Source organism: Hypomesus transpacificus, unplaced genomic scaffold (assembly GCF_021917145.1).
Source record: "Hypomesus transpacificus isolate Combined female unplaced genomic scaffold, fHypTra1 scaffold_313, whole genome shotgun sequence".
Lineage (NCBI taxonomy): Eukaryota > Metazoa > Chordata > Actinopteri > Osmeriformes > Osmeridae > Hypomesus > Hypomesus transpacificus.
The window spans coordinates 2,501-108,032 of record NW_025813841.1 but is presented as its reverse complement, the minus strand read 5'-3'; the positions used below and the strand labels follow the sequence as shown (position 1 = coordinate 108,032).

General features: G+C 47.4%; 5 protein-coding genes across 12 annotated transcripts; 3 read left to right on the top strand and 2 right to left on the bottom strand.

The window, feature by feature from the left end:
• Positions 1-7,793: 7,793 nt before the first annotated feature.
• Positions 7,794-10,733, top strand: hand2 (heart and neural crest derivatives expressed 2). The gene is made up of 2 exons (XM_047016125.1): positions 7,794-8,878; positions 10,054-10,733. The coding sequence occupies exons 1-2, from the start codon at positions 8,357-8,359 to the stop codon at positions 10,150-10,152; spliced, it is 621 nt and encodes a 206-aa protein (XP_046872081.1). The 5' UTR covers positions 7,794-8,356; the 3' UTR covers positions 10,153-10,733.
• A 3,644-nt stretch (positions 10,734-14,377) lies between these two features.
• LOC124464180 (scrapie-responsive protein 1-like) lies at positions 14,378-27,738 on the top strand. Of its 7 annotated transcripts, XM_047016129.1 has the most exons (5): positions 14,379-14,768; positions 18,860-18,968; positions 19,046-19,137; positions 24,958-25,194; positions 25,392-26,140. In XM_047016129.1, the coding sequence occupies exons 3-5, from the start codon at positions 19,085-19,087 to the stop codon at positions 25,444-25,446; spliced, it is 345 nt and encodes a 114-aa protein (XP_046872085.1). In that variant the 5' UTR covers positions 14,379-14,768; positions 18,860-18,968; positions 19,046-19,084; the 3' UTR covers positions 25,447-26,140. The 7 variants fall into 7 exon arrangements, 6 of the variants coding, with proteins under 6 accessions (XP_046872083.1, XP_046872086.1, XP_046872085.1 ...); XM_047016127.1 differs by lacking the exon at positions 18,860-18,968 and having other exon boundaries at positions 14,378-14,768; positions 19,046-19,148; XM_047016130.1 differs by having other exon boundaries at positions 14,378-14,768; positions 18,860-19,137.
• A 630-nt stretch (positions 27,739-28,368) lies between these two features.
• On the top strand, positions 28,369-31,007 carry hmgb2a (high mobility group box 2a). Its single transcript, XM_047016124.1, has 5 exons — positions 28,369-28,466; positions 29,289-29,450; positions 29,778-29,926; positions 30,070-30,244; positions 30,366-31,007. Exons 2-5 carry the CDS (start codon positions 29,301-29,303, stop codon positions 30,540-30,542), a joined length of 651 nt encoding a protein of 216 aa, XP_046872080.1. The 5' UTR covers positions 28,369-28,466; positions 29,289-29,300; the 3' UTR covers positions 30,543-31,007.
• Positions 31,008-31,864: 857 nt separating this feature from the next.
• On the bottom strand, positions 31,865-42,339 carry galnt7 (UDP-N-acetyl-alpha-D-galactosamine: polypeptide N-acetylgalactosaminyltransferase 7). Of its 2 annotated transcripts, none has more exons than XM_047016122.1 (13): positions 41,894-42,339; positions 40,935-41,114; positions 40,563-40,831; positions 38,499-38,665; positions 38,167-38,297; positions 37,579-37,658; positions 36,709-36,891; positions 35,452-35,569; positions 35,216-35,338; positions 34,839-35,057; positions 34,351-34,449; positions 34,043-34,171; positions 31,865-32,918 (listed from the first exon to the last, which is right to left on the bottom strand). In XM_047016122.1, the coding sequence occupies exons 1-13, from the start codon at positions 42,014-42,016 to the stop codon at positions 32,781-32,783; spliced, it is 1,959 nt and encodes a 652-aa protein (XP_046872078.1). In that variant the 5' UTR covers positions 42,017-42,339; the 3' UTR covers positions 31,865-32,780. The 2 variants fall into 2 exon arrangements, with proteins under 2 accessions (XP_046872078.1, XP_046872077.1); XM_047016121.1 differs by lacking the exon at positions 36,709-36,891 and adding an exon at positions 36,367-36,549 and having other exon boundaries at positions 41,894-42,338.
• A 1,672-nt stretch (positions 42,340-44,011) lies between these two features.
• On the bottom strand, positions 44,012-100,008 carry LOC124464179 (polypeptide N-acetylgalactosaminyltransferase-like 6). The gene is given in 15 exon segments (XM_047016126.1): positions 44,012-44,578; positions 44,702-44,851; positions 44,961-45,077; positions 45,375-45,518; positions 45,520-45,597; positions 45,935-46,042; positions 48,711-48,812; positions 48,814-48,829; positions 50,608-50,791; positions 51,609-51,794; positions 77,963-78,129; positions 80,727-80,865; positions 81,668-81,779; positions 99,223-99,491; positions 99,904-100,008. Coding segments are annotated over 14 exon segments (1,812 nt in total). The 5' UTR covers positions 99,358-99,491; positions 99,904-100,008; the 3' UTR covers positions 44,012-44,404.
• Between the last annotated feature and the right edge of the window lie 5,524 nt (positions 100,009-105,532).

The following is a 105,532-nucleotide window of genomic DNA, read 5'->3' as shown; positions in this document are numbered from 1 at the left end:
ATGGTGGTGTTGCCAGCATGCTATCTCACCCACCTCTCTCTCTCTCTCTCTCTCCCCCCCCTTCCCTCCCCTCCCTCTCTCTCTCTCTCTCTCTCTCTCTCTCTCTCTCTCTCTCTCCCCTCCCTCCCTCCCTCCCTCCCTCCCTCCCTCCCTCCCCTCCCTCCCTCTCTCCCTCACTCACTCTCTCACTGTCTCACTCACCCACTCACCCACTCTCTCTCTCTCTCTCTCCCCTCCCTCCCTTTCTCTCTCTCTCTATCTCTCTTTCTCCTCTGTGAAGCTTTGGTTCCGGAGAACAGTGAAGAGGACAGCAGACGAAGCCACTCTCTGTAGCCCTCCCTTCCTGGTCTACCATGTCAGCCCTGACTCCTGACACTGGTAGGTTTGGTGAGGGAGGGGCCTGAGAGGGAGAGGTGTGTCCGAGTGTCAGCTACAGGGATAGATAGGGCGAGTCAAGGGGAGGGGGGGTCGTCTACTGGGAGAGATAGGGTGAGTCAGGGGGAGGGGGGTCGTCTCCTGGGAGAGATAGGGTGAGTGGGGGGCAGTTGTCTACGGGGGGGGGGGGGGGGGTGTAGGGGTGTAGGGGGGGTCATCTTCGAGGGGAGACAGGGTGAGGTCTAAGGGGGATGGGATCCGAGTGCGTCCCAGGTTGAGTCCCTGATGTTTTTAACGCAGAATTTGTGAGAAAGAATGTCTAGAATTCACTGATACCACTTTCACTCATTCTCCTTCTCTCTCTTTCTCTCTCCCCGACCCTCCCTCACTCATACCCCCACCCTCCCTCTTTCTCTCTCCCCCTCTCCCCTCCTCCTCAGTGATGTATTTGTTCCGGTATCTTCTGTCCTCCCTCGCTCCCCACACATTCTCTCATTCACATTCTGCCTGGGAAAATAGAACTCAAAGACGAGTGTGTGTATTTGTGTGTGTGTGTATGTGTGTGTATGAAAGAGTGTACATGTGGAGTGTTTGTGAGTAATACCTTTGACAGTATATCAAGTCGACTCAGTTCGGTAGTTGGCTAGCAGCATTAATGACCTTATCTGTGTCAACACTCCCATCCTGCTCGCTGTCTCTCTCTCTCTTACTCACATACACACACCTCACAGCTCCATAGACAGTGTGGAAACTACATCGCCTCGTGAACACGGCTTCCAACGGACATGCCCCCTCTTCGCTTCAGAACAACCTGGAGCGTTGCCATGACTCCCATTACCAGGGGCGCTACATCACTGTGGTGACCCTGTGGTTGTCATGGTGTCACCAGCTTCCTGCCGCCTTCATAGCAAGGTACCAGTTCAGACTGGGTTTACATACATACAGTCTATGAATGGTACTCCATCATCAAGCGAAGAGAATCACACCTTTGTCTGCATCGCAGCCTAATATAGGAAAGAATCACACACACACACACACTTGGTTTCTCCTGTGTGTGAGACATTGTCTGGCTGGTTGCCAGTTTCGAGAGTGTTAGGGTTGGCACTTCGACAGTGTACATTAGAGGTAAACAGTTTCACTGCACATTTGACAGGATATGTGCTGAGGATTGATGAATGGGGACATTTCTCTCTTTCTTTTTCTCTCTCTTTCTCTCACCTCCCTTTGCTCTATCTTTCTTTTGCCTCATCTTACCTTTTTCAGTCATATGGATTAGAGATGAGGAAGTGTGTGTGTGTGTGTGTGTTTATGTGTGTGTGTGTGTGTGTGTGTGTTTATGTGTGTGTGCATGCCCTTAGCTAGCCTTGGCACACACACAATCTTAATGGCACAAGGATCAACCAGTCTCACACACTTTAGGTTCATCTGAGGTGATACATGTACACACAAAAACACACACACACACACACAGTAAAACACTGAGCTAGATCTTGCCATGAATTATTAGAAGAACTCCAACTGTCTGAGATGAAACTTGGGCTCAGTGGGAATCGAACCAACATCCTCTTCACTGCTCCTCTCCTACTCTCTTCTCCTCTCCGATCTTTCTCATACTGGTCTAATTCATGACTAATCTTTTTAGGACCCTACACACACATACATGCACACACCAGTGGCGTCATTAGGGAGGTCTTGACCACAGGCGTTCCAGAGAAGTGTTTCAGAGAGATTGTGTTAGGGTTAGGGTCAACATGGCAATGCAACAGCCCCGTCCATGGGAGGTTAGAGTGCTGTTAAGTTACCTTACCTTACCTATGCCCTAATAGCAGTATCCAACACAAACACACCTGAACACACATTCACACAAACATGAACATACACACACATAACACATTTTTATGAGGATTTGTTAATGAGACAGGACCATCACTCTGTTAATGAGTGGAGACAATAACATAGCAGTTTAATCCCAGAAATAACATTACGATCACTGTTTGGAAACAGTTGGGAGATTGTCTGTGTGTTCTGGTGCAGTGCCCTACAGGTGCATGGTATAACCACGTCTACACTAAGTTTCCAGAAGAGCGAGCACCCAATGGAAACATATTTAGTTCAAAGTGCCAGCCAGCCAATCACTTCTCAGTGTTTCCATTAATAAGGGTTTAATTGTTAACGAGGCCTCCATCAGTGGTGAGGTCACAATGTGACGTGATACTTCCATCAATCAGCGACTACAGGACAGGTTTGAAGGGAATTGAGGTGGGTTCTAGAACCCAGGGGGAACATTCTAGAACCCCTCCAGGACAAACCTGTATAATGACAGCGACCCAGAGCTCAGGGTAATCATAGATAATGACCTGGCTTAGTACATTATGATACTAAAGCTAGCAGAAGCTCTTTCAGGCACAATGCTATAAAAGAATAACATTTGCTGAACTTTCACGCACTCACACAACGCACCTGTGTTGTGCATTCCTATTGGCTGAAACATGCTGCAGGGAGTTTACACCAACCAATTAGGTGAGACCACCAACATGTGGTTGCTATTAGCGACCAGAATCCCTTTCTACTTCTAAATTGGTTAGTAGCAGATATACTAAGTTATTAATCTGAGAAGGTGGGGGCAAAAGAAGGGCGACAAATGCAAGAGACACAATGACAGAGAGAAATAACGGGATCTAGAGTGAGGGGAATACAGATGAAGGGAGATGGAGATGAAGAGATAGAGATAATTTGGGTCTATACACCGTCATTAGACCAGGAGACCATTGAGAAAAGGTGACCAGCAGACCAGGCAACCAGGAGACAAGGATACACTGAGACTTGGAGACAAGGACACCTGGGGATTAGGAGACCAGCAGACAAGGAGACGAGAAGACAAGGAAACAAGGAGACCAGGGAACCAATAAATGGTACCAGCATACAGAAGGGATGAGAAGGATTTCCCACAACCTGTCACAGTCCTCTCATCTTACTCCCTCCTCTATCACTTTACACCTTCCTCTCTTTCTCTCTTATCTATCACTTTACACCTCTACCACACCCCCCTCACCCCCCACTCCAGTGGTATCCCTCGGCTCTGCACTAGACAAAGGCCACTAAGCAGCAGAGATTAACTGTCTCTCTCACACCTCGGGTGCCACCTGACACACGCACACCAAAACGCACACTTACACTTACAAGCATGTACACACACATGCACAAATACACATGCAGACACATACACCCACACTCAAACACACAGAGACACTCAGAGACAAAGGTAGTTATGGAGGGAGGGAATAACTGTAGGGTTAGGGATGGTGCGGTGAAGGGGGGAAGAGGAGAAGCTGCGTGTTAGAACCTTCAGGTGGAAAAAACGTGCTTGTGTCTGAAGAAAGAGGGATGAGAACAGAAGTGAGTGGTGATGGAAAGAGGAGAGGAGAAGAAAAAGAGAGGAAAGGAGAAAGAGAGAGAGAGGGAGAGAGAGAGAGGGGGAGGGACCAAGCTATGGGAAAGTCTGTCAAAACAGGACAGGAAGATAAGACCAGATCGGGGCTACAGAGGGAGGCGGAGGAGGGGGAAGGACAGCCATAGAAACACACTAGGTTATGCCCCCTCCCCCCAAATGGCACAGACCAGCACCACCACAGACCAGAGGGAGAGGGGTGGGGGGTACATGAATGAGGGGGAAGAAGAGAAGAAGAGAAAGAAAGAAAGAAAGGTGGGATAGACAGAGGGGAATAATAACCACCAGTGATTCCCAGGAGCACTTAGTGGGTTTGGTGGAAAAGAAAGGGGGGAAAGAGGGAAGGAGGGATGAGAGATGAGGTGTGGGTGGGGGTGCAGGTGATAACTGACAGAGGTTGAGGAGGTGGTGATTACTGCAGATAACTATTATGGATGAGACAGGTACAGGAGAGGGAGAAAAAGAGTGAGGGAGGGAAAAGAGAGAGAAAGGGGGAAAGAGGGGAGAAAGAGAGTCTCTGACCTGCAGCTACCAGTTTTTAGATAAGTGATCCTCAAACGATGAACTTTTTTTATTAAATAATGGTTAGATCAGTCAAATAATAAATCCAAACAATCCCCAAAATATTATCTTTAAATATGTGTCAGAGATGGGGGTGATAATGAAAAGTAGGCCCAGGCAATATAAAAAAAACAGGCTATATTGTCAATTTTTAGTTCGTGTAAAAAACACTATTAATTCTGAACCACTGAGATGAAATATCGACTGAATTAAAAGAAATATCAACGTGAAAATGTTTTGAAGAATTTAATAAAATCGAAAACAATATTCACGAACCAACCCTGCGTGTGTTATTATATAGTTTCATCTGTTTAACTTCAATCTCTTTGTACTGAGAGATGAACTTTCTCACTCCGTCCTCGTGCGGATTGGAGATGACAAGCCGCCTTGCAGTAACAAGCACGAGGCTTTCAAAGCGTCATTACAGGGATTGAAGTAGCGCTCTAAAAGGCTGGGATTCAGACAGGCAGGTGAATTGTATTAAAACCTCGTAAATGTCCCTTAAATCTATTTAAATCCAACTTTTAACCTACCCAGCTTCAGTTGACATATCAGAGCGGCTTAATGTAGAAATAAATTCAGTTCGTTCTACGCTCTCCCTCAGAGTAGGCCTACAGACCTGCCGCAGCAGCCGGGAGACGCAGCGACTATGAGCAGACGACGACGGAGCAGAGGTGAGAGACACAGTTGATGGACATGTTACTTACTGGAGTCGTCTAATAGCCCAATGGAAACACGGGACACGTGAAGGATTTAAAATCCGAAATGACGTAGACTTTAGCCACTTAGGACCTAATGCTAGCGAGACAAAGAGAGAGAAAGAAAATGATATAGATGTAACAAGGAGAAAGAGAATGAGGGAGGGTGGTAGAGTTTTCATATTATCAATCCTTCCGAGAAATACATCAGAGACAAGGCTCTGATCCATATAACCATAACCCTGTAGGCCTAAACCAGCACACGTTCATTTCCGCCTCAATAAACACATAGGCTATCTTCTGGCTACTGCAAAGTGTTCATTTCGCAGACGCTTTCATCCTAATTGTAGCAAACGAGCAACATTGTAGCAAACGAACCAAAGAGTTCTTCCAAACTAGGTAGGCTATAACATGTGTTTATAAACTATATTCGAATTGTGAACGTTTTCCTACGACTTCTTTATGATCAGGGTTTGAAATAATTTCGAAATTGTTATAGCCTAGATAAATTGCTTAACAAATTTGCTTAACAAATGTGCTTGTTATTTTTGTGAATATCTACAGGCCTACCAACCAATGCGATGTCCTTCGAGCTAAACAGTTTCTCAGCAAACATAAAGATGTTTAAGCGTGTCCACCATCGGTTGACCAGACCCCCCTCCGTCTCATGCATCCAGTTAGTTGTGTGAAAGTTAGAGGGAGAGGGGAGGCAGACTGGCCGCTGACCTATAGGCTGATTATGTGTCATTAGCAGGAGACTCGGCATATCTAAATTATCCCTGCAGCTTCCACTCTCCAGATGAATCCGACCGCCCCCTCCTCCTAAAAAAACGTACAACACTTAAACAAATATAAATCATATAGACCTACAGGCCGACTTCCATTACTGACAATTACCCCTCTCTCTTTCTCTCTCTCTCTTTCTCTCTCGCTCTCTCTCTCTCTCTCTCTCTCTCTCTCTCTCTCTCTGTCTTTCTTACTTTCTCTCTCTCTCGCACACACACACACTCACACACACAAGTGCACACATTTTTCTCGATACCACCATCCAACACATAAGCACACGCAGGCAACGTGGTACGTAGGTTGAAAAAGATATGCTGTTGGAATGTTGGAACAGGAATGTAATTTTTCAGCTCATTTGAGAACACAGCACTAAACTCAGTTGTTCAACAGAACCTGTCTGATGACACCCCCCAATGGTGTGTCTGTTATTTCCCTTGAATTCCGCCACGTTTACTGTAAATAAACTGGGCTAATAGTTTACCAGAATGTTAATTAACAGTAGCCTAAATATATATGTATATATATATATATATATATATATATATATATATATATATATATATATATATTTTTTTTTTTTTTTTTGTTTTACTCTGGTGATTACAGTTTGAGTCTGAGATTCTAACTAAAATAACCGGGTTGTCTATACTGAAAGGTGTAATTTATTTGATATTCCGAGGAAGATTTTATTGTTAACTTTGTAGCCCGTTGTGTTTCTTGTATTTTTCCAGATAGCCTATATGATATATTTGGAAGTATTTTTTTCCTTAATTTCCTCCCCTATATTGGCCTTTTTGTACAGACAAATTAATAGTTTTCGTTAATAAAAAAAAAGTCTATGTGTTCATGGTCATGCGAATGATTGATTATGCTTATAAAGGCCAAAATAAGCCTAAGACCACAATAACATCAAACTAAATGTAAAAAGGATATTTTGTTATTCTGTGGCTAAAATTATTTGGGAATTGCTTTTTACGACATTTTGGCAAAGCTGAAGAAATTATTGAAGAAGTTTAATATCCCATTCTGTGGTGTTGTTTTCTCAATAACTGGTAAAATTATGACAAATATAGGGGTCAGTTTGTCAGCGTAGGCCTGTAGTCACACCGGGAGTTACACGGGTATGAGGACAGAGAGAGACGGTGTAGGCTATGCTGCATCTGCTGTGTAACATGTTAGCTTTGAGTTGTTGGTGTCATTTTCTAAATATAACATTGTTCTTTAGTCTTTATTAGGATATCATGTAACCTACACTGTTGGATAAGGTCCACTTATTTCGCAAATATTCTAGGGGTAGACAAGTCAGACAAATGTCAGGGTATATTTTCGGAATAGCCAGCTACCTAACTGTCCAATGGCAACGTTACTGTCCTATTGGGCTTTTGTGTTTAATTTGGATTAGACTGTGAGAATGCTTCTTAATGATAAAAGAATATAGGCTACAGTTGAAATTTCATTTTAACTGCGTTTTTAAATTGCTCGACCAGTTGGCTTGTTTTTAAGGTCATCATTTTTTAGTCCAATGTGGAAAAGAGACGGTAAGTGTGAATGCCAAACATGAATTCCGCTTTCATCGTTTTAATAGGATATTTTTACAGATTTATTGACAGCTTCTAGGCCTCGGAAAAAAAATAGTCTAGAATTGAGTCAAAGGCCAAGTAGTCAATCTTAAAATCACAATATTTACCTTTAAAATCCAAAAGAAGCTCACACATCCCATGTCGCTGATTATTTTATAATTGCAATAATTAGGCTGTATGGATTTTTTCTCCGCGGTGCTGACATTAATAAAGAATGTGCAGCAATAGTTAAGAGGACCATTGGAACTTTGGAGGGTAAACACTCCGCCATAGACGCTTGGTCCCTCCTCTCCTGGGCTCTGATTGGATCCAAGCAGCCCTGACGACATATATGAAGCCTGACCGTTCTAAGATGATGCTCGGTTATGGATTTAACACGAACGGTTTCTCCCTGTGGGTGGAAGTGAAAGGTCCGGAGTTGTCTCGCCAGCCAACGACTGTTGTTCGGTAATTCTCGTTCTATCCGACATCCAACTGTTACTGCGTTCCAAACGGGTGCGACTTTATAAACAGGTCTGGAAAGGAATCGGTCCCCGGTGCTCTGCTTGAGCAGTGTGTGTAATGGAGTTGGCTCGGTGTCTTGGTGGACTTGCACCATACTGCATATGAATGTGTAAGTAGCTGATACGTTGCTGTATTTAAAACTCAAACTAAGACTTGTTTTAAGATTAGAAGTTTGGCCATCCATATAAAAACACCAGATGCAGTGAAGAAGGACTTTATGGGTCACGCATAAAGGGCAGTGCTTCACGAATCACAACAGCGCCCTTTAACTTTTTTATGAGGATAATTTAGCCTAAAAATATCTGGGGAGCCTGATTGTAAACCTAGAAAGAGAGACAGAGGAGAGAGCACTCAGCACGTCCGTGGTTGTCTGCAGAACCGGGAAGTTTTCGGTCTGCATCGCCATGAGTTTGGTCGGTGGCTTCCCACACCATCCGGTCATGCATCACGACGGTTATTCCTTCGCTGCAGCGGCGAGCCGCTGTCACGAGGAGAGCCCGTACTTTCACGGCTGGTTGATTAGCCATCCAGAGATGTCCCCGTCGGACTACGGAATGGCCCCGTCCTACAGTCCCGAGTACGCTACCGGGGGACCCGTCCTGGACCACGCTCACTACGGGGGAGTCCCCGGGGCTGGCGCCGTTGGGATGGGACCCCGCCCCGTCAAAAGGAGACCCACTGCAAACCGCAAGGAGCGACGCAGGACACAGAGCATCAACAGCGCGTTCGCGGAGCTCAGGGAATGCATCCCTAACGTACCTGCGGACACCAAGCTGTCCAAGATCAAGACGCTTCGCCTGGCCACCAGCTACATTGCCTACCTCATGGATATCCTCGACAAGGACGAGCAGGGGGGCGAGGCTGAGGCCTTCAAGGCCGACTTCAAGAAGGCTGATGCCAAGGAGGAGAGGAGGAAGAAAGACGTGGTGAGTAAACGAAATTGTTGGTTTCTGTTATAATGTAGCCGGGTGTAAAGTATAGGCCCTTGGCTAATTTAGACGAGAAGCAAACAGAGGAAAAGACGAGGGAAATAGAAGCACACACTTTTTCATTAGTAGCTGACATCATAGCTAAATTGTAAGTAAGTTTTAAAAGCCAGTGAAAATATGTCTGCAAGGCAAATATGCAGACACTACATGAGCTTCAGACAGACGCAGTGGAGGGGCCTACTATTAAGCTGTAGTGGCTATTTTAAATGAGATCAACTGTAAGGAAGATAAGGGTAGCCTTTAGGCTACAACAGATAGGCTATCATTGTTTTTATTATTAGTTAATTCTCATTAGTGGTTGCCAATATTAAAATGATTGTTAGCACTGTTCTATCTATTAGGCCTACAAGCCTATTAGTTATTTAGATGTTCTAATGCCCTGCAATTGTTTAAATGGACCAAGGATTGCTGAGAGCGTGATAATAGCCTATATAATTAGGCCCTACTGGTATTATCTAGCCTGGGTTCTAGACTGCTAGAGCCTGCTCCGCTCTATAAAACAGAGGAGAAAACACTTCCTGAAAGGCTAAATGAATTATAGCCTACCTACTTCTAATAGATTACAGTATTAGTGTTGATGACTAATGTGGCTATTCGTGCTATAGGCCTAAAGCTTAGCTTCGGTAAACCTTAGAACTTCGCAGACGCTTACGAAAAAACGAAAGGAAATTGTAATCAACTTGATAAATATTAAGCCATCGTTGTCAAGCGTGTAGTGCCACACTATAGACTATAGCCTACAAACATGAAGCTGAATTAATCTATGTCGAGGTCTGCCTACTACCTTTTTAGATTGTAAATATTTACAATGGTGAGCTCAAGAAATATTTCTACCAGTCGACAATATCTAGGCTACATTATGCTAACAATGGGCTGCATAAAGGACACTTCGCTTACACAGCCAATTATGTCGCTATTAGGGTTGCTGAATTTTAAGCCATTGTAGTTCCTAAATGAGACCTGTAACTACGCTTAGCCTATAAGCTATATTAAAATATGGGCCTATAGCTTGCAGGTGTAGACCGTACAGAGGTGTTAACGGCAGTCTATAGGCCTATACATTTTATACATGATAATAATTATAAAACACTCATTTGCTCTATTTATTCCAGAGTGAAGTATTGAAAAGTTCGGCGAGCAGCAACGACAAGAAAACCAAAGGACGGACAGGCTGGCCGCAGCATGTTTGGGCCTTGGAACTGAAACAGTGAAACGGCGCTTCCGCCTGCACACAGACTCTGACAGACTGCTAACTCAGTGTTCTCCTGCTTTATTTAATGGAATATTTATGTGCAATTTCCCGCTGCGGAGAGTGGATTTTTGAAGAAAAAACATTCCATTGTAAAGAGGAGGGAATCCCCTTGGTAAGGGACTCATGTTGTTATTGTTGTTGTTGCTGTTGCTGTCTTATTGTATAGGCTATCATGGTCAGTTGTTGTCCTAGAGTGAACCAAAGACATGACGGCCACAGTGGTGTATGTGAAGTGTAGGCTTTCTAGCTCTCTCTTTAAAAGTATTTCTACCCCCCCCCCCCCCACCCCTCCCTTCTCTCATTCTCTCTCATGGGTGAGGCAAGGCTATATCAATGGAGTTTATCTGATGTCATGGTGTTTTATTTGAGCAACAGTCTTGAAGAGTCCTGATGTCCTGGTTGTGGTAGACAGTATTTTGGTGGAGTGCAGACTGTTCTAGAGTCCACTCGATGCACTTCCGTCCGGAGACGTGGAATTAAAATAATATCTGAGATGTAAACAATGTAATTAATTCAATAAACCACTGTGTTTTTAAAAAATCACTTAAAAATCACTTTTTTGTTGCATACACTGAATTTACTTTTGCACACTTCAACGTTAGCATAGTAATATTTGAATAGCATAATAATATGTATGGGTTTGTGTCTGGTGTGCTGTGTGAGTCTGCATGCGCCAGTCTTGTCAAAACACTCACGCGATCCCATCAAGCACAGCTCCTAGAGCTGAAACATTCCCACGCGCGCGGCCTCGAGCTCGCCAGACCTGCCACAGGTGATCGTGTAAGAGATAAATAAAGAGACAAAGCCGACAGAATGAAACTGAATCTCCTTCCGGCCGGACGGTAGATTTATGTAGAGTTCTCCTGACTAATAATTACATCTACTTTACGGTATTGGTCAGAAGCGCCGCGTGCTTCCTCCGGGACCCCGTTACATTATTGTTTAGACCAGACTACGAGCTCGTGCATTAGTGTGGTGATCTAGACGCGAGGGAGCGGTCTCAGGAAGTGAGCGGGTAATAGCCTGCATGGTCTAAACACTCACAAGCACTAGAGGCTCTGTCTCTCTTTACGGCCTCATTCAGAATGGTCCACACCGTCATTTTGGCTGTGTATGCAGACAAGAATTAGGCTACATTATTAATTATTGGGTGACATGTTGCATAGGCTATAATTACAACCCCATTTACAGTTTAGCCTCTCTTTATCATAGGCCTCTACGTGGTATTATTAGCGTTTTTAAAATTATATTTAAAATTATTTTATACAGTCCATGTTAAATAAGGAATCACAGCTGGACCGTAGCAGTGTGACAATGTGGCATCAAAATGTAAAAAGCCAAATAGAGTAGGCCTATAGGCTACTCGTTTATAGCCTCATTATAACACAGCCTAGTAATATAACCATTTGTAATACTCTCTTTAAATGAAGACTTCAAGTCTCATGGAAGGGTTTAGGGGCTATTTTTTCCCACTGTGAGCATAGGCTATTTGCCGCAAGGGATAGGCTAAGGTACAGAATGATTTTACTCCTATTGTCGACTGACCAAACGCTAGATAAATTATTTAAATAAATATGCTATCAAAAATGTGTCTCGAACTAACAAACGCATGTTGTTCTTTATTTGAAGTGATTAGCCTGTCTAGTAGTCATTTGTTGAAGCAGTAGGCCTATAATAGCGGTTGTTAGGCTGAGTCCGTAGTAACAGACTCCTTCTATAAGTGAACACTCCACTCAGATGTAAACACCACAGAAATAGGCCCAGGCCTGAAATTCCTTTGGTTAATTATGGCAATCCACTCTTCTCACCCAAATCACTGCAGCACTAGACAGACCGGAGCCTGAAAAAATGTGGATTTTGACGTTAAAAGCGGTCGGTCGCGGGGAAGGTAGATAGTCAAGGCACGAGAGAGGGTCAGCTATCGGATGCTCATGTGATTGATAGCGTGCCTATCAAAATGTTGGGGCGGAGGGCGCGCAGGAGGCCTCTTCAAAACCGTTGTAACGGTAATGACCAACATTTGACCTCGTAGCCTACACATAAAACGTGTGTTGGCTAGTTATCAGGAAACAGTTGATAAAATCAGACAAAAATTACGATTTAATCGATAGATTGAAATAACCTATATCTTAAATGTAGCCTGTCAGCTGATATGTAGCCAACATAATAAGACAGTCTAATAGCCTATGGAGTGTAATTCTCCCAGTTAATGACAATGTTTTGTTCCATTTTACACAATTGCTTCGACTTGGGATGACAGACGTATCTGGTGTATAGTCAGAACACGGGGGGATGAGGAACAGGAGGGATGTTTCACGCGCGGCCGTGGTATTACCCTGACATTCTACTGACGAGTAAATCACAGAGAGGAGGACACGTGAGATTTACACTCCTTCCGATTACAGCAGATAATCAGCTGTGCCATTAATTCTCCAGTTCCACAGCTCCTCGGAGACATATTGCGATATAGACTGCAGATAGCGTGTCTCTGTGAGGAGATGGCGTCAGATACATTATCAGTCAGTCTGTTCTTCCAGATAACCAGATTGACCTGTGACCAACCCGCGAGCAGCTAAGGACGGAGCTGTGCGGGGTAGGTAGGCGGCGGCTTGTCCAAAAACCCCGCGGGCCACTCATAGCTGAGCTTATCATCGTTGTCTCTGATGCTATAACCTATGTGTACCGCGTGCATTCGCGCTGGTGCGTCGGTAGCAGGTAGGCCCCATGGCCTCGTAGTATACCTGCACGGAATCGGCACTGTGAAAGTCTGTTCAAACTGGCCTCTCAAACAAGTCACACTCCAAAACAGCTTTCCTGAACATATCTCTATTTGGCTAATACACAAAATAACGCATATTTTTATCTCATCAAATTATCAATTACTGTGTTGAATGCAGAGAGTGTGCAGATCTAATATTATTCGTTTTCTCTGTGTCTGCCCACCGTTAAGAGCAGCGTATTTAGAACATGATAAATGACGAAGCGTGGAGTACGATTTTTTTCTGGTATTACAAACATCTGCCAACCATTAGTTCATATAAGACCCTCCTCCCAGGGCCTTTTCTCTCCCTGACTCACGCGCGGGTCGGTAGACATGCTGACGTTGGATCACGCTCTAGGTAGACATCCTGCTTTAACGTCATGACGTTCAACTCCCGTTATCCGTTACAATCTGGTGAGAGTATCATCATTACGTTTTTTTATTTGTATTTCATCCACCAAGTCACAGAAAAATTCTAGCCACAGCATTAATCAATTAAAGACTAGTCTGCTATTCGCTGGTTAATTAAAAACCAGGAATGGATATTTCCAAGTAATCAAACACAATTTATCATGAGAATAATGTATGGTGCGCGCACACACGTGCAGTGGTGTGTGCTTTCATTTAGAACGTTAAAAGCAGCCGTGCGCCATTCATGGCCCACCGGGTTCAAGATCTTTCCGTTACCGTGGGCCCCGGTTTCAAGGTCGCGCACATAAAAGCACGGGCAAGATTCCTTCTCAATGATCAGCATATTCCACCCTGCACTCCCCCCCTTTGCTCATAAACGATTCCAAAATGGAAATCACCAACCCTGGAAATACACCCGGGTATACTCTGTATTATATTATCCTTCTAAGAGACAAAGCTTAAGTCTATACTTCCCGGGTTTAGGTTTTATGACAATTTAAGCTTAATAATGTGGAGTCATAGCCTCGGCCTACAGTCTAGATTCAAAAGAAACAGAAAAAACACGCTCTATTGAATTGCCAAACTATTGATCCCTTTATTAGCTAACAAACAATGGTCGAGATGCAGTCTTTAATGTGGAAATTAAGAACTAAATAATATAAAAATTAAATGCTTACAAATTAACACATCCAGGATAGCCTATTTGCAAGCAAGCAAATAACGTGTGGCCTAACAAGATACATTGTATGAAATAAACAGTTTGCAGTAGGTAGGCTATCCTATATTATTTAAACTGAAAGTAGGTTTTCTTAGTTGAACGTCCACATTTGGGCACAAAAATACACTCAATGCAATAATTAATAGGCTATGTGGAGTAGCCTGTTAAAAATGGTTCCAGATTTCCATGTAGCGTAATATTTTTAGCAGGCTTTTAGGTCTGTGTTTAAGATATACATCACAATTGTGTGACCTCAATTGTACAGCTTGCTGCGTGGTATGAATATAAACGCGCGAGAGGACAGTGTATGATTGTACGTTTTTGGGGGACTGCATAAGTGCGCGATGTTGTGCAGAAGACCGGGCCCGTGCCCTGCATTGCTGTCAGTTGTGACAGTTCCCAGACGGCGCTACTGTATGTGAGATTGAGTTTCTCAACAAAGAAAACTCCCTCTCCGTCCAAACCGTCCTCAAAACCTTCTCTAGGTGCTCCCGCGCTCTGCATCCTGGACAGTGGTGAAGCGCGCGGATCAGCACGACTAGCCTATATGAGAGATGAGAGGAGCTACCTCGGTGCATGACCGAAGTGGAAGCCGTTAACCGGAGATGCGGAAACAACACGGCCCATTGGAACGCAGATGATCTATCTCATTGGAGGTCACAAGCATATAAAGAACCATATCTTGGTAAGATGATTTATATCTTACGTTTAGAAGTCACGTCATGTGCAATCCCTGTACACCTTTACGTTTTATATTGCTTAAGTTATCGTTATAGACTGGTAACTTGTGTTAATTTGTTTGCTCAGTAAGTAGGCCTACAGCATACCCTAAAAGGCAAATAGTCTACAGCCACTGTTACTAATTTTCCTTGTATTACTGACAAAATAATTGACATTTGTATGATATTTTTGCTTTCATTCAGGCCAAGGTTGAATTAAAATAGACTATAAGGCTAAATATTGACAACATAACATTTCCGTTGTGATCGAGTTTGTCTTTTGATAGGCTATTTGCTACAGTTGTTTAATTTTTAATGAATATAATGTAGGTCCAAAGTTGTATTTCTTGAAGTCAAAATATAACGACATTATAGGCCTACAGTTTTCTTTGGATTTTGACGTACATTTTCAATGTTATTGTGATAATATAAATAATCGGTACATTAAAGAAAAAAGGTTACAACAAAAGATTCCTAATCAAAATAATTTAGGATGGAATACATATTCCATGCAACCCTGACATTATTATAGAACTATATAGCCTATTGTTAGGCTAATACATAATCTAATAACATGTCCTAAAATGAGAAATCAAGGCTTTAATATAGCCTACTGCGTTCTCAGCTCGGATTGCCTAGTTCAAGTGCACAAGGAGAGGTTTGGCTTGCGGACCTCCCACGTGGCGAGGGGGCATGCGTGTCATTTTAGGGGACTCCTCTCACACTCCATTCATCGTGGCGAGCGCGGGGCCACTGCTCTGTTCTGCCGGTGATAAACATTTAAAACCTTTACCACCGAGCGTAAATCCAGCTGCACGCAAAAAACACTCACCGGAAAACGTCTGCTTGCACGCCCTGCAACACATGCGGGTCAGCTCTGTTATAGGCCTATTTAGTTGTTAGGGCGGCAACAAAATACCTCAATATCCGCCCTGGTTGGCTCTAATGCCTTGATACAGAGAACAACATTATGCGTGATAAAGGTATTTAAGAGCTACCTTCATGACAGCGCATATTCACTGGAGGTCACGCTGTGACAGGTTGCGTGCTTTATACCTGGTTGGGTAGAAGTTTGCTGATGGGTGACTAAAGAGAAACCATTAGCCTTTATTGCATTGCACTATCTGTGCGTATGTGTGTGTGTTTGAGTGTTTGCGTACGTAATGGTGTGGATATTCTTCCTTTACGTGTGTACAGACTATAGGCTATATGCAATGTTATCCAAAGCGACCTAGGGGGATTTGAACTTGGGACCTCGTGATCAGAAGTCAAATGCACAACTATTGACACTGTATCCCCTATACCTGTTTAGTTTGGTCAAATAAGGGTGAACGTAATAGTCAGGGATAATAATAACTATTAAAAAAAAAACTTGCAGCCCTGCCCCGCCCGGCAGCCCCCCATCCAGCAGCGCCAAGCGGATCGTTCTAGATCCCACATTAGACTCTATTAGGACTAATAGAGATGTTTTTCTAGCTAAACGCTCGGGATTGACACACACTGACCCTGCCAGGGACGGAGCTCGTTCTACGCCATTCACCCGGTGTAGATCACGCGCTGAAGCGGTCAAATGAACGGTGGCGTTGGTATAATTTGTCTTCGGTGAGAAATAAACAGAGCTTGGTCATCACAGACATCCTACACTCGCGCGATTAACCTTTTAGACCAACCTATTAAACACGCGGAGTATAAAGAGAAAGGGGAATGCAACTGTGTGTGTCTGTGTGTGTCTTCCAAGTGTGTCTTGTAGGCGTAGTTAGGCTACTTTTACAAATCACAATTAGCATTTTGTTTTATAATAAGAAAAAGACAAAACATGATAGTGTTTATAGGATACCTTTATCTGGCAAAAGTGCAAATTATAGACTATGTATTCAGGAGTACGACCATAGTCTGTGTTCCCGAAGATAGGGTTTATAAATCGTTTGATTTTTGATAGGCTATCAATAAATATTTATTTATAGACCGTCAACGACAATTTCAGTTTGCAACAGGCTAAACATAATAGATAGGTTTGCACTGATTTAATCAAACCGCCTTGTTGCCTAAACAATTTAACAGGAATGAGGGACCAGTGATGAACGAAGCAAAACGGGTCAGAGATCATTAACCTGCGCCTATTAATATTTCTATTAAAAACGCCTAATTTCAGTGTTGAATAGGCAAATGGTTGCAGTGGACTTCAGCGGAGATTTAAAAAGGTGTGGAGCAATAAAGCGGTTAAGAAATGTGATGGTCACTTGTGAACAGAGATATAGGCTAATATTGGCCAAATGCCCTCGATACATTAACATTTAACAGACTATTTAACCTATCACAGCTTAATCATTAAAATAGTTTTTTTTATAAATAAAAAGTCTAATTAACCATAACGGCCAATGTTCAGAAAACGATCCTTGCCTAAATTCAAACGTCTAAGCATCATAGGCTAGATCAATATAAATTCAACCATCGGGTCATCGTGTGGCAGTGTTGGATTAGCCTATGTCTGTTCCATATGGCGAGAGCCAGAGAGCCGTCGTCCGTGGCACCTCTCCATCTCCTATGGTGTCATCCTTGACAGAGAAGTCTCAAGGAAAAATGACCATTCCGGTGACAATGGATGTAAAGTCCGAATTAGTTCCATATTGGTAATGAAACATGACTTTGCTTAAAACAAAATATCGATCTAAGCTCACGCATCAACCGGGGGGGGGGGGGGGGGGGGGGGGCTGTTCATTGTGTTTAATTTGATTTTATTCAACCATCTATAGCCCAATACCGGATTTGCATCTTCAAATAGTCTACAAGCCATTGCCATAGTTGAAGGTTTGTCTGTCAGAGTAAGCTTGCTTGTAAAATGTAAAAATATTCACGTCAACAAAAAGAAATGCTTCTCCGAGTTGATTTCACGAAAAATGAGACACCTCACTTCCTATAATTAAATGATTGGCTATTGTTTAAGGGAAATCGACAGCTGGTTGGTCAATGAGGAGTAGGCTATAACATAAACCATGAAGTGTGGCGGGCAACATTTGTTCTAATGTGGAAGAAGAAAATTGTCCATGCATGTCAACAGCACATTAGTTAGACTTAACTTTCTTTTGTTTCACCCAACAATTTCATTTGTTTTTCTAGGCAACTTCATCTTGATTTCATCCCGCAAATTAGGCTATAGGCTTATTGTTTAATTACTGTTCTCTTAGAATACATAAAAAAATTAAGAGAAAGACACACAATTATTCGCTGATGTGCATTGTATTTATTGCAGTCCTCTCTCGCCAGCTAAATGAAGAAGTTGGCTTATAGGTGCATAAGCTGCAACGAGCATTTGGACTAACGACTGGTCCAAAACCGTCGTTCTTTTACAACAAATTTAACGTGTCACTAACTAACGATGCTTTTGGGAAACACCTATTGAAGTTTATGTGGCACTAAAGATGATCTTAGGCTACGACGCAGGAAGTGCTTCGGTAGAACGGGCTCTAGACTAAATTGAATAAAGAATGATCCTTTAGCCTTTACAATTTTAGTTAATAGAGAAATTAGTTTAAAGCATTAGGCTACATCTTTCTCATCAACAATTCTCCAAACCCCGTGTTGACACATATTTCTGTAGATAGACCTGCATTAAAAAAGCACCTAGAATTTCAAAGCCTACAATAATACAATTATTTAAAACGAACAAATGACCAAGGGCCATTCCCAAAACGATGCGTTGCATTAGTTCTTCTCGAAACGGGGTCATTAAAGATTTTACCCCTGGTAGCCTACTTTCATATATCTATGATTAAAATAACTAAAATATAATGTCCCATAAAAACAATTCTGATTAGCCAAACTGAATTCCATAATGCCAATCAGCTGAAGGAATAAGATACATGTTTACTATCAATATTATCACACGAAAATATTGTTCTTTCCGCGCTAATCTAACTGTTAAAGTGCATGGCAGGTTAGCTTGGTGGGAAACGCTACTACACGATGGTATCATGTCTACTCAGACGTCACGGGCTGTCCCTCGCTGACCCTTTCCCAGGGCGCGCGGCTGACCAGGAGTTATTCCGTTATCTCTTAGGTGGAAGTGTCTGGATAACGAGGGGGGTATCGCGCGGCGAGCTGGATTGGGATGATGTCATCCTCCACATATTTACACCCAGAGAGGGGCGATACAACGGGACTGGCTCGTGAGAAAAACATCTCTCAATCTTTCTCTCTAATACACGCACAGGTGTAAAATTCTGTTAAACCTTTTATTTTCCAGAAAAACAAATCTCAGAAAAGAACAAGCCATGGAGAAAAGATGAGAGAGAAAACTATAGCAACAGAGAAAGAAGAGAGAGGAGAAAAAGAGAAGTAAGAGAAAGGTGAAGTGAAGTGGTGAATGGATGGAGGGATGGAGGGATGGATGTCAGGTTTGTGGTGGAGGCCATCACCCACAGAATCCTCCACCACCACCGTTGATAGATGAGCCTAAGAGACCAACAGAATTTTTCTCCTTCTCAACTCTCTCCCTACACACACACTCACTCACACGCACATTCAAACATACACACACATGCACTCATACACTCAGGTATAACCACATTCTCTCACACACGCACGCACGCACACACACACACACACACACACACACACACACACACACACACACACACACACACACACACACACTAGGATATATAAGACCAGGATCAAATATCTATAATTGAGATATTTTTGGTGTGTTTGTGACAGCTGATGGTGAATGTTGAGTTTGTTTGAATGAGGACTGATGTGGTAAATATCATCCCAGCCCCACCCTGACCTGTGAACTACGATACCCCCCCCCTCCTCCCCCAACCCCTGACCCTTGACCCCGCTGTAATCCAGGGCTACCAGGTATTTGTCCTACTCAGAGGTGCAGAGCTCTATGCGCCTCCTAGCTAAGCCTCTCCAAAGCTGCCCAGTTACACACACTCCTGTCTGACCCACATCAAAGAAAAAATTGGACGCTCCCCAAACCTCCGCCAATCACCACTCTCATGAGTGTCAGGTTTCTCTCTCCTCCAATCACAGACCATGGACATCCAATAGACTTTCCATGACTAGCCAATAGGGCAGAGGGTAGTGTAGTCATGGGATATTCCAGCTCTTTCCAGATTGTAATGCTTGTATTTTCTTTACAAAGATACCTAACTTTGTCTAGAAAGAGGATATGCGCCTACTTTGAGACTTGTTGAGATGCGCAGGCAGGTGTTTAGAGCTCCTGAACGTTCTCCGTCTCGAGGAAGCTGTTCCAACTGGGCCGTTTCAGACCATGACATCATGTGATTAATCCACGCGGGCAAAAAGTCTCATTTCCTTTCGTTCAACGCTAGTTTAGAGGTCATAGTCTGCGCACCCCGTGCTTAGTTATTGATAGGCCTGAGAACGCAGCCTGTTACAGTTTAACATTGTGTGTTATTTTGTGGTCGTTTATCTCTATAACTGATTAATCAAATCAGGGAAATTAAATATATGGCTTTGACGTTTTATGAACAAATCTACTTTAACAAGATATATTGATCTGGAAAGCCAGATGCACATACGAAACAAATTAGCAAATAACCCTGCATTCATTTGATGTCTTTAGGGCAAACAAACTAGACAGTATAGGCTACTGTTAGTGGAAAATGGAGCCTTAATAAAAGGTAGAGGACAAACACTCCCCAAACTGACAATATTTAAATAATATGATATATATTGTTCTATGCATGCTCAATTGGTTAGAAACCATCTCAGTGTTTTGCTTCGACTGCTGAAGCAAGAAACATTTTGCGAAATTTAGGGGGCTAATAACTAGTCAGTGTTTTGTTATGGAAGTGGTGATTCGTGTGTGACCTCTGTGTTGTAACGAGACCTCACTCTCTCCCGCCCAGGTCGTTCCAACATTCCTCGTTTCCTACCCGCTCTCGAGTATTGATTTAATGAGTGGCACACGGACTGATCTCTAACGGTGTGGCCTCACGTTTATTGGCCGCCGTGTCCGCGGGGCTGGGGGCTCAAGACCACCGTCCGTCTCCCGGGTGGCCGGCGGCTCCAGGTGCCCGGTCCCGTCCACGACACCCCGCCGCTTTCATGACTTGTCACGGGATGGTTTTGATCATGTTTGCGCCCGTACATAAACCTCCAGGTACTCTGTGGCGCCCTTTGGGCAATTAGAAACTGAACAAGACTGGGAGAAGAGGAAACACACACACACACATAAACAACTCCCCCCACCCCTCACACACACACACAAACACACCAGAGGCCAGAATCCTCTAACAAATCAAAAACCTTTGGTTTTGAATGCATTTATTAAGCAAGAATGCTTAAAACAAAGTTTTAAATCCAAAACAAAATGTTCAGCTTTTTACAACAATTAAACAGGAGGGGATTTATTCGCCATGAAAGTTTGCACAGACAAGGAATTTGCTTTGGCAGGAACTTCCTTGAATGCTACAGTAGCTCACTATTCCGCTGCACTATCACGGATGGAACTATACATCGCTGTTATACACAAACACACAAACACACACATACCAGACTGTTGAGGTGTACTCCTTCAATGAAATGGAGACATAAATATAAACCCCAACCCATTCATAAGCTCCACCTCCCCCAACTACACACACAACTTCATAACCGCCATCTTAAGATTGCAGAGCCATGAGATTGTATTCCTGTGTGTGTATGTGTGATTGTGTTTGAGTAAATGCATGTGTGTGTGTGACACTGATCGGTAGGTGCTGAAAGCAGATTGCTCCTGGAGAGAATACATGTCACCTAACAGATACTCGACTCTACTCTGAGAGGTGGTGGTGGAGAGGGTGGAATCGAAAGATGGAAGAGAGATGGAGGAGAGAGAGTTGGGTGAGTGAGATACGGAGACATGGCAGGAGAAATAGGAAAGAATCATGAGAAAAAGAGAGACGGAAGACAGAGAGATGGGAGAGAGAAAAGTAAAGTTACAATCGAAGACACATCAGATGAGCATCATGGGTCCAGCTGATCTCAGCCTGGACCCTCTCATCCTTCAAAACACACGACGGCCATCAGAGTGATGACCTCATTTTCATAATACACACACACAGCTGACTACGCCCTTTAGAACAGCAGATCTACAGTAGAACATCAAATCTAATCCTCTCCGGCCACTTCCTGTCCCCACAGGAACTTGAAATAGAAACCTGTTCACAAGGAGGCCCAGAGGGAGGGGGCTGTGATGAGACTGGTCCCTGCTGGACCCTGTTAATCACCTGACCCCCCCCTCCAGAAGGAGAGCAGAGCTGGATCGACGGAAGGGACAAACTCACCTGGGGTAACCCAAGGATGATGACCAGGTCCCAGGAGGAGAGAAAGGGAGGGAGAGAGAAAGATGGAGGGAAGGAAGGAGAGAGAGAGAAGGAAGGAAAGAGAGGGGCTATTTGGAAAATGATTCTAGGAAATGACTTGGAGTCTAATCACTAAACGGCAGCTCTATTTCCCCCCCTTTGCCAGGGTTGATTTTCCAGGGTTCAGGTCTGAAGGAGGATGCCATCACAGCTCAATACTGCCACCAGGTGGTGACCTGCGGTTAATATACGCATTCAGCCCCCACCAGCCTTCCTGCTCTTTTTAGCCCAATGGATGGCACTCAAACTGGGGGGGGGAAGAGGGGAGGAGGAGGGGTCAGTGGATCAGTGGAGGAGAGCTGTCCAGGTGATCAATCCGTAATGAAGGAGATTATTTTGTAAGAAAGCCAACAGACACTGTAACATATGAATCTCAGTTCACCTCACGAGAGTGCAAAGTTTCCGAGTAGGACAGGGAGGAAAGACAGAGAGAGAAAAAGAAGAGAAAAAATTGAAAGACAGCCCAGCCACACACATAGAGAAAGTAGCTGTATGAGTAGCTCTAAGTAGAAAATTAGTCTGGCTGTAAAGAGAACGTGTGTGTGTGTGTGTGTAAACAAGGCACGGATCCAAGTCAAACCAGAGGTTAGTTCACTGGAAACAGTGTTTCTGTCCAGCTACTCCATTAGAGTTGTAAACATGCCCAGTGTGTGTGTGTTTGATCCTCTTGGAACTGTCACTCTGGAACACCGTAAAGAGCCTGCAGATTCACCCAGGGCTCAAGACAACACTCTCATTAGTCACTGGTCATACGTTCATTATGCAGACACACACGCGCACACACACATGCACACACACCCACACACACACACGTGCTCACACACATACACACACCCATAGTGACTGAGTCCTCACAGTTTGAGTGAATCAACTATGTTCTGCGTGGTGACAGTGACCTCTAGTCCCTTAGAAACACGACAACATTCATCTCTTACTGCTGCTAGTGTGACAGGAAGCCTCTATCTTTGCTCCTCACTGGAGAGAGGGGGGGGAGGGGTCAGGGAGTTTGGGGTGGGGGTGATTATGTCTGATTCAGAGATGGGAGTTCCTGTAGAATAGTCTCTGGGTACAAAGTATATAATAACAAGGGATCAGAATAACAGTCATAAAGACTAGGATTGAGCACATTTCTTTAGGACATCTTATACACTTTTACATCACATATATCGTAGCAAGCGTTGTCTGTGTCAAGTTTTAAAAAGGGTTACGTAAAAGGGCAAGGGTTATGTAATCTGGCTTGTGTAGTCTGTCTCTCTCTTTCTCTCTACTGCTCACCCAGAGATGTTCTCATGAAACCCAATCTGGCTCTATTATTCATGTTATTCAGTCAGTACCCTTTAAAGTGCAGAGTTGGGTACCCAGCCCTAATACAGACCTAAGGCCTACACACATCTTTCAGAGTGTGCATACGTGTGTCGAATGTGAGTGTGTAGCCTGTTTGGTGTGTGTGAGTGTGTAGCTTTCTTGGTGTGTGTGTGTACCCTGCTTAGTGACTAACTGCTAGCAGCAATACCTTCCCTGGCCCCACCACCTCAGACTATTTAAAGAGGGTCAATGGTCCCGGTCATACTATAAGAGGAGGAGGGGACAGGAGCAGAGAGGAGGGGGAAGGAGAGGAGGGGGCAGGAGAGGAGGGGGAAGGAGAGGAGGGGGAAGGAGAGGAGGGGGCAGGAGAGGAGGGGGCAGGAGAGGAGGGGGAAGGAGAGGAGGGGGAAGGAGAGGAGGGGGCAGGAGAGGAGGGGGAAGGAGAGGAGGGGGCAGGAGAGGAGGGTGAAGGAGAGGAGGGGGAAGGAGAGGAGGGGGCAGGAGAGGAGGGGGAAGGAGAGGAGGGGGAAGGAGAGGAGGGGGCAGGAGAGGAGGGGGAAGGAGAGGAGGGGGCAGGAGAGGAGGGGGCAGGAGAGGAGGGGGAAGGAGAGGAGGGGGAAGGAGAGGAGGGGGCAGGAGAGGAGGGGGAAGGAGAGGAGGGGGAAGGAGAGGAGGGGGCAGGAGAGGAGAGGGAAGGAGGAGAGGGGGCACGAGAGGAGAAAGCAATGAGGAGAGTGGGGAAGGGGGAGAGGATAGGAAAAGAGAAGAGGGGGAAGAGGAGGGGAGGAGATGATGGGGCAATGGAGGATTCAATGTTTTCATGGTGCAGCTGACTTATCAATGGCCCTGGTTATGGAGGGTTAGAAAGGGGTGGAGGAGAGAGGAGAAGAGACACCCGGTCTACCCGTGGGGTAGAGAGGGAGGGAAGGGGGACAAAGTGGTCTCTGTGTGGGTTAGTAAGCCCTCAAGTTCCCTGAGAAGGCAGCTCAGACGTTGCTGCAGAGAGACAGAAACAGAAGCAGTTTAAGGTAGGAAGCTTCTCATTATAATGACATAACAGCACTGCTAATCACTTTAGGCGTGCTGATGCTTGTGATTAGAACGAACGCATGATCAAATCAGTGAGTAGATCTGCTAAAATGGCAAATGTTTAAATTGAGTTGAGGTTATTGATTTCTGAAACTGCTCATCAGAATTACAGTTTGAGTTGACCGAAATAGCAGAAAGGTTATGCAATGTACACATAAAATACACATTTCCATGTATGTCCAAAACGAGCAGTAATATATGGGTAGGGAATGGTACAGGTTTTGGTAAATGGACAGTAAGCTCGAACTAAACTGCACCACTTGACAAAGATGTAGGCTATATTTAAATAGTTTGTCACTGGTCCAGTGTGCGGTCGCACGTGAAAAAATGTCCACTTTGTAAACTCCCACATCCTTATCTCTGTCCTTATCCACAAACCTGCCAGAATGAAGGCTCTACTGCTCGCGGTTACCTTGCTGCTTGCGCATTTGAGCGTCAACGCGATGCCGTCGAACCGCTGGTCGTGCTACAAGAAGGTTCTGATTGACCGGGACTGTCACAGTGTCGCTAACGGCGTCGACCACATTCGGCCCATCGACTCCTTGCAAAACCATTTCTGGCAGGGCAACAAATGTGACATGGTGTGCTACTGCAACTTCAGTGAACTGCTGTGCTGCCCCAGGTAACTCCAAGCTCCGCCACCAGGTGGCGCCAAAGATACAGGGCGCTGCAGACCTATAGAGCATGTGGTGGTAGGGGGTGGGCTGGGGAAGAGCGTCCTTCCTATCCCATAAAAGTAACTACCTGTCTGTCTGTCTGTCTATCTGTTTGTCTGCCTGTCTGATTCTGGAACTTGTGGTTGTTTCTGTCTCGATCAAGGGACGTCTTCTTCGGACCCAAGATCTCCTTTGTGATCCCCTGCAGAACCTTCTGATCTCTGCGTTCGGATTGGACAATCAGCAAGGCAGTGACAGCAGGGGTCAGAGACCAGCCCTAGACCAATGCGATGAAATACTTACCTTCTTTCCCTCCCTCCTCTTAAGGTGATCAGCAGTAGCTGATCCAATCTAAGATGTGTGAAGATTTGAGTGAAAGAAGGAAGGAATATTTTCTAACAGTATTTAGATATAATCTTGCCAGACTCTGATTCTCCTACTGTGACTTAGATATACAGTGTAGATATACAGTGTCTGTGTCCCTGATGGCTGCAGCATAAAGACAGTTGCAGCCCATGACGTAACTATATAAAGAAACATAGCTACAGATGCAGAGATACAGCCAACTCTGCAACAAAAGATGTGCTTTACTTTAGTAGGAATATTTCTTATTGTTTACAACTTACCTTTTTCTGAGCCTTGATACACATGCAAAAATGATTTGTTTTTGTTTTGATCAATGAATTGAATTGAACTGAATTGAAAAGAAGGTGAAAACCTAATTAAAGGAAAGACCATTTTTCACCAAATTCTGTATATGGACTGAAAATATGGAGGGATCCACAATTGGGTGTTTCCGAGTGTGACTCCATCCTAGAATACAGCTCTGTCTCCATGAATGAATAGAACTATAATAAACAATGGTGTGACTGCAGGCATCTCCTGCTGCAGCATTAGCCTCACTTCCTGTTAGCATGCTTCCTGTGAATGAATTCTCCTTTGTATCTCTCCTCTACCCACCTCAAGAGAGTAAATTGCAAGTATGCTAAAAACACACACACACACACACAGCAATAGACTGACACTTCAAGCCTTCAGCTCCCAGAGAGACTCCCTGTGGTTGAGACATCAACTTCTCACAATCACTATTCACTGTCTGCATGGGGCCTCTGAAGTGTGAGTGCGTGGGTTTGGACGTGTGTGCAAGGGCCATATTGTCTCTTCACAGCTGCAGGGTGACCTACATCAGTGTGTTGTTAATGCTGGTAGCTTTGGAACGGCTAACGCTGCTCCTATGGGCCATAAGGGGAGGGGGGGAAGGGGCTTCGTATTTTGGTTCCCTTGTATCTATGGGCCATATTGAGGCCGTACTGACTGCCGTGCGGGCGGGGGGGGGGGGGGGGGGTCATTATCTCTGCATTACAATCTGGGACCCATAAAGTGTAAATGCTGTTTATTTCACTGTAGGTGAGTCCTCATAGGTAGCAGGGTCATTGGTCTGTGTCTGTATATTCTACAGGCGGAACTATATATCGGGTCTGTATATTCTACAGGCGGAACTATAGAACTATATATCGGGTCTGTATATTCTACAGGCTGTGTTGAGTTGATACTCTGTAGTACAAATGCAAATAAATAAAACGTTGACACATGCACGTCTAATGTAACTTTTCCATTTTATCAATCATCAATTACATATTCATCTATAGAATCGGTAAATCACAGATTTTAATTCCGTCCCTGGCTTGCCTGCAAGGTTTTAACAACACACTGTGTAACTATGGGAACTGTCTGCCGTATAGAAACTTTAGTGCTAACCCCCACCCACTTTTCCCATCCCTCTCTTTTCTCTTTCTTGCTCTCATTTCAGCTGCCGTAGTGACATTCCCTGTAGCAGTATGGAGACCCTTAAACAGACACACACACCACAGAGAGAAAGAGAGACAGCTGTAGCAGCCATAGGGCTGAGGACAGCAGAGACAATAACATCTTGGCATACAAGCATGCCAGCCAAGCTCCTGCAGGAGAGCAGCTTCCTCAAACCGGTCTGAGCAGATCTGGTCTGGTTCACAGAGATTGAGAGGGGAGGGAGGGGGTGGGGGACACTGCTCTGGTTGTCTAATAGAGATGGGGGATGGGGGGAGGAGGGTGTTGGTCATAGTCTTCCAAAGAAAACAGAAACAGTTTTTGTCTGTACTATACCGTGTTAAACACAGATAAATTATATAAGTCAAATCGTGGTATATCTCTGCTGATCTGAGACTAGCCCTGCTCGGAGGAGTTAATAGGCTTGGTATATGTTCAAGGTTTATGGTTATGCTTATGTTAATCCCCACACCAACATCGATCCACACACTCCCAAAACCGATACGTTTTGTTATCTACAATTAGCCTATTTGTGAAAGAAGACCTGGGAGTCTAATAAAACAGCTACATATTGCACATTTTGGCTCCAAGGTCCAATCTTTATACCAAATAAACTGAACTGTAAACAAAAAGTCGCGTGGCGTGGCTTTATGCAGGTCAAACTTGAGCACACACCCACACATACACTACAGTATACCGCTGTCGACCCGAGACACATGGCGCGGTGGAAGCTCGTTGGGGGCGCACGGGTACACTCACCCAACAGCTGTCGCCCCACTGTGCTTTTGTAGCGCTGCCGTTATGCTCGCTGATAATGGCGGCGAGGCAAGCCTTCAACTCCGGTCACTCATTCATGCTATCAAGCTTTATTACAGCTAGTTTGAAAGGGTTTTTGCGTACAGTATTATTTATAGTATATATTAATAATAATAATAATAACAACACTAGTAAAATAAACGGATTCTCTTCTAGTATCTGTCCACCAGCAATTTACAAAAGTTATAGTTACGTGTCTGTAGTTTTATATAATTATAATGTCAGATTGAGAAAATGTGACTCAACTATGTGAATTATTTTTCCTTACAAGGCTAAACTTGAGCCTTCATTGTAGTGCAGGTTTGTGGAGGACACATCCCCCCATCAAAATGCGTTTTCGCGCCATCCAGTTTAAATCCCCTGTTTGGCCAATCATTGCAGCGCCACCATAAGATGTGACATACGACCATGATGCCATGAGAACTCTTAGAAACAACCAATAATAAAGCGAGTTTTGCGTTGTGCCCCGCATTTAATTTTAAATGATTGCTTTCAGCCAATCAAATGCCGAGAAGGCGGACCATTGCAGCAAGTTTGTGCGGGCCGACACTCACTGACAAAACACTGTGAAGAAGTTTGGATCTGCACTCATCGCAACTTGTTTGGCTGAATATAGGTGAGTAAACGGAGAATGGCTCTTCTCAGAAATTTCATGTTTTACATTTGTCTTAATTTTTTTTTATATAAGGCTTCTAAGGTAGTCATACACTCGCACGATTAATCGACTTGGTGGCTATTCTATATTTCAACTAAATTCATTTGCCATGCTAGCTTTTGGGGCTGACGTGCTAGCTTACATTAGCTAGCTTACACGCAGTTGGATATCTAGTTTGCTTAAAAGAAACATTTACCTTTTATCTAATTTCGGTTGTGCAATAGGCATTTGTACTACTATAACTCATGTGATTGAAAGCACTTAAGTGTGATAGTATTCCTGTTTAATTTGAGATGTTTTACACTACTTGGATGTACTTTAATCTGCTTTTACAGAAAACTACTTAGCACAGTACTAGCATGCTACTACGCACGATGCAGTCCAGACTCCATTCTCAGTTAGCTTAGCTTGCAAGCTAACAGCCATTTTTGTCCAAATGATTTGAGTTATGTTTAAGCATTTCAAACGTATTTTCTTTTACCGTCAAGGCCCAGCATAACACACTTTATAATATTTATGTAAGTTGTTTACTTAATTTGTGTTACGGGTGAAAAGTTGGCACGGGAGTGTGTTTAGGCGGGAAACAAGATGGAGGCAAGCTCATTGTCTGGTATGTCTACTGAGAAGCAGGAACTTGATCGGATTAGGGCGGTTTAGCGTCCTCGGCGGTAGGGAGTGCCTAACAGATGGCTACATGGCTTTGACTTCGTTTACTTCGAATCGATGAATTTGACTTGACCGCCTAACTAACTTAACCTAACTTTTTTGTCCGTTGGTTTCCAGACCAAAGCAGCCATGCCGGGTAAAGATCCTAACAAGCCCAGAGGAAAGACCTCCTCTTACGCCTTCTTCGTGCAGACATGCCGCGAGGAGCACAAGAAAAAGCACCCGGGAACTTCCGTGAACTTCTCAGAGTTCTCCAAGAAGTGCAGCGAGAGATGGAAGGTGAGAGGCACGCAGGGTTGTTTTCCCGGAGGCCGGTCTGAGGGGGTTAGGAACGGGAGAGGTGTGGGGGGGATGGAAACGGAGGACTGGTTTACAACAACAGCTGAGGCAGGTCAGGGAACCGGGTGGGGGCGGGGCCACATGGGTTATTGTACAACAGAACTGTTTGGCGTTATGGCTCTGTCCTGCTTTGATGGATTAAATTGATAACATGTATTATTGTGTGAGGGGGTGGGGGGTAAATGAAAATAAGCACTCATTTTGTTATTGGTATAAACTGACATGAGTTTGTATAGAATTCTAGACATTAACTGAGTCTTTCTGTAGACTATGTCAGCCAAGGAGAAGGTGAAGTTTGAGGACTTGGCCAAGGGTGACAAAGTCCGTTTCGACAGGGAGATGAAGGGTTATGTGCCTCCTAAAGGAACCAAAGTAGGCAAAAGAAAGAAGGACCCCAACGCCCCCAAGAGGCCACCGTAAGTACAGCACACTGCCCTCCAGTGGCCCAGTACGGGACTTCAGTTCCAGTCATCTTTATCATAAGAAATGCCCTTCCAAGGGCCTGGAAAGGAGGGAAAAAAAACTTTTCCTAACCCCCCCCTCTCCCCCCTGTCTCCAGATCTGCCTTCTTCGTGTTCTGTGCTGACCACCGTGCCAGGATCAAGGGTGAGCACCCTGGCATTTCTATAGGAGACATTGCCAAGAAGCTGGGTGAGCTGTGGTCCAAACAGACACCCAAGGACAAGGTGCCCTACGAGGCCAAGGCTGGCAAGCTCAAGGAGAAATACGAGAAGGTACGATGCTGGCGTCTTTGGATGTTGTAGACCCTCACTGTATCTCACAAACACGCACACACTATCATATATTAACGATAACTCACTATAATATATTAACGATAACTCGCATCTGTTTCAGGATGTGGCGGCGTACCGTGCGAAGAGTGGCGCCGGCGGCGGCAAAAGTGACGCAGGGAAGAAGAGCGGACCCGGCCGGCCAACTAAGAAGGTGGAGCCTATGGACGATGACGATGATGACGACGACGAGGAGGAAGACGAGGATGATGATGACGATGATGATGAGGATGATGACTAGACAGCCTGGGAACTGGAGTGTTTTACAAAACAATGTGAACCCCGGGGTGCAATGTCGGTAGCATGTCTAAATCCACATTCTTGTTCATGCGTGGGTGTTGAAGCCTTGGTATCGACATGCTAACACGTTTATAGCAAGTGGATAGATGGTGTGGCCCACTGTGTTGCAGACACATACACACACACACTGAGGTCTTGTGCTGTTTTGTAAATTTTATTGGCTGTTTTTCCCCCTCAAAGCACTGCTTATTTTGTCTTGATTAGTGGTGGTGTTTGTGTTCAACTCCCTATATCGTTTCCACTGCCATTTTACAAATACAAGGAACAACCAGTAGTTAAAACGTTTTTGAAACCATTTTTAACGTGGAGCTTTAAAACTGTTTCAGTGTAGAATGAATTTTTTTCTGTTTTTTTTTTTTTTATAATAAAATTTTGTATATTATGATTAAAATGTCTGTTTTGCTGACTTCCACTCACTCTTCATTGGTTGGATCCTAGTTTGAAGTGCTGTCATTTAAATGGTGACCTTGCAATCATTTATGTAGTAGCTTGAAATACATGCCTTTGCGTTATCTAACTTGAATAGATGTTGACCACAATTTGGATCACCTGATACTTGCTTCATAAATGACTTGCTTCATAAATGACTCATTGCGTCAGTTAAATTAGCTGGAGATGGTTCTGTGTATGGAGAAAGTATTGGGCCATCTTAAGGACCTGGAACATCTGCTCATTCTGAGTTTTGATTGGGCTTCCATTCAAGTCCCTCTTGATCAAATTAGTGGTTTTTGGACCAAACTAGTGCATACTAGGGAGCAAAGGCATAAATGGAGCAGGACTGTGGGAGGGCAGTAAAGGGAAGGACTAAGACACCAATGCTTGAACCATGCTAGACAGCCTGATGAAATAGTACAAAGATCGATGTTCAATGCGGGATACCACACGAGAAACAAAATATAAACACCTACTGAATATGTAGTGTGGGTGCAATGTTTCATCTTTTTCAGTAAAATCCTGGGGCATTTCTTAACTCTGTCTTGTTGAGTAGCAATCCATACTACTCGTGTAGAGATTCACAGCCTGACAGATGCAAACACAGGGAGTGTACATATCTGATCACGTGATTCATCCCTTCAGACAACGTGGGGGATGAGGTCTATTTTATTTTTTCATGGAGCCCAGCCCTGCTTGTATCTTTAACTCCTTTCAGGTTCGTCTGAAAGGAGTTAAAAACTGCTCGTCGCCTCTTTACCCAGTAGAAACATATTTACAAAACATCACTTATTCCTGTGAACGAAGGGATGTCCCTCTTTCACTGTCATCTACATTTGACACAGTTTCTGTTTTATTGCACCATCATCAAATTTTCATTCATCAATCACAAGCATCATCACTATCACCACCACCACAATCCTCATCTTCAACCCACACACCCAGTGTAAAATGTGCACCTGGAAACAAATAAAACCCCTCTTCTTCCCTCCTCACATCTCCCCCCCCCCCCCCAGAGTCAGGGGTAAAGGAGTCAGGGGGGGGGCTACTGATAAGCTGCAGTCCCAGGCAGCTCCGTGACTCTTGAACATCACTCAGAAGACCGGAGTTCGACACCAGATCGGACAGGAGAGACGAAAGAGGAGAGGAGACTCCATCGCCCTGGCTCCGTCCCGCTAGCAGTGTTCTCTTCTGAATGACAATTCACTGATCAGCTCTCACATCGCATGATGATCATCAAATCCTCCACCATTAAGAACATGATTGGATAAGTTAGAAGAAGAAAAACAAAAGACAAACTAAAAACACATGAGCCCTGAGAGCAGAACCCCAGAGAACCACAGGATGGAGAGAAGAGAATGTAAACATCACCTACACTGGGGCAGCGGCTGTGTGTGTGCGGCAAGTTTGATTGGGAAGAGACAGTTTGAGGTTATGTACAGGGTCAGTAGCAGATGCAGCCAGACGAGGAGTGGGAGTGTCTGTAGAGCGTTCCAGAAGGTAGCTGCAGACTGAAGCCTTGAAGGAACTGCAGCCGTGGGGGTTCTGCAGCTCTGCGACAAGGTGTGTCTGCAGTAGCCTGTCTGCAGTCTGTCTCTGCAGCTGGGACAGTCTATCTTTGTGGTCTGGAGCCTGCACTAAAGTGCTTACTGCAGTAGTAGAGCTGCATGCTGCAGTTGTAGATCTGCAGGCAGTAGTCATTTGGGTATGCAGTATTCTGGGTGCGCAGCACTGTGGGTCCGCAGGTCTAGACGGCTACGATGTTGTTCATCTCCCAGCGCTGGGTGGTCTTGCTTGTGTCACAGTCGGAGATGAACACCTTGTGGAGAACATCTGACCGATCCAGACACTGACCGGTGGGGACGTAGGTGAACCTGTGGAGGTCCTGGAGGGAGGGGTGAGGAGAGGACAGGAGGAGAGAGGACAGGGAGGAGAGAGGACAGGAGGAGAGAGGACAGGGAGGATAGAGGACAGGGAGGAGAGAACAGGGAGGAGAGAGGACAGGAGGAGAGAGGACAGGGAGGAGAGAGGACAGGGAAGAGAGAGGACAGGGAGAAGAGAGGACAGGAGGAGAGAGGACAGGGAGGAGAGAGGACAGGAGGAGAGAGGACAGGGAGGATAGAGGACAGGGAGGAGAGAGGACAGGAGGAGAGAGGACAGGGAGGATAGAGGACAGGGAGAAGAGAGGACAGGGAGAAGAGAGGACAGGAGGAGAGAGGACAGGAGGAGAGAGGACAGGGAGGATAGAGGACAGGGAGGAGAGAACAGGGAGGAGAGAGGACAGGAGGAGAGAGGACAGGAGGAGAGAGGACAGGAGGAGAGAGGACAGGAGGAGAGAGGACAGGAGGAGAGAGGACAGGGAGGATAGAGGACAGGAGGAGAGAGGACAGGGAGGATAGAGGACAGGGAGAAGAGAGGACAGGGAGAAGAGAGGACAGGAGGAGAGAGGACAGGAGGAGAGAGGACAGGAGGAGAAAGGACAGGGAGGATAGAGGACAGGGAGGAGAGAACAGGGAGGAGAGAGGACAGGAGGAGAGAGGACAGGAGGAGAGAGGACAGGAGGAGAGAGGACAGGGAGGATAGAGGACAGGAGGAGAGAGGACAGGGAGGATAGAGGACAGGGAGAAGAGAGGACAGGGAGAAGAGAGGACAGGAGGAGAGAGGACAGGAGGAGAGAAGACAGGAGGAGAGAGGACAGGGAGGATAGAGGACAGGGAGGAGAGAACAGGGAGGAGAGAGGACAGGAGGAGAGAGGACAGGGAGGAGAGAGGACAGGGAGGAGAGAGGACAGGGAGGACGGAGGACAGGGAGAAGAGAGGACAGGGGGAGAGAGGACAGAGGACAGGAGGAGAGAGGACAGGGAGGAGAGAGGACAGGTCGAGAAAGGGGGAACAGGAGATGGGAGAAACCACGTCAGGCTAGAGATCATCTCAACGACACAAGTAACTCTGTGACTGAATTGTGATCCGGGCTCCACTCTGCAGTATATGAAGTCAGGGGTCAACCTACCTTAAAATATCTCCACTCGGTGTATTCGTTCATATTGCAGTGTGTTACTATGACAGCAGAGCTGCCAGGGCCTCTGGTCATACACTGGTCATACTGCATCAGCTGGTTAGCTTCATTGATCCTGAACAACTGTTAGGTATAAAACGCACACACGACAATTATGAAAGCACCACTACTCCATCAATCCTCTGTGTGTATGTGCATCTCTATATCTGTGTTTGTCTGTATGTGGGTATGCATAAGTGTGTGTGTGTGTCCGTAAGTGCCTGTACGTGTGGATGTGCCCTAGCGGTGTGTGTGTGTGTTACCTGGTTCCCCCCCATTCTGTGGCAGGGTCCTATCTCTACGTTGCCTCCATTGGTGTGGCCCATACTGTCTATACAATAGCTGGTCTCATAGCCACGGATCTACAACCACAACATGAGCAGGAGTTAGACGAGGGAAGAGGGCAGGATTGGGCTGATACTTCTGCATGGATTTTTCATTGGTGATGCTGCTCTGTCACGGACCAATCAGATCCAGTCGCTGTAACACTGATGTCATGTATAATAGCTTCCTCCCTGCCTACCTTCAGTCAAACAGTCAGATAGACTGGCAGACTGATTTTCTCTGTCTCTATGTCTCTCTCTTTGTCGCTCTCTCTCTCTTTGTCTCTCTCTCTCTGTCTCTTTGTCTCTCTCTCTGTCTCTTTGTCTCTCTCTCTGTCTCTTTGTCTCTCCCTCTGTCTCTTTGTCTGTCTCTCTCAGTCTCTCTCTCAGTCTCTCTCTCAGTCTCTCTATGTCTCTGTAAGACGTACCTCTCCCCACTCCACGTTCTTCGGGGGCAGGGGGTAGTGTTGAGGAATGTCGTACGCAATCTCCTCCATGAACCACTTGAAGCTCTTGCATCGATGCTCCTCCCTGAACTTCCTCAGCTGGCTGATGTCACCGTAGGCCAGCGTCAGCGTCTCTGGGCGGCTGGCGTAGAAGTAGTCCTTGTACTCATCCCACCACACCTCCACCACACGCACGTAGTTCTGCACACACACAGTGGGAGTGTCACCACACACACACACCCACACCCACACCCACACACACGTCTCATTTGTGTACATACTCAGGTTGTCTTCTTCTCCTCAGACGTGTGCACATGCATGCACACAGCAGCACTCCAGTATCTGGGGTTCAGACTGACCTTGAGGGTAGGGGACGAGCCCACGTGGGCGGGTGGGGGGTTGCCTTGCCAACCCTGCAGGCGGTATATGTGTCCGACACGAGAGCAGGGCACGAAGAGCAGCTTGCCTCCACACTGCCAAATCTACACACACACAAAACCCCTGAGTCCACGAGTGTAAGAACATTTGTCTTTATATGCTTGTGTGTGTGTGTGAGAGAGTGTATGAGTGAGTGTGCATAAGTGTGTGTGTTTACCTTGTATGAGATCTCAAAGTTCTCTCCTCCCCAGATCTGTAGTCCAGGGTCGTAGAGGCCCAGCTCAAAGAAGAAGTCTCTTTCTATGGCAAACAGACCTCCGGCCATGGCAGGGGACCTGACCACACGCACGTATATATACACACACACACACAGCAGTCAGACCAGGCCAAAAACTACATATCCTATGATTCCACAGTGAGAACAGGAAGTGCACATTGACCAGAGCAGGTGAAGGTAAATGATGGTGACAGGGTGAAACATGAATGAAGGAGGTGAACGTTGCCCCAGAGAGTCCTTTTACTAACCCATATTTACTAACCTTCACAAGCTATTTCATATTTACTTATTGAGACTAGGCCAAGAGACTAGGTTAGCAGGCTAGGAAACTAGTTATCTAAGTAGCAGGGAGAAGAAAGACTAGCAAGTCTGATAGCTAGCTGTGGAACTAGTCCCACTGTACTAGTTAGCTGTGTGAGAATCATGATCACATTGGCAATAAGTTATCCAGTCCTGTTTGATAATTGGGATGATATTTCAGTCAGACCTCAACAAAACACATTCTAACAGGCCAGCCAATAAGATTGTAGTGACAAACATTGCAGCCAAAAAAGACTACGGAAGAGCTCTTGGTAGAGTCGAAAGTCTCACTAACATTCTCAATAGTTTCTTAGTAGCTAATCACATAGGAGAAGGTTGAGGTCAGAAGCCAATCACAGAGACGGTTAAGGTTAGAAGCCAATCGCAGAGCAGGAGAGAGCAAGAGAAGTAGTACAGTAGACCCGACACAGCATCTGCCAGAAGTCATGTTAGAACCACCCAGCCAATATAACCAGCCAGTCAGTATAACCAGCCAGTCAGTATAACCAGCCAACACACCCAGAGTAGCTTCGGGGTAGATATATATATCATTACCGATAGGGCTCGGTTCTAGTGGCTCTGTTCTGTTTCTCCCTGCTGCCCAGAGGGACCCTCTTCCACAACATGCTCCAGTCCCATGCCCCCCGGGCAAACCCATCCTCATCACCGCCCCCCTGGGGCTCGATCACATAGGTCTGGCCGTGGATGGAGTCTATCAGGGGCACAGTGGACACCGTTCTGGAGGGAGGGAAGGGGGGGGGCACACAACGGCACACACACACACAAAGCATGCAAGCATGCCCGCATGCACAGACAAGTGTTCACACACACACACACACAGAGGAGGGATGGGAACAGAGAGGGGGGTGTGTTAGCAGCGTTCAGGCAGCAGTGTACCGGTAGGGCTGGGTCTTGTGCTGCATGGTGCTCTTCTCTCTGGAGCTGAGGGGGACCCTCTTCCAGAGCAGGCTCCAGTCCCACGCCCCCCGGGCCAGCCCGTCCTCATCGCCCCCCTGCTGGGGCTCCAGAGTGTACTCACTACCGTCTATGTAGTCTATGAGAGGCACCGTGCACACCGTTCTACACACACGCGCACGCACACACACACGTCAACATGCCACACACGTGTAAACATACAACACACATGGATTAAGAGCTCATACACACACTCGTGCACACAAACACACACACACACACAGCATGGTGGGTGGGTGGAGACACAATCATTATTTTACAGTAGAGTGTACCGGTGTTCCAAGTTTTGCTCAGCTTGAAAATAGCAGTGAACAAGCAGGGTCCATCAATGGACATGATTACAGTCCGAACAGAACAGTGTTTATACTAGACAGTGCTGTTCCCCAGCTCCTGCAGGGTGATCAGCACTACAATAGTTTGTTATAAATGATTGACAAAGTGTCTGCTAGCTGTAACTCTGCAATAACAGAAGCTAACACAGATGTAAAGTACAGTGTTTCCTCTATGTTGATGTAGCCATGGCAGCCCGCCACGGCTAAATTCCTGCAGCCACAGTATCAGAAATAGGGCTGTACAAAAGGCCGTCTATCAGTAGTGATTGTTAGAGTGCATGTCGGAGAAAAGCAGGGACACAGTTGAGATTGCGTGTGTGCATCCTTGAGAACTGTAAGTCGTATAACTTATGTTGTCAGTTCATTTAAGCCTGTTATTGTATTAGTCTATAGTTCTTGCAAATAAAACTCCTAAAAAAAAAGTCCTAGAGGAAACACTGATGTATGTAGTGTTTGCTACCTGTCCAGGGAGATGGGGGCCACCAGGGGGGCATACCAGTTCACCCCCACCTCACAGTGGGCATCGAGGTAGATCAGCACCTGGAGGCGAAACACACACACACACAGAGAGAGATCCTGATTACCACAACAGAGACTGTGCATGTGTGTGTAGGGTATGCTGGTTCTTGTGTAGGTGTGGAGAATGTGTGTACTACTGTTGGGGTGTTACCTGTCCAGGTGTGTGTGTTCTAGTGTTGGTACCTGTCCAGGTGTTCTAGTGTTGGTACCTGTCCAGGTGTGTGTGTTCTAGTGTTGGTACCTGTCCAGGTGTGTGTGTACTAGTGTTGGTACCTGTCCAGGTGTGTGTGTTCTAGTGTTGGTACCTGTCCAGGTGTGTGTGTTCTAGTGTTGGTACCTGTCCAGGTGTGTGTGTTCTAGTGTTGGTACTTGTCCAGGTGTGTGTGTTCTAGTGTTGGTACCTGTCCAGGTGTGTGTGTTCTAGTGTTGGTACCTGTCCAGGTGTGTGTGTACTAGTGTTGGTACCTGTCCAGGTGTGTGTGTTCTAGTGTTGGTACCTGTCCAGGTGTGTGTGTTCTAGTGTTGGTACCTGTCCCAGAGTGGCCACACGGGCCCCGATGCTCCTGGCCTGGATGAGCCCCTCCCTCTTCTCATTCCTGTGAAGCTTCACCAGGCCGTTCCACTGCTTGATGTAGTCCTCCAGACGCTCCTTCAGGTGGGCTGGGGGGGTTGACAAGGAGAAGGAGTGAGTCTGTGTGGGAGAGACTGTGTGTGTGTGTGTGTTGGAGTGAATGCGTGAGAAAGCAAGAGAGAGTGTGTGTGAGAGTGTAACTGAGAGTGAGTGACTGTACGTGTGTAAGATTGTGTTTGTGAGCTTGTGTGTGTGACAGAGCAAGCGAGCGTGTGAGAGCGAGTCCCTACCCTTGTTGCTGTAGTCGTCTATGAGGACGATCTCAGCCAGGTACCTGGGCGGCGTCCTCTTGATGACACTGTGGACCGTCCTCATCAGCGTGGACCAGCCCTCGTTGTGGAACACGATGATCACGCTGGACGTTAGCAGGTTCTCGTCATAGTTCCAGTATTTACACCTGACACCCACACATAGAGACACACGAGGGAGGGGGGCAAAGCTAGAACATTCAAGGGAGAAAAACCATATTTCCTCCTTGTCTCATCCACACTTGTTGTTTCTAGACTTCAACAGTATGAGTGCGCTAGCCTCCATTTTGGCCCCCTGCTCCCAAGTCAGGTACATACCCAGCCCTACTTGACATACTTTCTCTACAGAGAGAGAAACTTTCTCTACAGAGAGAGAAACCGATCTAACAACAGACCTGATGCTGTGCATTAACCAGTCAAACAACCTTCATGCCTTGGGTCTGTCTGTCTGTCTGTCTGTCTGTCTGCCTGCCTGCCTGTATAATCACAACAGACTCGCTGCTAATCACACAAGATGTGGTTAGACTGACTTCTTTCTTCACTTGTGCCCCCTCCCGCTCTCCTCCTCTGCATACCGTTCTAACCTAGCTTCTAACCACAGGCTTTGTAAAACAGCAGACAGGCTCTTTGCCGGAGCCTCACATACATTATAATACTGTTACAGTGACACCTAGTGGTATGAAACAGGGCAGCTCCTTGACATGAGGGTCCAGATCCTGATAGACAGACAGACAGACAGACAAATTATAATGATATGTGATGGCTACATTGTTAGCTTATCAATTAAACTGCATTGTAAACAGTAAACACACATACTTCTGTCCAGTTCACAGTGGCTCTTTGGAGTCTCCGTCTTTCTCTCTACCCCACACACACACACAGACACACACGCACAACTGTACACAGTAGCCCGTACTTCCTGCTTGTTCAGAGAGGAGCTTTAACAAAGGTGTTCTTTGTCAACCACACATTGGCTCAGGACCCAATGAAAGGCTCTCTTAAACTCACACAGCGGTAGAGTCTGGTTTTGTTCGTTGTTTCTATGCGCGTGTGTGTGTGTGTGTACTGGCATTCTCTCCTTCCTAAAACCAGGCCTGAAAGAAAACAAGCGTCTTTGCAGAACACAGCTTCATTATCAGACCCCCAGACCCAGGTACACACACAGACAAGAATACAGATGAACCTGGTAGTGGATACAGGCCCACACACCCAGGCCCAGCATAGTAGTAACCGTATGTTAACGTGGAGGTACACAGTCCGTTTCCTACCAGATTACTGGGAATCTGAACCTGGCGTTACCACATCCCCAACAAATGATCATGACAGAATACTTCATTCCACAGTATGATTAACAGCAGCGCCACGCACACGCACACACACACACACACGTCAGCAGGTGTGGGCTAGGCAAGGTGTGTCCTCAGAGGGATTCCTTAGTCTGGCCTGTGCTCCAAAGCCATACTAGCAGCCACTACTGCATCGCACCCTGTCAACAACCAGGGTGTTCCTGATTTGACTCACCCACTGCCACTGCAAACCAGAGGTCCACTCCCAGTGAGTAACGTCTCTGAGGCGCGCGCACTCATTTACATTACATTCAGTCATTTAGCAGACACTCTTATCCAGAGCGACTGACAGTAAGTACAGGGACATTCTCCCCGAGGCAAGTAGGGTGAAGTGCCTTGCCCAAAGACACAGTGTCATATTGCACGGCGGGATATCGAACCAACAACCTTCTGATTAATAGCCCGACTCCCTAACCGCTGAGCCACCTGACCCCCACTCAGAGTATTCTTATGCTTGACGTACATGGGCCAGACGTGGCCATCGAACAGACCTGGGGAGTCTGCCACTGCCTGGTTCCTGGTAGATGACCTGTAGCTGGTTCAGCCCTGATCCCCACACTCAACCTGCCCTACAGGTGTTCAATCTACCAGCTTCAGATCTGCCGCACCAACCAGCTCTGGTGGCGGAGGGATGTACACCTGGGTCAACCTTTTTTTTTGGGGGGGGCCCTTCTACGTCCTTTGGAGGAGGACCACTTACTCGTCGTGCCGGATGTCGCTGATGGTCCTGTCCAGGGAGATCATGTCGCTAGCCACCATGTTGAAGCCAAATTCCTTGATGCTGTCCTGCACGGCATCCTTGTACTCTGGGCCCAGGACGAAGGCCTTGGCCCCCTCTCCTGGCCCCCCGGGGATCCCCTGGGGCTCCGGCTCCCGTGGCTCAAAGTTCCCCAGCGTGCCCTTCTTCAGCACAGGGGCCGAGTAGGCGTTAGTGTGGGGCTTGAAGGTCACGTACTGCTGCTGGATGACCTGGAGGTGGTGGAGGAGGTGTTACTGTTACATACAACTCATAATTGTTCATTCACACATGTAGTGTTTGTCACTTTCACATGCACCTTCACTGTACCCTCACCTGGTTCTGGTTCTTGTTCTGTTGAGGCTGGGCGTCATGTCGGTCAGCTCCATTCTTATGTCTGATGGAGTCGAGGTCCACCTCCACCCCCTCCACGTGTGGCCAGGGCACCACCGGTCTGAACTGATCTCCATCCACTGCCTCTGCTTTGGGCAGAAGCTTGGCTCCAACATTCCCCTCCTGGAGGAAACTCTGAAGTTAGACTGGTACACACACTCATACACTCATTTAGTGCCACATTCAAAATAATATACATTTACATTTATGCACACTTTTATCCAAAGCGACTTCCAAGAGAGAGAACATATAAGAACATATGATAGAAGAACATATGTTTAAGAACATAAGAACTAGTTATGAGAAGTTTAATTCCGTTTTTTTTGCCGTTTGCGCAATCTGCTAGTCTATAACTGCTGTAATACTACTAGTATCTCTGCTTCCGGGTTTGACTGATTTCGCTGTAGATACAGTTCTAGTAATATTATGATGACATGAGTAGACATCGAGAGATTACCTGATTAGCTAGTCTTGCAAGCCAACTAATTTAGCGATTTAATTCAATGGCTAAGTTGATAATGAACCTACGTATGCATGTTAGTTATTAACTCGTTGGTATGAATGGCTTTCAGGTTCACGTTAATGAATGGTCAGTTCAAATCGGTCACAAAAACTGCATCCAACAGCTCGAGCTACTCATCTCCATGACAACGAAAGACGGGGTTAGCTAGTAATGTTATGTATAATGTTATGTATTATGTATGTATTAGTAGGACTTAACTGGTAGTTAGAGGCTAAAGTGATTCGTATCTCTGCTAGAAAACTTGATTAGTATGCTAATATTCCCTGCAGTTTGGCACTAGCTACTAGCTGCTACTAGTGGTGATCACTGAGTTAGCTGACGTTTTCTAGCGAGACTCGGTGTACTGTACTGTAGAGAGCTAGTGCTAACATTAACTTACCCGTTTTACAAAGGGGTTTTCGTCATTTGCTTTCGGTGAGAGGGACGACCAAAGCACCACCAGTCCCAGGAACGTCCCGATGAATATCAAACTACGAAGGATGAATCCTACTTTCAGCCTCATTGTTAAAACAAGACCAGTTAGCTACAAATATGCTAGCGAGCGAGCTAGCTGTCAACCAACCCCCTTGCTCCGTGGCACCCCTGCTCTCTCTCGGTAAAGTCCGTGTCTATCGCCCCGGTTGTATCGTACGGCTCCGCTGATCGACCCCTCTCGACAGTTCTAGATCTGTGCCTAGCTAGTACTGTAGTAGCTTATTCCTTCCTCCCCGACCCTTTACCACTCCGCTGCGTCCTTACGTTTATTCAATTTATTCAAACAGGCACGCTAATAAGTGCAACGCAAACTGACCCTCCCTTTTGCTACAATGGGAGTGTATTACAGCGAAGCTGCTGCACTAGGTTTGCTAAATACACACGGATGTTAGCTCAAACAACAGGACGCCGTAGGTGTATTTGATTAGCGGTGCAGTTAATAAACCGCTGCATTATAGCTATGCTGTTTGTGTACTGTAGACATTGACCCCCCTTATCACAGCCACTGACAAAGAAACAGACCCTTTGGATCTTGAGTATATGCAGCTGAAGACTGCATTGATTTAGTTAAGTGTAAGTGACGGACCAAATGTAGGATTTATCTTGGAATTGCATTTAGGAGTCAAATGTGTGATTTGTTATTTCATGGTTGGAGTAAAACTTTAAAAGTGTCCAAAAATGTATAGCTATGCAATTGCAATGTGAGAAAAGCTGCTTCCGCTATCTATGTATGCAAAGCACAGTGAAAGTAGGTGTTTGTTGACTTTCGAGGGCGGTCCGGTTATAGCTGAACTGACTGCTGTGCTACATGCTAAATACATGATTAATTCTAAAATACGTGGTACAGATAGAGCGTTAAGGTTTATGATATTAGCAGGTCTACATAAAACTCAAGACTTGGTCATGGGCAAGCCATGCACACACGAACACTAGAAAGTACAAAACATTCAATGTTTGTAGGCTACATTGTTATGTAATGTATAGCTATCATATAATTATTAGGGTTGTCAAAATTAATGCGTTAATAACGCGTTAACGCTCAAACGCAACAAAACTAATAGTGCCGTTAACGCAGGTTTCTTTTTGACCCTGGGAATCACTTGTTGTCACATGACTTCAACTGCCGACGGTAGATGAATGATGGAGAGAGAGCTTTTAGATGGAAGTTGCGAGACGGCTCGGTTGACAAAACTAAGGCTGTGTATACTGATTGTCTGGCTGAGTTTAGTTATCACCGAAGTACTTCCAGCCAAAACTATCACATCATGCAAGCAATTAAAGCACACAGCTAGCAGTTAGCGTTAGCTGTAGCAGCAGGAGCGTTTGCTCCGGTAACATAAAGCAGATAACACTGGCAAAAGAAGCGAGCAGCTGACTGGGTTCAACAAAATAGAAACGGTAGGCCTATTGTTCAATATTAAGGTCAATCTGTGGTTGCTCAGTGGTTCCCAACCCTGGTCCTCCGGGCACCCCTGTCCCGCATGTTTTAGATGTTTCCCTGCTCCAACACACCTGAAGCAGGCTTCTGCAGAGCAGGATGACAACCCATTCATTTGAATCAGGTGTGGCAGCACCTGTCCCCAACCCCCTCAAACTTTTTTTGCTAACTTTCTATGGAAAATATTTTTAGGCCTACTTTGTTACTTCCCATCTCTGCATACACCCGATAGTATATGTATTTGAATACAATAACACCAAAAATTGTATGTGTGGTTTCTGGAAACCTGATTGTATGATAGTAAAATACTGAAATCATCTCCATCTATCCTGCTCAGTCTTTTATTGAGCCTAACATGATCTTTATTTAAAAAAAAGATGTTTCAACAGAACAGCATACAGAGCTGCTGTGCCAAGTTCATTAGTTCAAGTGTATTAGGTCATTAGACCATTTCAACCATCACTAAATCACCTTCAAACACACTGAGATAAGTTACTTCCCTAAAAAGACCAAATAAATACATAAACAGGTCAAATAATAAATATATACATACATAAATAGTCATATAAAAAGATAACCCTTTATCCCTGGTTCCAGTAGGGGCAACCCATGCTGTGGAGAGAGAGAGAAAGAGGGAGAGGTATAGAGAGATCTCTGATCCAGTCTACAAGACCTAATTACCTTTTTACCTTTAACCCCTAGTGAAGCAGGATATAACCTTCTAGAAGATTCTGAGTTCCTGAGCCAGGTACACCCTCCTAGCTGGCCTGCTCCTACTCTTCTGAGAACTACATATCCCAGCAGGCTGCAGGACAGGTAGACAGTAAGTCAATGCAGCCTTCCTCCTTTACTGTAGATCAGACCCCAGGGGGAGGAGTCTAGGGCAGAACAGACAGACCTCCCCCTCCTTCTGTTAGCAGGCTTCTGATTGGCTGGACCACCCCTTAGAGGGTCCAGGGAGGCAGCTGGTTGGCTGTCCTAGGAGGTTGGCGGGTCCATGATGTTGAGTTTGTGGAGCACGGTGGTGTTGACTCTCTGGAACAGCCACTTCTGGGTCTGGGAGGAGGGGTCACAGGGCCGGAGGAAAATCCTCCTGTCTGCTGGAGAGCTGTCCATACAGCCACTGCTCACTCTATGGAACAGGGACAGGTCCTACACACACAGGAACAGAACAGGAGTGTGTGTGTGAGTGTGTGTGTACCTGTGTGAGAGTGTGTATGATGGTGTGAGCGGTTGTTTACCTGTGTGAGTGTATGTGAGCATGTGTGTGTGTACCTGTCTGTAGCTCCAGTGCTGGTTGCCCTTCATGCCGTGGCAGTCATACAGAGTGACAGGGCTGGTCTGAGACACAGCGTCCAGACACAGCTTCCTGCTGTGGAGAGGGTCTCCTGGACGGACGTCCTCCCTCCAGCCAAATGTGAAGATCTGAGACGCAGACACACAAGGTGAGCAAAGGGTTAATGCCAGGTCGTGTCATGTTCACTTGTGTCCAGGTGCGTCCAGGTATGTCCAGGCGTGTCAGGTTGGGTCCTACCTGCTCGTGGGCCCAGGTGCGCTCTTCCCCCTCCTTCAGACAGGTGTCCAGTCTCACCTCAGCTCCTGTAGAGCCATGCTTAGCATCTACACACAGGCCTGATGCTGCACTGCGGATCTACACACACACAGAGGGGTCAGGAATGAGAGGTGTGTGGAAGATATGTATGTGTAGAATGTGTACTGCCCCCCCCCCCCCCCCCCGCGCGCGCGCGCTGACAATCTCTGATCATTTACACAGAAACTTCCATGTCTACTAGAGAAGATGAATGTGTGTGAGAGTGAGAGGGTGAGTGTATGTGTGAGTATGTGAGCATGTGTGTGTGTGGGAGTGAGTGTCTGAGAGAGAGAGAGTGTGTGTGTGAATGAGTGTGTGACTGTGAGTGTTAGAGAGTATGTGTGTGTGTGTGTGTACCTCTCCCCAGGCAGCAGCAGCTGGTTCTACAGGGGGGTAGTACCGAGGAAGGTCCCAGGCCACCGTGTTCATGTACCACCTAAAGCCCTTACAGCCAAGCTGCTTCCTCCTGGCCTTCTGATTGGTCAGATCCCCAGTGGAGAGGGTGGCGGTACTCGGGCCGCCGCTGGTAGATGAACTCTGTGTACTCATCCATCCACGTCTCTGCTACACGCTTCAGGTTCTGGAAGGAGAGGGGGAGGAGAGAGAGGGGTGATAGGAGGGAGAGTGAGGAGAGTGAGGGCAAGGAGAGAGGGTAGAGAGAGAGAGAGGGAGAAGAGAGGGAGGAGAGAGGGGTGAAATGAGGGAGAGTGAGGAGAGGGAGGAGAAAGGGAGGAGAGAGAGGGAGGAGAGAGAGGGAGGGAGAAGAGAGAGACAGAAGAGAGATACAGAAGAGAGAGACAGAGGAGAGAGAGAGGCGAGAGGGGTGAAAGGAAGGAGACGGTTAAATACAACTTAATGAGTCAATAGTTGGTTGGTTGGTTGGTTAGTTACTAGTTGTGTTTGGTAAGTGAGCTCACTCTGGCCAGGCTGGTTCCTGTTGGGACCTTATATGGAACGTACTTCCTGTAGATGTGTCCCACTCTGGAGCAGGGGACGTCGTACATGCTCCCTCCGCACATCCAGACCTGCAGGTGCACACACACAGATGCAGGCGCACACACTTACATGAGTTACTTTCAGACATGGTACGTGTGTATGTGCCCAGGCCTTCACAGCCCTCAGTCTCAGCTCCACAGGGTGCCGATCTGAAAGGCTGAAGGGGAGGAGAGAAGCGGCGGGAAGAAAGAAGGAAAGAAAGAGAGAAAGGAGGGAAGATAGAAAAAAAGAAAGGCTATTTTCAGAAGCACTGCACCCCCTCTCTCCTCTCCCCTCAAAGGCAGAGTGATAGAGGGAACAGCAGGGAAGAAAGGAGGAGAGGAAGATGTGAGTTCTTCTCATCTGGTGTGGGGGTGGACTCTTCCTCCTCTCCCCCCCTGTCCCTCCTCTCTCCCCCCCTGTCCCTCCTCTGTCCCCCCTGTCCCTCCTCTCTCCCCCCCTGTCCCTACTCTCTCCCCCCCTATCCCTCCTCTGTCCCCCCCTGTCCCTCCTCTCTCCCCCCCTGCCCCTCCTCTCTCCCTCCCTCTCCCTCCTCTCTCCCCCCCTGTCCCTCCTCTGTCCCCCCCGTCCCTCCTATGTCCCCCCCTGTCCCTCCTCTGTCCCCCCCATCCCTCCTCTCTCCCCCCCTGTCCCTCCTCTCTCCCCGCCTGTCCCTCCTCTGTCCCCCCTGTCCCTCCTCTCTCCCCCCCTGTCCCTACTCTCTCCCCCCCTATCCCTCCTCTGTCCCCCCCTGTCCCTCCTCTCTCCCCCCCTGTCCCTCCTCTCTCCCTCCCTCTCCCTCCTCTCTCCCCCCCTGTCCCTCCTCTGTCCCCCCCGTCCCTTCTCTGTCCCCCCCATCCCTCCTCTCTCCCCCCTGTCCCTCCTCTCTCCCTCCCTATCCCTCCTCTGTCCCCCCCTGTCCCTCCTCTCTCCCCCCCTGTCCCTCCTCTCTCCCCCCCTGTCCCTCCTCTCTCCCCCCCTGTCCCTCCTCTGTCCCCCCTGTCCCTCCTCTCTCCCCCCCTGTCCCTACTCTCTCCCCCCCTATCCCTCCTCTGTCCTCCCCTGTCCCTCCTCTCTCCCCCCCTGTCCCTCCTCTCTCCCTCCCTCTCCCTCCTCTCTCCCCCCCTGTCCCTCCTCTCTCCCTCCCTCTCCCTCCTCTCTCCCCCCCTGTCCCTCCTCTGTCCCCCCCGCCCCTCCTATGTCCCCCCCTGTCCCTCCTCTGTCCCCCCCATCCCTCCTCTCTCCCCCCCTGTCCCTCCTCTCTCCCCCCCTGTCCCTCCTCTGTCCCCCCTGTCCCTCCTCTCTCCCCCCCTGTCCCTACTCTCTCCCCCCCTATCCCTCCTCTGTCCCCCCCCTGTCCCTCCTCTCTCCCCCCCTGTCCCTCCTCTCTCCCTCCCTCTCCCTCCTCTCTCCCCCCCTGTCCCTCCTCTGTCCCCCCCTGTCCCTCCTCTGTCCCCCCCCATCCCTCCTCTCTCCCCCCCCTGTCCCTCCTCTGTCCCCCCCCATCCCTCCTCTCTCCCCCCCTGTCCCTCCTCTCTCCCCCCCTATCCCTCCTCTGTCCCCCCCTGTCCCTCCTCTCTCCCCCCCTGTCCCTCCTCTCTCCCTCCCTCTCCCTCCTCTCTCCCCCCCTGTCCCTCCTCTGTCCCCCCCCGTCCCTCCAATGTCCCCCCCTGTCCCTCCTCTCTCCCCCCCTGTCCCTCCTCTGTCCCCCCCATCCCTCCTCTGTCCCCCCCTGTCCCTCCTCTCTCCCCCCCTATCCCTCCTCTGTCCCCCCCTGTCCCTCCTCTCTCCCTCCCTCTCCCTCCTCTCTCCCCCCCCTGTCCCTCATCTGTCCCCCCTGTCCCTCCTCTGTCCCCCCCCGTCCCTCCTCTGTCCCCCCCTGTCCCTCCTCTGTCCCCCCCTGTCCCTCCTCTGTCCCCCCCTGTCCCTCCTCTGTCCCCCCCCTGTCCCTCCTCTCTCCCCCCCCGTCCCTCCTATGTCCCCCCCCGTCCCTCCTCTGTCCCCCCCATCCCTCCTCTCTCCCCCCCTGTCCCTCCTCTCTCCCCCCCTGTCCCTCCTCTCTCCCCCCCCTGTCCCTCCTCTCTCCCTCCCTCTCCCTCCTCTCTCCCCCCCTGTCCCTCCTCTGTCCCCCCCGTCCCTCCTCTCTCCCCCCCCTGTCCCTCCTCTCTCCCCCCCTGTCCCTCCTCTCTCCCCCCCCTATCCCTCCTCTCTCCCCCCCCTGTCCCTCCTCTGTCCCCCCCCGTCCCTCCTATGTCCCCCCCCTGTCCCTCCTCTCTCCCTCCCTCTCCCTCCTCTCTCCCCCCCTGTCCCTCCTCTCTCCCCCCCTGTCCCTCCTCTCTCTCCCCCTGTCCCTCCCCTTCTCTCCTCCACCCTTCCCAGGAGAACACTCTCTACTGCCACTTCACCTCATAACTATTTTTGTTGTTACCATGGTTTCCTGTCAGGGAAGAAAGGGCTACATTCCAATTACAGAATAAACTGAAAAAGAGAAAGAGAGGGAGAACGACACAGAGGGAGACAGAGAGAGAGAGGTAGAGAAGGACCTTTGTTTGATTTTCATGTTTGTTTCACAAATAATATGCCACTATGTAAGCACTTTATTATGACAGAAAAGCAATGAAAAACTGGGAGCAATGGCTCTGGCTTCCTATAAATATCCGTATGACATGCGTGAGGGTGTCTGTGGTGTGTGTGTGGTGTGTGTGCGGGGTGTCTCACCTTGAACGAGATCTCGTACTGCTCTCCCCCCCAGATCTCCAGCCCCGTGTCGTACCCTCCCAGCTCCCAGAACCACTGGCGGTTCACTGCAAACAGACCCCCCGGCCATCACTGGAGACCTGGGGTCAGAGGTCAGAGTGGCTCAGAAACATACACACACATCACACCTATCACATACACATCAAATACAAACTGACCTATCACAGGCATGATACACATCACTACGTTCCAGAGTGTTTATGGAGCCCCAGCCATATAATCACTGTGTTTTCACATTCAAACAGAGCTCAGCTTATAATGTGGTGTGTGTGTGGTGCTAATCTGGTGCTGTTACTCTGCCTCGCCTGCAGGGGGAGACAACACCTCAGAGATCCACACACACCACCACTCGATCACTCACTAACACACTCCCAGGCGTACAGAAAGACAGATAAAGACAGAGTCAGAGAAATAAATAAGAGAGCATAAAAGAAAGAGAGAGAGGGAGCTGCTACTTTATAGATTTACTAAAGTGTTCTTCCTCTGCTTTCTTCTTTGTCTCAAAATAGCTGTATGGACAGCGATGCTAGCTCACACACAACGTGAGCTGAATGACACAGAGAAATTGTGTGTATATGTGTGTAGGTGTGATACTGAGGATGAAACAAGTGCTTGCTGACTTTGTTTTGAACAGAGAGAGGTAGGTAGCAGTTTTTTCTCTCTAACCCCCCCCCCCCCCTCTCTCTCTCTCTCTCTCTCTCTCTCTCCATCTCTCTCTTTCCACCTCTCTCACCCCCCCATCTCTCTCCCCCCCCCATCTCTCTCCCTCAGATCATTTCCTCTGCTCCCAGAGGTGCTGCCAGATGATGACACAGCTAATTTCCATGGTCCTTCCAAATTAATCTTACGTGAGTGACTGTGGGAGTGGCTGTGTGTGTGTGTGTGTGTGTGTGCAAGTATGTGTGGTCTGTCCCTGGTGCTTCCAGCTGGTGAGGACATGTGTGAGACAGTGATAATGGAGACAGTCACAGCTGCTACACAAACACACACACACACCGGGAACAGTAATACACATGCCGGTGCTTTAGGACACATTTAGGCTTAATCTCTCACTAAACACACACACACACACACAGATTTGCCTATGCTCAGCATTTAATTTGAGGTCTTGGTGATGTCATCGCCCTTGAGAGAAGCCGCTACTGACTTGCCTAATTAATAATGCATGAAGACTGACCACAATGTGTGTGTGTCAACATGTGTATGTACGTCAACATGTGTGTGTGTAGGGCTTGTGTGTGTGTACTCATGGGTAGGGCTTGTGTGTGTGTACTCATGGGTAGGGATTGTGTGTGTGTACTCATGGGTAGGGATTGTGTGTGTGTGTGTACTCATGGGTAGGGCTTGTGTGTGTGTACTCATGGGTAGGGCTTGTGTGTGTGTACTCATGGGTAGGGCTTGTGTGTGTGTGTGTGTACTCACGGGTAGGGCTTGTGTGTGTGTGTGTACTCACGGGTAGGGCTTGTGTGTGTGTGTGTGTGTGTGTACTCACGGGTAGGGCTTGTGTGTGTGTACTCACGGGTAGGGCTTGTGTGTGTGTGTGTGTACTCACGGGTAGGGCTTGTGTGTGTGTGTGTACTCACGGGTAGGGCTTGTGTGTGTGTGTGTACTCACGGGTAGGGATTGTGTGTGTGTGTGTGTACTCACGGGTAGGGATTGTGTGTGTGTGTGTGTGTACTCACGGGTAGGGCTTGTGTGTGTGTACTCATGGGTAGGGATTGTGTGTGTGTGTACTCAAGGGTAGGGCTTGTGTGTGTGTGTGTACTCACGGGTAGGGCTTGTGTGTGTGTGTGTACTCACGGGTAGGGCGTGTGTGTGTGTACTCACGGGTAGGGCTTGTGTGTGTGTGTGTACTCACGGGTAGGGCTGGCTGGGGTCTGAGCCCTGCAGCTCAGGAGGTATAGGGATGCGCTTGTAGTACAACTCCCAGTCAAAAGCTCCCCTCATGGCGTCTCCAGCCTGCGCCTCGTAGCCAAAGTGGTTATGGTCTATCACATCGATCATGGGGCACACTATGGTCCTGGAGTTCTGGGCTATCTGGTCTGTCGAGGAGAGGAGGAGAAAAGGACCAAATAGAATAGAAGAAGAGATTTAAAATAATGAGAATGATGATTTCAGATTTGTTTTTTTCATCGCCCCCCGCCTTTTTGTACTCAGGGCAGCTTTTGGTCACCAGACGATTAGAAACAATTACAGCTTCAAACTGGGTCTGCTCCCCCAGGCCTACCTACCCTGCTGTCACTGTCATCCTGCCTGCCCGTGTGCGTGTGACCGCCTGTCATTGTGTGTGTGTGTGAGTGTGTGTGTGTGTGTCCCAGATCTGTAGGACAGAGCCAGTGGAGCAGGGAGAGCTGCTGTCCTCTCAGAGGATGCCCTGCTGGGACGGATCAGCACTGTCCATGGAAAGGACAGGAACGGGGGAGGAGAGAGGGGATGAGGAGAGAGGAGTAGAGGAGGGGGGTGAGAAGAGAGGGGAGGAGAGAGGGGAGGGGGGTGATGAAAGGGGGAAGGAAGAGGAGATGAGGGGATGAGGAGAGAAGGGAGGAGGAGGGGAGGGGATAAGGAGAGAGGAGTAGAGGAGGGGGTGAGGGGAGAGGGGAGGAGAAAGAGGAGATTAGGGAAGGAAGATATGGGGGAGGAGGAGGAGAGGAGGTGATGAAGAGAGGGGGGAGGAGGTAGAATAAATGGGTGGAAGAGATGAGGTCTATCCATTTCTCTCCTTCTCCTCCTCTCCTGCTTCTCCCTCTCTCCAGGTTTTTTGGATATGAGGTTTTTATCTCTGTCTTTAGAGTATGTGTGTGTGTGGTAGTGTATGAGTGTGCATACGTGGTAGTGTATGAGTGTGTGTGTGTGTCTTACCCAGTAGTGGAGGCAGCCAGTTAATGTTGGTCTCACAGTGGGAGTCTAAGAAAGTAAGCACCTCTCCCCTCGCCACGGACGCCCCCAGGAGGCGTGTCCTGATTAGCCCCTCCCTCTTCCTGGTTCTGACAATGCGCACTTTAGGGAACTTGGACATGTAGTCTTCTAGACGGGTCTGCAGGTGCTCTGCGGGGAGAGACGGAGAACAGCAAGGTGAACTGGTGCCACACTGATTCATTTAGTGTGAGGGACACACAGACAGAGGGAGACAGGGAGGAGGAGGGGGAAGGGGGGGGGGGGGGGGGGGGGGTAGACACTATTGTGTTGATACTTATTTCTCTTTTTCATGCCCTCTTTTAGTTTCACTTCCTCCCTAACCTACATCATGCTATTCCCCTGTTCACTTACAGACCAGAGGTAATGTGATTAAACTCACTCTCACACACACACACACACACACATACACACACAAACACACAGGCGTACAGCGTCAAAGTTCCAGTATTATTCTAATCCAAGCGTTAATACCTGCTCCTCTTGCCCTATCAGGGACTAGCAGGCTGCTCTGCTGTTTGTCCCTGATTACACACACATCTAACAGTGTGTGTGTGTGTCATGTGTGTCTGTAAGAACTGGAGCAATTGAGAGAGAGAGATGGTAAAAGAGAGAGAATGAGAGAGAGTGTGAGCGAGAGAGTGTGTGTATGTGTGTCTGTGTCATGTGTGTCTGTAGGAACTGGAGCAATTGGGAGAGAGAGAGAGACAGAGAGAGAGAGAGAAAGAGACAGAGAGAAAGAGAGAGAGACAGAGAGAGAGAGAAAGAGAGAGAGAGAAAGAAAGAGAGAGAGACGGAGAGAGAGACGGAGAGAGAGAGAGACAGAGAGTGAGAGTGAGAGCGAGAGAGAGAGTGTGTGTGTGTTGTCCAGCATTGAGCAATCGATCACTCTGTCCTTTCCCTGCTTGATTAAACAAGGTCATAAATCAATGCTGTGATGTGGGCCTGCCGCGGCAACCAGAGGGAGGAAGTGACAAATAAACTATTCAGGAAGGAACGAGGAAGTAGGAAGTTAAGAGATCCCTGGGGGGGAGTGAGTAGGGGAAGGGGGAGAGAGAAGGGGTGAGAAGAGGGAGTTTGGGGGGAGGAAGCTGACAGACCAGTTATGCTTTGATGTTTACCAAACAGCATTCTGTACTTTTAAACTTCTCTACTTTAGACTATCTCTCTCTCTCTCTCTCTCTCTCTCTCTCTCTCTCTCTCTCTCTCTCTCTCTCTCTGTCTCTCTCTCTTACTCTCCCCCTCCCTTCCTTCCTCTCCTCCACATCCAGGTAGAGAATGTTGAGAGAATTTAGAATGCAGGAAGTTCAAACACTGCTGACCTCATCTGTCTGTCACAAGTTCAAACAGTTTAAACAGCTCAGAAAACAAACGACACACACATACACACACTCATCAAATGATGAATAGCCATCCGTGTTTGTCCAGGTTGGAAGAGGAGAAGAGGGTGATGACGGCCGACAGGCAGGATGAGAGGATTGAAGGAGATGGGGCAGGTGTCATGAGGATGGCCCGAGGACATCCTCTCCATAGCTATTCTTTAATCAGCGCCACATCTAAGCAACATGTGGCCCTCCAGCCAATTACCAGGCTCACTTCAAACCCCTCGTGCTGCAAAGCAACCTGCTGCTCTGTGTGTTGGTGAGAGTGTGCAGGTGTCTGTCTGTGCGGGTGTGTGTGTGTGTGTGACCCCTGCTATTGTCTCAAGGGTAGGATGTGTGAGGTCAACAGAAAATATTATATTTTCCAACAGGGTAAACCGCATAGTGAGATATGGGATACACACAACGCACACTGACAGACACGCACAGCAACTCTGAGCTGTTAATTGGCCTGCAGTTGATCTGGAGCAACAGCAGCAACTGACAAGATCCTGTGGATGTGTGTGTGTGTGTGTGTGTGTGATGTATGGACAAGGGTGTGTCCAGCTGACATGTTGAGGGCGGCAGTTGCTGGTTTAGCGAGACGCATCTTTTGATACATGGTGATCGTTACCAAGGGAACAAAGCCCAGGCCGCTGAAGCTGTATTGATTAGCTGTGCAAGGCGAGGGTGGATGGGAGGATGAGAGGACCGCTGGTAACTGGAGAGATACACAGGAGGGATTCACGACCGAGAGACAGAAGCCAGACTGACACTGGCGAAGGAAATACCAGCCAATGAGAGAGCAGGAAATAACAACCTGGAAGGGGAAGAGGGGAGAGAGAGGAAGAGTAGAAGACCGAGGAGGAAGATGAGGGAGATGAGAAGGAAGCCTCGCTTTGGTGCGAGTTTCACATTGCGCGTCTGAGAGCCGAGATTACATCCAGGTTCTGTATTTCTCAGACACACAACAGTGCTAGCAACCCCCAGGGTGCTGTCTGTCTGGAGGTGGAGGGAGAAGGGAGGGAGAGAGGAGAACAGGAAGGGCTCAGAACAGGGGAGGAGGAGTAGAAAGAGCTGAGGAAGTGGAGGAGTAGGAGGAGACGGAGGACAGGAGGAGAAGGGGGGAGGTGTTGGAGAGTAGGAGGGAAGAGGGAGGAGAATGGATGGGATGGGTGAAAGAGGAATGAAAGGAGGACAAGTATGGAATGTCTGTTCAGGCAACAGCTGTCCTTCAACCCTTTCTCTTTCTCTTTCCCAGTTCTCTCTCTCCCCCTTCCCCCCCCCCCCTCTTTCTCTTTTAGGGGAAGAAGAACAGATCCTTCCTCCACTTCCCCTCCAGAGAAAGTCACCACATAATGACATTTGTTTCCATGCTTCTTCAAAGTGAATTACCCTGCTAGTCTGGCTGCAGAGGTGTGTGGGTTTGTGTCTGTGAGTGTGGGTTTGTCTGTGAGTGAGTGAGTGTATATATGTGTGTAAATGTGTGTTAGTGTGAGGTGTATAATGTATCATTCATATTCTTAAGATATCAGCAGCGGCATTTCACCGGTAAAGTGATAACTGCGTTAGTGGAATTCTAACCTGGTGTGTGTGAGAGTGTGTGTTTGTGACGTGACCATTACCACTGGACAAGTTAGGTTGTATTTGAGTAACAACTTTCCTATATTGGTTCTGATTTGATCATATCAAATAAGCTACTGAGAGGAAGTTCATTTCTCATGTCCGGTTCTATTTTGATTCCCTCTCCTCACCTCTCGTTTCAGTCTCCATCTGCCCTGCCTGTGTGACTGTCTTCCCAGCTCTGATTCATTTCTCCTTACCTCTCGTTATCCCTCCCTCCCCGGTGTCTTTAACCCTCGTCTTCCTGATCGTCTGTGCCAGGGTGTCTTTGAACCATGCATCAGGCGTTCTATCAGTTTTCCTTGTGTCTTCTTCTTCTCCTGGCATTTTGATCCCTCATTTGTTTACCCAAACCTTGCTTTTGTCTTGTCCCTGCTGGATTTGTTTGCCTGGATTATTCCCACTGACTTCCTGTGTATCAAACTTTGCAAGTAAAGACTTTGTTTGTTTTCAAGATTCCCTCTCTGAGTCGTGCGATTGAGTCCTCAAGCCTGTAAGTCCGCCAGTTGTTACAGAGAGAGAAGGATGCAGGGTAGAGATCACACACAGAAGGATTCTATTTCAGTTGAATCCCAAAAGGAATGAAGATGAGTGGAGAAGGTTTGTGTGTGTCAGCTGTCTCTGGAGCGGAGGGGGGGCTTGGAGGGGGGGGGGGGGGGGTAGCAGAGGAGAGAGACAGAGAAGAAAACACAGATGGCTCTAAGACACTTTCTCTCGACCTCTGCCCAGAAAAAAAAGGTCCTTGTTTTTCTCCGCTTGTGGTGTGGTGTGACAGAAAGTGTGTGTGTCGCAGAGAGAGCTGAAGAAAAGTGTCCGTTTTTGGACTGGTCAGTGTCAACAAGACAGTGTTTCCTGTCCCCCTGTGACAGGTGCTGGGTGTCAGAGGGGCCAGGGGAGAGGAGTCTGCTCCTCCATGATAATCACCGTACGGAGAGTGGGGCTGCTGGGGGCGAGAAGCAGCAGGACTATCAAATATTCATCCGACGACCTCTGACCTCTGGCTCACCAGGTGTCAGTCTGCCTGCAGAGGAATACATCTTTAATCCTCCTCAACAGTGCTGCGTGTGCGCGCATGTGTGGAAGAAGGTTAGTGCATGTGTCAGAGTGTGAGTGAAAGTGTGTGTGTGTGTGTTGCCACTCTGTTGGAGCCAGCTAAAAAGCTTCTGCATGTAATTTAATCTCTCCTGGTACAATAGCGTGACTGTCTGAGACTGTGTGTGTGTGTCTAGTCTCTAACGAGCTGAGGTTAATCTATTACAAAGCTAGTCATCATGATGGTGTGTGAAGGAGCCACTGTGTCACATACACACATTCGATCACACACACAAAGTAGATGTTTCGACCACTCTATGCTTCCTGTTACAGAAGGAGAGAGAACTTAGACTGACATCCCTGGCAACCACACTCCAACCAGATTATTACTGATGCAGAGGACACACACTCACTCCCACAGTAGAGTAGCCATGGAGCGTGGCGTAGAAATCACAGTCCTGCAATGTTGAGAGCAGCAACACGCCTGTTGCATTATCGACTCTCTCATTACTGCGCGTGTGTGTGTGTGACTGGCTGGTGTAGGTACCACGGAAACGCGCTTGTAGTTAGAACTGCTCTGTTCTCACTAATGCACCGGGTCCACTGGGACTGTGCACACACACACACACACACGCTCAGCCTTTGCTATTTTATCACACAGACTGCCTCTCCTCACTAAAAGCTTATCAGAGCATTACTAAACACGCCGCTCGCACCTGCGTTAGCTCAGGTAACGCGTCAGCACACGGCAGGTGTTTAACACACACACAATAGGAGGAGAGAGAGCGACACAACTAGGGCGGGACTAATAGAGGTCAGCTGAGAGTGAAGGGGGGGGAGAGAGAGAGATGGGGAGGAAGAGAGAGCATGAGAGAAAGCAAGAGAAAGAGACAGAACTGGAACTAATAGAGGTCAGCTGAGAGAGAGTGGGAGGAGGGGGGGAGAGAGAAAGAGAGGGAGAGAGAGTAAAGGGAGAGATAGGGAGAGAAAGAGAGAGCGACAGAAAGGGAGAGAGAGAGACAGAACTGGGACTAATAGAGGTCAGCCGAGAGAGATGTATTTCAGTAGTGTCCTCACGTACATACAATCATTTTTATTATTTTTTTCAAAATCACTTTTTGTTCTCACACTGTTCCCCCTGTTCTGTTGCTGTAGTAATGATTGCTGCACCAGTAGAGAACCACCAGTGGAGAATCTCCAGGAGAGAAACTGTTTCCAGAAGTGCAACAGGATCTGCTGTCAGAACTTCTCAACTGACCGGCTCTCCTCCCCTGACCCCTAACTCCAGCCTGATGGCTGCCCAATGAGCAGCCTTTCAGAGCTGGGGAGAGACGGGCCACATAGTTACATGACTGCTGAGGCCATTTAGTTTGTGAGGCTGTGTGTGCGTGTGTGTCTGTGTGTGCGTGTGTGTGTGTGTGTGCGTGTGTGTGTGTGTGTGAGTGAGAGCAAGAGATTCAGCATGACAGAGCGTCTGCCAAACCAAAGCCCAGAGGACTATGACCCTCAACTAACACACACAAAGACACACACACACACACCCAGAGGTGTTGCTGTGTTGTCGTAGCGATGTCTCGTTAAGGAGGTGACAGGGGTGCTAATGAATGAGGTCACGTCCTGTCGCTGTACTGTGATCAAGACGAGCGTGGTACAGGGGATTAGCCGGTAATTACACATGGCATGTGTGTGTCTGTGTGTGTGCATGTGTAATACAACTAGCTAAAGAAACTAGCTTTTTATCAGTGAGGAAATAGGCTGCGCATGACATGGGGAGCTGTCATGAACACACACACAAACAGACACACACACACACAGACACGCACAAATGCATAGACACATATGCACTCACACACATGCACACAAGCTCACATGCGCGCACACACACAAACACACACACACAGCCAGCTAGATGAAAGCAGCTTGTGTAGATGCAGAGGTAAACGCAGGCTGTGAAATGGCACACATGCTGCACAGAGATAACTGATCATATTCTCTTCGCTTAAGCTTGGAAGGAGGGAGGGAGGGAGGGAGGGAAGGGGAGGGGAGGGGAGGGGAGGGGAGGGGAGGGGAGGGGAGGGGAGGGGAGGGGAGGGGAGGGAGGTGAAAAGAGAAAGAGTGAGAGAGAATGGGACAGAGAAGGATAAGGAAGGAGAGAGAGGATGGAGACAGCAGAATGCAGTTTTGCACGTTTTTCTAATACTTCTACTAATGGCTGTAAATTGTTCACACACACACACACATCCCTGTCACCCTCTTGGACTGTGTAAAACTGTAACTAAGCAGATTCAGAAGCCATCAGCTCAGGGGATGGAGATAAGATCGCCGTGGATACGCTGATTGTCGTGGATACGCTGACAGGGCATTGTTTTATGGCACTGTGAATTGCTGTGACATTTACTTTCTTTTGTCTTTCCTCAAAATGAAGACATTCCTCCAGGCAGCCCTGTATTCATTCTATATCTCTCTGTCTTTATCTCTTTTCTATCTACTCCTCCCTTTATTCCTCCGCTTCTTTATCTCCCATTTTCTCCCATCCTTCCCCCCCTGCATCTTTAAGTCAAAGCTAGAACAGCATTCCATGATATTTGTATAACCATTCAAACTCACCTTTGAAGGGTGGAGAGTTAGAAACCAGCCACTTTACAGAACCTGAGGGCTCGTTAGACCCCCCGTCTCAAGCAGAACAGGGCATCATGTAATGGGTGGGTGTCGCTAAGTGCTGGAGCATTTGTCTGCAGATAGAGAGGTCACAGGTTCAACCTGCCAATCCTCCCCTCCTCGTAAATCGCTTTGGATAAAAGCGTCTGCTAAATAAACACAATATTATTTCCATTAACAAGCGCATACAGAGCACCACTCCAGTAGAGTGGTGCGGGAACAGGCTGACCACGCCTGCAGAGCTCCCCCAGCTGGCAGGCCTGCAGCCCTGAAACCCTGCAGCCCTGAAACCCTGCAGCCCTGAAGCCCTGCAGCCCTGAAACCCTGAAGCCCTGAAACCCTGCAGCCCGGAAACCCTGCAGCTCTGAAACCCTGAAGCCCTGCAGCCCTGAAACCCTGCAGCCCTGAAACCCTGCAGCCCTGAAACCCTGCAGCCCTGAAACCCTACAGCTCTGAAACCCTGCAGCCCTGAAACCCTGCAGCCCTGAAACCCTTAAGCCCTGAAACCCTACAGCTCTGAAACCCTGCAGCCATGAAACCCTGCAGCTCTAAAACCCTGCAGCCCTGAAACCCTACAGCTCTGAAACCCTGCAGCCCTGCAGCTTTGAAACCCTGCAGCTCTGAAACCCTGCAGCCCTGGAACCCTGCAGCCCTGCAGCTCTGAAACCCTGCAGCTCTGAAACCCTGCAGCCCTGAAACCCTGCAGCCCTGAAACCCTGCAGCCTTGCAGCTCTGAAACCCTGCAGCTCTGAAACCCTTGCAGCCATGAAACCCTGCAGCCCTGAAACCTTGCAGCCCTGAAACCCTGCAAGCCTGCAGCCCTGAAACCCTGCAGACATGAAACCCTACAGCCCTGAAATCCTGCAGTCCTGAAACCCTGCAAGCTTGCAGCCCTGAAACCCTGCAGCCCTGAAACCCTGCATCCCTAAAACCCTACAGCCCTGCAAGCCTGCCCACAGCAGCCGAGTCTCTGCTTCCCCACCCACTCAACCAGACAGGGCAGATTAATCCATTTTGGTTCAGACAATGTGCTCTTCTGTGCTAATAAAGTTGTTGAATTTAACTGAGACAGAGAAGACAGCGGCATAGAGAAACAGAGAGAAAAACTGAGATTGAGAGTGAAGGAGAGAGAGAGAGATAGGAAAAGAGGACCTTAGGAGAGATGTGTGGGGGGACAAAAACAGAGAGAAAGTGAGAAGAAGAGACAGAAAGGTAAATGTCATCAGTAATACCTGCATTACCTCCCAGCTGAGAGAATGACAGAACAGAGCATTCTGGAAGGAACTCAATCTTCTCTCCTAAACCCCCTTTATCCTCCTCCCATAAACACACACACACCACACTACACCACACCACCCACACAACACACATTCATACTCACTCACACACACACACACACACACCCACATCACCGCATCCAAACAAAACACCTCCCTCCATACTCCCAGATAGCTGCAGCCTCTGAAAGCACCCAAAACACACAACCAGAAATGGACCTCTGTGGATTCCCACACACAGACACACACGGGCTCCTCAGCTATGTGTGTGTGAGTGTGTATTGATCGAGTGGTTATAACTCAGACCAGAACACGACCACACGTCCTCAAAGAGACTCACTCTAAACCCCTGGTAATGAAAGGCCTCAGGGCAGGTGTGTGTGTGTGTGTGTCACAGATGTGTTTGTCGGTGAGACTTTCTCTGAGTGTGAACATGTGTGTGTAGGACTGTGTGTGTGTGAGGCTGTGCATGTGTGTGTGTCAGACTGTGTGTGAGAGAGACTCTGTGTGTGTGTTTTATGGCAGGTTAAAGACTTGGCATGCGTTGGGGTGGACACTCGTCTGTGTGAGCGACAGTTTTATGGTCTCCTAGGGGATTACCGTGGCAACGCTGCTCATAAATAACCACATTCTGAGAAGGAGAGAACCCCCCCAGAACCAGAACCTAGCACCACTCCCAGGCCAGCTCAGCTGATGTGGAGAAATCCATTTAGACGATTTTATCAAACTTTTCTGCTTCAATAACTTCTGTTGGCTCCTGTCATTCTCCATCCATAGTAATTACTATGCCCCCAGGTTAACTGGACACACACACACATACACACACACACACACACACACACACCAGTTAAATAAAATATGACAATGTTCCTGAATTTAATAAGAATAAATGTTCATTCTGCTGTGACCTCGGGACAGGATAGAGTCGTTTGATACTTCTCTTTGCACAGCAGGCCTGACTTTGCCCTTGGTGGAGCACTGATCGAACTGCTGCCAGCCAAATAATATCAGAATGGCTGCTATGTTATTAAGAAGTGTGTGTGTATGTGTGTGTGTGTCAGTGTGAATGTGTGTGTCTACATGTATGTGTGTATGTGTGTAGTTATATCTTAATAGTTTGTGGTGTCATTAGGTTGGCTAGGCTGGTGCAGAGAGATAGCAGCAGTGATGTCATCACCAGGATAGAGACTACTGGCCAAGCCCAGACCAATCACAACACTGTAGCAGATTGCCTCTGTTCAGAGAAACACTCTGATTGACTCGTTTACACTTGAGCTCGGATAGGCGAAGGCTAACCATTGGTGCATCAGGAAGAAACTAGTGTGGGTGTGTGTCTGTGTTTGTGTTTGTGTTGACACGTGATGAGCAAAGCATCTTTGCTTTAATCAGGCCATTAATTTTTTATTGAATATTTGAGAGAGAACCTCATGTTATCGTGATTCTGTCTCCTTCCATAGTTCCATTTACACATGTGAACACACACACACAGACTGTGTGTTCAGGTCATGTTTCTTTGTAAAACACACGCAGACAGACACCTGTGATGGATTTAAAGGGATTACCTGAGTAGATACACACACAAACACACACACACACTCTTGCTCTAATTAAAAGTAGAGTCAGGCTGTGAGGTCAGTCAAAGACTTCCTCAGTCCTTTAGATTAATTACCCTGCTATCACACAACCATACACAAAGACACACACAGACACACAGACACACACCTCTCCTCTCTGACCATCATTAACTATCCATGGATAGATTCCCTCCCAGAGAGAAGTCACATCCCTTTAATTATTCTCCCTGGTCGCCATGGCACCTGTCACTCACTCAGGAAGAGAGGTGGTGGGATGGGGGGTTACGACCAGGTATAGAGATGGAGGCAGGGAAATTAGAGAAAAGGAGAGGGCAGAAAGAAAGAAAAAGAGCTGCATAAAACAAATAGTTAAATATATAAATAAACAAAGTCAGAGTGAAAAAGCAATAGGGGGAGAGAAAGACAGAAGAGAGAGAGAGGAGAGAGAGAGGAGAGAGAGAGGAGAGAGAGAGGCCATACACAGAGGCAGAGGAGAAGAAAGAGAGGGCAGAGACACAGAGATAAGGAGAGACACAGTAAAAGGGAGGAGAGACAGAGAGAGAGAGTGACGGAGAGAGAGAGACAGAGAGAGAGGGAGAGAGACATAGAGAGAGAGAGAGGGAGAGAGGAAGAGAGAGGGGTTGAGACGGAAAGAGTATGAAAGTGGAGAGAGGGAGTGAGACAAAAAAAATGACAAAAAAAAGGGGGTGGAGACGGAGAGGAGAGACTCAGAGAGTGAGAAGGAGAGAGGAGAGACTCATAGAGACAGAGGGAGAAGGAGAGACTCAGAGAGAGAGGGAGAAGGAGAGAGGAAAGACTCAGAGAGACAGAGGGAGAAGGAGAGACTCAGAGAGAGAGGGAGAAGGAGAGAGGAGAGACTCAGAGAGACAGAGGGAGAAGGAGAGAGGAAAGACTCAGAGAGACAGAGGGAGGAGAGACTCAGAGAGAGGGAGAAGGAGAGAGGATAGACTCAAAGAGACAGAGGGAGAAGGAGAGAGGAGAGACTCAGTGAGACAGAGGGAGGAGAGACTCAGAGAGAGAGAGAGGGAGAAGGAGAGAGGAGAGACTCAGAGAGACAGAGGGAGAAGGAGAGACTCAGAGAGACTGAGGGAGAAGGAGAGAGGATGTACAGATGGCTCCGGAGTGTAGGGCAGGGGGGCTGTATGGTTGACATCCGTTCACAGCTGAGCAGTAATGACAGTAAAATAGCTGCAATCTTCCTGCTTTTTCACAGCACTAAAGATGGCTACGTCCCTCTTCAATGTCACTGCTCTAGGGGGAGGGGTGTGTGTGTGTGTGTATTTATGTATGTATGTGTGGTGTGTGTATGTATGCATGCATGCATGTATGTGTGTGTGTGTGGGTGCATGTGTGTGTGTGTGTGAGACAGTTTGAGCCATGCCAGACAGGCCTCCATGGTGACTAAAGCTTTAAAACGTTGAGCTGGCTCCCTCAGCAGCCAAGCCAATTAAGACACACACACACAAATAAGCACACAGATGAACACTGAGACAAATTCTGCCTCTGTGAGATTTGCTGAAAGGCACTTCCCTCAAACCAGGGAACACAACCTGGTCCGAGCAGGGAATTTGTGTGTGTGTCTTTAACAACATCCTCCTTCTGTTGTTGCAGGATCCTACTGAAGGCTCTCCTGTACTGTACGCTGGAGCACACACACACACACACATTTCATGCTCCAGCTCTCCTCTGCCGGACTGTAGCAAACATTAATCATGACTCCTCCCCCGAGCCCTCGAATGATCTTGTGATTGGCTGGGAGGGGGTAGTCAAGGTTGTGATTGGCTAGGAGGAGTTAGTCAAGGACAAATATGACTGGTCCCCAGACCCCCGATCCTGGCCTCCAGGGGAGGGTTTTTTCTCCCCCCCCCTCCTCTTCGTTTATCCTTCCTGTTTTGCTTTGACTCCTCTCCTATCTTTCTCTCCTCCCTTCCTCTTGTCTTTTCCTCCTTGTGATGGACAGTTAATCATCTCTCTTTAATTTATCCAGATAATTATGGAAGTTAATCGAGAGATCGAGAGATTAAAAGGGAAAGAGAAAGAGAGAATTAAGGATAGAGAGGGAACAGGGAGAGAAGCTGAAGGGAAGTGGTAAAGAGAGAGAAAAAAGAAATGGGTAGAGAGTAAGAGATGGAGAGAAAGAGGGGGATGGAAGAGAACAGATAGAAGGACAAAGAAGGAGAGAGAAGGAGAAAGACAAGGAGCGGGAGCAAGGATCTCTCCCTGGGCTGTAGACGTTGCTGCTAATGTCACAACAAGCCTGGTGATTAGCATAAACAGTCCCTCCGACGCCACTGAACAAACCACCGCCATGTCTGTTTGTTTATCTGTTTATTTGTTTACAATCCACCGCCTCTCTCTCCCTTAGAGAGCAAATATTTGAGACTTCACAGTGAATGTCTTCGTGTTTATTAGCGCATGAGTGCTTGGGGTGATTGGTGGGGGTGTGTGTGTACGTGTTTGCCCTTATCAGTGTGTGTGTGTGTGTGTTGTTCAAATCAAATGACTATGCCCTGTAATACAGCAGTCTTCATCAGTGATGATAATGATTTGGTTCAGTGTAATTTAGAACACACACAAACCCACACGCAGATACACGCACACACGCACACATACATGTGTGAAGTATTCACACGCTAAATTGATGTAGCATAAAGTACTGTCTTCTATACCTACCCCTCCGCACACACCTGCACACACACTACTATACTCCGCCCTTCTTACCACACACACACACACTGTTTTCACAGAGCCTTTGAGCCAAAACCAGCAGGCAGCAGAACTTCAAAACAAACACTATGCATAAGTCAACAAAAGTCAAGAGGAACGGAGAGGACAGGCAACTACGCAGGAGGAGAGGAGCGGGGAGGAAGACAAGAGAGGGGATGAGGAGGGAGGAGAGGAGGAGCATAGGTGAGGAGAAAAGAGAAGTGGAGGAGACGAGAGTACGAGGGAGGAGGAGAGAGGAGGAGAAGAGAACAGAGGTTAGGTGAGAAGATGAGAGGAGGAAAGGGATGTGACGGGGAGGAGAGAGGTGCGTGTGACAGCAGGTGAATGTTGACAAGCCGGAATTGATCAGTCGAGGTGGCATACCCTCCTGCATAGATCAATCCCCTACTGTACCTTAGACCGGGAGTACAGACCCCACCTCCTCTTACTGCAGCAGGACAGGGTGTTACCTTTAATAACGTCCCTGGAGGAAGCGGTGGGTGGGAACAGAAGACTCATACAGTTTTAATGCCCTAGCAGGGTCAATATTAGCTCAACCAATCACAGGCTGATGAGAGGAGAGACTCATCTCTGGAAGACAAACAGAGACTAATGAGAACATCTGCAGAGAGAGAGAGAAAGAGAGAGAGATAGAGGGAGAGATAGAGGGAGAGGGAGAGGGAGAGGGAGAGGGAGAGGGAGAGGGAGAGGGAGAGGGAGAGGGAGAGGGAGAGGGAGAGGGAGAGGGAGAGGGAGAGGGAGAGGGAGGGAGGAAGGGAGGGAGGGAGGGAGAGAAGGAAGGAGGGAGGGAGAAATAATTCCCACTATCCGTTTGAAGAGGTAGGGAGTGGGGCACCGGGAGACTGTGTGTGTGTGTGTATGTATGCGTGTGTATGTGTGTGTGTGTGCAGGAAGCTATTACATTCCACCTCAGTGCTCTCGGACATTTCATTGGTCTGGGACCAGAGAATGACTTCCTGGACACATACACATACACACACACACCACTTCCTATCACGCCTCCCCTTAAGACCACCTCCACACCCTCTCCCCCTCACACACACCAGTGGCTACAGAACCTGCTACATTACACCAGCCACCAGACCCTAACTTGCTGCTAAACTACTGGAGAGAGATCAAAAGAGGTAAAGCGAGAGACAAAAAGACACAGGTAGCGGTAGAGAGACTAAGAGAGGAACATTCTGTAGAGAGAGAGACACTCACACACACACACACAGACAGGGATACAGAGAGAGAGACGAAACAGATAGGTAGCCAGAGAAAGGAAGAGAAAGAAAAACAAAGAGAGAGAGAGAGAGAGCGAGCGAGAGAGAGAGAGAGAGAGAGCTGGTACCCAGTTCCTGCAGCAGGGTGTGTGTCTGACTGCTGCTACAACTCTATCAGTGGAGACAGTCAGTAGTCTTGTGTCTCCATTCATATTGTAATGAGACAGACCAGAGGCAGGCTCTGCCTAGTATGGTCCAACCACAAGGACACACCAGCTAATTACATCTGTGTATTTGTGTGTGTGTGTGTGTGTGTGGGGGGGGGGGGGGGGGGGGAGAACGAGAGTGTGTGTGACAGCATTTGCATCTCTGTGGTTGTATCTGTGAGAGAGCATGTGTCAGTGTTTAAGAATGTGTGTGTGAGTGTATGATGGAGATTTGTGTGTCAGTGTTTATGTGTATGAGATGGTGATTGTGTGTGTCCAGATAGAGCAGCCACTGCTGAGGTAATGCCACCTCTCTACGCATTCTAATCTATACTTCCACCCCAGGGGACTGGGAACAGGCCCAGGAGAGAGAGAGAGAGAGAGAGAGAGCGAGAGAGAGAGCGAGAGAGAGAGAGAGCGAGAGAGGGAGAGGGAGAGGGAGAGGGAGAGCGAGAGAGAGAGAGAGAGAGAGAGAGGGGTAAAGACAGAGGGATAAAGAGGGGTAAAGAGAGAGGGAGAGAAAGACAGAAAGGAATAAAGGGAAAGAAAAAGACAAAGGAGTATCCAGTATATATAGAGAGGGAGAGAGAGCAATAGATATAGGAAAGTGTGTGAGGTAAAAAAAATAATATCAGAATGCATTGAAATAGCAGAGAATAGAACAGAATAGTCCAACATGGCGTGTAGATATGTCATCTGTAACCTGACCCTCTCTACACACCGGGACTAGACGGCACAGCCATTGGAACCCATCTCTCGCAGCAAAGGCTGAATGGGAAGGAGGTCACGGTGCATAAGCATTATGGGATGGTAGGGCAGGCTCCCCAGTGTGCTAGTATTGATTAACACGGGGACATTCTGTTACAGAGAGAGGGAGAGAGGGAGAGGGTTGCCATGTGGAACGAGTGTACAGAGAGCATCTCAACAATGACCCTGTCACAGGATTGATTACTGCTCTGTGGTGAGCACCTGGGGCTTGAGTGGGGGGGGGGGGGGGGGGGGGGGATGGAGGGGGGAGATAGACAAGCCGATTCAGAAGTGCTGGAGGTTATAGTGTGGAGGGTATCTCCACTGGTCTCTCCTTCAGGCAGGGTTACACTCCGGGTTATCTTTTGTAGATTATATACTGGGTTATCTCTTGGTTTTATGAGAAATGTAAAGGCTGCAGCTGGAGAATCAATACAACCCACGTCACCCCACACACACACACACACCTGTCAGCTTCATGCTAGGTAGGAGTCTTCTACACACACCTGCCTCAGGCCTGCAGGTAGTGAACTCACTCAGGAAGAATGGACATATTCTCAGTACTCCATCCTTCCCTCTCTCTCTCTCTCTCTCTCTCTCTCTCTCTCTCTCTCTCTCTCTCTCTCTCTCTTTTCCCACCCTTCTTTGTCTGTTTCTCCTCTCTCCCTGTCTTTTTCTCTCTGTCAGTCAGTCTGTCTATCTTTGTCAGTTAGCCCCCCACCCCCTGACACACCCACCAGATGTCTCTTCTCTTTTGGAGTCTGTCACTATGGGTGGATACACCTCTGGATTTTCTACTTCTTTTCACCCTCAGGTTTAACCTCTGTGTGTGTGTGTGTGTGTGTCACTCAGACTGATGTCACAGGACAGATTGAGAGTAGAGACAGCAAGTCAACAGCCAGTCTTATCTATAATTCATATATCAACGTTCAGGCCTGAATAATAAATTAATAAGAGACAGGGCTGGTGTGCATGTATATGTGTGTATGTGTGTGTGTGTGTGTGTATGTGTGTGTGTGTGTATGAATGTTTATGTATTCTGACAGCCAAGCTACTCCTGTTCTTCCTGGAGCTACTATTAGCATGTGGCCTTGTAGACTCCCAGGCCTGAACACACACATGCATACACACACACACACACACAACACAGAGTGTGTATACATCCTAAGCAGCGCCAGGTTGTTGATTAAGAACCATACACACACCAGCCAGATGGAAGTCTGTTTCTATGATGATCTCAGATCTCCTACACTTATCAGTTCTTACAGAACGACCTCATTCTGTCTACACACAAAATCATCCACTGCACGCGCACGCATGCATATATCCAGTAATTTCAGGTCAAGTATAAATACTGTATCTGTTAAGGGCTTTGTGTGTGCTGTGCTGTGTGTGTGTGTACTGAAGGGTGAGTGTGTGTGTGTGTGTGTGTGTGCATGTGAGACATGGTGGACACCAGTAGTTCCCATCCCTGTGTGTCTCTCCTGAGTTAACCAATTACAGCAGGTCTTGTTCAGCCTCAGATCATTCCTGCCTCAGTAATGAGAATGGATTAGAACCCTCCCTTCAGACTCTCTCTGTTACTCGTCCTCTCTCTCTCTCTCTCTCTCTCTCTCTCTCTCTCTCTCTCTCTCTCTCTCTCTCTCTCTCTCTCTCCCCTCTCCATCTCCCTCTCACGCTCCCTCTTCATCTCCTCTCTCTCCCCCTTCCTCTAGTCTTTCTCTCTCCCCACCTTCCTCTCATCTCTCACTTCCTCTCCTCTCTCTATCCCTGTCCCACTCCTCCCCCTCTCCTCTCTCTCTCCTCCTCCACCTCCTCTCACATTCCCCCCCACCCCTCCTTCTCCTCTCTACCTTTTAATATTTTATTCTGAGGGGTTTTATTGACATTATATTCTCTGGTAAATATTGCTAAAGCCACAGTTCTCAATCAATGGATATCATTTTGAACTCAACTTCTCCCTCTCTCACTCCCCTGACTCCCTCCTCTCCCTTTCTCATAATCTCTCTCCTCCCCTCTCCCCATCCTTGATCACCCCTCTCCCCATTCCTTCTCTCCCTTCCTCTCTCTCTCCCCTCCCTCTATCCACTTGATGCAAAGCAGCTGTCTCCAGGGCCCAACATAAGAGGGCTGACTGTACGACCTCTTCTCTACGACCACACCATCATCCATAGAATACCGTGGTAACGGCTGTCTTGAGGGTCCCACAGCAGTACCTCAGAGATATTATGGTCTGGCGTTAGTGCTAATCTGTTCGCTGAGACCAGAGAGCCTCAGGAGATCTGGGGTCTATGAGAGCGACGTACATCCTTCCAGCTTGCCTCCTCTTCTCTTAATCTCCTCTGTTCCGTCCTCTGTCTCCTTCTACTCCTCCATCTCACCCTCCTCCCCTCTCTGCTCCCTCTCAAAAAGGTTAGCTGAACCATACAGGCACCCAGAATAAAAAACAAGTTATTTTAAGTTACGTATTTCAATTATCATTTCAGATCATTACAAACAAATAATATCAATGATTGTATTTTTTGCTCCACATGTTTGTGGTGTGGACACACACCAGCTGCTATTAAAGGCAACCAAGACAGTCCTGTTTAACACACTCAGCAGGAATTACCTGCTGGGCCAGGAGGTCTGAAGAACTAGTGTGTTATACTGCAGGGTTACATTTACACAAGCACACACACACACACCCACACACACACACATGCAAGTCCTCACAACACACACACCTGCACACTTACACACTGACACATACACGCATACGCAACACGCACTCATACACAACACACACACAACGCACACTCACACGACACACACGCACACGGTGGCTGTCACTGCCATCCTCTCACTCTCCTGTCTCTGCCTGCTGCTCTGCTTGTGGAGCATTTCATATCGCCTGAGGATCAATCCATAACTCGCTGTTACACACTCATCCATCTCAGCTGTGTGTGTGTCTAAATCAACGATCACTTCTGATTCCAGGAGGCGAAAAGCTGATGGGGAATGTTTTACCAGTGTGTGTGTGTGTGTGTGTGTGTGTGTGTGTATTTACTGGGCTAAAACAAATGTATCTACTGCAAACACTACCTGAATGGAAAACCTAGAACAATTACCCTCATCTCACTATCTATCTCTCTCACACTCACAGTGCTAATTACTCGGTCAGGTTAGAGACAAAACACCATTACCGTGGAAAAAAAGTGCGAGTGAGAGATAAACATAGAGGAAAAGTATTTACCTTTTGTAAAAGGGTCCAAGTAAACCATGCTACCATGGAAACTGACACAATTAAATTCCCATTCTCACAATACACAGAAAAAAACTGAAACATGACTACATTATTAGACTAAAGATGACCAGGCTGTCTCATTGGCTATTCTCAGAAAGCCCAAGCTGTCTCATTGGCTAGTCTCAGGAAGCCCGAGCTGTCTCATTGGTTATTCTAAGTAACAAGATAGATGTCTGGTAGGTTAATTCCGTAATATGCACACACACACACCCACCCACAGGGGTTTATACTAGGATAGCTTTGCATTAGCAGAACTAAAATGAACTGATTCAACACAGAAAGAGACAGAGGCAAGGAAAGAAGGGAGAGAGAGAGGGATAAAGGAGGGAAGAGAAAAATAAGAATGCATGGAGAAGAGAAAGACAAAGAGAGAGATAAAGAGAGAGAAAGAGAGAGACAGACAGAGAGAGACAGACAAAGAGAGAGAGTCAGAGAGAGAGACACACAGAGAGAGACATAGAGATAGAGATGGAGAGAGAGATAGAGATGGAGAGAGAGAGACAGAGAGAGACAGAGAGAGAGAGAGAGAAAGAGAGAGAGAGACAGAGAGAGAGAGATGGAAAGACAGAGAGAGAGAGAGAGAGAGAGAGAGACAGAGAGAGAGAGAGAGAGAGAGAGAGAGAGAGAGAGAGAGAGAGAGAGAGAGAGAGAGACAGAGAGAGAGAGAGAGAGAGAGAGAGAGAGAAGAGAGACAGAGAGAGAGAGAGAGAGCACTGAAGGGTTGAAGAAAGAGATCAGTGTTGGCCAGGACTGATGTGCAGTGTCAGGATCCCTGTCTTCCATTAGCCAGGACAGAGCCCTCTGTAGCTCTGCCACCCTGCTGCCATCCTGCCCACTCACACGCCAGCTGGCATCAGGGGGCATTAGTGACGCCACATAAACCAGGTGGGACAGCAACGCACAGCTGTAGATACAACTCTCCTTAAAGGGACAGCACACTGGAAACTCTGTCTGAAACAGACCCCCAGAGATACTGGGACAGGGCAGTATGCTGCCATGGCTACGAGGCTACGCTAACTTGGCGGTATGCTAACATGGCTAGGATGCTAATGCAGACAGGATATGTGATAACATTGCTCAAATGCGAAGTTAACAGATATGGCAGCATGTTAACATTGCTGTTCCGAAGGACTCTCTGTTTCTTGTCAGAACACGGCATGGAAAGGGGAGGAGGGGAGAGGAGAGAGCAGAGAGGAGAGGAGAAGAGAGGAAATGGGAGAGCACAGGAGAGAAGACAAGAGGAGGGTACATGTTTTAAAGTGGATTTCAGATCAAATGAGTAAATGTGTGGAATGAGGTATGAGAGCAATCTGCATTATTCAGGAGAGACGGATGAGAAGCAGAAGAAAGAAACCTCTGCTTTTCTTCCATTTCGCTCTTCTTTCCTCTCATCCCTCGCTTCCTTAGACATAAAAAGAGCTTAGATTAAAAGACGTTGTTTGACCTAAATAGTGCAGTTTCACCTAAACACTAGAACATCTGACGATGTCTCAGCTCTGAGGAACATTGCCTCATTAGAGCCCAGATGGGCTGCTACCTGCACATCACACAGAACACGCGGGGTTCCTCTAGGTGAACTAAGGAACCATTCTCCGCAGAACAAGAGTTTCGTTGACCCAGAAACGGGGGAACTTCAGGATTTATAACATTCCCTCTGATGAACCTCATCACGGGAACATCATCACCGTCCATTCAGTTCAGATTCTGTTCCAAGGATGTCTAACACCAGTAGAGTCTGTGTGTTCCCAGGGGGAAGGACCGGTCTAACAGCAGGAGAGTCTGTGTGTTCCTATGGGGCTGGACCGGTCTAACACCAGGAGAGTCCCATCAGGGTAATGTATGACCATGCTGGGAAGCAGGCTCTGGGCTCTATCTGTGGTTTGTCATCTCAGACAGTAACAAATGAGGCCTTCTCACACAGCAGACACCTTCATCAGTCTCTCCCTCTCTCACACAAACACACACGGAAAAACCTATGCATGCACACACACACACTCTATTTCCCCCGAATTCTGAAGTCCAATTCCCTACAACGCCCCCCCCCCCCCCCCCTCCCCTCCACACCCCCTCTATACTACCTCCACCTCACTCGGTCACAGTTGAAATCAGGCTAGAGCAAATGGAAAAATGATGCAAACATTCAGGCATACATACACACCCACACACACAAACTCATAGATACGCACACTCACAGACACCCGTACACTCAAATCCACAGGCACACACACTCACAGACACACACTCGTAGGCACACACACATAGTTTAGGGCCATTACACTAGTCTGGAGTTAGCCTGATTTTACCTCTATTCTAGACACTAACAGTGTGCCTCATCCACTTCCATCCAAGCAGCCAGGAGATCACAGTCATCGAGCTGCCACACAGATCCATACATCACACTGAGAGGGATGAACGAGGAAGAAAGAAAGATAGAGAGGGATAAGAGGGAGAAAGAGAGGGGGAAAGAAGAGAGAGGGGGGGGGAAGGAGAGAGATATGAACTGAGAGAGGGAAAGAGTGTGTGAGGGAAAGAGAGTGAGAGAGATAAGGTGATGATGATAATGGTGTTGAATTGGGCTTTTTCACCCTGGCTGTGAATGAGGGATAATTGCCTGTGATCTCTCTTTTGAAGGGACGGATATAAATGGAAAACCAGAGAAAAGAAAAGAAGGAGGATGTGGAGGAGGAGGACGCTTCTTCCTGTTTGTCTGACTCGCTCTACAAACACACCATTACGGTAAATGTTCTTAGAATCGATGGTCATACGTGATAGAAATGCTCTCTCTACTCCTCTGCCGCCAAACTACTTTCTAAGCTTGTTCACACCAAATTAATTTCCAGAAGAGAAGCCTTAGCTCATCTCCTCACGCTGGCGGAGGGAGGGGTTTTATCTGTGTGTCCTTCCTGACCACCAGGACTGTGGAGCACAGATCCAACCCCCATCCTGAACACACAGCGTCTGGGCCTCATCCTACGTAAGTGGTTTTGACTAGCACACGTCTCCCTTGCGTGTCTGGCAATCTGGTGGTCTGACTGATGAGCAGCTCTGGCATCATCTGCTCTGGTCTGACTGGAAGGGAGGGGCCCAAGCAGGCAGAATAAATCGATGCTCCTTTGTTTTGGATGAAAGATAGGTTTGGTCGAGGCCATTTATGAATCACCAATATTGTAGACACACATACACACACACTCTGCTGTCAGTGAATACCAAGAGAGAATGTAATGCATCTTTACCAGATGAGAGGCTGCAGGAAACCTGAGGGATCTGGAGACAAGGGACTGTCTGATGTTCAGCCCTGTGTGTGTGTTTGTGTGTTTGTGTGTGTGTGCGTGTGTGTGTGTGTGCGTGTGTGTGTGTGTGCGTGCGTGCGTATGTGTGTCTCTGTCTCAGATCTTTGAAGTGAGTAGGGGTCAATGTGTGTAGCAGAGATAACCCTCTCTCCTGGAGCTGCAGCTCTAAAACCTGAGAAAGTCTGGCCAGAGTAAATAAAGCAAGGTCAAACACTCATGCACACACACATACACACAGAAGCACAGACACACACATACACACACACATACACACAGAAGCACACACACACACATACACACACACATACACACAGAAGCACACACACACACACATATACACAGAAGCACACACACATACACACAGAAGCACACACACACACACATACACACAGAAGCACACACAGACGCATACATACACTCAAAGCAGAGATTTAAATACAAGGTCAACTCCAACACACAATTCACCAACGTCCAACGCTTGGAAGACCACACACACCACTTCACTCTGAGTGCATTTATGTATTGTACGCATGTGTGTGTGTATTGTCTTCCTGTTTGTTTGTGTAAAAGAACTGTTCCATTCCAGTACTCTCTATATGGGGATGCATTGAACAGTAACAGTGGAGAAGACCAAGGAGAAAAAGCATTTGAGAGATTCTGGTGATTCAATCTTAGGCTGCAGTGAAAACTGACAGCTCCATCAATCCATCACTCTCTAGAGTGAGTGTGTGAGTGTGTGTGTGTGACCCAAGCCTGGCCTCCATTATTTCCCAGGGAGACTGTGACAACCCACCGAGTGTCAAACGCCTAACAATTCAGGAGACTTAGAAAGTTACAATAAAACCAACAGAAATCTTCCGGGTCGGCCACTCGAAAATAATGATTTACAATATCGGCCGGGGGGGGTAATTGTGCCGGAGACTCACTCTGGCCCCCTCGAGCCGGCTCAAGGCTCTCTGCCCCTCTGAGCCCTGTCAGTTCAGCTTTTGTGGAGAAGGGTGCTGATTAGCGAATTAGGCTCCTTCGCTGAATGAGGAGAGGGAACCAGTTTCAAGTGGCTGCTCACGGTCTGGCTGTGAGGCGGCTGGGGCTGCTGTCCCTGGTGCTTGGAGGGCCGGGGACGGCTCTGACTCTCTGGGGACGGCTCTGACCCTCTGGGGACGTCACCAGACACGGAGAACACAGACCAGTCTCTCTGTCTCTCAGTATCACACACTGCGGCACCTCAATCCCCCAATAACAAGAACAATAAGAAGAGCATCGTCAATAACAAGAATAATAATAAGAGCATCAGCAATAACAACAACATTAACAACGGCAAGAGGAGCAGCCACACGGACATCGAGATCAATATCACGAGCACTCTTAATAAATATCCCTTCTGCAGCGTTTCTTGTAATCTAGAGACTGGAGGAGAGGAGAGAGAGGAGGACAGCGGCAGAGACGAGAGGCCAAAGAGGAGAACGAGAGAGACGGAGAGAATGACGGGCGAAAGAAAAAGAGAAAGGTGGATAGTCTGGCAAAATAGAGCAACAGAGAGATAAAGAAAGGAGAGAGAGTGGACAGAGATCGAAAAGATTGAGAGGGGGAGGAGGAGGAGAGGCATTGTCGCTGCGTCGGCCGGGCAGGCTTCTCCCAGAGGAAGGTCGGACTGTTATGAGTATCGGCAGAAGCGGCGGGAAGCGGACAAGAGGATTGATTTGTCTTTAAACGCTTCCCCCAAAGGAGAATGAGAGGAGAGAGCGATGAGACAAAGGAGAGGGGAGAGAGACGCTGCATCGCTGACACAGAGTCCATCACTGTCTGTTTTAGACGCTACAATCAATCCCTTCTCTTTCTCTCTCCTCCCCTGGGTGGCTGACACCTTCAATAGAGAACACACCCACCCTCCCACACACACACACACACACACACACACACACAGACAGGCACACACAGACAGGCACACACAGACACAGACTGTAGAATCAGCAGGCCACTCCTTGGGCAGAAAGGCCATCTTGGCTCAGTCACACACATCAATACAACCTGATCTTCCCCAAATTAACATTTTCTAGTCTCTGCAATTAGCCTGATCCCAAAACACAGCCAGATCTACAGTGCACATTCCGACTTATCTCCATTGATCTCGGTAGATTAGCCTGATCCCAAACTTTATACCACAGGGCCTAAGGCTCCGTTAGGCTCCTCTGAGAAGCAACTGAAGAGACTGGCTCGCACCTTGGTGCTGTCTAGAGCTGGGATAACTTAATCCGGGTGTTTAGCCCTTATTTAACGTCCCTCTCGCTCTCACTGCCGCCCGCTAATTAGCTTAGCCTGCAGCTCCGTTAGCACAGCCACTTAAGAGTGAAGCTTTAAACAAGACAGAGTGCATATAGACAGGGAGACTGGAGGTGTGTGCCTTATCTGCTGGGGTACTCTCTTTGTAACACAGATCTAGTCAGCCTCTGCTACGTTCGTGTCCCCAATGTCCTAATATCCCACTTCCTGGGTTGTGATGCTGGAGATGATCTGAATCCGGGAGGCCTGGTGTTAGGGAGGTGCCTGCGTCTCCTATTAGATGAGAGTGCTGGGAAGAGTGAGACATATCTCAAGGACAAAGCGTCTAACTCTGTTGGCTCTAAACATGTTGAGGTTGCACTCGCTCACTCTGTCGCGCACGCACGCACGCACACCCAAACTAGAAGCAGGGGAAATTAGTCATTGTCAGTTCGTCGGACGGGAGTGTGTGTGCCTCTGTGTGTGTTTAGGTGTGTTAAAGTGTGTGTGTGTTCTCTCTGATATCTCCTATCTCCTCTATGAGGCAGTGTCAATCATGAAGATGACAGGTTTCCTTTGAAGCTGTAAACTGTGGATCCCAGCACTCATCGTATTCCCTTTTCTTTCTATTTCCTCCAATTCTTTCTTTTTTCTTTCCCTTCCCTCTCCATATCTCTTCTGGTTTCTCTCCTCTCTCCGTGATCCATCTCTTTCTCCTCCCTCCCTCTCAGTTGTTGATGAGCTGCAGTAATGACAGTCTCTCAGACAATTCAAATTGCCAATCCTCATTATCTTGCTCTGTCACTCTGTCTTTTTCCTTTCTTCCTTCCTTTCTTTCTCTCTCTCTCTCCCACTCCAAACAATTATTGTACTGAGCTGGACCTAAGCCCCCCATGTTGTCGTGGAGACTAAAATAGAATGCTGGTGACAGGTGTGGGGGGGGGGGGGGGTGGTGGGAGGGGGCTTACTTCCTGGGCGTCAGGTGTCCCAAAGGGCCATGGGTTTTAGACAATCCCAGGACAGATACCTCTAGGATGTGTGTCTGAGAACATGCAGCAAAGTCACTAAGGAGTCTCTTCTACTCCCCTCCACCCCCCTTCCATCCATCCATCCATCCATCCATCTACTCCCCCCCCTCCCCACCCAACCCTGATTGTAATTCTCCCCCCAGGTGAACAATCTGTTCAGGTATTTACTCTTTCCCAGCTGCCCTGGGCTGTTTAACACTCTGCAACACTCGGTTCGCTGTGTGCCGGTGAACGCTGCTCTATAGTGATTAAACATCTTTATCGGCAGGAGCCTGGTAACCTGGGGGTGTGGAGCCAGCAGAGCACAGCAACCCAGACGTTCCCTACTGAGACACTGAGACACCTCTAGGGTAGGCTGGGTAACATCATGACACCTGCCAGACACCTGAGGGTCTGGAAAACTGGATGCATCCTTCCTAGTACTGCAGATACACTGGATGCAGTCTTCCTAGTACTGCAGATACACTGGATGCAGCCTTCCTAGTACTGCAGATAAACTGGATGCAGCCTTCCTAGTACTGCAGATACACTGGATGCAGCCTTCCTAGTACTGCAGATACACTGGATGCAGTCTTCCTAGTACTGCAGATAAACTGGATGCAGCCTTCCTAGTACTGCAGATACACTGGATACAGCCTTCCTAGTACTGCAGATAAACTGGATGCAGCCTTCCTAGTACTGCAGATACACTGGATGCAGTCTTCCTAGTACTGCAGATACACTGGATACAGCCTTCCTAGTACTGCAGATACACTGGATGCAGTCTTCCTAGTACTGCAGATAAACTGGATGCAGCCTTCCTAGTACTGCAGATAAACTGGATGCAGTCTTCCTAGTACTGCAGATAAACTGGATGCAGCCTTCCTAGTACTGCAGATACACTGGATGCAGCCTTCCTAGTACTGCAGATACACTGGATGCAGTCTTCCTAGTACTGCAGATAAACTGGATGCAGCCTTCCTAGTACTGCAGATACACTGGATACAGCCTTCCTAGTACTGCAGATAAACTGGATGCAGCCTTCCTAGTACTGCAGATACACTGGATGCAGTCTTCCTAGTACTGCAGATAAACTGGATGCAGCCTTCCTAGTACTGCAGATACACTGGATGCAGTCTTCCTAGTACTGCAGATAAACTGGATGCAGCCTTCCTAGTACTGCAGATAAACTGGATGCAGCCTTCCTAGTACTGCAGATACACTGGATGCAGTCTTCCTAGTACTGCAGATACACTGGATGCAGCCTTCCTAGTACTGCAGATACACTGGATGCAGTCTTCCTAGTACTGCAGATAAACTGGATGCAGCCTTCCTAGTACTGCAGATACACTGGATGCAGCCTTCCTAGTACTGCAGATAAACTGGGTTCCTGTTCCTGTCCTACTCCTACCGACCTTGAAGAACAGCTGGCATTGTTCTTTAGCAAAGCACAGGAAAGGGAGGACCGTGGTTTGAAATTTTCAAAATCACGATGACTTGTATCGGCCAGTGAATGACGTCTTCAAGCCCCTGGAGCTTTGACAAAAGCCAAATCTACCTTAGATTAAAAGTTACCTTGCTGTCTCTCTCTCTCTTTCTCTCCATCCCTCTCTCCTTTCCTCTTTGAAAGCAGAAGATGTTTCTGTTGAGATTTTCAAACTTCTGTAAATGATGCTAATGTATGCATGGATTCTCTAACTCCTCTAAAACACACAAACACACACACACACACACACACTGAGGCCAGTTATGCAGGGAAGGATGGAGCGAGTCAAGCACAGGCTGCCCCTTGAACGCAGCAAGCTGTGAATGTGTGTGAAAGTGTGTGTATGTGTGTAAGTGTCTGTGTGTGTGTGCGTGTGCCCTCCCTGAAGACACACACGCTGCAATGTTGAGGAGATGAGGAGGGCAAGAAGGCAGCTGTATCATCACCAGGAGAAGGCAGATGAAGATACAGAGAGAGGTAAAAAGAGACTTGGAGAGAGAGAGAGAGAGAGAGACTGTGTGTGTGTCCCTTGCTTCCCTACCTCTGTCGCTGTAGTCATCCACCAGGATGATTTCGTGGATGAGGTGGTCGGGGGTCCTGTTGGAGATGGAGGTGATGGTCCTGAGCAGGGAGGACCAGCCCTCGTTGTGGAAGGGGATGATGATGCTGGTGTTGGGAAGCCTGTCCAGGTACAGCTTCTGTCTGCAGCTGGAGGAAACACGATAAGGCTTAAATACAGGTGGTGGTGGTGGTGGTGAAGATGGGGTGGTGGTGGTGATCTTGATGATTTTGGTAGTGGTGGTGATGATGGTAGTGGTGATGAAGTTGATGATGATGATTATGGTGGTGGTGGTGATGATGATGGTGGTGCTGATCAAGGTGATGACGACAATGGTGATGGTGATCTTGATGATGATGGTAGTGGTGGTGATGGTGATCTTGATGATGATGCTAGTGGTGGTGATCTTGATGATGATAGTAGTGGTGGAGATGGTGATCTTGATGATGATAGTAGTGGTGATGGTGGTGATCTTGATGATGATGGTAATGGTGGTGATGGTGACCTTGATGATGATGGTAGTGGTAGTGATGGTGATCTTGATGATGATAGTAGTGGTGGTGATGGTGATCTTGATGATGATGGTAGTGGTAGTGGTGGTGATCTTTATGATGATGGTATTGGTGGTGATGGTGACCTTGATGATGATGGTAGTGGTAGTGATGGTGATCTTGATGATGATAGTAGTGGTGGTGTTGGTGATCTTGATGATGATGGTAGTGGTAGTGGTGGTGATCTTGATGATGATGGTAGTGTGGTGATGGTGACCTTGATGATGATGGTAATGGTGGTGATGGTGATCTTGATGATGATACTGGAACAAAGTTTATGTTTATTAGGTTTATTAATTAAGAAGACACGAGGAGGGAAGAGTAGGAATGGATAGTCAAGAAACAGGGGAGGATGGGAGGGAGAGAAAGCAAGAGAGACACAAAGAGAGATGGCGAGAAAAGAGAAGGATTGAAACAGACAGAAAGAGAGATTGTGAGAGAGATAGAGAGAGACATAGAGAGAGACGGAGAGAGAGAGAGAGAGAGAGAGAGAGAGAGAGAGAGAGAGAGAGAGAGAGAGAGAGAGAGAGAGAGAGAGAAAGAGAGAGAACATTTACATAGTAATAGGCAGATGTAGCCATTAAGGCAGGTTTGCAGTCAGCTGGTGAGGCTCTGTCTGTCACCTTGGCGATGAACAGAGACATGCCGTCTGATAATACCTTCATTATCTCCTACTCGAGAAGGCAAGGAGGAGAGGAGAAAAGGGACGGAGAAAGAGGAGGAGGGAGGAAGGAAGGACGAGAAACCCTGAATACAATCTATTCAGAGACTTCATACATGCTGATAATACATCAATTATCTCCTGCTGGATGGAGGGGGGAGGGAGGGAGAGAGAGAAAATATCAACAGAGAGGATGGAGTCGAGGGAGGGCAAAAGGAAGGAATGAATAGATGATGACATCAGTCCAGGAGAAAAACGAGGGGAGAGAGAAAGAGACAGAGAGAGACATTGAGAGAGAGAGAGAGAGACAGAGACAGAGAGAGAGAGAGAGAGAGAGAGAGAGAGAGAGAGAGAGAGAGAGAGAAAAGAGAGGTGTACAGTAACCCTGTTAAAGAAGCAGTGTTGTTACAGACCTCAAAACGCCGCAGGCCACCACTTATGGTAAGGAAATGATTCACACTGCACACACGCACACGCACCCATATATATATACACAAACACACACAACATCAACCCACACGCTGATATATACACTTAAACTCAGCACACAGGTTCACACGCCAGGGAACAAATAGATACACACCGTACATCCCGATAAGTGTATGTTTTCTCAAATGAGATATGCTGGAGTATCCCCCTCCCTCTCTGCCCTGTGTGTCCTATTCCCTTTCTTTCTTTCTGCTCCCCCTCTCTCCCCTCTCTCCCCCCCTGTCGCCTCCTCTCCCTCCTCTCACTGCTGGTGTTATCAGTGCAGCGTCGGGCCAGAGAGCCTCCCTGCTCCCCTGGAGAGAGGAAAGTGTTCTCATTGTCGACCAGCGGCGCTGAAAACACAGTTCCACTGGCCTCCTGACTTCACACACTGCCTCCTGCTGCTCCTCGAACACACACACACACACACACACACACAGGCTCATGTACACAGACAGACACACAGTATCTCTGCCATTTCAAGACGAATCTCAGTCTTTCAGTACGACTGCAGACATTAATGCGTGTAACACCACAAGTGCTCGTGATGAAGTTGCTGATCGTGACAATCATTATTATAACGATGGGGATCGTGATTATGATGATAATCATGATGATGGTGGTGGTGATGATAGTGACAAATATGATTATGATGATGATGGTGATAGGGACTATGGTGATCATGATGATGATGGTGATGATGGTGATAGGGACTATGGTGATCATGATGATGATGGTGATGATGGTGATAGGGACTATGGTGATCATGATGATGATGGTGATGATGGTGATAGGGACTATGGTGATCATGATGATGATGGTGATGATGGTGATAGGGACTATGGTGATCATGATGATGATGGTGATAGGGACTATGGTGATCATGATGATGATGGTGATGATGGTGATAGGGACTATTGGTATCATGATGATGATGGTGATAGGGACTATGGTGATCATGATGATGATGGTGATGATGGTGATAGGGACTATGGTGATCATGATGATGATGGTGATGATGGTGATAGGGACTATGGTGATCATGATGATGATGAGACCTCCTTACTTGGGGTGTCTGATGTCGGGTAGAGAGCGGTCGAGGGGGATGTGGTCGCTGACGTAGATGTTGAAGCCATTCTCCTTGTAGGCTGACTCATCACACTCATCCTCAGCCAGGGGATAGGGCTTCCCATGCTCTCCTTTACCTACACTCACACACACACAATCATGACCAACACTCATGGTCCCAGTTACAGTAAACACACAGGTGCTCAAACACGTGTGTGTGTTTATGTGTGTATACTTGTGTGTGTGTGTGTGTTTGCTTGAGGACGTAAATGGCTCAAACTCCTTGAAAGCAGCATTGTTTGATGTTGGAAAAGGCGCTGCCGAGAAACAATGACATCCTTAACTATGAGAGGGGAGGATTGGAGAGGAGAGGAGAAGAGCAGATGAAAGGAGAGAGGAGGATAGGACAGGAGAGGAAATAACAGGATAAAAAAGGGGAGAGAGGATAGGAGAGGAGAAGAAAAGATGGACACTTTCCAGAACAGAGACAAAAGAGAGAAATAGAAAATCTTTGTCTCAGTAAAATATTAAGTGGATTTGGAGAGAGTGGGAGAAACAGGCACTGTGCTGCCAAGCTCTGTTGTCAGCTAGAGATATATTTTACATACTGTGGACTTGGAGACACCTTCTCTCTGCCTCTCCTGCTGTGTCTCTTTGTCTCCCGCCCAGGGAGAGGCATAATAACATAATTTACGTCACTTGGACCAAAACAATGAGAATCTAACTCAGGTGCCAAATGGTAACGCCAAGCGGGAGTTGACTTAGTACTGAAAGATAGAGAGAGGGACAGAGGAAGAGAGAGTGTGTGTGTGTGCGTGTGAGAGGGTGTCTACATTTGCGTATGTGAGCTCTTGAGAGAGTATTTTTCTCTGTCCGTCGGGAGGCAGGTGAGAGGGACCGTGTCACCAGACGCCTGAGCGAGCAGGAAGTGAGACATACCTACGCGCTGCTGGTCTCTCCTGATGCTGTCGTAGTCGTGCCAGTCTCTCCTCCTGAGACCGTCAGTCCAGCTGAAGACCTGGTCCTCCCCCCCTACGCCTAGAGAGAAACCCTGGGAGAGGAGGAGAGAGCGAGCGAGAGAGAGGAAGGGAGATAATTAGATGATGATATGGTGAGTCAGGTGGCAGTTTCTCTGAGTGAAGATTGTCCAGGCTAAGGAATTCTTTGTCAGCATTTACATTTTGATGGAACATTCACCAGTCCTTTCAATCCCTCGTTCCCTCTCTCTAAGCAACTGATTGTCCACTGCTCTTTCTCTCATCCCCTCTCCTACGTAACATTCTTAGCTTCTCATCATCATGTTTGACATCTATCTTCAAGGTCTCCTGTATGTTTTAGGGCTGTGTTTTGTGTTCCAGGTCTATTACGTTGTAGGTTTATGTTTATGTTCTAGGTATAATCTAGATCTATGTTCTAGGCTACTCAGAGAAGAAGCTGAGGGAATAGAAGGCAGATTCGCTTCAGAGTCGCTGAAGATTCATTTGAAACTGTGAAACTAGTTTAGTTTCAGTGTATTTAGCTTTGCCCTTCATCGTCCTTGCAGCTTCAGCAGCAGCCAGGGTGTGTGTCTGTGTGTGTGTGTGTGTCTGTTTGTGTGAGAAAGTATGTGTGTCTTTGTGTGTATGGGGAAAGGGGGGGGGGTACTTTTGAACTGTCTATTCTAAGAAAAATACCAACAGTGAATATTGTATTATGGAACATAAGCACATACACACACACGCGCACACACACAGTAGCACAGCAGGCCCCAGAGTAAACAATGAGGAGCTGATTGAGGGTTATTTTAGCCCTATGTTGGAGCTCGGAGGGGAAATGCAGATGAGATAGGCTCACTGGGAGGACCCCCACAGGGGAGGGGGGAGGCAACCAGGGAGGGAGCAGGAGAGGGGGGATGAAGGGGAGAGGAGAAGAGGGGGGAGGAAGGGGGGAGAAGAGTGTGCAGGAGATGAGGGGGGAGGAAGGGGGAGGAGAAGAGGGGGAGGACCTGAAGGGGGGAGATGAGGGGATGTAGGTAGGAAAAGGAGGAGCAAACTGTGTTGGTATGTGTCTGTGTGTACTGTATGTGTGTGTGTTTGAGGTTGTATCTGTGAACATGAGTGAGAGAAAGTGTGTATGTGAATGTGTGTTTGTGTAGGAGAGAGGATGTGTACTGGATGTGTGCGTGTGAGAGAGAGTGCGTGTGTCTGTGAGTGTGTGTGTGTCCTTGCTGCAGGCAGCAGGGCAGGTGGGCAGTAATCTAGACTCATTGAATCAAACCTAAGGGAGGGACAACACTGCTGTCCAGCTGTATCTATCTCTCTATCTCTCTATCTCTCTATCTCTCTATCTCTCTATCTCTCTATTTCTCTATCTACCTATATACCTATCTACCTATCTATCTATCTACCTATCTATCTAGGCAAACTGTCAGGCCCACGCCAGCTCTCCACTGGTGTCCCACAGGGCTCTGTCCTTGGTCCCCTCCTCTTCTCTCTGTACACCACCTCACTTGGACCAATCATCACCTCCCATGGCTTCTCCTACCACTGCTACGCTGACGACACGCAGCTGTACCTGTCATTCCCTCCGACCGATCCGGGGATCCCAGCTAGGATTGAGGCCTGCCTCGCAGACATCTCCGCCTGGATGACTGAGCACCACCTCCAGCTGAACCTTGCCAAAACGGAACTTCTCATCATCCCGGCCAAACCCTCCATCTCCCATGACTTCTCAATCACCCTGGGATCTGCGACGGTGACCCCCTCATCCTCTGCCAGGAACCTTGGGGTTACCATGGATGACGAGCTCTCCCTCACGGCCCACATTGCTGCGGTCTCCCGGTCGCGTAGATTCACCCTCTACAACATCCGGAAGATCAGGAGATACCTGTCTGAGCACTCCACCCAGCTGCTTGTCCAAGCACTTGTCCTCTCCAAGTTGGACTACTGCAACTCGCTGCTCGCCGGTCTCCCATCATGCGCAACCCGCCCTCTTCAGAGAATTCAGAACGCAGCGGCTCCTCATCTCCCTCCACTGGCTACCCATAACGGCCCGCATCAGATTCAAGACCCTGGTACTGACCTTCCGAGCAGTGAACGGGACTGCGCCCGACTACATCAAGTCTCTCCTGCAGCCTTACACCCCCACCCGCCACCTACGGTCTTCTTCAGACAACCGCCTGGTGGTCCCACCTCTCAAGACCGCCCGGTCCCAGCACAAGCTCTTCTCCTGCCTGGCACCCCAGTGGTGGAATCAACTCCCCACCTCCATCAGAGACACGGACTGTCTCTCCACCTTCAAGAGAAGGCTCAAGACGCACTTGTTCCGGGAGTACAATGGTACTTAGGAATGGTTTGCTGAACCCAACGCTAGTTTCCTCAAGGTTCACAATGACTCTTGCTTAGACTGTTGCTCTTGTTGGTTAGTGGTAGCTGATTTAAACTGTTGTATTCTTTTTTTTTTAGTTAATCCTATTTTTATTGCTTTCCTACAGGTACACCTGCACTTAGAGATTAATGTTGTGTAATTTTAACTTGTTTAACTACATGCTCTTATGGTTTCTTCCCTTTAGCACTATTTTTTGGTTGTTCACAATATGTACTTCTTGTTTTTGACTACCCGCAATGCTGTGGGGCTATCTTGTTGTTATTATCAGTGACCTATGCACTTTGTGAAGCTCTCTCTTGGAAGTCGCTTTGGATAAAAGCGTCTGCTAAATGAATAAATGTAAATAAATGTAATGTACCTGTCAGTCAACCAACGTTCCTCTTTTTTTCTGTTTTCTACTCCTCCTCCCCCTTCACCCTTCTTCTCTGTTCTCCTCTGCCTTCCTCTGTTCCAGCTCGAGAGCTTACCCTGCCTGCCTGCCTGCCTATGTGTGCGTGTGTGTGTGTGTGTGTCTGGAGTTGCACGTTAATTCTAGTAGATTTAACAATGTGAGTCGGAGACCAGACCAGACCAGCTAAACACACACACAGACGTGCATACACACATGCACGCACGCACGGATACACACATACATCCTCTCTGTCTCCACAGGAGTTTGACTCCTTTGTCACGTGTGCCCTCCAGATTAAGGCCAGTGCGGACTTGGCAGAACACTCTTCTTCTCTCCTCCCTCCACCCTGTCTTCATCCCCTCACTTTCCTCCTTCTCTTTCTTCTCTCAATGTTGTTACACTCTGATTGTATCCTCTTTCCACACTCTCTCTTTGATCTCTATACACACTAACCATTACACACACTGCATTATTGATAGTTAATAATTAACATGGGTGTAGATCAGTGGTTCTCAAACTTTTTTGGCTTTTTTAATCCAAGTAGCCCCAATACCTGTATTTATATTGTATAAATACATATTCATGGCCATATTTGAGTGTGCTTACCATTGACCAGGCACAAGCTATATTCTTTCTCATATTTATTATTATTTATCTATTTTCCCACCTTTACTAGTCCCTTTGATGCTCTTGATTACGATTGCGTTACATGTATTGGCTGGAAGGTTCGTTGCACGGTTTAGGCATTTATTCGTAAAAAGAAAATTGTGGCGAAAAGTCCCAAACGTCCCAAACCTGCGCGTGATTACCTAAAGTAGAACATCAGTTCAGTAGCTTGTTAGCTTCTGGAAGATAGCTAGTGTTGAAAGACTAGTGACACAATTCAGGATTCGGTATATTTAGTTTCTTTACTCTGGAACTCGAGAAGACATTACAGGCAACGTGGGTCATGTTCGTCATTCATATTCCTTCTGACTATACGCATGCTCAGTGCCTAGTTATAGGAATTCAAACTGATCACTACTTAAATAAGATGAACATGGAGTATGTTCAACAGCTAGCTAGAAGACACCCGCAGAACGCACCAGGCACAGGCCTGTTTCCAGGCTGTGAATATCAACACCCTGTATTTTCGCCCCTTTGTACTGGTTAGGTTAACTCTAGCAATCCCACACAGAAGTAGGCTAGCTAACTCAGCTGTACAACTTACTTACCAGATCAAGGGTGAGGTCTAAAGCTAGGAGCAAAATGGAGCATAAGACGGCTTTTCCAGGTAAGCAAAATTGTATATAATGCTTTTCTACAAAGCTGATAGTGATATCCAGTTCTCCAAATCACCGCCACCAGATGCAACAGTTGGTAGCCAGCTAGCTAGTGCTACCAACCAGTTAGCTAATACTTCATCAGCTTTGATTTCTCTGTATTTGCGCTGTTGACCTAGTACTGTGGTGGGATTGATAGATTATTAAAGCAACCACGAGAGGGGCATTAAATGATCATTAATCCTGTGGAGCAATCAATGCCAATATCTAAATGACTTGAGTGGATAACTAAGCGCGGATATCAGGTCATATGACCCCCGAGTCTTCAGACAGTGACGTTGTTAATGACAGTAATGATCGCTAGATGGTGCTTCTAGCTTAGGCTATTTGATGTTTTTTGTTTAGTTTTTTGGGCTACTTGATGTTACATGTTGATGCTTAGCCTATTCACTTGAACAACTTTCGGAAAGAGCAGTGTATAAAAGACAATGGATAATATCATACTGGATTGAGAATGTCTATTGTGGTTCTATGTAGGCTACTACTGTAACATTGGGACTCTGTTCTAAGTGGAGGGCAGGTTATGCAAGATAAGTAGCGCATATGTGTGTGAAACAAAAGTTGCATTTGATAAATCAAATAGGCGGCCTATGTACTACATTAACCATGAAGTTCCTCAAGTCTTAGGCTCCATGTTAGCATTCCAGCGCTAACTTCCCTAACGTGTCACATCAATAACTGTTAGCATTCACGCTAATTCACAGCTCTGTAATGGAGTGTCGAGTGAAGCGATGATACTTAACAAGAGAGCTAATCTGTTCTCCATTGTGCACCAAAGACCTTTTACAGTACTTAGCATGCTAGAGCTAAATCATCCTGCTTGTTCCAGCCAGCGCTGGGGCTACAAGGCAATAAGGCACGCTCCATGGACCTGAACCAAGAGAGGAAGGGGGTTGGGGGGGTGAGGAAGGAGGGAGAGCATATGGTATGACAGAACGAGAACAGATTGCAAAAGAATGAAAGGAGAGAAACAAGGAACAAAGAGAGAAAGACAGAAACAAAGAAAATTAGACAGAGAAAATGAGAGAGAAAGCAAGACAGAGAGAGAGAGAAGGAAGAAAGAAGAAGGGAACTGAAAGAGAGAGAGGGGGGGAATAAAGAGAGAGAGAAGCAGCAAATGATGTAGAGAACAAATTCAAATCTAGCAGAGAGCAGGGAGCCCTAACCTCTCCTCTCATCATTATGTTCTCCCAGAAAGAGGGAGAAGGAGGATGGGGGGAGGTGGAGGGAGACAAGGGGGTGAAAGAGATGATGGGCCCCTGTTCAAGTCATCAGCCAACATGTTCAAGCCCCCCCCCCCCCTCCCCCCATCTCCTCTCTACTGGAGAACGATTACCCTCTCAACCTTGAATCGGTGATCATACAAGCCGCACACACACACACGCACACACTTTCAGGAGTCCACAAAATTTCCCCCAGTATTTCATCCAGTCATGGCGTATCTGTAATTTGATTAATTCTAGGCTTTTAAGCTCCATTTCTCTGTGGAACGCTCTTCATTTTACACCAACTCATTTTGTCTGGATAATATTCTCCTGGAATTATAGAGACGTGTCATCACAGAGCCCCCTCCCCCCTTTTGACACATACCCCCACCCTCCCTCTATACCCCCACCCTCCCTCTATACCCCCACCCTCCCTCTATACCCCCACCCTCTCTCTATAGCCCCACCCTCCCTCTATACCCCCACCCTCTCTCTATACCCCCACCCTCTCTCTATACCCCCACCCCTCTCCATATACCCCCACCCCTCTCTATATACCCCCACCCTCTCTCTATACCCCCACCCTCTCTCTATACCCCCACCCTCTCTCTATACCCCCACCCTGTCTCTTTACCCCCACCCTGTCTCTATACCCCCACCCTCTCTCTATACCCCCACCCCTCTCTATATACCCCCACCCTCTCTCTATACCCCCACCCCTCTCCATATACCCCCACCCCTCTCTATATACCCCCACCCTCTCTCTATACCCCCACCCTCTCTCTATACCCACACCCTCTCTCTATAGCCCCACCCTGTCTCTATACCCCCACCCTGTCTCTTTACCCCCACCCTCTCTCTATACCCCCACCCCTCTCTTTACCCTCGCTCTCTGTCGCTGTCGCTCTCCCTCTCCCCCCTCAGTCTCTCTCCTATTACCAGAGAACAGTCTGATGACAGTGCGAGTCTCTCCTCACTCCAGAGGAACCTATCTCTCCAAGGAGATGTGTCTCTCCAGATGCCTGCTGGCCAGGCAGGAAATTAAAGTTTTTTTTTTATTGCCACTCATTTTCGCAACACATTCTTTATTGCCAAGATAAAAACCGCAATATCTCAGAGAAACGCTGCAAATAGTTTTATTTACTTTCACAACATTCATAATCTGCCTCTTTCTCTCTCCTTCTATCTCTGCCCCCCTCCCGTTCTGCAACTGAGTCTCTCTGTCTCTATCCATTTCTCCTTCTGAAATATTAAACACTCCTTTTCTCAATATCCAGATATTGCTCTCATCTTCACTGAATAATTGCCATGGAACTTACTGTGATAGTTAGCCATTACAAAACTCTAGTATAAAGGTTCGGTATAACCGCTGGTGTCTGAATGGTTTTCATACAGAACTATGTTTACAATGCCTAGGTTTCCTACTATGGTGCTGACGGTATTTTAAGACATTGCGTGAAATCTATAGTATAGGAGTATAGTAACTAAAATAAGTTAATAAGTTTCCTGTTACTCTCCTCCGGTCTGATCCTCGTCACCCCCACCCCCCCTTTCTCCTCTCTTCCCCCTCTTTCTCCCCTAGCTCCCCCTCGTCAGTTACAGTAGCACTGACAAATGTCAGGCGTGTCATGCTTGTGCGGGGGAGGAAGAGAAAGGATGGGAAACAAGAGGAGAGGAGTAAAGCGAAGAGGAGAGGAGTAAAGAGAAGAGGATAGGAGTAAAGAGAAGACATGGAGAGAGTAGAGGACAGGAGAGGGTAGGAGGAGAGGAAGAGAGGGGAGAGGTGAGGAGGGGGGAGGAGAGGAGGGGGGAGGAGAGGAGATTTGTGTTTGTTGCTCCTCAGGGAAGTTGTGAGGTTATTAAACTGTGATCAAAGCTGCCTTCAGGAGACACTTAGTCTCAAAGGTACACACACACACACACACACACATACACAAACACACACACATACACACACATACACAGACACACATACACACACACACGTGTCCCCCATCCATCCTCTTTCCTTCCTGTGTTGCAGCTCGGGAGAGGAACCACTTATTGGTTGACTGACGCTTCAAACATGGCTCTGTAGACAAGTGTGTGTGTGCGTGCGTATGTGGAGGGAGTCGTGGAGGAGAAAGGTAAACTTCAGAGGCAGTTTTGTACTTTTATAAGGGTATGTGGGGTGGAGGAGTTGGGTGGAGGGTGGTGAAGGAGGAGGAGGAGGAGGGGAAGAGGAAGGTGAAGGTGACCTCCTTTTGTTATAGAGATGAACATCTAGTCTGCTGCAGGCCAGGGGCCACACACACCTAAAAAGTACTGCAGCTTACTACAGAGTAACAGAGTATTCCAGAGTACTACATAGCACAACAGAGTGCTACAGAGTACTGCAGAGTACAGCAGAGTATCGAGTGCTATGGAGTATTACAGTACAACAGTGTATTACAGAGTACAGTGAAACACTACAGAGTATTTCCCTAACCCCAGTACAACACTAGCTCCCAGAACTCATGTCGAACAACAAACACATTGTCATATTCCTGAAGCACTGTAATTATGCTATCATTATGGAACAATGCAGCTGCATTAGCCTGTCCTATCAGCTCTGGTCTGGCCTGGCCATGATGTGTGTGTGTGTGTGTTTGGCAGCAGGCTGGCCAGACAGATTCACCATGGCATCCTAACAATGGAGCTGACAGACCCATGACAGAGGATGTGTAAGCCCACTAACAATGCAAGATACACACACACACACACACACACACATTTCATTGAGTGTCTTCCCTCTGTGGATCTCTACTGTGAAAAAGTGCTGCTGTGGATTCAGACACACATAACAAGACCCTCTTAGCTTTAAGTTCAAGTGTGTGTGTGTGTGTGTGTGTGTGAGTGTGTACCTCTGTGTCTGTAAGTGTCTGTCTACACCTTTGTGTAATGAATGTGTGTCTATCTGGGCCTCTGTTTTGTACGTGTGTGTGCTTCTGTAAGTGTGTGCTTTGTGTAGTGAAGTGAAACGGTAGCTAGCAAGTGTGTCTGTGTGATTAAAGAGAACTACAGCTTGACGAAAACCCGTGTGTCTGTGCCGTGTGTGAGTGAGAGTGTCTGTGGGTGAGAGGAGAATGGGTGTGGACGTGAGCGAGAGTGTGTGTGTGTGTGTGTGTGCCGTGTGTGTGAGTGTGTGTGTGAGGGATATTGTGTCTGGGTGAGAGGAAAATGTGTATGGGTGTGGGCGTGAGCGAGAGTGTGTGTGTGTTTGTGTGTGTGTGAGGGAGAGTGTGTGTGTGTACGTGTGTGTGTGTGGCAGCGCAGTCTCAAGGTCAAGTCATCCGTCTCCTGTCAGTGCTGCTCACACTCTGTCTCCTCAGAGGGTTCTACACTATCCTAGTTAAACAAAGCCTGCGCAACACACACACATTCACACACACATCTACACACACAGGACACATGCACACATTCACACACGCAGGTTCCTGTCAGGCTGTAGCAGGCTTTAATCATACAGCGTATCCTCGCAAGCTAGGATACACACCCACCTACGCAACATCTTGAACACACACAAACAAAGATGTATACTCACACAAATATTTTTGGTGAATCTAGGGGCAGACAAGCATGTGGTAGGTTTGTTTGTTGCTTCTGTTGTTGAACAAAAGGAGTGAGAGAGAGAAAAAAGAGAGAGAGAGAGAGAGTGGAAGTGAGAGAGAAGGGGGGGTTCAAATCTCCATGGTTTTCCTTTGGCTACGTAGCTGGTCAGCATTGAAATCACCAGGCAGCAAAAAGACTCCCTGACTGATCACGACACCCCTCTTACCTCAGTGTGTGTGTGTGTGTGTATGTGTTCGCAAGGTGTGTGTTTGTGAGAGAGATAATGTGATACATGTGTCTTAGTATGTGTGTGATTACATGTGTGTGCGCGCGGATCTAGTCTATCAGCTGGTTCCATTTTCGAGCCTATATAAGTCCTTTCTCCAAGGTTGCTGTTTGCTCCCTAAATAACTTAGTTAGCTCCAGCCTCCAGGCACCTCAACAAGATGCTATTACTCATGAACAAAATGGCTATGCATCGTTCCACTCACAAACACTCCCCTGAGACACACACACTCACACACACAACACACAAAGACACTGATAGGTTCAGCGTGAGGGCTGTTTTTCTCTCATTTCCTGAGAGTGAAGAGATAGTTTCCCGCGCTGTCGCCACACCAACGCTTGGAAACACGGAGGAGAGCCTCACAGGGGCAGGACCAACACACACACACACACAGACAGACAATTGTCACTGAACAAACGCACTGACTTACACACACACACAAACACACACTCATTCACACACTGTTTTTGTACACTGTATTTTCACTCAAAAGAAGTTGAATCTCCATGTCAAGTTGGCTAGCCCAGCCGACGAGACCGAACCTGATCCAAACCCGAATCATTTAACATTGTCTGTCCATACCCAGCCACACAAGTTGAGTTCTGATGGGTCCTGTTGGGCAAAGGTTGGGAAGACTCCCTCTATTGAACATTCTGGAATCAGCGGAGGTCCACCACATGGTGCTGCACCAGATCAACCATAGTTTATTACATGAGCAGATCTCACTGCAACACTGACAGAACACATCAACTGAGCTGTCAACGGTGTCTGCCTGATGACAGGGTGGGCGGTGATGACCGAGACAGAGAATGAGATAGGTAGAGAGAGGGAAAAGGGGAGAGCGAGTGTGTTTGAAAGAGCGAGGGGAGAAAGACAGAGAAGGAGACCTAGAAGGAAAGAGAGAGAGAGAGAGAGAGAGAGAGAGAGAGAGAGAGAGAGAGAGAGAGGGATAAAGAGATAGAGAAAAAAGCAACATGGCGACACAGTCAGACAGCCTAATAGGATTTGATCAGTATACAAACAGTAGCAGGCCTGATGTAGCATTGCAGCATGGATGGAGCTGATAGGATGTGGCTTACTGTCTGTTTACACTAGATCACCACCCACGGCTGGGCTCCACACACACAATCACGCACACACACACCAAACACATACACACACACACACCAAACACATCCACACACACACCAAACACGATCACACGCAACATCACCACTATGAACAATGGTCACCAAGAGAATATGACCTTACACATTGTCTTTCTCTATGAGATGGGCCTGCTGTTCCCAGTCACAGCACCAGCATGGACATAGGGACACCCACGCAAGACAGAGTAGGACATTGCATACAATAAGCTCCTTTCACATCGGTATGTATTAGGATGTAACACTGATCAACTGTCACATTGAATACCCACACATACCAACACACACTGTATCAGCACAGATATGCACACACACACACATACAGATACGCATACACACACACACGTCCCTCCAGGCGCCTGTCACCACACACACTCAACCACTAGAGGCTGAAACCTTTTCTAGACAATATGAAAGTTCTTGTTTTGGGCTTCAGTGTGATCTGTCTAATCTGTCAGCACAGAAGAGCTGGGGGCGTGTGTGTGTGTGGTTTCAAGTGTGTGTGTGTGTGCCTTGTTTGCCTATAGGGACGGGAGCAATATGTCAGTGTATGTGTGTGAGCATGTGTTTGTGTGTGTGCATGCATGTGTGTGTGTGCATGCGTGTGTGTGTGTTTATAGTCGCTGTCAGTAGGGATGGAGCCGGCAGTCAGAGAGGATCTGAGAGGAAACATAAATAACATGAGAGACAGAGAGACAATGAGCCATGTTCACAAATCACTGGCAAAGTGGCTGTCACACACAGCCCTGGGAGCAGTACACACTCACACCCTCACACACACTAACACACTAACACACACACACAGACGCGTACACACACAGATATAAAAGACACCCATCAAATGTTTTACATTTATTTTGTATGGCAATTTTGCCTTTTGGGACAGGGAAAGTGAGGAGTGACAGGAAATGTAAGGGAGAGAGAGAGAAGGGGGAGGATATGGTCCGGGCTGAATTCAAACCAGGGCCCCTGCATTAAAGCCTCAGTAAAATGTACAAGCACTTATCCGGCCCTGATTATATAGAAAATTACTAGACCTTGTACATCTATCGCACCGTTCTGCTAGAATGTTGTCAGCATGGATACAAGGTTAGATAGAAACAGTGGACACTGGAAGGCTGGCTTTGGTTCCAGTGTCAAATAACCCTGTCTCCAGCACAGAGGGGGAGTACAGTAGACTGAGGCCACACCAAACTAGAGCAGATATAGGGTGTCAAACACACGCAGACACAAGTATGTTGTGTCGTGTGAGGGGGTGAAAGCCAAAAGCACCCAACACTTCCTTCTCTGTCTAACACACAGTTGCCATCCTGCTCTCAGGGTCTGTGTACACACACAGACACACACACACACACACACACACAGAACGCAGTATGCCTCAGTGGGGAAGTGGATACTTCTCACTGCAACAGCTGACCCACTAGTCTGTTCAGGTCATCACTCACCTACTGCTGCTGCATCCAGACTCGCACAACACCCTCTCCCTCGCTCTCTCTCCCACGCTCTCTCCCTTGCGCTCTCTTTCTCGCCCTCTCTCCCTCGTTCTCTCTCTCGGTCGTTCTCTCTCTCCCTCGCGCTCTCCCTCTGTCTTTTTTAATTCCATCCCACTATTCTTACCTACTGCTGCTGCTATCGGTCTCTCTGCTCTGCACCTCCCTCCCTCTCTCTCTCAACCTCTCTCTCTTAATGTTTATTCCCTCTCCCCTTAAGTCACGGCAGGCAGCTAATTAAACGGGACGATACAGTCGGCTGTAAACATCCATGATGAGCTTCAAGCATCAGTGACTCTCTTTATCAGGAGGCCCCTGTCACACCCTCCACTTCCACCCAGTATAATATTTGTATTTTATATTGTATTTTATATTTTAAATTAATTATGTTTTATTTTATGGGAACTTATATTTAATTTTATTGTATATTTTATTTTAATTTTATTCCACTTAGTATTGCTAGTTATGTATCCTTAGTATAGTCCTTACCAAATATTTAAATGTAAGATTCCTATATGTTTATTGTAATACACCTTCCTGCCAAAGCAAATTCCTTGCCTGTGCAAACTTTCATGGCGAATAAATCCCTTTCTGATTCTGATTCAGATTCTGTCTGTCTGTCTCTTGGGCGTGGCTCCTGGCTCCAGGTGACCCTTCTACTCCACATGCTCAGAGTACACACCTGCGGCTCATTCTCTCATCACCGTGATGCACTGCACACTACCCTGGTGTCCTTCTATTCATCGCCACGTTGTTCGTTGCTTTGACATTGTCATCCCACGGTTCAGTACATCCGAGAGAGAAAGAGAGAGAGAGAGAGAGAGAGAGAGAGAGAGAGAGAGAGAGAGAGAGAGAGAGAGAGAGAGAGGAGGGAGAGAGGCAGGGAGGGAGGGGGATGGCAAGGCATTTGTGAATTTACCAGGCAGGTGTCGAAAGAGCAAAATGTTCAGGTAGAGTCAGACTCAACAAACTCAACTAGCAGCTTTCTCTCCTTAAGTGATTGGACACACAGAAACACAAACACACACACATACTTTCAAGACCTGCAGCCCTGCTTTAGGAGAGACAAGGGGTGCTTGAAGTTTCATATCTCAATCAATCAGGAGTTTCTATCTCAGCCAGCCACAGCATACCAGTAGGGGCTCTTTAATCACAAAAGGACCACCATGCCTTTCACACACACACTTACATACACACACACACACACACGGTATGGGTCATCAGAAGCCAGTAGCACACAGACATTCAGAACAGACACTGTAAGGACCGCTGAACACTGGGACCTGAGATACGGGAACAAAGACATCTCCTATTGAACACACTGGGCCCAGGGAGGAGAGAGGGAGAGGAGAGGAGTGGGCCCAGGGAGGAGAGAGGGAGAGGAGAGGAGTGGGCCCAGGGAGGAGAGAGGGAGAGGAGAGGAGTGGGCCCAGGGAGGAGAGAGAGAGAGGAGAGGAATGGGCCCAGGGAGGAGAGAGGGAGAGGAGAGGAGTGGGCCCAGGGAGGAGAGAGGGAGAGGAGAGGAGTGGGCCCAGGGAGGAGAGAGGGAGAGGAGAGGAGTGGGCCCAGGGAGGAGAGAGGGAGAGGAGAGGAGTGGGCCCATGGAGGAGAGAGGGAGAGGAGAGGAGTGGGCCCAGGGAGGAGAGAGGGAGAGGAGAGGAGTGGGCCCAGGGAGGAGAGAGGGAGAGGAGAGGAGTGGGCCCAGGGAGGAGAGAGGGAGAGGAGAGGAGTGGGCCCAGGGAGGAGAGAGGGAGAGGAGAGGAGTGGGCCCAGGGAGGAGAGAGGGAGAGGAGAGGAGTGGGCCCAGGGAGGAGAGAGGGAGAGGAGAGGAGTGGGCCCAGGGAGGAGAGAGGGAGAGGAGAGGGCCCAGGGAGGAGAGAGGGAGAGGAGAGGAGTGGGCCCAGGGAGGAGAGAGGGAGAGGAGAGGAGTGGGCCCAGGGAGGAGAGAGGGAGAGGAGAGGAGTGGGCCCAGGGAGGAGAGAGGGAGAGGAGAGGAGTGGGCCCAGGGAGGAGAGAGGGAGAGGAGAGGAGTGGGCCCAGGGAGGAGAGAGGGAGAGGAGAGGAGTGGGCCCAGGGAGGAGAGAGGGAGAGGATGTAAACAAGGAGAGGAGAAGGAAGCCGGGGGAGAAAGGAGGACTTAAGGAGAAGGGGACAAAGAGGAAAGGAGAAAGAGGAGGAAGGAGGACATAAGGAGGAGAGGACAAAGAGGAAAGGAGGAGGAAGGAGGAGACGATGAGTAGAGGAGCAGTTCACTACAGGTTGATGTTATCAGTTGAGCGCTGCTGTGAATTATTTAATGTAAGGTATTGATGTATTCTCAACCACCAGCATGGATCAAGAAGGTGATTAGTACTAAATGATTCCACAGTGCTTTTCCTATCTCTGCCTTCTCATTATGTCTGCGTTTGTACATGCACCAAACAACAACAATGCTTCGATCAATAAAAATCTACGATTTGAATGAAATCCAGGTGCGACTAATTCTTAATCAATCAATGGCCTCAGCGGCCTCTAATTGAAATTGCATAAATCCTAGTTGCTACAATAATAATCCTGAGTTATCTCTCTGTTCTCTCCTGTTATCACACACCGTGGAGAGAGAACCCTGGACTAGGGCCAGGCTGCTGCTGATAGACCAACACTCCTATCTTCAGTCCACAAGAGACCTGTGGCTAAGTATCTGAGAGGTGGGAGATGGAGGGATGGAGTGAGATGTAGAAAGAGAGAGAGAGATAGGGAGAGGGAAAGAAAGAGAGGAAGAGACTGACGGAGAACAATACCTCTAATTACACACAGTGCGCTCGCACTCGCACAAATGCATACACATAAACACAAGAGCAAACACACACACACAGAGGAAAACACACATGCACACACCAACACACACTCATACTGAGACAAACACACAAAAACAATACACCTCATTACATGCGACACATTTCCATTTCTTTTCAGAGCTCCTGAGAGGCCTTCATTCAGCTGCTGGAGTGTGCTATTACCTTAATGGAGGCGCCTGCACACACTCTCCCTCACACACACACACACTCTCGCTCACACACACAACCTAAACGGTTTTGGCTAAGTGTTTTTGTATTAGTCGGTATAAAATCCTGCTGGTGTTCAATCCCTGAGCCCTACACCACAAACATAAGCTACACACACACACTAATACACAACACTCTACCCAGTTTTCTATACTCTTCACCTGACCAATCACATTTGGTTCCATTATTTTGGTTCCATGAGGTTGTTATTGGTCCGCTGGCACAACTGGAGCAATTGAAAAGAATACCACATGATTGTAGTTCTATTCTCCACGACTCTGAGGCCTGCTCTAACATACGTAACTAATTGGTGACTAGCTTGACAGGACATATTGAGTTTATAGACAGGCACATAAAAATGACCATATATGCTGAACACATGGACACAGAGAGACAAGAAACAGATAAAGAGACAGTAATTATCACATGAATTAATGGTTCAAAATCATCTATCTGTGCAGGTAATCCTGTACAGAACAGTCTGGTGATCCCACTGCTCAAGAGCGCCCGGGTCCCAACACAAGCTCTTCTCCTGTCTGGTCCCCCGATGGTGGAATCAACTCCCCACCTCCATCAGGGACACTGACTGTCTCCCCACGTCCAAGAAAAGGTTCAAGACGCACTTGTTCCGGGGGGGTACAACGGCACTTAGAAATGCTTGGCTGGACCTGAAGTCAGTTTCCTCCAGGATCACAATGACTCTTATTGAGAGACTTGCTGGGTTGCTATTGTTGGTTAGTTGTAACTGACTTAAAATGATTGTACTCGATGTGAAATATATTATTATAGTTTATTGTTGCTTGCTTTTCTACAGGTACACTTTTGCACTTTTGAGGTTCATGTTGTTTAATTGTAACTTGTTTAACTACATGCTCTTATGGTTCTTCGATTTGAGACTCATTTGGTTTTTCACAATGTATGCTTTGTTTTGGCTACCCGCAATGTTTGGGGCTATCTTGTTGTTATGATCAGTGAACTATGCACTTTTGTAAAGCTCTCTCTTGGAAGTCGCTTTGGATAAAAGCATAAATGTAATGTAAATGTTACATGACTCATTCCAAGGGAACCTGGCCAGGATTGAGCCAAATCCCCCCCCCCCCCCCTCTCCAGTCCTCCTCCTCCAGATGCCCCCCCCCCCCAAACACCCACACACACACACACACACACACACCCACACACACACACCCAGTCACCTGCCCATCAGATGGTCCACTACCTGGATGTCTCTCAGCTGCTCCAGGCAACTACACCATTTGTCACGACGACGGGCGTTTTTAAACAGTTATGGCTTCAGCTTGCCGCTGGAGACAGATCAGGCACACACACACACACACAGACACACCCGCACATATGCAGACACACACACACACACATCCTCCAGCCTCCATCTCTGTAGTGATAAAGTGAAGTGGTGTTCATCCGTGTCGACGTTTGTCAACATAGCGTCCCTCTTTATCCGTGATGCATCTCTGTGCTATGACATGGAGGCCTAATCAGAATCACAGCGACACTGTTCCGGTCCCCTCACACACATACACAGTCTTCCTGTCACATTTAATTGGTTCTGACAGCAGAAAAGACAAGAAACCAGTGCTGTCAATGGAGGCAGCTGATTCGGTCTGTTTGACGATGAAGACAGAAGACATGGAGTGGAAGAGAGGCTCTTTCTCTCGCACACACACACGTACACGCACACAAACACACACACACAGTACTAGCATCATACTGTGGCATTAGTCGCAGTTACCAGGCCAGCTCCATGATTTACACGACACTATAACACCCTCTCTTGTAATCTCATCAACTCGCCAGGGCAAACACACAAAACACGCACACACACACACTGTGCTGAGAAAACCACTTGATGGTAATGATGACTTCCATGGCTCTCTGGACCTCATTGTTCAGCTTATTATTGCTGTTGAGTGTGTGTGTGTGTGTTCAGTGAAAGACTCTCAGCTACTAGTGAACTCGTAATACCAGGCTGCAGCTGTGGTGTCACTAACACCAGCAAAGGTCCAAACCTATCTCTCCATCCATGATCTCATTACTGCCACTTTAACTATACTAAATGGCTTCATGTCGGCACACACCGTGTATGAATGTGTGTGTGAGACACAGAGTGTGTGTGAAGGAGGGTTGGTAAGTAAGAGACTTTGGTGTGCAAAAGAGACCGTGGTCTGCGTAAGTGTGTGTGCTTGTGAGAAAGCGATTGTGTGGATAAAACAGTGTGCATGTAAGACAGAAATTGTGTGCGTGTTTTTTTTAGTGTGTTTGTGTGTGTATCAGTGTGTGGTGCTGTGTGTAGCCTTTACAAACACATTTGACTGTATCTTCTGGCAGAGTTCAACACTGTTTAGTTGAGTTAGCGCGACTCTATTGGCTTGCTCTGCTCACTGGGGAGCCGGGAGGGGGATCGTGATGTAAACACACACACACGCACGCGCATGCACACACACACACATACATACATTACATCTGAGAGAGATGTAATTACGCTGCGGGTAACAGCCTCTTGCAAACTACCCACTCATACAATTTTTATATGAAACTCCAGACTTGACGAATTTAGCTTTAAAACGTCAACTAGACTGCAGATAACTCCCTGATTCATTTAGAAAGACTTCTACCTTTCTTCCCTTAGGAGGAGTCGAGAGGTTTTTGGCTGGACCTACCTGCTCACCGACCTCATGAGACTTCATCAGGTGTTTGTCCCGGTATAAAGACCATAGGCCGACGTTCGGGAGAAATATCAGCGCCACGGTGAACACGAAGGCCATCTGCAGCACGCGCTTCTGCCGCCGCTTCATGGTGACCGGAAAGTGAGGTAGAATCCCGGAGCTAAACCCACCGACGGCCGGACTTTGCGCCCTCAACTCCCGCTGAAATATCTGGTTGCAATGTTAACCACTTGCCCCAGAAGATGCTGACGAGAAAGTTTTGCCTGAAAGCAACGACAAAACGGCAAAAAGTGTATTTTACCTTCTTAGATTGCTAGACTAGGTACATCTATTATAAAGGCTGTCCTTTATAATATTCGTAGGTTTACCGCTGTATTCGATTAAATTATCAAAGCAACGCCGTGTCAGACGAGATAGCCTGAGGACGACAAAGTGACTTGAGAGAGAGAGAGACAGAGACAACAGAGAGACGAGAGAGAGAGAGAGAGAGAGAGAGAGAGAGAGAGAGAGAGAGAGAGAGAGAGAGAGAGAGAGAGAGAGAGAGAGAGAGAGAGAGAGAGAGAAAGAGAGAGAGAGAGAGGCGTTTATGGCAATTGCCAGTTTTTGATTTAGGCTAGTCAACGGCTGATGAACTTGAAAGCCGAATATCCAAAGAAAAATACAATTTTGACTTACAGTCGGTGCGTATTTGCATGTTGAGTCATTCGCGGTGATAATTCAGCTCCTCCTCGCCACAACGTCCGTGAATGATTAATGAAGCGCCAGAAGGGGCAATGCGCGTGTGAGGGAATCCGAGTTTGACTCAATCTCTTCATAGAGAAAATCCCTCTCGCGCTGCATGTCTCCCGCCGAGACTGGATCTTTCTTCCTGTTTCTCTTATGCCTCCCTCAGTCCCGCACGCGCGACCTCAACACAGAGACTTCAGATATTGCGGTTACCCTAATGATGAACCACGTGCACTGCGCATGAAATGTGGAAGCATTCCCGCCGTTTGGCTAACGCTTCAAAGGCACGCGGAGGTGTCAAACAGCCGCGCAAGCTGATGACAAGGGTACAGAGCAGCAGCGGAGCAGACAGTGCTTTGGCACGGGCAGTCAGACCGCGGCGACACGGGAAACGAGCATAGTGATGATGAGAAACTACAGTCTGCTGGGTTCATAGCTCTCATGCTGGATACATTCATACATAGTCACGGGTTTATTACGGAAAGAACAAGCGTTCAAGAAAAAAAAATCTAAATTCTTTCTATTATTCCCATTAATATCCGTCACAGAAAGAATGTGTCACAGTCGTCATTATAAAATAGAAGGGGGGTTCAACAACTGTCAACTTAAAAAGCATGCCGGTCACAGCGAAATCTCTCAGCAGAATGAAAGGTTAAGGTTTTTCAACATTTTCCCTGGGGGTCTGAAAAGGGATAACATAATCATTATTTTGCATAAAAGTTGTTTATTTTTTACTCATTTGACTAAGTTTTCTTCATGCTTTAGGAGGTGGTACACATACTGGAATAGTTAAGTGCTGGAGGCCATGTAATCAGACTATAGGTTTCCTTAGAAACCCTGAACATGACCCATCTAAGTCTGTTTGTGTGTTAGTGATGGGAGGTGGCCAAGTCTGCAAGGCCTCAGGGTTGCCATGGACAATGGGAACATGGTCTCGTCTGGGATGCTGTCTGAAAATAGAGATCTCTGAACCTTATTGAACCTACATCAATTCAGTCAAACCTTTCATTGTTGAAGGACACCCCGGAGAGGAGAGATGACAAGGAGGAGAAGAGAGAGAAAGAGGAGGAGACCAAGAATGGATGAAACTTTTCTAAAAGCGGTTGTAAATATAAAGCAGTGTACACAGACAGACTAGATTGGCAAGAGGAAGACAGCAGTTAGCTAACAAGAGTGTTGGTGACGAATCTGTGGGAGCATGGAGAATGCCAGTACAACTGCACACAGACAGATAGCACTGCAAAAGTCAAGTGCAAAGGTCATTAGGCACAAAATACCCCCCAAAATAATTAAATGATTAGACTGAACAACATTTTTTTCAAATGTGCACTTTTATTCTGCCGCATGAATACATAAGACAAAAACTATAAATATTTAAAATAAGTAGTGTAAAAATAAAAAACTTTTGCACAGTACTGTATACATACACATGCACTTCCCTGAAATGTGATTGGTTTAGATCTAAAATAAAACCACTTCCTGTCCTCCTAGCTGTGACTCATCCACCCAGGCAACTTTTCCCTTCAGGTTAACTTACCACAGGGAAGAAGGTTTCAATATGTCATGAAATACAATGCAGCCTTTTTTCTGATGCAGTCTGTGGCCTGGATGTTCCAGAACCACGGACAGCAACACCCTACTGTTCTCTCCTAACACAGAAGAAAACATCAGTCATCAGTGCACACTGACACACTATACACACACACACACTTACACTTGAATTCCCGGTCGAGCCTGTTAGAGAAATCACTTTGTGTTTTTTTCAGTTTCAGTGTTCTGTGTCGGTGTGTGCGTGTGAGTGTGTGTGTGTGTGTGTGTAAGTTCCTAGTAATGATTTCAGTGCAGCCTATCCATCAGCCTTGTGACTGCAGCATATTGAAGGTGACAGGCAAGAGTGGGCCATCTAAATCAAAAGACCATTAAACAGAACAAATTAAACATTGAGATAACTTTAGGGGGGGGGGGGGTTTGGGGGGTGTTATGCGTGGACGCTGAGTTAATATCTCCCCAAGGTGAAAAGTGTATGATACCTGGCTGATTGCTTTCAGCTGTCACTCTGATATAGTGCACGGTGAAAAACCAATTACCTTACTTTATGATTTTCTAAGGAGGCGCTAGGTGGAGGCGGAGAGATTGTGTTTGGGTTGGGATCTGATGTGACCAGCGTGGACATGTGTGTTAATACAACTCCCCTGGTGGCTTTGCACTCTGGAGGCTAAACGTATCCATCTCCGCTAAATCACACACACACACACACACACACACACACACACACACACACACACACACACACACAGGTTAACGTTTCACCCCTGGAGCTGTGTGATACGCAAGTTCTTTATCAGGGTCAACTACATCTATCGAACTTTGACCTCCACCAAGGTATGGATGGCTGGACACGATTGGTCGATTACCAGATCCAATCAATCCGTTGATAATATTACTGGGAGGGTGACTCAGAGACGAGAGACAGGAGCTAAGTGGGGGCCGTGCTCTATTTCAGAGGCGATTAATATCGTTTCAGTTTCACAGTTCAGATAATGTTGGAGGGAGCATGGATCTGTGTTCTCATTAGAGCTAAGCAGAGTGAGGAGGGTGTGTGTGTGTGTGTGTGTGTGTGTGTGTGTGTGTGTGTGTGTGTGTGTTTGTGTGTAGAAGAGCAGTTGGACCCAAATGCTAGGAAATGTAGGAAGGCAGAATAAAAGGAACTTAACTGTACTTATATGAACAAAAATCAGGAACACAAAGGATTGACTACTCACACATAAGGAAAGGAAAACTAAACTGACAAACTGACAAAGACTGACCAGTGAAGGAACCATATACACACAAGGACCAAGAAAGAACGCTAAATATGATATATACATATATTCTATAATGATGTAAATGTATACTATTGTAATATATAATACTGCACGTTATTATACTGTACATGTTTATTAATACGTTATACGTTATAATCATATGTTATAATACTGTACATGTATAATACATGTTTAATAACACCGTTAATGTGCTATATGTTAAAATGTAAAAGTAGTTGAAACTAACCCACTTGTTGCGTGTTGCGTGTTGCCTGTTGACTGTGACTGCGATAAAAATGTCATTAGCAAGTTACGCTAATGTTGTCATTAGGAAGCTCAGCTAAGGCAATGCTGTAATCAACAAGCTAAGCTAATGGTGTTGACAGCAAGCTATGCAATGTTATCGTCACCTAAACTGTTGCCACATGGTGTTAAACCAACATGTGGCTGACAAGCACAATGGCATATTTTGATTTCTAGGCTGTGAGATACAACTCAGGGCTGTGTGTGTACGTGCATGTGTGTGTGTGCCCTGGGGCATATACCGGGATGTGTGTGAGGGTGTTTGTTTGTATTCCGAGATGTGTGTGTCTCCGTGTGTGTGTGCCATATCTCTGTGTGTGTGTGAGTGTGTGTGTGCCATATCTCTGTGTGTGTGTGAGTGTGTGTGTGCCTTGAGGCGTACTCTGAGATGTGTGTCGTGGGGGAGTTGATCAGAAGAGAGGAGGATGGATGATCCGCCTCAGGCATAGAGTTAGTCTACATTACACATTCATATGATGCTTTTTAAACACTCAGCATGTGTGTGTGTGTGTGTGTTTCAGGTGTGTATATGTGCTCACCGTGGGGTGAACCACTGCCTGATTACTGCTGATCAGCTGATTGACTACAAGAGAGGGTGATGTGTGTTGTTCATGATCGTTAATTACGCTACACACACACACATTGCACACAGACACACAACCCCACACACACACTCATGAACACACACAGAAAGAGCAAGCATCCAAATGACACAGTTGAAAAAATGATGACAAATTATCTAATGACAATATTCCGATTATCAGAGCATTGTAAAAAGACCTTTATTCAGAGCCAAGATGTTGGTGTGTGTGTGTGTGTTGGTGTGTTTACAATGGATTTTGGTGTTTCAAAACCCATTGACACTGTATGACTATGTTTAGCCTGTGTTTTGCTCCTCTCTCTCACCAACCATCTCTGGAGGAGGGGATCCCTCTCTGAATTGCTCCTCCCAAGATTACTTAAATTTTTTCTCCTGTTGGGAGTTTTTCTGGGAGTTTTTCCTTGTCTTCCTTGAGGGTTTAGGTTGGTTGAGGGGCAGTTCTATGGGCGTATGTGAAGCCCTCTGTGACATGCTTGCGTGTTAAAAGGGCTATACAAATACATTAAATTTGATTTGATTTGTGAGGATATGTGAGTGTAGTAGAGAAAACATGGCACAGTAAGTGTGTATTTCAAGCCAAAGCATTGTGCAGTAAGTGGGATGTCTGGAATGTATAGATTAGATGTCTAACTGCACCACTGTATTGTGAGTGAGCTTCCCTACTGTGATAGAAAGAGTTATTTTCACAACCTCAGAGAAGAACAAAGGTAGGTTGGTTTTCAGATGCCTCCTCTCCTCTCCTCAAGACAGCATGAGGAAATATCCTGAGGTAGACCTTGGAAATAGACATGATTAAGTAAATGTCTGGATGAATTTTCTTTCCCACCCCACCCCATCTCTCTCTCCCTTTCTCCCTTCTCCTGTCTCTTGTCCTCTTTCCACCTCCCTCTCTGTCCCTTATCTTTATCTCTCGCTCTCTCTCTTTCTCTTTTTATTTCCACCATCACCTGTTTCTATTGGTCTGTGTCTCCACCTCCGTCTCTCCCCTATCTCTCTCTTTCTCTCTCTCTCTGTGTGACAGTCTCTCTCCCCCTATCTCTCTCTTTCTCTCTCTCTCTGTGTGACAGTCTCTCTCCCCCTATCTCTCTCTTTCTCTCTCTCTCTGTGTGACAGTCTCTCTCCCCTGGGGGCCTCTCTGTGCTACATGCTCACTTCAACCTTTTTCAGGTGGCAAATCTATTGAATTTCAATGTGTTCTTCATAGAGGCAGTCTGGCCCAGAGGTAGAAAATGTTTGACACAGGTCCATCCCTGGAATAGAGACATGTTCACATTAGGACGAGGAGAGGGTAGATGAAGGTAGCAGGAAATGGAGAGGTGAGAAGAGGAGAACGAGGATAGGACTAGAGGAAGAGAGGGGAGGACATAAAGAAGAGATGGGGACATTCATTTGCACATTGACTGCCGTGGAGGTGTCAGTCAGAGGCTCAGCCTCAGTTGAGGTCGGCAGCAGCAGTAATCTGGTCTCCATCTCCTGCAGGATCCTGACAACACCAATTAGACTGTCAGGGGGACACACACTCTGTCTCTCTCTTCTTCTCTCTCTTTTTATTCCTCGCTTTCTCTTCTTCTGTCTCTCCCTGTGTTTCTCTCACTCATTAAATCAGTGCTGAGATCTCTCACTGTTCTCACTGCTGTCTAATGCTTCGTGAAAGTGACATAGGCTAGGCTAGGCAAGAGGGACAGTGTGACATGTGTGTGTGTGTCGAGGACAATAAAGGAGAAGCCTGGTGGTGACCCAATAGACCACACGCTTGTTAAAGTAGATCGTTGGCAACACTGACCTCCCTCTCTAAATCTCCTCCTAAGGGGCCTTCAACACGGCTGGACACATGTACTGTGTGTGTGTGTGTCAGAGTAAAGGACGAGAC

Bases quoted from the DNA above. Each gene is read 5' to 3' on its own strand.
- LOC124464180 (XM_047016127.1), top strand. From the start codon at position 14,660: ATGACCGAAGTGGAAGCCGTTAACCGGAGATGCGGAAACAACACGGCC. The intron at 14,769-19,045 runs GTAAGATGATTT...TTTATTTTCCAG, and splicing joins ATATAAAGAACCATATCTTG to AAAAACAAATCTCAGAAAAG. The intron at 19,149-24,957 runs GTGAAGTGAAGT...CAAACCTGCCAG, and splicing joins AAAAGAGAAGTAAGAGAAAG to AATGAAGGCTCTACTGCTCG.
- hmgb2a (XM_047016124.1), top strand. From the start codon at position 29,301: ATGCCGGGTAAAGATCCTAACAAGCCCAGAGGAAAGACCTCCTCTTAC. The intron at 29,451-29,777 runs GTGAGAGGCACG...GTCTTTCTGTAG, and splicing joins AGTGCAGCGAGAGATGGAAG to ACTATGTCAGCCAAGGAGAA. The intron at 30,245-30,365 runs GTACGATGCTGG...CATCTGTTTCAG, and splicing joins TCAAGGAGAAATACGAGAAG to GATGTGGCGGCGTACCGTGC.
- hand2 (XM_047016125.1), top strand. From the start codon at position 8,357: ATGAGTTTGGTCGGTGGCTTCCCACACCATCCGGTCATGCATCACGAC. The intron at 8,879-10,053 runs GTGAGTAAACGA...TATTTATTCCAG, and splicing joins AGAGGAGGAAGAAAGACGTG to AGTGAAGTATTGAAAAGTTC.
- galnt7 (XM_047016122.1), bottom strand. From the start codon at position 42,016: ATGAGGCTGAAAGTAGGATTCATCCTTCGTAGTTTGATATTCATCGGG. The intron at 41,115-41,893 runs GTAAGTTAATGT...AGTTTCCTCCAG, and splicing joins AAAACCCCTTTGTAAAACGG to GAGGGGAATGTTGGAGCCAA. The intron at 40,832-40,934 runs GTGAGGGTACAG...CACCACCTCCAG, and splicing joins AGAACAAGAACCAGAACCAG to GTCATCCAGCAGCAGTACGT.